Genomic DNA, 114,766 nt, shown 5'->3' on the forward strand with positions numbered 1-114,766 from the left:
GTCCAGGGGTTCACTGAGGAACTGTCTACCCATGCCCTACAATCAGCACAGCACCTGGCCTGAACTGATGGATTTGGAGACAGCTCCTGGGCAGGATGCATACTACAGGGCCCCACTTTTTAAAAATTAGGAATGATTCCTAGCAAGTTAGGTATGTTAGAAACTGTTATAAGAAAAAATTACCTCAAACATTCACAGCATTAAACGAATAGGACAAGGTCAGAAAGCGAGGTTTTTTTTCTTTTTACTGGTTTATAATAATCTTAAAAACCCCATCACACCCATAAACCACCACAGGTGAGAGAGATGGAGAATGAATGCTACAGTATGTGGATAGAGTGAGGAATCCAGGTATTCCCTAGGGTAGTGTGGGATAGAGACAGGGAGTGTGGAGAGGAGGCCCTGGCTTGGACCCTTATTGCTGGCTGGGGGTTGGCTGGCAGAGGGAATAGGGACTCAGGCTGAACTGCGAAATAGGGAACATCTCACACCAAAGGCGAGGGCAGTTGGGGGCAGGGGGATCACAGTACATTTTCCATGCAGACTAGGGGTGGGAGTGAGAGCTTCAGAGACTTGCACCCCTACACAGGAAGAGATGGGTTTGAGGTTGTTTGACTTAAAGCCCCCAAGTTGGTGTCTGGTCCAATTTCCTAAAATGGCAGCTCACCTTTCAGGGAGAGGTATTGGGGAGAAAAAAAAAATACAGCAAGAGTATCTTTTGGAGATCAAGCAAGGGATAGGGGGAGACAGTGGTGCTCTTTAAATCTGACTCAGAAAAGCAGGAACTGGAAGAGGGCCCTGGGTGAGGTGGTGGCCAATACCTTGGGAGAAGGCATTGAGCCAGAAGCTGCAGGTGCTCCTGAGGGCTCAGGACAGGGAGGTACCAGTGTTCACAGACAGCAGGAAAACAACTGGGAACAATAAATTAGGACTTCATGTTGCTATCATTTGGCATAACACAATCAGGCTTTTTTTTTTCTTTTTAAATATAAGGCAACTTGCCAACACATAATTTAAAAACTGGTCTCCAGTCACATTGCTTCAGATCACTAGAGAATTTCTGGCTAAAGAACAGTAGTGGATTGTGAACAAAATGCAAAATCTTAAATAAGAACCATTAGCTCACATTCTCCAGAGACAAGAGGAAAGGTAAGGGCTTATTTCATCTTTAAAAAATAAAAAAGCCCAACTCTGCATCTTTAACAGAAGAGTGCAAAAATTTTTAACAAAACAACCTAAGTTTAAAGTTACAGAAAAGTGTTAAATTTCTAGCCAACTAATTGTCCTTGGGGATGAGACAAGCTGAGCATGGAGTGGATGAGGGTACGCTCTAAGAATGGACAGAGGGCAGGAGGGGCTGTTTCCATTGCAGGCCCAGCTCCAGGTGTCACAACCATGCTCATTTGGTAAAGGAAGTATTCAAAGAGCTTAAGGCTTTGTGTTTTTTTTTTTTCCTTCATTAAACTGAGGGGCTGCACTACAGGGTGAATGTACCTGTGGGGCCACTCACACACAATGCTACTCAAACCCACACTACATTCATACAGAAACGTAACATTTAAAACTTACAGTGTAGAGCAATATTCTTAGCCAGTGTAGAGAGAACCAAATGCTTTTTTTTTTTTTTTTGGTGTTTTTAATCCCAAACTCCAATGTGATCATTCCTTACCTACCTAATTCCTCAAGTAAGGTAGACTTTGTTTGGTTGAGGGGGAAAGGACAGGGGCTGTGGGAAGCAGGTGAGTTAGGGGACAGACAACAGTGAGAAAGGGATCTTGGGTATGCTGAAAAGTCACTGTGTTTTTCTAGGTTTGGAAAGGGGAATCTGGAACCAAGATGCTAATACAAAGATTTCCCCCAACACACATATCTCAAGAAATGGTCAAATACCTGCAAGATGCCCTTGAGGTCAAGTGTGGCAAGGGCAAGTCCAGTGGCTGTGGGATCAATGTAGTTACAAAACAAAGCCATGAGGAATGGAAAGGAACTCGAAGGATATGAAGACTGGGTCAGCTTTGATTTGAGATCTTTGGGTGAATAAGGAATTAGCTTCCAGAGCACTTGGGAAATCTTGCTCCTTAGTCCTGGGGGGAGTGGGGGAGGGGGAAGGAAGAGTAACAGGTAGAGGCCTGGCTTAGGGGCCTGAGCACCTACACTATCTCAACTAGGGCATTCCCTCAACCCACACCTCAGTCGTCCTAAGGGAAACAGGCAGAGGTTCAAAAAAAGATGGGTGGGAGCTGGCTGGAAATGGTCAAGGTGGAGAGATGAGCTGACAGGCAGTCAATGGAGAGGAAAGCCTGGGCTTGGGGTTAGGTTCTAACATAAAACCAACAGTTGCTAGAGGGGAGGATGAGAAGACTCCTTCTGTCCTGTTAGATTCCACCAAATTCCCTTTCTTAGACATCTGAGAATGATCACATTGGAGCAGTGAAACGTTCAAACTATCCAGTTACTTAAAAGACTAAACCTAGGAGGGTGACATGATGTGTTGCATGTGGAGGGCACCAGGGCTACCTATCTATACCCTGGGTGCTGAATATGAAGACTTCGACTATCTGTGGGATCAGGGGCTCGGTTGCCAGGGGCTCGGTGGGCCTTGCTCAGCATGGCCAGGCTCTGTTCTCGGAAGCAGGCCTGCTGGAAATCCCCACTTAGGTAATCCACTGTTTGCATCAAGCTGTTCTGGCTTGCCACTGGACCGCCCCCAGTCCCTGCTCGGTAGTGGGCCCCAGGAGCGGCCGCACAGTCGAGGGGTGCACCTGCGGGCTGCCCACCGTGGAACGGCATGGCTAGGTCCTGAGACCCCGAGCTGTCGCTATTGGGAGTGGGCAGAATGTTGTTCCACAGGGGTTGGAAGTAGTGACCATTGGGGTAGGCCAATGGGGCTGCCAGGCCGTTGACTGGTGGGGATGGGGTCGGCTTTTCCAGGGGTGGCTTCAGATGGAAGGACTGTGCCAGGCAGAGTTCCTGCGGGTAGGCAGGGGCCTTGCCCACAAAGCCAGGCCCTGCCAACTCGCGTCCTGCCGCATGCTTGCCTGTCAGGCCAGGGGCTGGCGTCCCACCAGCCTCGTTGCACATCTGTTGTAGGTGGGCCAGCTGGTGCTGGTTCCAGGTGACTGGCTTGAGGTCGCTAGGGTAGCCAGCGGGGGCGCGAGAGATGCCTGTGGGCAGGTTAACGGGACCTGCAGCAGGCAATGCGGCGGTGGCCGCATGGGTGTGCTCCATGGGATTGACCACACATGAAGGCATTGGTGTGGGGACGCTGTGGGTTGACACCCGGGTGCTTGCATTGATGAGCAGACTGCGACTAATGGGGCTGGGGTTGGCGATCTGGCCCTCACACACTGAGGTAGTGCTGATGCCTGCCCTCGTCTGGCAAAACTGGTTGATCTGGTGCACGATGCTACTCAGGTCCGGGGGCTGGCTGTGCTGCAGGGTGGCCGCCATCGAAAGGGGGATAGTTGAGGTAGACACGGTCACATTCGGGGGGGCATCTGAGTCTGGCATCTTCCGGCCTCCATGCAGCAAGGGATTATGGGGATGCTGGAGACCCTGGTGCGCCAGGGCCTGAGGGTGGTTGAAGCCCTGGGTTTGGGCCATGGGCTGAGGGTGGCCCAGGCCCTGAGGCTGCTGGAGGCTCTGAGGGTGGGACAGTGCCTGGGGTGGTGGGATACCCTGAGGGTGCTGCAGCGTCTGGGGAGGGGCATGGGCCAGGGTCTGTGCATGCTGCAGGGCCTGCTGGCGGGCCAGAGCCTGGGCCTGGGGGTGGGCTAAAGTGCTGGGTGCCACAGTAGCATATGGTGCCACTGGGGGGTTCATGATGGCCTCAGGGAGCAACCGGGCTCGGGTGCCGTCAAAGTCCTTGAGTATGCTTTTGGCTGGCACTTTGACAATGGCAAGCAGGCCTGCCTTGGTGGCAGCCTGCGTCGGATAGGGGCTGTAGCGCTGGGCTGATGTGTCGAGGCCGTTCACAGTACGACGAACGTGTTTCCGCTGGGGAACCTTCACACTGTTGGGGAAGATTTTTATAGTCAGTGGGTTGTTTGCGACCTTCTTAGCATATGCATCCAATTCGGCTGGGGTAGGATAGTGAGCAGTTCTCATTTTCTGTGTAGTGTCCCCTAGAGAGAGAGAATGGGAAGGAGAGCAAAGAGGGAGAGGGAGCTCATCAGTGCCAAGCCAACCAGCCCTTCTAGACTTCCCTATTGAGGGCCTAGGGTGGGGTGGGGAAGTGACTAGGTTATCATCTGTAGCCTTCATTCTAGACCCAGCTTCAGTCTTCATATTAACAACCACTGCTAACGTTCAGTAAGTGCTTAAAGTGGACCAGGCCTTGTGCTAAGTGACAGGCCATCTCAGTGAATCCTCACTATTGCTTTAGAAGCAGGCACTAGCATCATTCCCATTTTATAAATGAGCTAACTAGAGATCAGAATAGCAAAGCAGCTTTCGAAGTCTCATCTTGGAGAACCAGAACTTGGCCAATACTCAGAGAGGTAACCAAGAGTTCTCCCACTACATAGAAATGCAGAGTCGCTGGGCACAGTGGCTCATGCCTGTAATCTCAGCACTTTGGGAGGCCAAGGCGGGTGGATTACCTGATGTCAGGAGTTCGAGACCAGCCTGGCCAACATGGTGAAACCCTGTCTCTACTAAAAATACAAAAATTAGCTGTGGGTAGTGGTGTGTGTCTGTAATCCCAGCTACTGAGGAGGTTGAGGCAGGAGAACTGCTTGAACCTGGGAAGTGGAGGTTGCAGTTAGTTGAGATTATGCCACTTCACTCCAGCCTGGGCGACAGAGAGAGACTCCATATCCAAAAAAAAAGCAGGGTCTGGGGCTAGGCACAGTGGTTCACACCTGTAAGCACTTTGGAAGGCCAAGGTGGGTGGATCACCTGAGGTCAGGAGTTTGAGACCAGCCTGACCAACATGGAGAAATCCCATCTCTACTAAAAATACAAAATTACTGGGACATGGTGGTGCATGCCTGTAATCCCAGCTACTCGGGAGGCTGAGGCAGGAGAATCACTTGAACCTGGGAGGTGGAAGTTGCAGTGAGCTGAGATTGTGCCATTGCACTCTAGCCTGGGCAACAAGAGCAAAACTCCATCTCAAAAAACAGAAAAAAAAAAAGAAACGCAGGGTCTGTGCTGGGCATGGTGGCTCACACCTGTATTCTCAGCACTTTGGGAGGCCGAGGCAGGCAGATCACCTGAGGTCAAGAGTTCCAGACCAGCTTGGCCAACATGGCAAAACCCTGTCTCTACTAAAAATATGAAAATTAGCCAGACGTGGTGGCCGGCACCTGTAATCACAACTACTTGAGAGGCTAAGGCAGAAGAATAGCTTGAACCCATGAGGCTGAGTTTGCAGTGAGCCGAGATTGCACCACTGCACACCAGCCTGGGTGACAGAGCAAGGCTCCATCTCAGGGGAAAAAAAAAAAAGAGAAACACAGCGTCTGCAACTCTACCAGCCCATGTGGCCTGACAGTAGAAGGTTCTAAGCAAAGCTACTTGCCAGGGCCCTTGGTGGCCCTTCAGTCTAGAGGGAACCCAGAGCTACAACTCTGCAGTCTGCAGTGACCAGTGAGGCATCAGCTTTCCCTTGCATCTTGGCAGCTGGGGGGCTATGCCAACTGGGTGGGCACCCTGACACAGTAGACAGAATGCTTCCTTTCAGGAGCAGAGGAATAAGCTGCCAACATCTCTCCCCTTCCCCATGTCACAAGTTCACTTTTGTTTACAGTTTACTCTATGCCTGGCTGGGTGAGGATCAAAAGCTTTATTTATTTCCTTGAGAAGGATGGTAATAATGACGGCAGCAGGGAAGGGAATTGAGAAGAAAGGATTCAGAGCATCTTTCAATCCTAAGAGCCAAAAATAGTGTGTTATTTGGTCCATGTTAGCTGTCACTTTCCAAAAAGAAAGAGGAAAAACCTGCCTTCCTTTGGAGACTGCGGAAATGCCCACTCGGTGTGCCTCATTAATGTTAACAGTCTCTTTGTTCCCATCTCCTGTTCCCTCCCATCAGGGGGCTCAGCGGATGTCCGGCTTCCAGTCAAAAAGGAAAAGGTTCCAAGAACAAGGGCTCTTTAAGGATGCCAAGCTTCTGCAAGGGGGCTGGGACTCTGCTCTACTCTCTCTCTCTCTCTCTCTGAGGGAGGGTCTCCCCTGAGTTTACACAAAAGGTGTTTAATAAATGCTTGCTGACTGAGTACATAGACTGTCCAAAGCAGAACTGGTTTGGCTGGGAGCCCAGGGTCAGCTAGCTGACTCTCTCCCTACTTCCTCCCCTTGCAAAAGGCAGCCAGACTAATCTGACTGAATGCCCAGCTTGTGGCCTCAGGTGGCCTTGGCCCAAAGGAGACCTCATTCAAAGTCATGTCACTGGGTATCACCTAGAACAGAGGTAGGCTAGTGAGCATATTAGAAGGAAAATGGGTACAGCTGCCTTTATTTGGTGATAATGATGTTTAGCAACAGCTTAGAAACTCCTGCTCTGGGAAGCAGGAAAATAAAGCTCAAGTCAGGAGGGGCAGAGAGATTTGGGCCCATGCTCACAGGCAGATCTGAGCAAAAAGAGCCAGGCATCCCAACCCCCGAAAAAAGGTCCGTGCTTTCAAATACTGGCAAAAAAGTCTGAGATCACTGACTGAGAGACAGTCCCTAAACTCAAGACACCAGAATTCCAATAGAAATTGCCTTGGTCAACCACTGTACCTATGTGTCTTACTGGTTAAAATTTCATATGATACTCCAAGCACAGCGCCTTAAACTTACCCCACCTCCATGCTGGTGGGCTTCTCTCCTTGAAATCCAAGTAGAAGTCATATAGTACCTTGTTGAAGAGAAGAGCCCCTTTGTTCTGAGTCAGTACCAACTCAGGTTTTTCCCTAGCAGAGGCAAGGGGAAAGCTCGGCCTCATTCAGGAGTATGGAAGGGGACATTTACCCACATTGATTAGTTCTCTTGGTGCCGCCTCCACTGATACTGACGGTGGTGAAGAGGGCAGTCAAAGGATTCAGAATTAAAGTGAAATGAGGGCAGGGAGGGTACACTAAGAAGGCTACAGTAGCTTTGTTAAGGAAGAACCCCAAAGATTAGTACAGTGTACTGAACAAAAAAGGGGTGTCATTCTGGGAATACAGCACCATCTACCTCACATACCAGACTTAAGCCTAACCCTTAAAAAAAAAAAAGTTTTCTCAACACTTATCACAGCTCCACACAGGCACCCTGACCACAGCTTTGTAAGCAGCTTACTTAAATATCTTGTACCAATGGTGTCACTAATGCAGACATAGAGAATGTTGGGAATAGGAAATCTGTAGTTTGTAAAAAGTTAGAGAAACCTGTATTCAAGTACTAGCTTCATCATCTGACCATACTGAGAGCCTGTCATTCCTCAATTATCAACAGAGATGAATTCTGCTTTCCTACTTCACAGATTTACTAAGATCAAGAGATTCAAGGAACATTGTCACTGAATGAGCATCTTCATTTCAATGTGAACAGGAACTATGATGGTCAATAGTTACTATTCAAGGATAGCAGATGTGGCTGAGTCTGACCACAGGCAACACAAAGCAAACTGACTAAAGAATCCCTAACTGCAGGACCCCTGGCCTTCAGCCTGAGTTAAATGTAACAGAAAGCACTGTTGTCTACTGCAGCGACTGGAAGAAAATTTCTCCTTGAAATCCAGTCCTCCCAATGGAGACCTCTCTGTTCATCCTTCTATTTTGAAGGCCAAAGGGCACAGGTGGCATATGCAGCAGAAACCTCTATCTGTAGGAAGAGGCACAGGCACTGTGTTTCAAACACAGATTTTGGAGTCTGAGCTGAGTATGAATTCTAGTCCAATCACTGGACAGTCATGTGGCATTGGCAATTGACAAATCTTCTATGCCTTATTCTTGTAACAGAGAGTCTCCCATATGGAACTTCTGAAGAATGAGTGAGAACATATGTGAAAATATTCAATATAGTGCTTGGCACATGGTAGCAACTTGACAAATGTTAAGTATTATTTCTTTTTTTTTTTTTTTTTTTTTTTTATTGCATTTTAGGTTTTGGGGTACATGTGAATAACATGCAAGGTTGTTGCACAGGTGCACACCTGGCAGTATGATTTGCTGCCTCCCTCCCCTTCACCTATATCTGGCATTTCTCCCCGTGCTATCCCTCCCCAACTCCCCACCTCCCCACTATCCCCCCTCCCCCCCAACAGACCCCCGTGTATAGTGCTCCCCTCCCTGTGTCCATGTGTTCTCCTTGTTCAACACCCGCCTATGAGTGAGAACATGTGGTGTTTGATTTTGTGTTCTTGTGTCAGTTTGCTGAGAATGATGTTTTCCAGGTTCATCCATGTCCCTACGAAGGATGTGAACTCCTCCTTTTTAATGGCTGCATAATATTCCATGGTGTATATGTGCCACATTTTTCCTGTCCAGTCTATCATCGATGGGCATTTGGGCTGGTTCCAGGTCTTTGCTATTGTAAACTGTGCTGCAATGAACATTCGTGTGCATGTGTCCTTATAGTAGAACGATTTATAATCCTTTGGATATATGCCCAGTAATGGGATTGCTGGGTCAAATGGAATTTCTATTTCTAGGTCCTTGAGGAATCGCCACACTGTTTTCCACAGTGGTTGAACTAATTTACACTCCCACCAACAGTGTAAAAGTGTTCCTATTTCTCCAGATCCTCTCCAGCATCTGTTGTCTCCAGATTTTTTAATGATCGCCATTCTAACTGGCGTGAGATGGTATCTCAATGTAGTTTTGATTTGCATTTCTCTAATGACCAGTGATGATGAGCATTTTTTCATATGTTTGTTGGCCTCATGTATGTCTTCTTTTGTAAAGTATCTGTTCATATCCTTCGCCCATTTTTGAATGGGCTTGTTTGTTTTTTTCTTGTAAATCTTTTTTAGTTCATTGTAAATTCTGGATATCAGCCCTTTGTCAGACGGGTAGGCTGCAAAAATTTTTTCCCATTCTGTTGGTTGCCGATTCACTCTATTGACTGTTTCTTTTGCCGTGCAAAAGCTGTGGAGTTTGATTAGGTCCCATTTGTCTATTTTGGCTTTTGTTGCCAATGCTTTTGGTGTTTTGGTCATAAAGTCCTTGCCTACGCCTATGTCCTGAATGGTTTTGCCTAGGTTTCCTTCTAGTGTTTTTATGGTGTTACGTCTTATGTTTAAGTCTTTAATCCATCTGGAGTCAATTTTAGTGTAAGGTGTCAGGAAGGGGTCCAGTTTCTGCTTTCTGCATATGGCTAGCCAGTTTTCCCAACACCACTTATTGAACATGGAATCCTTTCCCCATTGATTGTTTTTTGTTAAGTATTATTTCTATGAGTCTATCCAGTTATTGGGTCAATTTCCCATTTCCAGGTCCCTCCACTAGGGGGCAGATAGGCATATAAAGAAGCAGTAAAAAAAGGTGATTTTGCCATTTGTCCCAGGACCCCCAGTGCTCTTCCATGGAAGGAGGTCAAAGTTGTTACCTAAAGATGGTTTAACAACCAAGGACCTGTTATCATTTCAGCCATTCAAACAGTAAATATTTACTGAGCCACTACTATATTGTGATCCTGAAAAGGAGAAATACAGAGCAGAGGTTTGGGATTAAGAAAGAAAAAATTTCTCAATATTGAAGAATTTGGCTAAAAGAAAAAAGAAAATAAAGAAAAAGAAAGAGAAAAGTTCAAAATCACACATTTTCTGAGGCATTGGGGGAAGATGGGTCAGATTAAAACAAAATCTCCACGTACAAAGTTTCAAAATGGCTAAGGACTCTCCAAGCAAGTTATGTCATGGAATATATGATCTAGAAAAGCTCTAGGAGGCCATCCATCTAACCTCAACTAACCTAACCCCAAGCCAAGATGTTCTTTAATCCATCCAGCCTGCCCTCTGGCAAATCACAAATCTGGGTTAAGAAGAACATTACAGTCTCCTACACACATAGAAAAGGAGAGGAGAACAGAAAAGGTTTTAAGGGATCAATCCTGTGATTCTGAACATATGGCAGCTGAAGCCTGGGGAAAAGCCATTAGCTAGGTAACTTACAGTGCTGGGGAAAGAAGCCACATTTCCCATCTCCTGATCCCTGGGGTCCACCAATCCTGCCTCATGCTGACTGTATTTATATTATAAAGCATATTGAACTGTAAACACCCGTGCCCATCCCACTCCACCAGACATCACGCTTTGTGTTTCTAGCAACTTATAAGACCCTCCTGAGGATGAAGGGTAGGGAAGGGCTGATACCATTATCACAAAACTGTTTTTAAGGTCTCTATTGCTGATGGGCCTGGGCTCTGAGCAGCTGCCTGGCTGCTGGTTCCCAAAGGAGACAGTTTATGCTCTATCTCACCTTAACTGTAAATGCTTAACGCTAACAGCTATAAGTCACATGACATAATTTTTTTCTTACACATTTTGGGGGAGAAAACACAGCAGACAAGCTTCTTCAAACGCAATTAAGCTCTTGCTTCTACAAAGGTGTGGGTGTGTTTATGGATAGCAACAAGAGAGTTGGAAGGGGTCAAACACTTTGTCTGCGAAATGGACATATGAGCCTAAAACCAGAGCAGACGGATATCTCAATTCTCGAATCCAGATTTGGGGACAGTGGTTAGCAGAGGCTACTCGGGAGCTGTTTTGGGGAGAAGGGAGTTTTTCTTTTCTTTTCTTTTCTTTTTTTTTTTTTTTGAGATGGAGTCTCGCTCTGTCACCCAGGCTAGAGTGCAATGGGGTGATCTCAGCTCACTGTAACCTCTGCCTCCCAGGTTCAAATGATTCTCCTGCCTCAGTCCCCTGAGTAGCTGGATTACAGGCACCCACCACTGTGCCTGGCTAATTTTTTGTATTTTTAGTAGAGACAAGTTTTTGCCTTGTTGGCCAGGCTGGTTTTGAACTCCTGACCTTAGGTGATCCACCCACCTCCACCTCCCAAAGTACTGGGATTACAGGTATAAGCCACCACGCCCAGCCTTTTTTTTTTTTTTTTTTTTGAGGCAGAGTCTTACTCTTGTCACCCAGGATGGAGTGCAATGGCATGATCTTGGCTCACTACAACCTCCTCCTCCCGGGTTCTAACGATTCTCCTGCCTCTGCCTTCCAGGTTCTAGTGATTCTCCCACCTCAGCCTCAGGATTACCGGCACCTGCCACCATACCTGGCTAATTTTTGTATTTTTAGTAGAGACTGGGATTCACCATGTTGCCCAGGCTGGTCTTGAACTCCCGACCTCAGGTGATCTGCCTGCCTCAGCCTCCCAAAGTGCCGGGGTTACAGGCATGAGCCACCAAGGCACAGTAACACCTGTAACACATAACGTCGGGAGTTCAAGACCAGCCAGGCCAACATGGTGAAACCCTGTCTCTACTAAAAATACAAAAATTAGCCTGGGGTAGTAACACATGCCTATAATCCCAGCTACTACTCAGGAGGCTGAGGCGGAAGAATCTCTTGAACTCGGGAGGTAGAGGTTGCAGAGAGCCGAGGTTGCGCCACTGCATTCCAGCCTGGGCAACAGAGTGAGACTCCGTCTCAAATAAATAAATAAAATAAAATAAAACAAAAAGTGCACACCAAGATAAAGCTGCCAGTTTGCTTTTCCTTCAAATGGCTCTTCCCTTGATATCACACCTTTGGGTAAAGCTGTAAGAGTGTGTTAAGAAAGCAAGCTTCTCTTTGTCATCTTATTGTACGCCTCTAAGTACATTCCCTCTCCAGTTGTACCCCCAAAAGCCCAGAAATAGGCACAATGTAGTTAGGATGCTGATTTGGATGGCCAGGCAGTATAACATAACACCTTCATCACACAATCATCACTTATCAAGATAAAGGCTGGGTTGAGAAAGCTATAGCAGAGCTTGCCTTATTGTGTCAAGCAACTGTAGAAGGAAGACTACCACCTTCAGCTGTTATTACACAGAGCTGGATTCACTGTCCAAATCCCAGAACTAGCCAGGCTCTGAGTCTTATGCTCCCTTAAATAAATGAAGTCCAGAGGCTGGACCATTTTTAACTTCTGATGGTGATCTCACAGGGCAGGGGCTGGCAAACGACAGCCTGCGTGCCCAGTCCAGTTGCTTGTTTTTGTAAAAAGTTTCATTGGAACACAGACACCCTCATTTGTTTGTTGTCTATGGCTGCCTTTGCCCTACAATGCCAGTGTTGAGTAGATGCGACCGAGACCACATGGCCCACAAAGCTAAAATTATTCGCTCTCTGGCCTTTATAGAAAAGGTTTGTTAACCCTTGTTGCAAAGGGTTTAGGTAATGTGCTGAAGCACCTTTTCTATCAAAGAGAAGGCTAGTGGCCTCACTGATTGCCCCTTTGTGCTCTGATTGGAAGGTCTATTCCAAATTTAGGGCTGTTTTTACACCTGAAAGATACTATACATGGTAATATGCCAAGAATAGAATCTTCTCCTTGCATATCATGTAGTACAGGGAGAGAAGGAAGGAGTCTGGGAAAATATGAAGTATAAGGTCCCCATTTCAGCCAGTTAAGACAAGAATCTAACAGTTTTCAAAGGCTCAATCTTGTGGGAAGTGTATTAGCAAGAAAATGCCCAGAGAGAATGAGAAAGCTGGCTCTCCATCTCTTCTGAGGGCAAAAGCTCCTTTACTTCCTACCAACTAAAGTCACACTGGCTCAGAAGGCAGACAGCAAAGCCAAAGGGAACTGTTTCCATGACAGACTGTACTCAGAGTTCAAAACAAGAGAACAGCATAAATAGTTTATTTCAGAGCTATAATATGAGTTTTCATTCAATTCCTTGTGAAGGTTCAAAATGAAACATCTTTTTTAAGGGTGATATATATATTTTCTCTGAAGCTCTTTATAGTTTTGTTGTTCAACAGAAAGCTATCAGCAACAATTAAAATTGACATATATTGGGGAATTACAGAATTTAAGAAGACCCCTACCGCCTGGACATAGTGGCTCACACCTGTAATACCAGCACTTTGGGTGACCGAGGCAGGCAGATCACCTGAGGTCAGGAGTTCAAGACCAGCCTGGCCAACATGGTGAAAACCTGCCTCTACTAAAAATATAAAACTTAGCCAGGAATGGTGGCGGGTGCCTGTAATCCCAGCTATTCGGGAGGCTGAAGCAGGAGAATTGCTCGAACCCAGGAGGTGAAGGTTGCAATGAGCTGAGATCGTGTTATTGCACTCCAGTCTGGGTGACAAGAGCAAGACTCCATCTTAAAAAAAAAAAGAAAAAGAAAAAGAAAAAATGGTAAGTGTCAAAATTCAAGGTCAACATACCCCAGATGTGCCTCAGGGACAGCCCACATGTAGGGACAAAAACAAAGAATCACATAGATTTCCCTAGGATACATATTACTTACATTTCTGAAGTCCAGTGTTCATCTGCGTGTGACAAAGAAGCTGAAAGGACGGGTCACCTGGCCCTGGTAGACAGGCTAGCATGGCAGACCGGCATCAACACAACATGGGGCAGTGGCTCACACTGTAATGAACAAAAACAAGGTCATGAAACACAAGGCAACTCATTCGAAGAAGACAGTAGGAACACTGGAGATGAGTAGCAGAAGGCCCAAGTTTAGACAGATAAAGCAATTTAATTAGCAGTGTGTTGGCTGAAAATATATTTACATCCTTACCTGTGGTAACAATTTGCTGTCAACTATTACTATGGCTAAAATGATTTTTCAGTTACCACAGATGTGTGGGTGGGAGAAATAAAACTGGAAATTACCTATTCACACAACTGGAAAGAACAGGTGCATTTGTAAGATCTCAGTATTCTTGAAGAGAGCGGACCCTCATAGGGCCTGGCTCAGCCCTGGGTGGAGACCAGTCAGACATTTTTAGAGGCAGCATAGTATATTATTGCAAAGGTACCCAATGTCTGACTTGTGAGCCAGTAATATGAACTCACTTTTAAATAGAAGGAGGCGGAAAGCATTCTAGGAGGTACAATTAACCACTGATAAAGCAAATTCTGTTTAGCAATTTCTGGGGATTCACCCTTCCTTTTTGTCTATCATACGATAAGACTTCCTGAACCAACCCCAACCACCAAAAAAAATGCATTGTTCCCTGATTAAAGCAAGGAGATGATAGGCTGCCAGCAGCTCTCTTTGTACAGGCAATCTTGGCATGTCAGGATGGCATGGGTTTCATTAGTAATGTTTACCAACCAGACACACACAGCCCAAGCAGGCGGACATTGATGTGGCCTTCTGTAGCGAAGGAAGACCTGTCAACAATGCAAGCTCCTTATGTACCAGAAATGCAATTTTCCTAAATAAGCAGAATGTAGTGAAGTACATGAACTTCTAAATCAAGGTGGCAAATTATGGCTACAGATTACAGCAAAAAAGGAATGGGAGGAAAGCTCAAAAGTTAAAGACAACAAAAACCTCTTTATTTTCTTTAGAGGGCTCTCTCTGGTAAATGAAACTACCTTGTATGATGAGTATCAGAGGGCTCCAGCTTGCAAGACCAGGTAGCTGAAAAGATACTTTGTAAAAAAGGCTGCTCAAACTATGTCTAAGATAGCAACTGCAGAAAGAACTGAAGATTGAATGACTTAATGAGAATAGAGCTGTCCAGCAGTTCTAGCACAGCTTCAGTCTTTTTAAGGTCTCTGGTGGGTGGGAAAACAGAATGAACATTGTGAGCCAACTGCAGTGCCTCAATAAATAAAACGTCTTGGCCGGGAATGGTGGCCTAGCACTTTGGGAGGCCAAGGCAGGCAGGATTACCTGAGGGCAGGAGTCGAGACCAGCCTGGCCAAAGTGGTGAAACCCCATTTTTACTAAAAATACAAAATTAGCCGGGCATGGTGGCGCATGCCTGTAATCCCAACTACTTGGGAGGCAGAGGCAGGAGAATCGCTTGAACTGGGGAGGTGGAGGTTGCAGTGAACCAAGGCTGAGCCATTGCACTCCAACCTGGGTGACAAGAATGAAACTGTCTCAAAAAAAAAGAAAAAGAAAAAAGTCTTCTGTTGGGGTCAAGTGACTGAAGTACTGCTCACAATCCCTTCCCTTGTGGATGCTGATCTTTACATAGTAACTTCCCCCTTAAGGTCCTAATACAGCTGAAGGCAAACTCCAAGGAAAGGAAGGGAATTAACAAGTACTGGGAGCTAAAACTGTGAAATGGGCTGTATAAGGGGCTTTAGTGATGTTTTCTGAATTGAGTCTCCCAAGCTTTCTTGGAATAGGTAACAAACTTCACCTGTCATCTCATCATCTCTAGCTGGGATTACTATTAGCCTTCTAAATAGTCTCTATGTTCCACCCTTACCCTTTATCACCCAATCTACTCTCTAGTCAGCAACATTAATTCTTTTTTTTTGAGATGGAGTCTTGCTCTGTCACCCAGGCTGGAGTGCAGTGGTGCCATCTCCGCTCACTGCAACCTCCGACTCCTGGGTTCAAGCAATTCTCTGCCACAGCTTCCCGAGTAGTTGGGATTACAGGCACCTGCCACCACACCTGGCTAATTTTTGTACGTTTAGTAGAGATGGGGTTTCACCATCTTGGCCAGGCTGGTCCTGAACTCCTGACCTTGTGATTCACCCACCTTGGCCTCCCAAAGTGTTGGGATTACAGGTGTGAGCCATTGCGCCCGGCCAATTAATTCTTTTATTTGGAAATCAGAGCATCTCAAATATCTCTCATGACTTTCCATCTCAGGACAAAATACAAAATCCTAACATGGACCCCCAAGACCCTCCATTATCTATTACTACTGGCTCTCTGACCTCACCTTCTGACCAACCCTGCCCTCTCTTGCTGACTTATTACTTCCAGCCACAATGGTCTCCCTACAGCTCCTTCAACAGTCAAACACACTTCCGCTTCAGGGCTTTGTCCTTTCCATTCCCTCGGCCTGGAATGTTCTTGCCCCAGATATCTGTGTTTGTAGTTCCTTCATTTCATTCAGGTTTCTGCATGTCACTTCCTAAGGGGAGGGCTTCTTTGACCTCCATGTCTAAAGCAGTATCCTTATTTCCATTTTTTTCTTTTAAAATCTGTCCTGAGACTCTGAACTCGACACTTCCTCCCAAACAATTCTCAGGCTCAGGTCTTTCCTGTTGCTAACTCCTCTATTTCCCTCACTATTTACCACCATCATTACCACCTGTTTTATTTCCATCTCTCTCCACCCCACTAGGATATAAACTCCTTAAAAATAGACCCTTGGTTTGTTTTGTTCATTACTATATCTAGAAAAGCATCTACCAACAGTAGGCTTTCCATAAATAATTGTTGACCATATAAAAGGCAGATTGTTATTAATTTGTTGAGGTTGTCATTTAACCTACAGATGTCATTAATCTATTAATGATGGCAGAGCCCAGGATTGAAATCCAGATTTGACTTTTCGCAAAGCCTGTGCTCACTCTAACTATAGGCTATTATCAGTTTTCTTTCTTTCTTTCTTTCTTTTTTTTTTTTTTGAGACAGAGTCTTGCTTTGTCGCCAGGCGTCCGGCTGGAGTGCAGTGGTGCGATCTCGGCTCACTGCAACCTCCACCTCTCAGGTTCAAGCAATTCTCCTGCCTCAGCCTCCACTCGCGAGTAGCTGGGACTACAGATGCGTGCCACCACGCCCAGCTAATTTTTATATCTTAATAGAGAGGAGGTTTCACTATGTTGGCCAGGATGGTCTCGATCTCTTGACCTTGTGATCCGCCCTCCTCGGCCTCCCAAAGTGCTGGGATTACAGGCGTGAGCCACCGTGCCCAGCCATACCAGTTTCCATTTTGAATAGTACATTCAGTAGGTTCTAAGGGTTACAATGGCTATAATCAAGAGGCAATTTAATTTATATATACATATATACATATTTATATAAATTTAAAAATATATACATATACATATGTGTGTGTGTGTGTGTGTGTGTGTGTATTTTTTTTTTTTTAAAGGAGAGGGTGCAGTGATGTTCCCTAGGTAGTAAGAGTCCCATCTTGGCCTTCTAAGGAAAAGATAGGTAAATGAAAACACTGCTAAATCCAAGGTCAGACAGGATACAGATGGCCTTATTAAAGAACAAAAAACTCAGAACACTAAAAGAGAAAGTGCTTTCTTGGACTCTGCAGTTGGCCTCAATCATACACTGCAGACTCTGGAATATTACTTTTTCTGACTTTGGAAGCTGATACACACCTATAGGAATAACTGAGGAAGGAAGGTAGGTATGATTAGTCTTATTTTCACCTTTAAAATATGTGTGTATCGGCCAGGCATGGTGGCTCACCCCTGTAATCCTAGCACTTTGGCAGGCTGAGGTGGGCAGGTCGCCTGAGGTCAGCACTTCAAGACCAGCCTGGCCAACATGGTGAAACCCTGACTCTACTCAAAACACAAAAATTAGCTGGGTGTGGTGGCAGGCGCCTGTAATCCCAGCTACTCAAGAGGCTGAGGCAGGACAATCACCTGAGCCCAGGAGGCGGAGGTTGCAGTGAGCCAAGATCATGCCACTCCACTCCAGCCTGGGAGATAGAGTGAGACTCAGAAAAAAAAGAATTCTGGGATCATTTATAATCTTTTCCAGAAGACTTCCTCCAGTACTAAGAAGTCCACAAGCCCCTTGACCAGTTTCACTGATGTCAAGAATCAGATCCTGCTAGGGTAGAAAACGTAGGGAAGGAGCTCAAACTGTGGCAAGGTCCTAAGGATTGTGATGAAACGGGAATGAAGCAACCTCTCCCCACAACCCTTTCTAGAAAGCAGAGATGTCAATATGAAGGAATCCTCCAACGACCTGGCAGCTGAGTGAAGGCCTTTTATTTAAAATCTTCAAACCACCCATACTTTTTGATTATTATCTGGCTTTTTCTTTTTCTTTTTGTTTTCTGGACACCACTGGTTGGGATCTGGCTTTTTCTTAAATGTAAATTCCAATATAATTTTACAGTTGATATTTCCAGAATTAGACCCAGAAATCACAATTAGCACTACTCTCTGAAAATGTTTCAGAATTCAACTCTTAACTTCTTTTTTTTTTTTTTTTAAAGATGGGGTTTCACCATGTTGGTCAGGCTGGTCTTGAACTCCCGACCTAAGGTGATCCACCTGCCTTGGCCTCCAATGTGCTTGGATTACAGGCATGAGGGAGCCACCACGCCCGGCTAAACTCTTAACTTCTGAAGAGAATCAAGTAGTAACCTGGAGAAGGCCAAATGAGCTACAGACATCACAGAGAAAGCTCGATCTCCTTGGCAGAGCCTCTATGTGAGCTCTCAGCCAGTTTTCCTAATGCCAGCTGGTATGCTACGTTGGCTACCCAAGGCAGTAGGGAATACAGTATCACAGTGAGCACAGAACTAAGCTTTTCCAACTCTCCTGGGGCACCGGTACAACTGCTAGCATTTCCCAGACTACCTCTAATTAAGCAACAAACCTTTCTCTCCACTGGGAAAATTCAAAAGTGCTTTCATCTCTACTCCTCCCCTCCACCCCCGGCCACCAGAAGCTACTGTAGGTTTTTTGTTTTGTTTTGTTTTGTTTTTGAGGTGGAGTTTCGCTCTTGTTACCCAGGCTGGAGGGCAATGGTGCGATCTCAGCTCACTGCAACCTCCGCACTCCTATCCAAGACTGGAGTGCAGTGGCGCAATCTGTTCACTGCCACCTCCACCTCCTGGGTTCAAGCAATTCTCATGCCTTAGCCTCCCCAGTAGCTGATATTACAGGTGCACACCAGCATGTCCAGCTAATTTTGTATTTTTAGTAGAGATGGGGTTTCACCATGTTTGCCAGGTTGGTCTCCAACTCTTGACCTCAAGCGATCCACCCTCCTCGGCCTCCCAAAGTGCTGGGATTACAGGCAGAAGCCACCACACCCAGCCTCATATGTTTTTTGATGGGAAAAGGAGGGGGAGAGAAGATAAAGTACTGGCAAAGGCATTTTTCCTTAGGGGATGGGTATAAAGTGATATCTAGGAAGCTCACTTGCCAGTATAGCCTCACTACCCACAATCTAGTGTCTTTCAGTACTTCATTAGTTCTCTTCTGCTTTCCTCCTTACAGCTGCCTTCAGCCCCCGCCTTCCAAAAAAACAAAAACAAAAACAAAAAAAACCCCACCTATTCCCCTCGCTCCCAAAAACCCAGGGTGGCCAGTCCAGCTTCTGATTCATGCTGGGGTTCAAAAATGAAGTTTACATACTTGAATTAAAAAGTGAAATTGGAGGTCATGTGTGGTGGCTCACACCTGTAATCCCAGCACTTTGGGAGATTGAGGTGGGTGGATCATTGGAGGTCAGGAGGTCAAGACCAGCCTAGCCAACATGGTGAAACACTGTCTCCGCTAAAAATACAAAAAAAATAGGCCAGGTGCAGTGGCTCACCCCTGGAAGCCCAGCACTTTGGGAGGCGGAGGCAGGTGGATTACTTGAGATCAGGAGTTAGTGACCAACCTGACTAACATAGTGATACCCTGTCTCTAATTTTTGTAAAAATACAAAAATTAGCTGGGCGTGGTGGCTCTTGACTATAGTCCCAGCTACTCGGGAGGCTGAGGCAGGAGAATCACTTGAACCCAGGAAGTGGAGGTTGCAGTGAGCTGAGATGGCACCAGTACATTCCACCCTGGGTGACAGAGTGAGACTTCCTTTCCAAAAAAAAAGAGCCAGCGTGGTGGTGCACACCTGTAATCCCAGCTACTCGGGAGGCTGAGGCACGAGAATCACTTGAACCCAGGAGGCGGAGGTTGCAGTAAACTGCGATTGTGCCACTGCATTCTAGCCTGGGAAACAGAGCGAGATTTTGTCTCAAAAAAAAAAAAAAAAAAAAAAAAAAAAAAAAACCGTTGCCAATATCTGAGACAAAGGCTTACCTAAAAAGACTACTTATTTTTTTTGACATAGGGTCTCACTCTGTCACTCAGGCTGGAGTGCAGTGGCACAAACACGGCTCACTATAGCCTCAACCTCCCAGGCTCAAGCAATCCTCCTGCTTCAGCCTCCTGTGTAGGTGGGACCAAAGGGGTATGCCACTAGCTGGTTAATTTTTAAAAATTTTTTGTAGAGATGGCGTCTCACTTTGTTACCCAGGTTGCTGTTCAACTCCTGCTGAACTAATCTTCTGGCCTAAAGTGGCCTTCCAAAGTGCTGAGATTACAGGTACGAGCCACTGTGCCCAGACAAAAGACTTCTTTTTTGATAATCAAGGGGAAAGTTTTATCCTATATCGCTCCCTCTTCCCTTACTCCTGGGTTCCAAGAAATATAGCTCAAACCTAAGGGAGACACCAAAATGCTGCTCTGGGAAAAATAAGCGGCACCAAAGACTGCAAAAATTACAAGTTTATCAAATCAGACTCTGCAAAATTAGTCATCTTTAAGGTCTGTTAGAATCAAACAATCCATTCAACAGATAATTTTGTCAGCCCAAATAACTAAGAACCCCCCAACTAGCACATTTCACTATTTACCTAACCTGATAATGTTTAGCCATTGCTCAAAGGCCTCTTACTTCTCTATCTTTCACTCAATAGTGGACCTTAAAGTCGCTGGCAATTGTGACCTCACAACTCTAGGCTAGAGGAAAGAGCAAAGAAGAGAGATGGAGATTTACTCTAGACTTACTCTGTTGAAACTCTTGAAATGGATGTGCTACAAACTACCGTCATGCTGCTGAACACATGGCTCAAGGCATTTGGAAACCTAGTTCTAAACTACACTCTTAGAATCTGTCACAACAGGTCCTCTTCCCATCCTGTTTCCCATCCCCACCCTGATTCCCCCAAAGGCAATATCTATACCACTGCTCTCTTTGGCGAGGATGCTCTTTCCTGGGTCTACTTATTATTACTTAACTCATCTTTGACTCAGAGTTTTCTCTTGAATTCTTTATTATTCAGGTACCAGGAAAGTATTCTCCCTGGATATTCTAACTTTTCAGTTTGAGTGTGACCTTCCTAAGACCACAGCCTGTCTCCTAATTGTTCTTCCAAGTTACAGAGTCAGGGGCAAGATTATTCATATAATAAATGTTTAATTAACTTTCACTGGCTCACATTCCTAAAGGATAGCACATACTTGAATTCCAGGCTCTGGAACTTTAAGGTACATGGATAATACAAGTGTTAACAAATGTGTGTGTGTGCATGTGTGTACAGGTAACTTTACTAGCGAGTGAGAAGAAAAAGGAGATAAAAATGCATGGTACATTTTTATTTTTTGTTAATCTCTCACCTCCCCTCTTTTTAAAAAAATTTTGAGACAGGGTCTCACTTAGGTTGCCCAGGCTAAAGTGTAGTGGCGCAATCCTGGCTCACTGTAGCCTTGACTTCCCAGGGTTCAGGTGGCCCTCTGACTTCAGCCTCCTGAGTAGCTAGGATTACAGGCATGAGCTGCCATGCCTGGCTAATTTTTCTGTATTTTTAGTGGTGACAGGGTTTCATCATGTTGCCTAAGCTAGACTTTTTTTTTTTTTTGACGTAGTCCTGCTCCGTCACCCAGGCTGGAGTGCAGGGGTGCAATCTTGGCTCGCTTCAACCTCTGCTTCCTGAGTTCATCTGATTCTCCTGCCTCAGCCTCCCAAGTAGCTAGGACTACAGGCACTAACCACCATGCCCAGCTAATCTTTGTATTTTTAGTAGAGACAGGGTTTCACCATGTTGGCCAGGATGGTCCATCTCTTGCCTTCATGATCCACCCAACTCAGCCTCCCAAAGTGCTGGGATTAAAGGCATGAGTCACTGCATCCGGCCTGTTTTTTTGTTTTGTTTTTTAATTTAAGTTCTAGGATACATTTATAGAATGTGCAGGTTTGTTATATAGGTATTCATGTGCCATGGTGGTTTGCTACACCTATCAGCCCTTCATCTAGGTTTTAAGCCCGAACGCATTAGGTATTTTTCCTAATGCTCTTGCCCCACCCCACCCCCAACAGGCCCCGTTGTGTGATGTTCCCCTCTCTGTGTCCATGTGTTCTCACTGTTATGTTCTCACTCCCACTTATAAGTGAGAACATGTGGTGTTTGGTTTTCTGTTCTTGTGTTAGTTTGCTGAGAATGATGGTTTCCAGCTTCATCCATGTCCCTGCAAAGGACATGAACTCATTTTTTTTTTATGGCTACAGGCTTCTGTGTCTTAATTCCTTTTTTTTTTTTTTTTTGAGATGGAGTCTCGCTCTGTCTCCCAGGCTAGAGTGCAGTGGCGTGATCTCAGCTCACTCAGTAGCTGAGGCAGAAGAATTGCTTGAACCTGGGAGGCAGAAGTTGCCACCATGCCCAGCTAACTTTTGTATTTTTAGTAGAGACGGGATTTCACCATATTGACCAGGCTGGTGGTCTTGAACTCCTGATCTTGTGATCCGCCCACCTTGGCCTCCCAAAGTGCTGGGATTACAGGTGTGAGCCACCATGCCTGGCTTTTAATTCCTATCACATAAAAATTACTGTTCCTTTTTTTTTTTTTTTTTTTTTTGAGACAGGGCCTCCTCCTGTCACCCAGGTTGGAATACGGTGGTGTGACCTTGGCTCACTGTAACCTCCACCTCCTGGACTCAGGCAATCCTACTTCAGTCTCCTGAGTAGCTGGGACTACAGGCGTATGCCATCATGCCCAGCTAATTTTTTGTATTTTTTTTTTTTTTGTAGAAACGGGGTTTTCCCATGTTGCCCAGCCTGGTCTTGAACCCCTGAACTCAAGTGATCCACCTGCCTCACCAAGTCCATTTTTTTTTTTTTTTGGAGACGGAGTTTAGCTCTTGTTACCCAGGCTGGAGTGCAATGGCGCGATCTCGGCTCACCGCAACCTCCGCCTCCTGGGTTCAGGCAATTCTCCTGCCTCAGCCTCCTGAGTAGCTGGGATTACAGGCATGCGCCACCATGCCCAGCTAATTTTTTGTATTTTTAGTAGAGACAGGGTTTCACCATGTTGACCAGGATGGTCTCGATCTCTTGACCTCGTGATCCACCTGCCTCGGCCTCCCAAAGTGCTGGGATTACAGGCGTGAGCCACCGCGCCCGGCCTGGACATTTATTTTTAATGTTGGTAATGCATTTTTCCCTGGCCAGAAATTTCCATCAGTTCAAATAAGCCCATAAATGCCACCCATGTTATGTTAAAATAATAGAGGTTTGGTCAGCTGTGATGAGAATTTCCTGTCCTCCTCTCCTTCTATTCTCTTTCCTATTTGTGGTTACTTTTATGTAGTAGATGACCCTTACAAATTGAGGATTTCTTCCCCTGGGGAAGAAAAAGGGGTGAGCTAGTCTGCTGTGTGAGAAGTTTTTCTAAAACTTCTTGTCTGTTGTGTGAGAAGTTTTTCTAAGGTGGGAGTTGAGCTTTGGAGATTTAATTAAGGACTTCCTTTGAATCTCTGACATAGCAGGGGCTAAAATAAAAAAAATTATTTATTGGCTTATTTATTTTTTATTTTTTATTTTGAGACGGAGTTTCACTCTTGTTGCCCAAGCTGGAGTGGAATGGCCCAATCTCAGCTCACTGCAACCTCCGCCTCCCGGATTCAAGCAATTCTGACTCAGCCTCCCGAGTAGCTGGGATTACAGGAATGTACCACCATGCTCAGCTATTTTTTTGTATTATTATTATTATTTTTTATTTTGAGACGGAGTTTTGCTCTTGTTACCCAGGCTGGAGTGCAATGGCACGATCTCGGCTCACCGCAACCTCCGCCTCCTGGGTTCAGGCAATTCTCCTGCCTCAGCCTCCTGAGTAGCTGGGATTACAGGCACGCACCACCATGCCCAGCTAATTTTTTGTATTTTTAGTAGAGACAGGCTTTCACCATGTCGACCAGGATGGTCTCGATCTCTTGACTTCGTGATCCACCCGCCTCGGCCTCCCAAAGTGCTGGGATTACAGGCGTGAGCCACCGTGCCCGGTCTCCAATTTTTCATTACATTATGTAATAGACTTGAGGTTTCAAAGTTCTATCAGGACTGGATCATTATAACTTGAGCTCGGTTTCAAAGTTCTATCAGGACTGGATCATTATAACTTGAGCTCAACCACCTTAGAAAGGTAGAGTAACCTCTACATTTAATCGCATTCATAATCATAAGCAGAATTGTGAGACTGAGTACAATTTTGCTCATAGGTACCTGGATTTATGCCCAGCAAGGCAATGAGAACATCAAGAAACCAGAAGAATTCTGCCAAACACTTAAGGTACAACTAGTGCCAATCCTTCTCAAACTCTTCCCAAGAATCAGAGAAGATGAACTACTTCCAGATGCACTTCCAAACTCATTTTATGATGTCAGCATTACCCTGATACCAAAGCGAGACAAGGACACTACAAGAAAATTACAGGCCAGTATCCCTGATGAACAAATAAGCAAAAATCCTCAACAAAATATTAATAAACCAAATTCAACAGCCCATTAAAAGGATCATTCACCCTGATCAAGTGGGATTTATCCCAGGGATACATGGGTGGTTCAACATACATAAATCTTTTTTTTTTGGAGACGGAGTTTTGCTCTTGTTACCCAGGTTGGAATGCAATGGCACGATCTTGGCTCACTGCAACCTCCACCTCCTGGGTTCAGGCAATTCTCCTGCCTCAGCCTCCTGAGTAGCTGGGATTACAGGCACGCGCCACCATGCCCAGCTAATTTTTTGTATTTTTAGTAGAGACGGGGTTTCACCATGTTGACCAGGATGGTCTCAATCTCTTGACCTCGTGATCCACCCGCCTCGGCCTCCCAAAGTGCTGGGATTATAAGCGTGAGCCACCGCGCCTGGCCCTACATAAATCTTAAATGTGATAAACCACATAAGCAGAGTGAAGGACAAAAACCTTATGATCATTGCAACAAATGCAAAAAGCATCTGACAAAATTCAACATACTTTCATGAGAAAAAGTGAACACATTAGGTATAAAAGGAATGTACCCTGGCTGGGAGTGATGGCTCATGCCTGTAATCCCAGCACTCTGAGAGGGCCAGGCGGGCGGATCACAAGGTCAGGAGTTCAAGACCAGCCTGACCAGCATGGTGAAACTCTGTCTCTGCTAAAAATACAAAACTTAGCCGGGCATGGTGGCGCATGCCTGTAATCCCAGCTATTCGGGAGGCTGAGGCAAGAGAATCGCTTGAACTCGGGAGGTAGAGGTTGCAGTGAGCCAAGATTGCGCCATCGCACTCCAGCCTGGGTGACAGAGCAAGACTTCATCTCAAAAAAAATAAAATAAAATAAAAAATGTATCTTGATACATAAAAGCCATATATGACAAGCCTTCAGCTAACATCGTACTCAATGGTGAACAGCTGAAAGCTTTTCCTTTAAGATCAGAAACAAGACGAGGACCGCTCTAGCCACTTCTATTCAACATAGTACTTGCAAGTCCCAGACAGCAATTAGGCAAGAAAAATAAACAAAAAGGCATTCAAACAAAAAGGAAGCAAAATTTTCTGTTTTAAGATGACATGCTCTAACATACAGAAAACCATAAAAACTCCAAAATACTATTAGAACTAATGAACAAATTCAGTTAAGTTGTAGGACAGGAAATCAAATCAGCAGTGTTTCTATATACTACCAACAAACTATCCAAAAAAGATACCAAGAAAACAATGTCATTTACAATAGCTACCAAAAAAAAAAAAAAAAAAAAGGCTTGAGGATAAATTTAACCAAAGAGGTGAAAGACTATACACTAATAAATATAAAATATTGAAGAGGCCAGGTGCAGTTGCTCATGCCAGTAATTCCAGCACTTTGGGAGGCCTGATGTTGACAGTTACTCTGGAGGCTGAGGTGGGAGGATCACCTGAGCCCACAAAGTCTACACTGCAGTGAGGCATGATCGTGCCACTGTATACTCTAGCCTGGGTGATGGGAGTGAGACCTTGTCTCAAAAAAAAAAAAAAGAAATAAAAAAACCCATTATCAACTCACACCTGTCAGAATGGCTAATAGTAAAAAGAAAAAAAAAAATTCCGGAGATTATGTGGAGAAAAAGAACCTTTGCACACTGTTGGTACAAATGTAAATTAGCATAGACATTATGGAAAACAGTATGGAGGTTTCTCACAAAACTAAAAACAGAACTACCATATGATCCAGCAATCCCACTACTGGGCATATATATAAGGAAATGAAATCAGCATGTTGAAAAGATACCTGCACTCTCATGTTCACTGCAGCATTATTCACAAGAGCCAAGATATGGAATCAACCTAAGTGTCAGTCCATCAATGAATGAACACATGAAAGAAAATGTTTATACACACAATGAAAGACTATTCAGCCTTGGAAAGAAATCCTGCCATTTTAAGTAACACAAATGAACCTGGAGGACATTATGTTAAATAAGTCTGACACAGAAAGTCAAATACTGTATAATTTCACTAACGTGGAATCTAAAAAAGTCAAACTCAGAAGCAGAGAGATAATGGGCTTGGGAGGGGTGACTGGGGAAAAGGAAACAAAATTTCAGCTAAGTAAGCAAAAGGAACAAGTTCAAGAGATCTATTGTACAACTTGGTGACTATAGTTAATAACAATGTTTTGTATACAGGCATGCCCCATTTCAGTCAAAAACAGACTGCACATACAATGGTGGTCCCATAAGATCAAAATATCGAGGCTAGGCATGCTGGTTCACACTTGTAATTCCAGCACCTGGGAGCCTAAGGTGGGAAGATCACTTGAGACCAGAAATTTGAGACCAGCCTGGACAACATAGAGACCCCATCTCTACAAAAAAATTAAAAAATTAGCTGGGTGTGGTGGTAGAGACAGGTTTTACCATGTTGACCAGTCTGTTCTTGAACTACTGACCTCAGGTGATCCACCCACCTCAGCCTCCCAAAGTGCTGGGATTACAGGTTTTGTTTTTTAAAATGGGCATGTAATTTCTGACTTTCTAATGAATTGGAGGAATCACCTGTCCCAGGCTGACACTTTCCAATGTAACTCATTCTTACGCTTTGGCTAGCCAGCACTTTGGAACCAATTCATAGTGAAAATCCTTTCAAAGTGAAGGATAAGATAGCAACTATGAGCAAGGTAAGAGTCCACTGGAAAAATGACTATATATAGACAAAGAAAAGCTTTAAGTGGTCAGACTTTTTTTTCCCCAGGGGAGACCTGTATTATTCAGAGTAAATTATATGAAATAATAATATAAGTAATGATGGAATAGTTAACTTCTTATTCTTAAACAATCCTAGCACAGAAAACCCTTCGCCTTGTATCCTCATTCTTTTCCCTGAATGTGAGAAGTAAGCCCTAACTTTGAACCTACTCTCAACTCATACCTTTCCTAAGTCACTTGCCATTTGGACACTTGTGCTGTGACATACTTTGGAAGCTGGGCATCATAGAGCCCACCCAGCTCTCTAATAGGAAGGATCTCCTTGCTCTCTATATTATTGTGAATTTTCTGGGGAAAAGGAGTTCACAGTCCTTGGTCATGTATCTGCTATGTATCCATTTGGTCTGACAACTTCTTAAAACTAGTTCTCTGTGCACAACACCTTGCCTTACATATCTAGTGAAGAACTTCAGAAAGGATAGTAAATTCAGGGCAGGTAGAACGAAGTTTTGCATATGGCTAACACACTGCCCTTCACTGTATCTTCTATTCTTCTGCTATCTAGGGCTAGTTTGCCAATCTTGCCAAGGCAGATTTTAAGGTAATATGGAAAGACAAGTCTGATACATTAATGCATTCTATTCCCTTTAGGCCCTTCCTTCTTCTCCCCCAGCCTGAGTAGTGGACCATGAGGAATCTTGATATGTAATAACCTTTGGCAAAGGCTTCTATATAGCCTTAGTGAAAATCAAAGCTCTTACACTGCCTGTCACTGAGACTCACTATAACTTGAAGCTTTATGTTTCATACTCCAAATGTCCAAGGAATTAGCAGGTTTCTGAAGCTAAAGGGTCTCTCAAAGCTGAAGACGCTAAGCCTCAAAGGGGCCCAAGAATTGAAAGCTTAAAGGAAGAGGTGGAGCAGCCCCTTCCACACCTGGCAGACCACAACTAGCTAAATTTCCAAATGAAATTTGGAATGCTGGGTCTATCTGCTGGAAGGAAGAACAGTATATCTGTTAGAATAATACTTTTATAGCTAGAGCAAACCCACACTAATAAAAGATACTGAAATTTGCTTTAGGAAGCTTCCTCATTTCAGGAACTGCCTGCAAAACAAATAAAAACCTAGGCTGGGCGTGGTGGCTCATATCTGTAATCCCAGCACTTTGGGAGGCTGAATCACAAGGTCAGGAGTTCGAGACCAGCCTGGCCAATATGATGAAACCCTGTCTCTACTAAAAATACAAAAATTAGCTGGGTGTGGTGGTGGGTGCCTGTGGTCCCAGCTACTCTGGAGGCTGAAGCAGGACAATCGCTTGAACCCGGGACGCAGAGGTTGCAGTGGGCCAAGATCCCGCCACTGCACTCCAGCCTGGGCAACACCACAAGACTCCGTCTTAAAAGAAAAAACAAAAAACAAAACAAAAAAAACCAATAAAGTAGTCCTTTAAACGTATAAAGCGTTCGAAGTACCACAACTCATTCAATGATCAGCAGAATTATTTGCCTCCCTTCTGTGGCCCTGAGAAATTTAACAGTCATTCAGAATTGCTTTTTTGTTTGTTTGTTTGTTTTAGAGACAGGGTCTCACTCTGTCATCCAGGCTGGTGTATGGTGGTACAATCATAGCTCACTGCAACCTCAAACTCCTGGGCTTAGGGGATCTTCCTGCCACAGCCTCTCGAGTAGCTGGGATTAGAGATACTGTAATTAGGTGATCCCCCTGCCTTGGCCTCCCAGAGTGCTGGGATTACAGGCATAAACCACTGAGCCCAGCCCTACCTTTCTTTTATCTCAAAGATACCTCAAAGAAATAGCTAACAATCCCTTCCCAAGTAATCTTATGGATAACGGTAGAAAACAAAAGTTCAAAATTCTTCTATTACATATATTCTTCATTCTGTGTACACATTCACTGTCCTCTTTAATTTCTTCTCTCTCTGGGACCTCACTTACCCACTCAGTGTCCTTATCAACTTTCACCCAGTTCTATTAAGTCACTTCAATTGAATTAGAAATGGAAGCTACACAAACAGAATGAGAAGAGTATCTGCATCTGGGGATGCAATGACCACTCCCATCCAATAGCAAGGAGCCCCAACAGGGCCTAGTCTTGGCTTCTAAATACTGCATTTTCTATTAAAAGGAACAAAGGCTCCTTGGGGAACTGACTGAGGCAGAGAAAGTACTAGATGAGTCTAATATATCTTATTGTGCAGGAAAGTAAGTGCTCAAATAATAACAGCGAAATATCAAAGGATAAAGAAGCTGCAAGATGCTCAATTGGTGAGGGAAACCCCAGAGAGCAAAGTTTACACAGTAGAAATTAGAAAAGACAGTGAGTGCATACACTGGGTAAAGCAGGCATGTTACCAGGAATGTAACAGTTCTGAATTTTTCTTTTCTATCATTGCCTGTAAGATGTTAGTTTGGGGAGTATCTATCTGCCAACCTTCTGAAATAAAAGAATGGCAGATTATTTGGGCATCTTTATGATTAAACATATAATTAATTTTTTTCTTGATTTACTGGCCAAATATGGAATAATTTGAGCATGAAAATAAATAATGATAACAGACTATATTTCATTGAATAAAATAAGAAATCATTAGTTCATACTAAAACAAACTAATACATTGAAAGGCTGAAAAGGAATGGGGTATTTGTATAGTTTCAAAACCCTGTCTCGTAAAAATACTTACTAATTACAAAGGGAAAATGAGTAACTTTACTTTGGAAAAGCCAAACATTAATCAGTAATGACACAAATCAAAATTCTATACCTTTTGAAATCATGCAATTAAGAACGCAGCATCACTCCTGTGATATTCCTGCCAAAGATGTGTTACCTAAATTAAACATGGGGAACCACCAGACAAGTCCAAACTGAGGGACTTTCTACAAAATAACTTAATAGCATCAAAATTATGAACATCAAAGAAAGCCTGAAGAAACTGTCCCAGACTGGAGAAGACTAAGATGACATGAAAAATAAATGCAATGTGAGATTCTGACCTGGATTTTTGCTATAAAACATAAAACTGGTACAATATTTAGCAACATTATAGAGGATCTGAGAATTATATGGAAGTAATTCATCAATGTTACTTTCCTGATTTTGACAGCTGTATTGTGGTAAAGTTGGAGAATGCCTCTTGTTTATAGGAAATACTAAAGTATTCAGAGATGATGGAGCGTCAGGTCAGCAACTTACTCTCAAATGACTGAAAGAAAAAAATGGTTTCTATCATACTTGCAATTGTTCAATAAATTTCAAATTGTTTCCAATTTTTTTATTTTAAAAAATACAAGGTAGCAGTGTTGAAGTCTAGAAAAGGTGGGGTTGGAGATCAAAAAGAGGTGGAGAGAGTGGTCTGTTAATGACTATTCTCATTTATCTTAATGAAGAAGACATCTCTAAATTGGTGAGTGAGCCACTGGGGTTCTTGCCACCTGGAATAGGTTTCCTGTAACTTTCTGCCTCATCAACTTCCAATTTCTTTTCAACAGTTACCTGAATAACATTTTCTCCAGTGCCTATACTTCAAATTATCTCCCTACTTCCACTCTGTTCTGGCAATGCTTCCACTGTGAGCATTCATGCACTCCCTTATTCTAAAGACAGAGAATTTTGTCTTTGGAAAGCATTGAAACAAACAAACAAAAACCTATCCTGAGTCAGGTGTGATGGCTCACAACTGCAATCCCAGCTCCTTGGGAGACTGAGTCAAGAGGATCGGTTGAGCCCAGGAATGTATTTATTTATTTATTGTTGAGCTGGAGTCTCATTCTGTTGCCTAGGCTGGAGTGCACTGGTGCAATGACAGCTCATTGCAGCCTTGACCTCCCTGGCTAAAGTGATAATGAGGGAGGGAGGAAGGGGAAATGTCTATTCTGAAGGAGGAACTACTCATGATCGTCCCTTCTTCATACCTGACATTCACTGCCATCTCTTTACGACTTGCCATGTTCACTTTTCTTTTTCTCTTTTGAAATAGGATCTCACTCTGTTGCCCACACTTCGTTCAGTGCAGCAGTGTGATCACAATTGCAGCCTCAACCTCCTGGGCTCAAGTGCTGCAACCTCAGTCCTCCCCACCCCCACGCCCACCCCCACCCCCACTCAACAGTTGGCACTACAAGCACGCACTACCACACTTGGCTAATTATAAAATTTTTTGTAGAGACTGGGTCTCACTACGTTGCCCAGGCTGGTCTTGAACTCTTAGGCTCAAGCAATCCTCCTGTCTTGGCCTCCCAAAGTGCTGGGATTACAGGTGTGAGCCACCATTCCCAGCCCATGTTCACACTATTTAATAAGAGTTTTTCAAGGCCCTTCCTTCTACACATACAACCACCAAGTGTCATGCAAACTCTCTGTTTTAAAAGAAAGCCTTGTTATATCTTCCAGAGTGTAAGTTTTGACATTCTTTCCTAACATCAAACAGTTTCAAATGACATCATAAACTTTAGCTCCAGCTTCCTGAAAACTAGTACCCACTATAGCTAGCTTCTCCACGTTCACACCAACAGCAGCTGGCCAGCAGGGACTTGGTTATTCTATAGCAGAATGGTTTTCAGAAGCAACCAATGAAAAGCTTTCTAGTACAAAGATGATGTCTAAATATTCCCACTTTGCTCTTCTTTCCTATTTAGTGGGGTCTCGGAAATTTAGAGATAAAATAAGTGTATTATGACCCTTTTGCAAGCAGCGACCAACTTATCCCCCTACTTTAAACCAACAATTAACAAAAACTAGACTCTTAAACTGCATTGCCATATTCCTTGGTAACTGATTCAATCAAATTTTTATGTACCCAAGCCCATGAAGATAATCAAGGAAACTGATACACCCTTAGAAAGAGTACTCAGCAACAAAGGATACTAAGGTGAGCAACAGCCAGAATGAAAGCAGCAGCAAGTCACCTGGAAATCTAATAACAGCGCCAGCTGGAATCAACTTGTCCTGTGTTTTAAAAAGATTAAGATTTTGCTTATACCCCTAACATTTTAAGAAACAATAAAAAGTACAAATAAAATTTTAAAAATATTTTGCTTGTAACTCCATTCACTTTTCAGGGTACCCATCAAAGAACAACACTGAAGCGAAAGTTTGAAGAAAGGGACCTACGAGTCTTCTTCAGAGAAAGGCAAAATATTTCCCTTGTTTCTATCCCTCTTTATCCATCTTATAAGGGTTGTTTCCAAAGATATGTAACTTTCTATTAAAACAACATACTAGGCTGGGTGCGGTGGCTCATGCCTGTAATCCCAGCACTTTGGAAGGTCGAGGAGGGCGGATCAGCTGTAGTCAGGAGTTCAAGACCAGCCTGACCAACATGGAGAAACCCCATCTCTACTAAAAATACAAAATTAGCCAGGCATGGTGGCACACACCTGTAATCCCAATTACTTGGGAGGCTAAGGCAGGAGAATTGTTTGAACCTGCGAGGGAGAGGTTGCAGTGAGTCGAGACTAGGCCACTGCACTCCAGCCTAGGCAATAGAGTGAGAATCTGTTTCAAAAAAAAAAAAAAAACTAAAATTCCTATACAGCTAAAGAAATGTGTCCTCAGTGTCCTACTGATTTCTTTTCTTTTTTGAAATGGAGTCTCACTCTGTCACCTAGCCTGGAGTCCAATGGTATGATCTCGGCTCACTGCAACCTCTGCCTCCCAGGTTCAAGCAATTCTCCCGTCTCAGCCTCCTGAGTAGCTGGGATTATAGGTGCATGCCAATATCTCCAGCTAACTTTTGTATTTTTAGTAAAGACAGGGTTTCGCAGTCTGTTGGGCAGACTGGTCTTGAGCTCCTGACTTCAAGTGATCCGCCTGCCTCAGCCTCCCAAAGTGCTGAGCTTACAGGTGTGAGCCACTGTGACTGGACTTCTTTTCTTTTGTTTTTGAGACAGGTTCTCATTCTGTTGTCCAGGCTGGAGCACAGTGATGCAATCACTGCAGCCTCGACCTCCCAGGCTCAGGTGATTATCCCACTTCAGCCTCCTGGGCATCTAGGACTAAAGGAATGTGCCACCACACCCAGCTAATTTTTAAAAATATTTTTTGTAAAGAAGGAGTTTCACCAAGTTGCCCCAGCTGGTCTCAAACTCCTGGGTTTAAGCAATCCACCCCATCCTCCCTCAAATGCTGGGATTACAGGCACTGGATTACAACCAATGTCCTATTGATTTTTTTTTTTTTTTTTTGAGACAGAGTTTTGCTCTTATTGTCCAAGCTAGAATGCAATGGCTCACTGCAACCTCCACCTCCTGGGTTCAAGCGATTGTCCTGCCTCAGCCTCCTGAGTAGCTGGGATTACAGGCGTGCACCACCATGCCCAGCTAATTTTTTGTATTTTTAGTAGAGACAGGGTTTCACCACGTTGGCCAGGCTGGTCTCGAACTCCTGCTCTCAGGTGATCCACCTACCTCAGTATCCCAAAATGCTGGGATTACAGGCGTGAGCCACTGCACCTGTCCTGTCCTATTGATTTTTAAAGTGCCCAAACCAAGTTTTCTTTTGCATTTAGAATTTAAAATGCAATCAGAAAACTAGACTGTACCTTACCAATTACTATAATCTTAAAATTAGCATATATTGCTGTGAATGACATTTAGTTTTATCTCAATCTATTCTATGATAAGCAACAGTGAACTCAAGGGTATGATCTCAGAATATAAAAAGCCATTAAGACAGCTCCTAATAGATTCTTTTAAAATATGATCCTACAAGGCTCTTCAAAGGAAGGACAATATGTTTTAATTGTGAGATTGATTTTTTTCAATGCTTTGACCTCTTGTCTAAAAGAGGCCTGAAAAAAGAATAACTGCAGTGGAGCAAGGGTGTGAAATGTGTCACACCAGTTATTAAAATCCATCAAGTTCATACTTTAGTCTTTGGATAACTGCAGCCAAAACTGACTTGCAAGTAATTATCATCACTATCTGCAATAAAAGTTAATTGGACATAACTGAACTAACACCCTAATCGGAGGGAAGCTGTAACTGGCGAAGAGCCCATTCCTCCTGCTCCTTCAATCTGCAAATGAAACTGCTAATGATAATTTGTGGACAAACATGAAATTGCTCTCATGATTTCTCCACTGCAAATCACTCAGCAATTCCAGTTAATGCCCAGCATGTTGGGCCAGGAGAAAAATCATTAACTGGTGCTTCCTTTGATAAAGATGAATTTTAACAATAACCAAGCCCATTAAGGCTGAGAGTTACTGAGAACTGTTAAATTTCCCCTGGATGCCCTAAGTAAAGCACTGTGGTCTGATTTCCACATCATACTACTATGCACTAGATGCACCACGTGCCACCTGTATATAGTAGTAAGAAGAGACAGTATGCAAAGACAGAAGCTACTGCTTGTAATACTAACAATTTGTCTTCTTTTAACAGAATCCTGGAAAACCTTTTTTTTTTTTGAGACTGAGTCTTACTCTGTCTCCCAGGCTGGAATGTAGTGGTGCGATCTTGGCTCACTGCAACCTCTGTCTCCTGGGTCCAAGTGATTCTCTTGCCTCAGCTTCCCAAGTAGCTGGGACTACAGGTGTGCGCCACCACACCTGGCTAATTTTTTTTTATTTTTAGTAGAGACAAGGTTTCACCATGTTAGTCAGAGTGGTCTTGATCTCCTGACCTCGTGATTCACCTGCCTCAGCCTCCCAAAGTGCTGGGATTACAGGCGTGAGCCACTGTGCCCAGCCCAGAAAACCTCATTTTCACACAGGAAAATTGTATTGTTGATCTGCTTCAACAGCAAAGATTAAATCATTTCTGAATGGACTTTGGAGCTGACAGATTCCTGCTGCCTGATTTATTTACCTCCAATTCTGGATAAGAACTGTGCCCATTTCTCTGGAATTTAGTATCACATACTGCTTTTCAACTATATCTGCAGCCTGAGGGAACTAAGACTCCTAAGGGTATTGTAGAGGCTCAAAAAGTCACTCTATTTTACAGATGGAGGGGGGATGACTGTGGTTTCTATATCAACAGTGACCTGTAAAGGAGGCGGGACACAGGTATCCTACTTAGGTGGCAGAAGGTAAAACATAAAAGCAGATACAAAGTGCTACCTCTGCTTATGTTTTCTTAGGTGTTTTGGGCTCTATTCTGGCAATCAGGTAGTAGAAATTAATGGAATCAAAACTTTTCCCAAAAAGCAGCAGGACAAGTCCACTTTGAATATTTTTTGGTAAAAGTTATTTTGGAAGGTTGATGTTCACTTTCTGTAGTCATTAAAATATAATACTCCCAATATGAATGTGGAAAGGCCTAGGAATAGCTCAGCCAGGACATAACAAATAGAGAAGCAGTCATTACAGTGAGAGATCTAGAAACTGTAATATAGATAAGTAAACGGAAATAGAAAATTAGCAAGACATTAATCATTTATTTACTCACTGAACAGCTACTATGCATCAGACACTGTGGTAGTACTATGTATTGAGAAAACAAATAAGACAAAATCTTTGATGAGAAATGTGAATAAAGTTGTTTGAAAATTCAAACAATGAAATACTTCAAGGGACAGAGAGAAAGAAGGGAGAATAGCAGCACAGATCATTGAAGACTGAGTAAGAATTTACCAGACTGAGAAGAAAGGGTAGTCAAAAACTACTACAATGAAAGGCATGCAGCTGTAAAACTAAATGACACGAAGCCAGCATGGTGGCTCAGACCTGTAATCCCAGCACCTTGGGAGGCTGAGGAAGGTAAATCACGAGGTCAGGAGATTGAGATCATCCTGGCCAACATGGTCTGATATGGAAAGCAGGATGTTGGATGTATGTGCTAAACGTGGAGTTAAGCCTGATATGCCAAATTATATTAACATTTCATGCTAGAAAGACATAACAGTAGATTAAGAATAGAGCTGGGGGAGGGAGGAGGGAGGGAGAAAAAAAAAGAGAAAAGAAAAAGAATAAAGCTGGGTTTATTCTTTTTTAAGTAAAAGCTCAATGTTTTTACCATTAGATTGGCATGAAAGTGGACCCAACATCTAGGCAGGGCATGGTGGGCTTATGCCTGCAATCCCAGCACTTTGGGAGGCTGAGGTGGGTCAGGTGTTTGATAACTGCCTGACCAATAGGGTGAAACCCCATCCCTACTAAAAATACAAAAATTAGCTGGGTGTGGTGGTGGGACCTGTAATCCCAGGTTCTTGGGAGGCAGAGACAGGAGAATCACTTGAACCCAAGAGGTGGAGGTTGCAGTGAGCCAACACTGCACCACTGCACTCCAGCCTGGGTGACGCTCAAAGCGAGACTCTGTCTCAAAAAAAAAAAAAAAAAGAAAGTGGACCCAATACCTAACAGAATAATCGTGCTGTTGATTAAATGAGATGGTATTTGTAAAGCGGTTAGTACACTGCCTGTGACTGATGGCAGTTATAACTCTATTTGCTAACGTCAGACTTCTCTGAATAGGGATAGGTTTTAAGGAGAGTAACATGACCAGATGTCTATTTAGAATAAATCTGGAAGTGTGAAAGAAAAATGGGAGATGGTAGAAGCAGGCAGTGAAGTAGCTATTGCCATTTTTTTTTTTTTTGAGACAGAGTCTTGCTCTGTCGCCCAGGCTGGAGTACAATGGCAATATCTCAGCTCACCGCAAGCTCCACCTCCTGGGCTTAAGTGATTCTCCTGCCTTAGCCTCCTGAGTAGATGGGATACAGGCATAAGCCACCACACCTGGCTAATTTTTGTATTTTTAGTAGAGATGAAGTTTCCTTATGTTGTCTGGTCTCAAACTCCTGGCCTCAAGTGATCCGCCCACCTCGGCTTCCCAAAGTGCTGGGATTACAAGCATGAGCTGCCGTGCCCAGCCACCTACTGTGATTTTGAGGTGAGATGATGAAGATCTCGAATGAGGATTTCATAAAAGGGCCTATCATATAAATAATGGAGTAGATCTGTCTGATTTCTAGAGATAAAAATTAACTTAATAAAGTTTTTTAAGAAAGGCAATTTTAAGTGAACATAAAGAATAATCTGAACTTGTTCAACAGTGACAGAGAAAATAGTGAAGCAAAAGTAATGAACATTCATCAGGAATGATGGAAAAGGGTTTATTTTCAGTAGCTAAGAATTTGGGCTAGGCCGGGCGTGGTGGCTCATGTCTGTAATCCCAGCACTTTGGGAGGCTGAGGCAGGTGGATCACCTGAAGTCAGGAGTTCGAGATCAGCCTGGCCAACATGGTGAAACCCTCTAAAAAAAAAAAAAGAATTTGGACCAGATGACCACTCAATCCAACGTTGAGATTCTAGGATGCTAAATCATTTACAAAGGTGGTTTTGTAATGTCATTAACAATATCTTACATTTGAAGGGAACTTTATAATTTTCAAAGTGCTTTTTCTGTTTCTTTCTTTTTCTGAGACAGAGTCCTGTTCTGTCACCCAGGCTGGAGTGCAATAGCACGGTCTTGGCTCACTGCAACCTCTACTTCCCAGGTTCAAGTGATTCTCCTGCCTCAGCCTCCTGAGTAGCTGAGACTACAGGCGTGTGCCACCACCCCAGATAATTTTTGTATTTTTAGTAGAGATGGGGTTTCACTATGTTGGCCAGGCTGGTCTTGAACTCCTAACCTTGCGATCCACCCACTTCAGCCTCCCAAAGTGCTGGGATTACAGGCGTGAGTCACAGCGCCCGGCCTCAAAGTGCTTTTTCACATAATTCTCTTGCTCAGTCTTCTAAAGATGCCCTTTGAGATAGTTTGGGTATGTATCATTAGTCCTATTTCCACAGATAAAGAAACTAGGAACTTGCCAGCCATCATGACTCATGCCTGTAATCCCAGAAATTTAAGAGGCTGAGGTAGGAGGACTGCTTGAGCCCAAAAGCTCAAGACCAAAGACCAGCCTGACATAGGGAGAACAACACAGGGAGAACCCTATCTCTTAAAAAAAAAAAATTGGCCAGGCACGGGGGCTCATGCCTGTAATCCCAGCACTTTGGGAGGCCGAGGCAGGTGGATCACAAGCTCAGGAGATCAAGACCATCCTGGCCAACATGATGAAACCCCATCTCTACTAAAAATTACATCATTGCACTCCAGCCCAGTAACAGAGCAAGACTGCATCTCAAAAATAAACAAATAAATAAATAAATTAGATGTGGATTCTTCATTAATCTACCAGTTCCATTTCCTGTTGAAAAAAAAACGGTTCTGGGAGAATAAGATAAGCAAAAGCAAAACCAATACCTTTTACAGCTACAAAATTAATGTCTTCATAATAGTAAAACCACTCCACTAAATAGCTGGGTAATGCAGAGGTTCCATACATGAACCCAGGAAATGGGACTTTTCTAACCTAATTTAGGATGAGTTGCCTTCAGCTTCTCACAGTCTTGATACAACTTTCCTTTTAAAGTCATTTAAGTCCTATCCTTTACATCGTAAAAATGAAGATAAATAAAATGCCAATGGCAGAAGTGCTTAGCTTTTGGAAGGAAGTAAATTTTAAGTTATGGCTAATAATGCTTATGCTTCTCCTTTGAAGCGACATGAATGTTGTCTAAATCATCTCAATTCTGCAAGTGGCATAAAATCTGATTTTCATTCAGCTTAGCAACTGATTCACAAAAACACTTTGCTGAATGCAGAAAAAAAAATTAGTGATTGTTCATGGAAACCTCACCTTTTAAATCTGCTGTAAAGGCCGGGAACAGTGGCTCATGCCTGTAATCCCAGCACTTTGGGAGGCTGAGACAGGCAGATCACTTGAGGTCAGGAGTTCGAGACCAGCCTGACCAACATGGTGAAACCCCGTCTCTACTAAAAATACAAAAGTTAGCCAGGAATAGTGGCAGGTGCCTATAATCCCAGCTACTCGGGAGGCTGAGACAGGAGAATCACTTGAACCCGGGAGGCAGAGGTTGCAGTGAGCAGAGATCATGCCATTGCACTCCAGCCTGGGCAACAGAGTGAGACCCTATCTCAAAGGAAAAAAAAAATCTGCTGTAATATTTGACAGACAGAAATTAAGAAAGAAAGAAAAAGAAAGAAAGAAAGCCAGCTTTTTTTTTTTTTTTTTGACACGAAGTTTTACTCTGTGGCCCAAGCTGGAGTGCAATCTCTGCACACTGAAACCTCTGTCTTCCAGATTCAAGCAATTCTCCTGCTTCAGCCTCCCGAGTAGCTGAGATTATAGGTGCCCACCACCACACTCAGCTAATTTTTATATTTTTAGTAGAGACAAGGTTTCACTATGTTGGCCAGGCTGGTCTCGAACTCCTGACCTCATGTGATCTGCCTGCCTCAGCCTCCCAAAGTGCTAGGATTACATGCATGAGCCACTGCCCCCTGCCAGAAACCCCCAGCTTTAAAGTGATGACTGCTCTCTAATTTGGGCCCAGCAGAATGGCTCCCGCAAAGAGTGGCAAGAAGAAAGGCTGTTCTGCCATCAACCAGGTGGTAACCCAAGAATACACTACTGAGATTCATAAGTGCATCCATGGAGTGAACCTCTAAGAAGCAAGCCCCTCAAGCACTCAAAGAGATCTGGAAATTTGCCATGAGGGAAATTTGCCATGAGGACCCCAGATGCACATATTGATAGCAGGCTCAACAGAGCTGTCTGGGTCAACGAACTAAGCAGTGTCTCACACAGTGTATCCCTGTGTGGCTGTCCAGAAACTGTAATGAAGATAAAGATTCAGTAAAACAAGCTCCAGGCTGGGCACAGTGGCTCAGGTCTGTAATCCCAGCACTTTGGGAGGCTGAGGCAGGTGAAGCACTTGAAGTCAACCTGACCAATATAGTGAAACCCCATCTCTACTAAAAATACAAAAATTAGCCAGGTGTGGTGGTGCACGCCTGTAGTCCCAGCTACTCAGTCATGAGGCTGAGGCAGGAGAATCACTTGAACCTGGGAGGCGGAGGTTGCAGTGAGCCAAGATTGCACCACTGCACTCCAGTCTGGGTGACAAAGCAAGACTCCGTCTCAAACAAATAAATAAATAAATAACAATCTCCATATTTTGGTTACTTAGGTACCTGTTACCACTTTTAAAATCTACAGACACTCAACGTGGGTAAGAACTAACCAATGGTCATCAAATAAAGTTATACAACTGCAACAACAACAACAACAAAAGTGATGACAGTACTACTTTCATCACATACCATTCTAAATGGATTTAATTTCAGCCAACAGCTCTGATTATTAGCATATATTGCCCAGTGTTAGAAAGTTGTGCTTTGGTAAGAAGACAGGTTTGTTTATTTGTTTTTTTTTTCTTTGAGAGGGAGTCTCGTTCTGTTGTACAGACTGGAGTACAGTGGTACCATCTCAGCTCACTGCAACCTCCACCTCCTTGGTTCAAGTGATTCTCCTGCCTTAGCCTCCTCAGTAACTGGGATTACAGGTGCGTGCCACCACGCCCAGCTAATTTTTGAATTTTCATAGAGATGGGGTTTCACCATGTTGGCCAGGCTGGTCCGGAACTCCTGACCTCAAGTGATCCGCACACTTTGGCCTCCCAAAGTGCTAAGTGCTGAGATTACAAGCATGAGCCACAGGGCCCAGCTTCTTCTTTTTTCTTTTTAGAGACATGGTCTTGCTCTCTCTCACCCTGGCTGGAGTACAGTGGCATGATCACAGCTCACTGCAGCCTCGAACTCCTGGGCTCAAGGGATCCTTCAATATCAGGCTCCTAAGTAACTGGGACTACAGGCACACATCACCACACCCACCTAATTTTTTAATATGGAGACAGGGTCTCTCCATCTTCCCCAGGCTGGTCTCAAACTCCTGGGCTCAAGCCTCAAGTGATCCTCCTGCTTCAGCCTCCCAAAGTGTGGGGTAATCCCACTTCAGCATCCCAAAGTGGGATGAACACTTGGGGATGAGCCACCACATCCAGCTGAAGTTTGTTTCTTTGGCTTAACTACCAATAGTTACCCACATATGATGAATAATTACATATTGGTGTCAGAAGACACCAATAAAGAAGACATTTTAGTATCAAAACCTAGTTTATGTATGACTTACTTGAAAGATTTCAATTCTCCATAGCATCTCAGTGTGATTAGGTAACAAGGGTCAAGTCTCTTCGGGAACCAGGATGTCTATGTTCTCCTCCCCTTGGCAATCAGAGCTCCAAGTTCTTAGGCCTTTGGCCTCAGACTGAATGACACCACCAGCTTTCCTGGTTCTTGGGCTTGCAGAGAGCATACCGTGGAACTTCTCAGCCTCCATAACTGAGTAAGCCAAGTCCTAATCCCCTCTTATATATTTACCCTACTGGTTCTGTTTCTCTGGAAAACTCTAATACAGATTTTATATTTAGTATTAAATAAAACAAACTGTTCCAAGGATACTACACTGAGCTGAATTTTTCTAGGTCCAGTACTGAGTTATATACTACTATTGGTGATTAAGAAACTAAGCATAATCTGAGCATGATAGTTCATGGCTGTAATCCTAGAACTTGGGAGGCCAAGGTGGGAGGAACATTGGAGCTCAGGAGTTCAAGACCAGCCTGGGCAACATAGGGAGACCCCATCTCTACGAAAAATGAAAAAAGCAGCCAGGCATGATGATGCTAACTTGTGGTCCCACCTACTCAAGAGGCTGAGATGGGCCAGTGTGGTGGCTCACACCTATAATCGCAGTGCTTTGGGATGCCAAGGCAGGCGGATCACTAGAGGCCAGAAGTTTGAGACCAGCCTGGCCAACATGGTGAAACCCCCTCTCTATTGAAAATACAAAAATTAGCCAGGCGTGGTGGCGCAAGCTTGTAATCCCAGCAATTCAGGAGGCTGAGGTACAAGAATCACTTGAACCAAGGAGGTAGAGGTTGCAGTGAGAAGAGAATCGTGACACTGCACTCCAGCCTAAGTGACAGAGCAAGACTCCCATCTCAAAAACAAACAAACAAAATAGGCTGAGATGTGAGGAATGCTTGAGCTCCGGGTGTAGAGACTGCAGTGAGCTATGATCACACTATATTCCAACCTGGATGACACAGTGAGAACCTGTCTAAAAACAAACAAAACACACACACACACACACAGAGAGAGAGAGAAAGAGAGAGAGAGAGAGAGAGAGAGAGAGAGAGAGAGAGAGAAACATAAAAAAGTGGAATCTCTGTTTCAAAACAAAACTAAGTGTAATACAAGTTCTTGGCTATCTTGCCTACTGCTTAGCTGAATGACCAAAGAAAAAAACAAATTTCTCGGTAGTTTGTATGCCTAGAAAAATCTGTTAAAAAGCACAGGAAGTTAAAGCTATTGCTTAAAAATGTGCCCATGAGAATATCTTTGGATTGATTTCACCTGTCTATATTTTGCCTGCTTGCCCTTCTGTGTGAATAATCAATAACAGACTATTCACACATCAGGAAGGAACTTTTGTTTTTTTCCATCGTTTGGTATCTGCGAATCTAAGGAATTAACTCTTAACTAGAGTCCTGCCCACATTTTGGTAAAGATGCCCTCTGCCTTTTTCAGTTAGGCTGCAATATAACAAACTCAGTCCATGATTAAATTTAATCTAATGAGCCCAGTATTTCCCTCCTGGGATCCACCAGCACCAAACATAGTAAAACTTCAATTTGGACGTCGGGCACCATGGTGCATACCTGTAGTCCCAGCTACTTCCGAGGCTGAGGCAGGAGGGTTGCTTGAGCCCAGGAGTTCAAGGCCAGCCTGGCAACACAATGGGACCCCTTTCCCAAAACAAAACATAATCATCTTCAAGTTGGTCTTTTTTAAACATCTCTATCTTTTCTTTCTCCAATACCTCATCTTGAGCTTTCTCCTCTTGATTAATAATAGCATCCTGGTCTTTGGATTCCCTTCACAACCAGAGACGAAAACAGCTTCTCAGGTAGAGAGAGGAAAACTTCAAATCATTTCAAATAGGGCTCCTGAAAGTTCTTAGAGAAAATAATAAGGTATATTAGAAATTCAGATAAAGGAAGAATTCAGAGACCTTGGCTCTTGGTCTGGCTTCACTATCAAATCACTTAAGTTATTTAGATAATCATAGGGCATTCATTTTCCCTACTTCAGAGAAATGCTGAGACCAATGTTCATTTAATTCACTGGATAAAAACTATCCACAAGAAAGAATATTTACCTTAATAGTGAAAATGATTCTTGGGCTGAAGAAACTCTTTTTTTTTTTTTGATGCGGAGTTTCACTCTGTCACCCAGGTTGGAGTACGGTGGTGTGATCTTGGCTCGCTGCAACCTCCACCTCCCAGGTTCGAGCAATTCTCCTGCCTCAGCCTCCTGAGTAGCTGGGATTACAAGCCTGTGCCACCATGCCGGGCTAATTTTTTTGTATTTTAGTAGAGATGGGGTTTCACCATGTTGGCCAGGATAGTCTCGATCTCCTGGCCTTGTGATCCTCCCGCCTCGGCCTCCCAAAGTGCTGGGATTACAGGCATGCGCCATCGAGCCTGGCCCAATTTTTGTATTTTAAGTAGAGATGAGTTTTCACCATGTTGGTCAGGCTGGTCTTGAACTCCTGGCCTCAAGTGATCTGCCTCCTCAGCCTCCCAAAGTGCTGGGATTAGAAGCGTGAGCCACCACGTCCAGCTTAAACTCTTGTCTTAACCTTTTTTGAGACTTTTATATATTTACAGATCATGAACTCTCTAATGAAGTAAAATTATTAAGATCTGACCAAACAAAAAGATCATCCAGTGTTCACAGAATGCTAACATATAAAACAAAGTTTAAGGAAGATACAAAGGCCTGGATTCTAAAAAATAAATGAACAATTTGAATGTCTGGTTTAAAACAAAAAGATGGCTTAAATGTTTGTATCTGAATGGTAACTTTGTTTTGAATGGTTCTAACAATCTCATAACTCCTGCAGTATCAAATACAGTGCAGGTAATTAATTCAGTGGACTCTTTCCTACTGCCAGACTGAACAGCTCTGAGGATAATCTCCCTCACTCTCCTAGGGCTCAGTTGGAAGATTCATTATTTATGCCCTCAATTGTTTACTCTGTCCTATTTTTCCATACGTCCAGGCCCAAGAGCCATGTTACCACTGGCCTGTTTCCAAAATGAATGCGTTAACTCATTGCCCTACTAGTTACAAAACCAGATAATCAAACACAGTATCTTAACATTGGAGAGCAACCCCATCAACCACTTGATCCAGGGGAGAAAGTAATAACAATGCTAGTTCAGGTTATCAAAAGCTAAATTGTCCTGGATGAAGAGAGGTCCATATATCATTCTAGTCCTTTATTTTGAGCCACTGAACAACATACATACACATCCAACAAGGATTCTTAAAGCACAATATCATTAGAAAGACAGCTCTGGCCCTCACTAAGAGTAGACTGTGAACTATTGAGGGTTAAACCGATTGAGATAAAATTTGCCTAGCAACTATTCTTTAGGAAGAGTTCAATAACTCACCAACAATAAATTCAACATCCTCATCTGACTGGTAAACAGATTACAGACTCCACCAATCCTCTACTTTCAGGATTCAGACTCACAGCAAACAACTTCCTCAAAAGATTCAGCTTCCAAGAGTCAAACCTGGGGGAGGCGGTTGTGCTTAAACACACAAAATATTGTCTCTGACACTGAACAGACAAAGCTGAAAAGCTAAAAAGTACCATCAGCTACATCTCCGTATGTATCCATCCACTGTTCTAAATTAAGTCTCTGACAACTGAGAGAGCATTTTCAGAGTCTCTTTTGCTTCTAATATTTTCTCACCTTGAGTATGCTTTTCTCAATTCCAGACCTTATAACACTCAGCTCATTATTATGAGAATCAAGCAATGCCAAGGGCCCAATATTCTTCCTTCACCTTCTCAAGGGGATCATTTTATACTTCTCATGCGAACAGGGGATTAGTCTCAAGTCTCCCTTTAGAGAGAACATAGAGCCCTTTTTCTTAACACATTCTAAACCGTGACTCACAGAAATAAGCAGGATGACCCAGGCACGGTGGCTCACGCCTGTAATCCCAGAACTTTGGTGGATAACCTCAGGTCAGAAGTTCAAGACCATCCTGGACAACATGGTGAACCCCTGTCTCTACTAAAAATTAAAAAATTAGCCATGTGGTGGTGCATGCCTGTAGTCCCAACTACTCAGGAGACTGAAGCAGGAGAATTGCTTGAACCTGGGAGGCAGAGGTTGTAGTGAGCAGAGATTGTGCCACTGCACTCCAGCCTGGGCGACAGAGCAAGACTGTCTTAAAATAAAAAAAAAAAGAAAGAAAAGAAGAAATAAGCAGGATGGATAAGAACAGACTGCTAAAGAAAATTAAATCAATTACTTCAACCTCAACCAGCACTATGTTCCCTCAGCCTAAGAGATTATGACATTCTATAATTGTTTTCTTGTGGATGACCAAATTCCAGTATTTCCATGCCCCTTACATGATATCTGGAGATCAGTGCAAATACACTTATGATCAATCAGTTCTATACATAGTCTTCTGTCTCCTGGGAAAATGTTTTCAGGGACCCCTAATCATTGCGCCATGCAAAATACTGATCATACAAATCAGTCAAGAAAACAGAAATGTCGGACATGGAGGGGCGCAGTGGCTCACACCTTAATGCCAACACTTTGGGAGGCCTCTGGGAGGACTGCTTGAGGTCAAGAGTTTGAGACCAACCTGGGCAACAGAGCCAGACCTCATTCTCTACAAAACATAAAAATTAAAATTTAATAGCAATATAAAAAAAGAAAGTGAGTGAAGTATAATACAACTCTATAAAGCTGTACTTACTGCTCACCCATGGGTAGAGAACTTAAATACCACCTAGATATCAAATAGAAGGGTGACTTGTTTTTTGGTAGAAGTGAGTTGAAATCTTACAGCCTCCAACTGTTTATTTGTTTGTTTTTGAGACAGGGCCTCACTCTGTCACCCAGGCTGGAGTGCAGTGGCACAACCTTGGCTCACTGCAACCTCTGTCTTCCGGATTCCAGCAATTCTCCCACCTCAGTCTCCCAAGTAGCTGGGACTACAGGAGTGTGCCACCACGCCCGGCTAATTTTTTTATGTTTTGGTAGAGACGGGGTTTTCACCAAGTTGGCCAGGCTGGTCTTGAACTCCTGACCTCAAGTGATCCTCCCACCTCAGCCTCCCAAAGTGCTGGGATTACAAGCGTGAGCCATTGTACCCCACCTTCCAACTGGTTTTTTGGTCACTTCCCCAGCTTTGTATACCTTAGACATCAAAGCGCACTTTGTTTTATATACTAGCTGACTTTGTTTTATATGCTAGCTAACTGTCAAGGTTTCAATCAGTGATTTTTAACAGTTCACTCTCAGTAATAAAGTTAACTAAGTCAACATCCGGGGGATCCCCTTTCCCTCCCAATTTAAACACAATTCATGGAGCCTTAAGGGACAAATGAGTAATGAAGTAAAAACCCAAAACCTGACACAGGATTACTGTGAATCTACTTTTTAGTAACATGTCTAATCTAAGGTACTTGAGATTTTATTTTTTAAAAAGGTAGTAACAGGGAAAAGTAATCCCTAATATTTCCACAACTGAGATGGTTTCCTATCCCACTATCTCTATTTTTTATAATACTTGCTTTCATCCCAAATTGCTCCTGATTGTTTAGAGATCTAATAATAAGTCAATGTAAAGAAAAATCACGAATCTAGCCAAAACTGTAAGACAGCTCCAGTGTAACAATTCTGTCTTCAAAAGTGGACCCCAGTTAGAACAATCTTTGGAAACTGAACCTGTATTACATAAATTCTGAACCATTTAAATTAATATTTATCAAAGTGTTGTCAAAAAAAAAGATATTTCATCCCTTCTCGTACTGCAGCTCTTTGCTAATCAACATTAAGATAAACCTGGTTCAAACACATTTGGTGGAAGATGCCCACTTAAAGCAACGGTGCCATGTACGTTGCCACCCAACACACACACACACACACACACACACACACACACACACACACACACACCCGTTTCTGACATCAAAAATTTTGGATTTTCCATCTTCAACTGAAAACGTTCTTCTCAATTTAAAGAGATTCCCAATTTTGGCTGGAGATAGGTGTTCTTCAGAAAGAAGGGATCCCTAAGTTGAAGAAGCAAAGGAACTCAATTTCATTTAAGTTGTTATGCTACAGCCACCCAAATTAATAAAATTTGGGGAGAGGAATCTTTTCTAGAAAATTAACGAGGCCGAGCGCAGTGGCTCACGTCTATAATCCCAGCACTCTGGGAGGCCAAGGCAGGCAGATCACGAGGTCAGGAGTTCGAGAACAGCCTGATACATGGCGAAACTCCATCTCTACTAAAAATACAAAAATTAGCCGGGCATGGTGGCGCTACGCGGGAGGCAGAGGCAGGAGAATCGCTTGAACCTGGGAGGCAGAGGGTGCCAGTAAGCCGAGATTGTGCCACTACACTCCAGCCTGGGCGACAGAGAGAGACTCCGTCTCAAAAACAACAACAACAACAAAACAACAAAAACAACAACAAAAAATTAAAATTCATCTGGAGGTTTTTAAAGTTTGGTTTTGGTTTTTGACGATAGAAACTAATCCCTCCAAGGGTCTGTGAATATAAGAAATATACCGACAGAGAAAAAGATAAGTTTCAGCAACAGCAAGGTAAGTTTGCCTGCTTTAGCCAGGTTTCTCCAACAGAGCCGAGCTGCTACACAAAGCCGGTGACAATGTACTCCGGGAAGAGACTTTAGCAGAGTTCATCGCTAACAAGTATCAGGATTTCCTTTAACCACCATTTGACTGGGGCTGCTCCCTCTTTCCACTAGCACCTCCTCTCCTTTCAGATTGTTATTGCTGATCAAGGCAGTCCCAAGAAGGAAAATGGTGAAGACAGCCTTAATGGACACGGATGCAGTACAGTTCCAAATAACCACTCCTAGCTTGCCTTTTTTTTTTTTTAATTGCGGTTTACTGCATCAGATACCACACAAAAAGCGCTTTTCTTCTCCGTGCATTTTACTACGCGACCGATATCGACACATCAGTAAAAAGAGATAAGAGTCCTGAATCTCCTTACCCATCTGCAGGGGTGAGATGAAGGGAAGGAAAAAAAACGGATGAAGGGTAGAAATAGAAAACCAAAATAATCTGATGGGATCCACAGATACTACTTCTCATTCCATTTCCCCTTTTCTTACAAGGTTAAGTCGGCTGAAGTCGGGGTCACGTTAGAAAAAGCACACACACACCTTGCACCCTGGAAAGGAGGTGAGGTTCGCTCCGCAGCGCTCGGTGGGGCTCCTGGCTCCGCCCCGCCAGCCTGGGACAGCTCAGCCCAGCTCACCCCCACCCAGGGAGGACAGAAGAGATGGGGCTTCTAGAGGTCTAGGCGGGGGAGGGGGAGGCGGCTGCTCCGAGTGCCAGGCTCAAGGAGCGCAGCACTCCGTGGTGCGCCGACACCCCCTCCCCCAGCCGGCTGCCGCTAGCTCCCCTCCGCCGCCGGAAGCCAGCCCCGCCCCCTCGCCCCGGCTCTTCGCGAGCCCCCCTCCTGTCTGCACAGCCAATGGCGAGCCAGGGAGCCAGCAGAGCGACTCGCCAAGCAGCCAACTGCAGAGGCCCACAGGGAGGTCAGCCACCGGGATAGGCCCGCTACCCGCGGACCCGGCCCGACTCGGCTCCTCTTTGTTAGCGCTGCCCCCAACTCTCCTGGCCCCCACCCCAAAGCCAGGAGCCAAGCATCCCGTAACTGGGCCAGGTGAAGCCGGGCTGCCTGGCGCCCCTTCTCTCTCTGTCCCCCTGCCCCCTCCCACTCTGCCTGGGTACTAGGAGACCCCCTACCCACGCGATACCTCCCAGAGTGCCTCAGACTTCAACAGCAATTGCCACCTGGAGACACTCGACAGTAAAAAGATGCTCCCCAAGCCTCTCTGCCTCTGGTCTAATCAACTGCACTGCACTGTAACAGTGGACGGATTTAGGATTGCATATTAAATCAATTACACACATCAATCCTCCCTGTCGGAAACTCCTGCTTCCCGTGACGCAGAAATTAAGGAGCGGGGGGCGGGGGGGGGAAGGTGGAAAAAGTACGTATCTGGAAGTTTGTGGGGTGGAGAAGGGAATATATCAAATCATCGGCCAAAAAAGAAAAAAACACATGGAAAAAACCACACATAGTTGACTTCAACCTGTTTCAGATACAAAATGTCCAATGTATTTAACTGGATGTCTCCAATCCAGTAAAATCCCAAGACAGCAGGTTTCAGAACAATTAGGAAGCAAACACCTAATCCTTGTTCAATCACCTACCTAGTTTTATGGGGAACATACCCTCAGCAACCACCAGGCTGAGAGTAATTGGCAGGCTGCACCAAAACTTCAGTCACTAATGCCAACATTAGGGGCATAACGCTGTTGGAATAGAATATGCTAAACACTGTGGTATATTTTCTTGGGTGTAGCTATAAAGCACTACATGGGGCTCATTTAAGAAAAACCAGCCAGGTGCGGTGTGTCTCACCTGTAATCCCAGTACTTTGGGAGTACAAGGCAGGTGAATCACTTGAACCCAGGAATTCGAGACCAGCCTGGTTAACATCGACATGGTGAGACCCCACCTGTACCAAAAATTTTAAAAGTAGCTGGGCTCAGTGGCTCATGCCTGTAATCCCATCACTTTGAGAGGCCAAGGTGGGCAGATCACAACGTCAGGAGTTTGAGACCAACTTGGCCAACATGGTGAAATCCTGTCTCTCCTAAAAATAAAAAAATTAGCTGGTTGTGGTGGCAGGCACCTGTAATTCCAGCTACTTGGAAGGCTGAGGTAGGAGAATCACTTGAACCCAGAAGGCGGAGGCTGCAGTGAGCCACAATCGTATCACTGTACTCCAGCCTGGGCAACGGAGCAAGACTCCATCTCAAAACAAACAAAAATTTTTTTAAAGTAACTAGGCGTGGTGACTCATGCCATAGTGAGCAGAGACCATGCCACTGCACTCAGCCTGCGTGAGAGTAAGACCCTAATGCCAAAAAAAAAAAAAAAAAAGAAAGAAAGAAAAACAAAATAGGGGGCCGGGCGCGGTGGCTCACGCCTGTAATCCTAGCACTTTGGGAGGCCAAGGTGGGTGGATCACCTGAGGTCAGGAGTTCAAGACCAGCCTGGCTGTCATGGTGAAACCCCATCTTATAATAAATAAATAAATAAAATAAAATAAAAAAACAAAATAGGGGTCAGGGAAGGCAAGTTATTACCTAGGTTGTCATTTTTGTTCAGAGTTCTTGCAAATGCATGACATTAAATATCTACATCATACTCTACAACACTCCTTAATCCCCCCAAACACTACTATAATTTAAAACAAAACAAAACATTAAAATTAAGCGCCTAGTCTACCTTGGAGCTCAAAACTTTTCATCTATAACAACCTCAGAACTCCTGGAGGATGAAAAAGGAGCTGTACGACATGCCTGTTTTACTTCATTTATTTTTGAGATGGAGTTTCACTCCGTCACCCAAGCTGGAATGCAGTAACATGATGCTGTGGTGCAATCTTGGCTCACTGCAACCTCTGCCTCCTGGGTTCAAGTGATTCTCCTGCCTCAGCCTCCCAGGTAGCTAAACTTACAGGTGCACACTACCACACCCAGCTAATTTTTGTATTTTTAGTAGAGACGGGGTTTCACCATGGTGGCCAGGCTGGTCTCAAACTCCTGACCTCAAGTGATCTGCCTGCCTCGGCCTCCCGAAGTGCTGGGATTACAGGCGTGAGCCAACATGCCAGGCCGATCACATCTATTTTTTAAGCACAGGTGAATATACATCTGTTGGTCCAGTATAATATCTAGAAGTATACACACCAGTCTGTCAACAGTAGTTATCACTGAGAGAAAGAATAAGAGTACAAGTAGGGAGAAGTAAAGAAGATAATCTGTTTTATTGTATCTTTTAAAAAATAAAAAGGTGAGCCAGTTGCAGTGGCTGATGCCTATAATTTCAGCACTTTGGGAGGCCGGGGTGGGTAAATCACTTGAGCTCAGGAGTTCAAGACCAGCCTGGGCAACACAGCGAAACCCTGTCTCTACAAAAAATACAAAAATTAGCTGGGCATGGTGATGTGCACCTGTAGTCACAGCTATCTGGGAGGCTGAGGTGAGACGATCACTTGAGCCTGGGAGGTTGAGGCTGCAGTGAGCTGGGATGGCATCAGTGCATTCCAGCCTGGACAACAAAGTGAAACTTTGTCTCAAAAGAATAAAAATAAAAAAATTAAGGCCCGGCATGCTGGCTGATGCCTGTAATCCTAACACACTGGGAGGGTGAGTCGGGCAGATCACTTGAGGTCAGGGGTTCGAGACCAGCCTGGCCAACACAGTGAAACCTCGTCTCTAAAAAAAAAAAAAAAAAAATTAGCCTGGCATGGTAGCGGGGGGCTGTAATCCCAGCTACTTGGGAGGCTGGGGCAGGAAAACTGCTTGAAACCAGGAGGTAGAGGTTGCAGTGAGCTGAGATCTTGCCACTGCACTCCAGCCTGGGCAAGTGACACTCTGTCTCTAAATAAATAAATAAATAAAATAAAAAGCATTAATTTTCTCATTTTTACTAGATTAGCTTAGTGAAATTACAGATTTTTCTCATTTTTACTAGATTAGCTTAGTGAAATTACAGATTTTATCATCTTTAAGTTATGTTGAACATGTCTTACTTTTATAGTCAGTAAAAGATACTAAAACATAAATATCTCTCAGAAATAGATGGAAAAGATAAATAGGCTAGACTAAAAACTAGGTAACATCCCTCTAGACTGATCAGTTTGCACCTCATTATTTCTTGAGCAAATTTTTACAAATTTCCCAAATGGCAGCATTTATAACAAGCAAAAAAATTAAAATGTAACTTTGACACTTAATTTACTCCAATCAAAACAATGATACAGTTCCAGTAGAACAGAATAACAAACACACAAAACAACGATTGAGCCTGAAAAGAAGGTAAACAGTCTTAAAAAGACAATATCCAGCTGAGCACAGTGGCTCATGCCTATAATGCCAGCACTTTGGGAGGCTGAGGCAAGTGGATCACCTGAAGTCAGGAGTTCGAGACTAGCCTGGCCAACATGGCAAAACCCTGTCTCTACTAAAAATACAAAAATTAGCTGGGTGTGGTAGTGTGCACCTGTAAGTTTAGCTACCTGGGAGGCTGAGGCAGGAGAATCACTTGAACCCAGGAGATGGAGGTTGCAGTGAGCCGAGATCTCGCCATTGCCCTCCAGCCTGGGCAACAAAAGTGAAACTCCATCTCAGACAAAAAAAAAAAAAGACAGTTTTCTCATCAAGACCTGCTACGTGATATTTACAGAATTCAAACACTCATGACACAGGGAATTCCTTGCACTATTACTTTAATGTAGCAAGGTGTTCTTTAACAGTAAAGGTTTTGCCGGGTGCGGTGGCTCACGCCTGTAATCCTAGCACTTTGGGAGGCAGAGGTGGGTGCATCACCTGAGGTCAGCAGTTCAAGACCAACCTGGCCATCACGGTGAAACCCCATCTTTAAAACAAAAAAAAACAGTAAAGGTTTTTAACTGGCTGCACTTTCTCTTTCAGACACTAGAGGGGAGTATAAAAATTCATTCATTGTATCTGGGATTTTGTTTTACTTACCAAATATGTACTGTATTCCTGTATGCCCAAAATTCTATTAGACCCCAGAGACAAAAGGATGAATAAGACATGATCTTTGTTTTTAAAGTACTTAGTTATTTAGGGAAAATATGCCTTTTAAAAAATAATAATAAGGCCGGCGCAGTGGCTCACATCTGTAATCCCAGCACTTTGGGAGGCCAAGGTGGGTGGATCACCTGAGGGCAGGAGTTCGAGACCAGCCTGGCCAACATGGTGAAAGCCCGTCTCTACTAAAAAATACAAAACTTAGCTGGGCATAGTGGCAGGTAATCCCAGCTACTCAGGAGGCTGAGGCAGGAGAATAGCTTGAACCCAGGAGGCAGAGGCTGCAGTGAGCTGAGATCGCGCCATTGCATTCCAGCTTGGGTAACGAGCAAAACTCCGACTCAAAAAAATAAAAAATAAAAATAATAGTGGCCAGGCCTGGTGGCTCACGCCTGTAATCCTAGCACTTTTGGAGGCTGAGGCAGGCGGATCATCTGAGGCTAGGAATTTGAGGCCTTCCTGGCCAACATGGCAAAACCCTGTCTACTAAGAACACAAAAATTAGCAGGGCATGGCGGCACATGCCTGTAATCCCAGCCACTCAGGAGGCTGAGGCAGGAGAATTGCTTGAACCGTGGAGACAAGAGATGGCAGTGAGCTGAGATCGTGCCACTGCACTCCAGCCTGGTCAACAGAGTGAGACTCTGTCTCAAAAGAAATAAAAATAATAATAATAAGGCCAGGTACAATGGCTCACACCTGTAATCCCAGCACTTTGGGAGGCTGAAGCAGATGGACTACCTGAGGTCAGGAGTTCGAGACCAGCCTGGCCAACATGGTGAAACCCGGTTTCTACTAAAAATACAAAGAATTAGCTGGGCATGGTGGCTGCCTGTAATCCCAGCTACTAGGGAGGCTGAGGCAGGAGAATCACTTGAACCCGGGAGGCAGAGGTTGCAGTGAGTCCAGATTGCGCCATTGCACTCCAGCTTGGGCAACAAGATCAAAACTCCATCCCCCCCAAAAAATAAAAATAATAAAAGGCAAACTACAAAAGAGAATGCAGAATACAGAATCAAACCCAAGACTTTGGGAGACTATGGATATGGAACAGGACAGAAGGAGAATCATTCCTGGAAGAGATCCTCCCATGCACCTATATATAATAATTCACACTAGACAAACAAGCCTATCCAAACTGGCTTTTTCTCCTATTAACAACCTTTCTGGCCTTAATCTAAATGGAAATAACCTATATCTGGATGGTACCTTTAAACTTCTATCTATAGAAAGTAGAAGCATTATCTGGTAAAGAAGATTTGCTAAAATAACTACTTGGTAAGGCTTCAAAATCAATTTTATACAGTTTAAAAGGCATGAAGGTGGGGTGTAGTGGTGTGGTTTATACTTCCAGTTACTTGGGAGACTGAGGCAGGAGGATCACTTGAGCCCAGGAGTAAAGAGTTGGAGATTATAGTGAGCTATGATTGTGCCACAGCACTCCAAGCCTGAGTGACAGAGCAAGACCCTGTCTTAAAAAAAAAAAAAAAAAAAAAAAAGACTCTATAGGAATGACTAATAAACCAGAATTAAAGCTCAAAGTCACAATAAGGGTGCCAAAGGGAAACACTTGTATGGTATATTTTCCCCAATCTTCAAAATGACAGCTCCATCATTTGTTATGGTTTAGGATGTTCAGGTTGTATGTTCTGGGAGTAGAGAGCTAGAGAGAAGGGGTAAGTTGTCAATTTCTCATCCTGATGGGATAGCACATGGTAGAAAAAATAAAAAGCCAAAATCCTGAAAAAGTTTCACACACATAGACAAAATGAGACAGTAAACTTGTGAATCGAGCATGATTTGGCATCTTTAAATGCACAGCCAATTCTCTTCTAGTGCCAAAGCCAATGGCTTCTCCTGTAGACAAAATGGCACAGTTCCTGAAAAAGCCCTGGACGCTGTTTCCCCACAATCCTATAATCTGTCAGAAGACAGAAAACAAAAAGAAGGCTGTGCAAGCCAGAAAAAGCAAATTATAACCAACACAGAGCCAACACTTTACTTCAGACAGAAGGAGCTTTTCTATGCATCTTTGGAAGGGGAGAGACAAAAGAAGCTTACTATTGCTTAAATAATCAAGGCAAACAATAAAACAATTTAACCAAACACCATTTTGGATTAGCATTTAATGCAATAGCCTCCCTTCTCACTTCTTATTCATAGCCTTAAAAGAATATTTAATAAATAAAAAAATAGTGTAATGCCACAATATACAAATAACTTTTATAAGTCAATAAGACGAAGACAAATAACCAAAGAGGAAAATATTCAAAGAATATACTAGTTAATCACAGAAGAAATACATAAAGTCAAAAATTATATATATTCCATATTGTTAGGTAGTGGTGGAAAGTGCTTTCTCCATACAGTGCAAAGGCATTTTGCCTTGATAGCACTGCCAACTGCAAGCTTCCAGAGAAACTTGGACTATTCTGAATGAAATAAATAATGATAAAGATGTGAAGCATAAGTAATAAATTCCTAAAAATATTTAGAAGTTTTATGAAATACCTAATCTAGGAAGGAAACTATTCAATACAATGCATACAGGTAGGCTACAAATTAAATCCAAGAGAACTAAAATATGAATATAAGATGAACCTTTGCCTGTGAATGTAAAACAGTTGAAGCCAATCCCTCAGCCTAGAATGAACAAGGCCAATGATGGAAGCAAATAACAGGAAGTCTTAATACAAACCACAGAAATAAAACATCTCTAAGAAAGTAAACTTAGTAGTCAATTGTCTTTGCTGTGAAAGCATGTTATTCAAGGACCCTTTTAGCAGTCACCAAATGCAAATGCAAAAGAAAAGCAGATAATGCCTGAATACAGCAAAATCAAGTACGATCTTCCTATCAAAGAGAAAAAGAAACCTAAGCCTTTCACTTGTCCCTGATACAAAATGGTAATGGATTGTGAGAGAAATCAAATTCCAGAAAAAAAGATTCAATTCCAACCTGCATAACGCTAAAAACTTTGTTACTTTATTCTAAAATTAGAAACACACAGGTCCCTATACTGAAAACAATATACAAGATTCCAGCTGAGGTGTCAGGGTAAAGTTCCCAGCACATCAGCAGACCATTTCAGTTTTCCCTTATCATCTTTAGACCACATCCCAATTTTCCTCTATTGTTAATGTCACTTAAAAGACTGAGAAAAATTTAGTTCAACAGATTCAAATTTCAATGCACTTCCTAAGTACATTATAGGTAATAATGCCACTGATTCTATATTTAGTCTCTGGTATGGAACAAGGAATGTTAGTTTTGTCTAAAATGGCACCATGTCACTCTTCAGACCTAACTGCAAAAATCACCCAATCCTGCATTAAAATGTCTTTATGGTGTTACCTATAAGAAGTTAAAATGTTTTTTCAGTGTTTTTTTGTGTGAGAATGTTTCTACTGAGTGGCTGTGATGCTATACTATAGACATAATAAGTCACTCCCATCGGTCCTTTAAACATTCAGAATTGTAACTACCATGAGGTGGAATTCATTCCTCACCTGAACCACAAAGATGGTAAATCTCTCTTTTTTTTTTTTTTTTGAGATGAAGTCTCACTCTGTGGCCCAGGCTGGAGTGCAGTGGCATGATCTTAGCTCACTGAAACCTCCACCTCCCAGGTTCAAGCAATTTTCCTTCCTTACCCTCCCGAGTAGCTGGGATTACAGGCCCCCACCACATCAGGCTAATTTTTTTTGTATTTTTTTTTTTTTTTTTTTTTTTTTGAGACAGAGTTTCGCTCTTGTTACCCAGGCTGGAGTGCAATGGTGCGATCTCGGCTCACCGCAACCTCCGCCTCCTGGGTTCAGGCAATTCTCCTGCCTCAGCCTCCTGAGTAGCTGGGATTACAGGCACGCGCCACCATGCCCAGCTAATTTTTTGTATTTTTAGTAGAGACGGGGTTTCACCATGTTGACCAGGATGGTCTCGATCTCTTGACCTCGTGATCCACTCGCCTCGGCCTCCCAAAGTGCTGGGATTACAGGTATGAGTTACCGGCGCCCAGCCTTGTAAAACTCTTAACATTCTAAAGTGATATAACAGAATTTATAAAAATATATCACCTTCTCAAAAGAAACTTAAGGCCTCCAATAGACAGCATGTTGCTAATTTTCACATCATCATAATAAAGAACTATTATTTAGCATTTATATCACACTTTAACTTGCAAAGTGTTTTACAATTATTTTCATTAGTCATGCATCACAATCACCCAATGAGTCAAAATGTTATCCTCATTTGACAGTTGAGAAAACTGATGTACTTTAAGGCCAAGGTCAAGTCAGTCTGCTTTTCTTATAGACCAAGGGCCTAACCCTTATAAAAAGTCTCATTTGCTCACCAGTTACCTATATTGCTCAGAAAAGTAATTAAAACAGGATTTTAGAAATAGGAGTCCATCTAAAATAATGGTAAAAGGCCAGGCGCGGTGGCTCATGCCTGTAATTCCAGCACTTTGGGAGGCCAAGGCAGACTGATCACATGAGGTCAGGAGTTTGAGACCAGCCCGGCCAACATGGTAAAACCCCATCTCTACTAAAAACACAAAAAATTAGCTGGGCATGGTGGTGCACACCTGCAATCCCAGCTACTCAGGAGGCTGAGGTGGGACAATTGTTCGATCTTGTGGGAGGTGGAGGCTGCAATGAGCCTAGATCATGCCACTACATTCCAGCCTGGGTGACAGAGCAAGACTCCATCTCAAAATAAATAAAATAAAATAATGGTACAAAAACACTGAAAGATGATACTACTTCAACAAAAATACATAGTCAGGCCATGCACAGTGACTCATGCCTGTAATCCCAGCATTCTGGGAGGCCAAGGAGGGTGAATCACTTGAAGTCAGGAGTTCAAGATAGCCTGGCCAACATGGCGAAACCCTGTCTCTACTAAAAATATATTAAAAAAAAAAAAAAAAAAAAAAAAAAGGACAGGCACAGTGGCTCACACTTTGGGAGGCCAAGGCAGGTGGATCACCTGAGGTCAGGCGTTTGAGACCAGCCTGGAGCCTGAACAACATGGTGAAACCCAGTCTCTAGTAAAAAATTTTAAAAAATTAGCTGGGCATGGTGGCAAGTGCCTGTAATCCCAGCTACTTGGGAGGCTGAGGTAGGAAAATTGCTTGAACCCAGAAGGTAGAGGTTGCAGTGAGCCAAGATCTCGCCTTTGCACTCCAGCCTAGGCAACAAGAATGAGACTCCGTCTCAAAAAAAAAAAACAACATATATATATATATATATATATATATATGCACACACACACACACACACACACACACACGGTGACATTTGCAGGTAATCCCAGCTACTCAGGAGGCTGAGGCAGGAGAATTGCTTGAACTTGGGGCAGAGGTTGCAGTAAGCCAATATTCTATCACTGCACTCCAGCCTGGACAAGAAAGCAAGACTCTGTCTCAGAAAAATACACACACACACACACACAAAATCAACTGAATACAAACAGGTAAGAACTTAGTAACAATGACACAGGACATTTTCAAAGAAACTGGGTTCCAAAACCTGTTATCAAACAAAAACAAAAAAAAATCAATTTTTTTTTTTTTTTGAGACAGAGTCTCGCTCAGTTGCCCAGGCTGGAGTGCAGTGATGCAATCTCGGCTCACTGCAACCTCCGCCTCCTGTGTTCAAGCGATTCTCCTGCCTCAGCCTCCCAGTAGCTGGGATAACAGGTGCCCACCACCACACCCGGCTAATTTTTTTGTATTTTTAGTAGAGATGGGGTTTCACATGTTGGCCAGGCTGGTCTCAAACCCCTGACCTCTAATGATTTGCCCACCTTGGCCTCCCAAAGTGCTGGGATTACAGCGCACCTGGCCCAAATGATTCTTCATCTTATTTTTCCCCTCAATCCACTACAATTATACTTCTATTTCCACCACTCCAATGAACAGTTCTACTCAAAGTCACCAATAATTCCTAGGTCCTTAGGTTGCCAAATCCTGTCAGTACCTCTCTGTTATGTGACCTCTATATAGCATTGAACACAGCTGACAAATCCCCCCCTCTTTTTTTTTTGAGACAGTGTCTAGTGCAATGGCGCAATTAGGCTGGAGTGCAGTGGAGCAATCACCGATTACTGCAGCCTTAACCTCCCAGACTCAAGCAATCCTCCCACCTCAACCTCCTAAATAACTGGGACTACCACAGGCATGTACCACCAGGGACAGCTAATTTTCAATTTTTTGTAGACACAAGGTCTCACTATGTTACCCAGGCTGACCACTCCCTTCTTGAGACACTTCTTTACCTGGCTTCTATAGCATCACTTTCTGGGTTTTCCACCTACCTCACTAGCAATTCCTGCTCTTTCAAAGTGTTCTTCTCTAGCCACAAACCATCTGTAGGTGACCTCCTGATTGAATTCCATGACTTCAAATTCCATCTATTTCAGTTCACAATTCTAGGAATGCCAGGCATTTCTATCCAACTGCCTATCTGATTTCTCCATCTGGATACCTAACAAGTATCCCAAACGTGAGAGGACCAAAAAAGAATTTTTTTTTTTTTTTTAATTTTAGACAAGTTATCACTCTGTTGCCAAGGCTGAAGTGCGGTGGCACAATCACAGCTCACTGCAACCTCCACCCCCTGGGCTCCTCCCACCTCAGACCCCCAAGTAGCTGGGACCACAGGTATGCACCACCACACTTGGCTAATTTTCTTATTTTTTTGTAGACACAGGGTCTCTCTATCTTGTCCAGGCTGGTCTCAAACTCCTGGGCTCAGGTGATCCTCTTGCCTCGGCCTCCCAAACTGCTGGATTACAGGCATGAGCCACCACTGGCCAAGAATTCTTGACAATTATATTCTGCTAGTCTTACCCATCTCAATAATAGCATCAACTATTTACTTCCCTGGTTGCTCTAGTCAATAATACAGAAGTTATCCATGTCCTTATTACCTCACTTCCGAAAGTGTCTAGCTCTGTCACCTGGAGTGCAGTGACGCAATCAGACTGAGTGCAGTGGCACAATTCCAAAGCAAGCCCTGTCAACCTCACTTCCAAAAGATATGCCAAATCTATCTATCTTTCCACAGATTTTACACCATCACCCCAGTCTAAGTTACCACGAACTCTCATTTGATTAGTGCAAAGAGCCTTGTTACTGGTCTCCTTGTTTTAAGTCTTCAACCCTCTACAATCCATTTCTGTTTTTTTGAAATGGAGTTTCGCTCTTGTTGCCGAGGCTGGATGCAATGGCGCGACCTCGGCCCACCACAACCTCCCGGGTTCAAGCGATTCTCCCACCTCAGCTTCCTGAGTAGCTGGGATTACAGGCATGCGCCACCACGCCTGGATAATTTTGTAGTTTTAGTAGAGACAGGGTTTCTCCACGTTGGTCAGGCTGGTCTCGAACTCCTGACCTCAGGTGATCCACCCGCCTGGGCCTCCCAAAGTGCTGGGATTATAGGCCTGAGTCACTGCACCTGGCCTACAATCCATTTCTAGCACAGCATCTGAACATTCTTTCTAGTCACAAATCAACTCATATCATAATCATACTTAAAAACTCCAAAGGAGGCTGGGTACAGTGACTCACACTTGTAATCCCAGCACTTTGGGAGGCCAAGGCAGGTGTTGCCTGAGCTCAGGAGTTCAAGACCAGACTGGCAACATGGTGAAATCTCTTCTCTACCAAAAATACAAAAAATTAACAGGGCGTAGAGGTGCGTACCCGTGGTCCTATCTACTTGAGAGCCTGGGGTGGGAGAATCCCTTAGCCCAGGAGGTGGAGTATGCAGTGAGCCAAGATTGCACCACTGCACTCCAACCTGGGTGACAGAGTAAAACCCCATCTCAAAAAAACAAAAAACTCCAAAGGAAAACACCTTACCCTAGCTTCCATATCTCACTGTCATCTGGCCCCTGCCTTTCTTATCTCTTGTCATTCCCTCATTCACCATATGCAAACAAAACTGGTCTGATTTCTGTTCCTCCAACATAGCAAGTTCATTCCTCCTTAGGTGCTTTGTACCATAATAATGTTTGATCTGCTGATCTTCATGTACTCCTAGATCTTAAATGGTATATCCTCAGAGAAGTATTCTCCCAATCTAAAGTAGCTATCCATTCATACTGTCTATCACATCCTCTATTTTTCTGTACAGTATTTATTAACTAATTTTTATTTTATCTTATTTTTGAGATGGAGTTTCGCTCTTACAGTCTGGAGTGCAGTGGTGCAATCTCGGCTCACTGCAAACACCACCTCCCAGGTTCAAGCAATTCTCCTGTCTCAGCCTCCCAAGTAGCTGGGATTACGGGAGCCCACCACCATGCCCAGCTAATTTTTGGGTTTTTAGTAGAGACGGGGTTTCACCATGTTGGCCAGGCTGGTCTCGAACTCCTGGACTCAAATGATCTGCCCGCCTTGACCTGTCAAAGTGCTGGGATTACCATACCCGGCCATTAACTGATATATATATATATTTTTGAGATGAAGTCTTGCTCTGTCGCCCAGGCTGCAGTGCAGTGGCGTGACCTCAGCTCCCTGCAACCTCCACCACCCGGGTTCAAGTGATTCTCCTGCCTCAGCCTCCTGAGTAGCTGGGACTACAGACACGTGCCACCACACTCAGCTAATTTTTGTTATTTTTAGTAGAGATAGGGTTTCACCATGTTGGCCAGGCTGTTCTCGATCTCCAGACCTCAAGTGATCTGCCTGCCTCGGCCTCCCAAAGTGCTGGATTTACAGATATAAGCCAACATGCTCGGCCATTAACTGAATTTTAAAAAGCTGTTTGTTGCCGGGCACAATGTCTCACACCTGTAATACCAGCACTTTGGGAGGCTGAGGCATGTGGATCACCTGAGGTTAGGAGTTCGCAACCAGCCTGTCTAACATGGTGAAACCCAGTTTCTACTCAATACCAAAAAAAAAAAAAATAGCCGGGCATGGCAGCGCATGCCTGTAATCCGAGCTACTTGGGAGGCTAAGATGGGAGAATCACTTGTACCTGGGAGGTGGAAGTTGCAGTGAGCTGAGATTGTGCCATTGCACTCCAGCCTGGGCAACAAGAGCAAAACTCCATGTAAAAAAAAAAAAAAAAAGGTGTTTGTTGTCTGTTTGCCCTCACTGAAATGTAAGTTCCGTAAGAGCAGGGACTTTGTCTATCTTGTTTTATATACTGCCAATGCTGGAAACATAGTATAAACTCAATAAATTTGGCAGGCTTAATTGTTAGGTGCTGAAGTTAAAAAGGTGAAAAAGGGCCAGGCACTCACACCTATAATCCTAGCATTTTGGGAGGCTGAGGTGGGAGGATCACTTGAGGCCAGAAGCTTGAGACCAGCATGGGCAATATAGCGAGACCTTGGCTTTGTCAAAAAAAAAAAAAAAAAAAAAAAATTTTTTTCATTAGCCAGGTACAGTGGCTTGTGTCTATAGTCCTACCTACTTGGGATGCTGACATGAGAGGATCATTTAGGCCCAGGAGTTTGAGATTGCAGTGAGCTATAACAGCACCACTGTACTCTAGCTTGGGTGAGAATAAGACTCTGTCGCAAAAAAGAGAGTCTTACAGCCTGGACAACATATTGAGACTCCGTCTCCACAAAAAATTTTAAAAATTAGCTGGGCATGCTGGCTTGGGGAGGCTGAGGCAAGAGGATTGCTTGAGCCCAAGAGTTTAGAAGCTGCAGTGAACTTTGCTGGTGCCACTGCACTCCAGCCTGGGCAACAGAGTGAGATCCTGCCTATTAAAAAAAAAAGAAAAAGAGTAAGTGAAAAAGGCGTAACCCCTATCCACAAAAAGCTCACAATCCAGATGAGGAAACAGAATAGCAATTAAATAATGAATGCAGGGAACATGCATTCTACTTTATAGAATGAGATGTTGCCCTATAAACAATGTAAAAAATAATAAATATAATGTTAGCAGGATAATAAAATGTCAGAGTAGCCCATGAGCAAGAGTGACTAATACTGCCTTGGGAACAGGGAAAACTTAACAGAAGAAATGAACTATGAGCTAAATCCTAAAGATTAATTAGGAGAATCTTGGTTATATTTGTTCAGATTATTGGTTTTATTTGTCTATTTTGGAAGAAATGTCCTCGGAAGAAATGAAAATCACTTGAGCAAAAACAGTAAGGTGAGGAAGGAAGATGGAATCAAGCATCTGCTAGGCATCAGGCAACAGGGTAATGAAGGGCATTAAAGGGAAAGGGTGTAAGTAGTCTTACAACTTAGGAAAATCACTCTTGTGGCAGTGTGTTAAACAAATTAAGAGAGGTGATAAGCCTTGAGACATGCAGATTAGTTAGAAGGCTACTGTAACTGAGACAGAAAGAAAGAAGAGAGACAGAAAGGAGAAAGAAAGAAAGAAAGGAAGAGGGAAAGAGGGAAAGGCAAGGCAAGGCGGCAAAGAACAGAATCCTTGGGCCAAGAACACCAACATTTAGGGATTGAGTAGAAGAAAAGGAGACAATGAAGAAGGCTAAGAAGGAATAGTAGATTAGAGCAAAACCAAGAGTGGACAGCATCACAGTTTAAAGCAGGAGAGAGGTAAATAAGTTAAAGACTGAAAATTGTCATCTGGGTTTGAAAACCACATCACTAAACAGAGCAATTTCAGTGAAGTAGTGGGGACAAAACACAATTATAGTATTTAAGGAAAAAATTGGCTGTTAAGAAAGTAAACAGAGGCTGAGGTGGGTGGATCACAAGGTCAAGAGACAGAGACCATCCTGGCCAACATGGTGAAACCCCATCTCTACTAAAAATACAAAAATTAGCCGGGCATGATGGTGGCACACCTGTAATCCCAGCTACTCAGGAGGCTGAGGCAGGAGAATCACTTGAACCCAGGAGGCGGAGGTTGCAGTGAGCCGAGATCGCACCACTGCATTCCAGGCTGGGTGACAGAGTGAAAGAGTGAGACTCCCTCTCAAAATAAAAAGAAAGAAAGTGAACAGAATAGGGGAGACTACTTTTAGGAACAGGAGAGGAACACAACAATAGCTGGAGGTAAGGTGGGGACAGAAAGTTGGGGAAAGGACAGTAGAGACAAAGACTGAAGACTGAGATAAAAGAGAAATAGTGATGCAATAATATCAGGGAGGGATTAACAGTACAGCAAAGAAAGGAAAAGGCAACATGAATATGGATACAGTAAACTGCAGGTGTAGAAGAAAGTAGTGTAGGCAATGTCTATTTGGTAGCCTTTAAGAGAAAGACAGGGAGAATAACATTAAAGGACTAGATTAATAAACTACTAGATTAACAATTTACCAAGAACAAGCAAATATTCAGGTGACAGAAGCTTAACCAGACATCCAATAATCACCTACTAAGGGGAATATCTATATATATTTTTTCATGAGTCTATGTCTGAAATCTTTTTTTTTTTTTTTGCAGACGGAGTTTCGCTCTTGTTACCCAGGCTGGAGTTCAGTGGCGTGATCTCCGCTCACCACAACCTCCACCTCCCATGTTCAAGCGATTCTTCTGCCTCAGTCTCCCAAGTAGCTGGGATTACAGGCACCTGCCACCATGCCCGGCTAATTTTTCTATTTTTAGTAGAGATGGGGTTTCTCTATGTTGGTCAGGCTGGTCTAGAACTCCCGACCTCAGGTGATCCACCCGCCTCAGCCTCCCAAAGTGCTGGGATTATAGGCGTGAGCTACCATGCCCGGCCCCAATCTTATTATATTTTATCTAAATACCTGTCATTACCCAGAAATCTGAGATCTGATGGAAACGCAGAGTAGTTATGGAAAAATAAGAGCAGAGTAGAGACAGGATCCAGAAACACTGGCAAATACTTCAAATTGCCTCTCAGAAAAAAGTAGCAAAGAGAAGACACTGGATGCCAAGCATAGGGGAAATGTTAATCAATATTGGACTTGGTCCAGCTGCCTAAAAATTCCAGGCAATTTTTTCGATGTCTTCCCAAATCCAAAATTCCACACTCACCTGGAAGCTGAAATACATAACTTCCAAGAATATTTAAGCATACCTCCTGCCCCAATATTCTGAGTGTCCAAGCTTCAGTCCATTAAGCAATCCCTAGGAGAATAATTTGGCTAGACTTAGGATGAGATCTACACATTAATTCCCCAATTAACTTGATAAATTTCACAACTGAAAACTTTTTCATGCACTGAAGTGAAGGATATGTCTTCAGGTGACATGACAGTATCCTAGGATAGAAAAAAGAAAGGAAAAGAAAGCTAGTTGGCTGAGCGCAACTAGGGCTTATACCTGTAATCCCAACACTTTGGGAGGAGGCCAAAATGTAAGGATTACTTGAACCCAGAAGTTTGAGAAAAGCCTGGGCAACAGAGGAAAACCCCATCTCTACAAAAAATTTAAAAATTAGTAGGTTATGGTGGCACACACCTGTAGGGCCAGTTACCTGAGAGGCTGAGGCAGGATTGCTTGCACTCAGTAGGTCAAGGCTGCAGAGAGCCATGATCATGACACTGTACGCCAGCCTGGATAAGAGGGAAACCTTGTTACGAAAAAAAACAAAGAAAGTGGGCTGGGCACAGTGGCTCACACCCGTAATCCCAGCACTTTGGGAGGCTGAAGCAACCAGATACTTGATCCCATAAGTTCAAGACCAGTCTGGGCAACATGGCAAAACCCCATCTCTACAAAAAAATACCAAAAAAATCCCCCCAAAATTAGCCAGGCATGGTGGCACACCATCTATAGTTCCAGTTACTTGAGAGGCTGAGGTGAGAGGATCACTTGAGCCCGGGATGCAGAGGTTGCAGTGAGCTGTGATTGTTCCACTGCACTCCAGCCTGAGTGACAGACAAGATCCTGTCTCCAAAAAAAAAAACTACACAACTGCATTTCTAAGTAAAATAAAGAAGTTTAAAAGGATCTAAATTTTCTAGACTTTTTAATTATGTAAAATGTATTTAAAAAAAGAAATAAAATTAAGCTAAAAATTCAAATGTATTTAGGGAATTACATTTCTGGAATTAGTCTTTAAAGTCTCTCTCCTCCGCCCCCAGACAAAAATAACACTCTTTTAGTGTTCAGTTCTAAGAGTTCTCATAAATGCATACTTGTGTAACCACAACCACAATCAAAACAGTCATATCATCCCTAAAATATTTCCTCATACTACCTCTTTGTAGTCAAACTCTCTATTCTTTTTTTTTTTTTTTTGAGACAGAGTTTCACTCTGTTGCACTGGCTGGAGGGCAGTGGCACCATCTTGGCTCACTGCAATCTCCACCTTCCAGGTTCAAGTGATTTTCCTGCCTCAGCCTCCCCAGTAGCTGGGACTACAGGTACACGTCACCATGCCCGGCTAATTTTTTTATTTTTAGTGGAGATGCGGTTTCAACTATGTTGGCCAGGCTGGTCTTGAACTCCTAACCTTGTGATCCACCCACCTCAGCCTCCCAAATGGCTGGGATTACAGGCATAAGCCACAGTGCCCAACCATTCTCTCTCTACTCTTAACCCCAGGCAATCACTGATCTGTTCACCACTGTCCCTAGAGTTTTGAGTTTTCCCCAGAACATCACACAAATGCAATCATACAGAGTATAGCCTCTTGAGTTTCGTTTCTTTCACTGGGTATAATACCCATGAGATTTATTCATGTTACGGCATATACGAATAGTTCCTTTTTATTGCTGAGTAGTATTCCATTGTATAGACATATCACAGGTTATTTATTCATTCCCCAGGTAAGAGTCATTCAGGTTGTTTCCAGTTTGTGGTGACTATAAATAAAGCTGCTGTAAACAGCCACATACAAGTTCTTTTCTGAACACAGATTTTTATTTCACTTGGGTAAATACTTAGGTTGGTTGGTTGGTTGGTTGGTTGGTTAGTTACTTATTTATTTATTTAGATGAAGTCTCACTTATTATTTATTTATTTATTTATTTAGATGGAGTCTCACTCTGTTGCCAGGCTGGAGTGCAGTGGCACAATCTTGGCTCACTGCAGTCTCCAAATTCCTGGTTCAAGGGATTCTCCTGCCTGAATTTCCCAAGTAGTTGGGATTACAGGCACGCACCACCATGCCAAGGTAATTTTTTGTATTTTTAGTTGAGACAGGGTTTCACCATGTTGGCCAGGATGGTCTCAATCTCCTGACCTTGTGATGTGCCTGCCTTGGGCTCCCAAGGTGCTGGGATTACAGGCGTGAGCCACCGTGCCTGGGCTGAATCTATTTCTGAACGCTCTGTTCTATTAATTGATCTATGTATCTATCCTTTTGCCAGTACCACACTGTCTTGATTATTGTAGCTCTTTAGTAAGTCTTTAAATCAGATAGTATAAGTCTTTCAAGCTGGGCGCGGTGGTTCACGCCTGTAAACCCATCACTTTGGGAGGCTGAGGCAGGTGGATCACCTGAGGTCAGGAGTTCGAGAGCAGCCTGACCAACATGGTGAAACTCTGCCTCTTAAAAAAAAAAATATATATATATATAATATATGGCTTTCAACTCTGTTGTTGTCCTTTTTCCAAAATTGTTTTGGCTATTTTAGTCCGTTTGCTTTTCCATATAAATTTTAGAATCAGCTTGTCAAAGACTTTTTTTTTTTTTGATACAGAGTATCACTCTGTCTGTCACCCAGGCTGGAGTGCAGTGATACGATCTTGGCTCACTGAAACCTCCACCTTCTGAGCTCAAGCAATCCTCCTGCCTCAGCCTCCAAAGTACCTGGGACTACAGGTGTGAGCCATCATGCCCAGCTAACTTTTGTATTTTTTTTGTACAGACGAGGTTTCACCATGTTTCCCAGGCTGGTACCAAACTCCTGGGCTCAAGCAATACATCCACCTCCATGCCATGTCCAGCCATGTCAAAGACTTTTTAAACTTTCCTGCAAAGTGTCTACTTTTAAGTAGGGTTTAGCTTCCTAGATTCACTTAAAGAAAAAAACAATGGCAGTATTAGGATGATTAGAAATCTAACATCTATTTTTCAAGATTTTGATTTTTCACTTGCACAGCTGCTCTGAGATTTCCTGCAGTTGTCCAGAAGAAAAGAAAAATGTTTTGTATAAAGACATGTATTATTACTTAATACAACAAAGTTGAAAACCCATTTTTCATAAAAGACATGCTATTCATTCCAAACAGTGAAAATAAAATATGTTAAGCTTCTTGTACTTTACAAATAATGGTCCTTCTGCTGCCAATGATCTTCCTCTTACTCTTTACCTAACTCATACTCATCCTTCAGGTCTCACTTGGACAGTCCTCCATTCACTTCCTTGATTCCCCCTAAGTAACAACAAAAAGAATCCTCCAAAAAAGTGAAAAGTGATAGCAGTTAAAAAAGAAAGGCTGGCACAGTGGCTCATGCCTAAAATCCTAGCACTTTTGGAGGCTGAGGCAGGAGGATCACTTGAGGCCAGGATTTTGAGACCACCCTGAGCAACACAGTGAGACTCTGTCTCTATTTAAAAAAACGAAAAGATCCTTAATAAATATGTGAAGAGATAGAAGGCAAATCTAGAGATTAAAAGATAAACATCAGGCTGCTCTCCACACACTGCCTAGCAAGTAGCCCTGCTCTGCAGGAGCAGTAATGGAGCTGTTATAACACTGCCACCTCAATAAAGCTGTTTTCTTTAAAAAAAAAAAAAAAAAGTAAATAGTAGACTTATGAAAATTTTAATGCATGAACCTTATCTAGATACTGTTTTAAACAGTCAAAAAATTATGAGATAATCGCAGAAATATGAAAACTGACTGGTCATTTGATGATATTAAGAAATGCTTGTAGGCCAGGCGTGGTGGCTCACGCCTGTAATCCAAGCACTTTGGAGGCCAAGGCAGGCGTATCACCTGAGGTCGGGAGTTCAAGACCAGCCTGACCAACATGGTGAAACCTTGTCTTGAAAAAAAAAAGAGGAAAAAAAAAAAGAAAGAAAGAAATGCTTGTTGGCAGAGCACGGTGGTTCACACCTGTAATCCCTGCACTTTGGGAGGCCAAGACTGAAGGATAGCTTGAGCCTAGGAGTTCAAGACCAGCCTAAGCAATAATATAGTAAGACCCCATCTCTTAAAAAAAAAAAAGTTTTAATTAGCCAGCCATGGTATACCCTGGACCCCACAGTCTCAGCTACTCCAGAGACTGAGGGAGAAGGATGGCTTGAGCCTGAAGGTTGAGGCTGCAGTGGGCCATGATCACGCTACTGCTCTCCAGCGTGGATGACAGAGCTAGGCCACATTTAAAGAAAAAAAAGGGCTGGCATGGCTCATGCCTGTAATCCCAGGGCTTTGGGAGGCTGAGGCAGGTGGATCACCTGAGGTTCGGAGTTCAAGACCAGCCTAACCAACATGAAGAAACCCCGTCTCTACTAAAAATACAAAAAAATTAGCCAGGTGTGGTGGCACATGCCTGTAATCCCAGCTATCTGGGAGTCTCAGGCAGGAGAATCATTTGAACCCAGGAGGTGGAGGTTGTGGTAAGCCGAGATAGCACCATTGCACACTCCAGCCTCGGCAACAAGAGCAAAACTCTGTCTTAAAAAAAAAAGGTGGCCGGGCACAGTGGCTCACACCTGTAATCCCAGCACTTTGGGAGGCGGAGGCAGGTGGATCACGAGGTCAAGAGATCAAGACCATCCTGGCCAACACGGTGAAACCTGTCTCTACTAAAAATACAAAACAATTAGCTGGGCATGGTGGCACGCGCCTGTGGTCCTAGCTACTCGGGAGGCTGAGGCGGAAGAATCGCTTGAACCCAGGAGGTGGAGGCTGCAGTGGGCCGAGATTGCGCCACTGCACTCCAGTCTGGTAACAGAGCAAGACTCCATCTCAAAAAAAAAAAAAAAAGGTAACTTTTTGTGGGATTTATTTATTTATTTATTTATTTTAAAAGACAGAGTTTCACCATGTTGTCCAGGCTGGTCTTGAACTCCTGACCTCAGGTGATCCGCCCGCCTTGGCCTCCCAAAGTACCGAGATTACAGGCGTGAGCCACTGTGCCCGGCCGGGATTTTTTTTTTTTAGTCCTTATATTTTAGAGATACATACTGAAATATTTATTCATGAAATTACATGTCTGTGATGTGATTCAAAATAATCCAGGGCAAGGTGTGGTGCCTCATGCCCGTAATCCCAACACTTTGGAAGGCTGAGGTGGGAGGATTGTTTGAGCCCAGGGGTTTGAGATCTGCCTGGGCAGCACAGTGAGACTTCATCTCTACCCCCACCAAAAAAAAAAAAAAAAAAAATAGCTGGGCATGGTGGCCTGTGCCTGTATTGTCTTGCTACTCAGGAGCTGAAGCAGGAGAATCACTTGAGCCCAGGAGGCTGAGGCTGCAATGCGCCTGATCACACCACTACACTCCAGCCAGGGCAACAGAGTGAGACCTTATCTTAAAAAAATTTTAACAATATTGGCCGGGCACAATGGCTCATGCCTGTAATCCCAGCACTTTGACAGGCCAATATAGTGGATTGCCTAAGCTCAGGAGTTTGAGCCCATCCCGGCAACATGGTGAAACCCTGTCACTACTAAAATACAAAAAATCAGCCAGGTGTAATGACGGGTGCCTGTAGTCCCTGCTATTCAGGAGGCTGAGGCACAAGAACTGCTTCAATCTGGGAGGTGGACGTTCCAGTGAGCTGAGATCGCACCACTGCACTCCAGCCGGGTGACAGATGAGACTCCGTCTCAAAAAAAAATTAACAGTGCTTACCTAAAATCTACCAACAATTTCAGATATTCTGCATATTCTTTTTTCATAAAACATGTCTCTACTTATATTTCAAAGTCATGAACTATAAAAAAAAAAGCACCTAATACCATTATTCTTCCAAAAAGCAAGGATAGAATGTATACCATTTTCTCTTTTTTCTTTTTTTCCGAGACAGTGTCTCACTCTGTCACCCAAGCTGGAGTGCCGTGGCTCAATCACAATTCACTGCAGCCTCAACTTCCCACGCTTAACTGATCGTCCCATCTCAGCCCTCCTGAATAGCTGGGACTACAGGCACACACCACCTTGCCCAGCTAATTGTTTTTTGTTGTTTTTTTTCTTTTGAGATGGAGTCTTACTCTGTCACCCAGGCTGGAGTGCAGTGGCTCACTCTCAGTTCACTGCAACCTCTGTCTCCTAGGTTCAAGCAATTTTGCCTCAGCCTCCCGAGTAGCTGGGACTACAGGCATACACCACCATGCCCAGCTACTTTTTGTATTTTTAGTAGAGACAGGGTTTCACCATATTGGCCAGGCTGGTCTCGAACTCCTGACCTTGTGATCCACTGCGCCTGGCCTCATTTTTTTTTGAGACAAAGTTTTGCTCTGTCGCCCAGGCAGGAGTACAGTAGTACAATCTTGGCTCACTGCAACCTCTGTCTCCCAGGTTCAAGTGATTCTCCTGTCTCAGCCTCCCTAGTAGCTAGGATTACAGGCACACACCACTACACCTGGCTAATTTTTTATTTTTAGTAGAGATGGGGGTTTTCACCATGTTGGCCAGGCTGATCTCAAACTCCTGACCTTAAGTGATCCATGCCCTTGGCCTCCCAAAGTGCTGGGATTATCATAGGCGTGAGCCACTACGCCTGGCCCCAGCTATTTTTTTTATTTTTTGTATAGACAAAGTCTCACTACATTGCTCAGGCTAGTGTCAAACTCCTGGACTCAAGTGATCCATCCACCTATGCCTCCCAAAATGTTGAGATTACAGGCGTGAGCCACCACACATATATCTTTCACTTACCATGAGGTATGTTTATTTCAGTGTTTTCAATTCTTATGTCACTTGTGAAAAAGCTATGGTGTAACAGAAGCCTAGACATAGGTGGCTTGAGCTCTCAATCCCAGTTCTGAACACACCTAGCGCTGCTGGTTCAAAAAGATCTGTATTCTTCAAACTAAATCTTCAGAGTTTCTGGTTCATAAATTTCACCCACTTTGTTTTCTTTTTCTTAATTTTTTAAATTTATATTTATTTATTTATTTATTATTTTTTGCGACAGAGTCTCAGTGACTGGAGTGCAGTGGCGCGATCTTGGCTCACTGCAACCTCCGCCTCCCAGGATCAAGCGATTCTCCTGCCTCAGCCTCCTGAGTAGCTGGGACTACAGACGCACACCACCACGTCCAGCTTATTTTTGTATTTTTAGTAGAGATGGGGTTTCACCATGTTGGCCACGATGGTCTCCATCTCCTGACCTTGTGATCCACCCACCTGGGCCTCCCAAAGTGTTAGGATTATAGGTGTGATTAGGCCCAGCCCTTTTCTTTATTTTTTAAAACATGAGGTCTCACTCTGTTGCGTCCCAGGCTAGAATGCAATGGCATGATCATAGTGCATTGCAGCCTCTAATTCCTACACTCAAGTGATGCTCCTACCTCAGCCTCCCAGGTAGCTGGGACTACAGGTGCTTGCCACCATGCCCAGATTTATTTTAGAGACATAGACTTGCTGTGTTGGTCTCTGGTCTCCAACTCCTAGCCTGAAACAATCCTCCTACCTTCACTTCCCAAAGCGCTGGGTTTAAATGGTGTAAGCTACCATACCCAGTCAAAAATCACCCAATTTCTAATGTGAGGTATTTGATCAAACAGATTGCTACTTTTTCCATTTTTCTAAGAGAACTGACGTTAAGAAGGCAGTTTTTCTAAGACAAACCATTGGGAAAAAGAAAAGACGGTATAGAGTTCATAGGCATACTAATTTCCTTTTATCAAAAACTTTATAAAACTATGCATGTGGCTGAGCGCAGTGGCTCAACCCAGCACTTTGGGAGGCTGAGGTGGGTGGATGACCTGAGGTTGGGAGTTGGAGACCAGCCTGACCAACATAGAGAAACCCCATCCCCACGAAAAGTACAAAATTAGTTGGGCATGGTGGCGCATGCCTGTAAATCCAGCTACCCGGGAGGCCAAGGCAGAAGAATCATTTGAACCCAGGAGGCAAAGGTTGCAGTGGGCCGAGATCACGCCATTGCACTCCAGTCTGGGCCACAAGAGCAAAACTCCGTCTAAAAAAAGCAAGTAGTTCACAGAAACAAATAGAAAAATAAGGAAAAAGACTAGCACTATACTGTGAGATAGTAGTTGTCACGCCACATTCCTGTAAGGCTAATTTTTCAAAAAGATATGAATGAGCAACCTATAAAGCAACGGAAGCTTGGACTTACAGGGTCATCAAGCTGGCTTTAACTACTAATATGCTAATGATGACTAAATCTGAATCTCCCTTCTAAACCTTTCTACCCATATATATATATGTCTATATCCAGAAAGAAGTCTATTTAATTTGCTACTGGATTTCCAAGATACCTCAAATCCAATATACCAAAAATCAAACTTATTTCTGTCAAATGTAATACCCTCTTTTACTCTTGTATTCCCTAACCTAGTTAATGACATCACATTCCGCTTAGTTATCCAAGCCAGCAACTTCAAATCCATCTCTGTTTGTCAACTCCTTTTCCTCTACCCATACCCCAATATAAAGTCAATATAAAGTAACTTTTAGTTACTCTCCTAAATTCTTCAATCTGGCTGGGCGCAGTGGCTGACACCTGTAATCCCAGCGCTTTGGGAGGCCAAGGCGGGTGGATTATGAGGTCAGGAATTTGAGACCACTCTGGCCAACATGGTGAAGCTCCGTCTCCACTAAAAATACAAAAATTAGCTGGGTGTGATGGCACACGCCTGTAGTCCCAGCTACTTGGGAGGCTGAGGCAGGAGAATCGCTTGAACCTGGGAGGCAGAGGTTGCAGTGAGCCAAGATCCCACCACCGTACTCCAACCTGGCGACAAAGCAAGACTCCATCTTAAAAAAAAAAAAAAAAAAAAAAAAAGCTCTTCAATCTGTCTACAATTCCACCATGACTGCTATGCCTGATATCCTCAATTTCTCTCAAGTCATCATACCAGTCTCCCAACCAACTAGTCTCCCTACAATCAATTATGCCTTTCAAAATCTAACGTCTACACTGTCAACAGAGTTACTTATACAATCTGTTGTCTGAACTTCAAACAGTAACTTTTCCAATCCTTTTTGTTTGGTGACTCAGCCAAATTGTATTCCTCCTTCAAGACCCAACTGACTCTCTAGGAAGTCTTCTCCTACTTTCCCCTCCCACTATTAAGCAGAACTAATGTTCCCATAGCATTTAGTATAGATCTCTATTATAGCACTTATACTGACTCAGAATTATTTATGTGTTGGTCTCTAATTATAATGTGGCTGGTCCAAGCGCAGTGGTGTTTACAACTAATTGATCACAACCAGTTACAAATTTCTTTGTTGCTTCTTCATTCCCTCTGCTTCATTTGGCTAGCCTTTAGGAAAAAAAAAAAAAAAAAAAAAAGTGAACTCTTTTTTCTGAGACAGAGTCTCACCCTGCAGTCAAGGCTGGAGTGCAATGGTGCGATATGGGCTCACTGCAACATCCACCTCCTGGGTTCAAACCATTCTCCTGCCTCAGTTCCTGAGCAGCTGGGATTACAGGTGCCCGCCACCAGGCTCAGCTAATTTTTTTTTTTTTTTTTTTTTTTTTGAGTAGGAATCCCTGTCCCCTAGGCTGGAGTGCAGTGGTAGGACCTCGGCTCACTGCAACCTTGGCCTCCCAGGTTCAAGCAATTCTCTGCCTCAGCCTCCCAAGCAGCTAAGATTACAGGCACCTGCCACCATGCCTGGCTAATTTTAGTATTTTTAGTAGAGACAGGGTTTCACCATCTTGGCCAGGCTGATCTTAAACTCCTGACCTCATGATCCACCCATGCTGGAACGGCCTCCCAAAGTGCTGGGATTACAGGCATGAGCCACCATGCCTGGCCAAAAGTAAACTCTTTAAAAATGATTTTGTTGGCCAGGGGCAGTGGCTAATGCCTGTAATCACAGCACTTAGGGAGGCCCAGGCAGGTGGATCACAAGGTCAGGTGTTCGAGACCAGCCTGACCAACATGGTGAAACCCCGACTCCACTAAAAAAAAAAAAAAAATTTGTCATTTACCTTTTTTATTTTTATTTTTTTTTAAGATGGGGTTTCACCATGATGGCCAGGCTGGTCTTGAACTCCTGACCTCAGGTGATCCACCCACCTCGGCCTCCCAAAGCGCTAGGATTATAGGCATGAGCCACAGTGCCCGGCCTGTCATTTACCTTTTAATTCCCTCCCAGCACCTAGCACAAGACATGACATACAGTAGACACTTAAATATTTGCTGAAGTTGACTGTTGAAAGGATCAACTGCAACATTTTTCAATGAGGTCACAGAATCCAAAAAGTTTACGATTCAAGCTTAGTTATGGCTTACTGGTAGAAAAAAAGACATTACACAAATTCACAAATTGATACTTATGTTGTTTCTAGGTTTGCATATTTTTCTCTGCTAGTTTCAGGGTTAATTTCCAGAAAATTGGTAACCGAGTAAATCTTTTAAATAAGACACTTTTTTTTTTTTAAATAGGGTCTCACTCTGTCGCCCAGGCTGGAGTGTTATAGCGTGATTACAGCTCAGATTACTGCTCACTGCATCTTTGATCACTTGGACTCAAGTGATCTTCCCACTTCAGCCTAAGTAGCTGGGACTATAGGTGCATGCCACCATGCCCGGCTAATTTTTTAATATTTTCGTAGAGACAGGTTTTTTCCACATTGCCCAGGCTGGTCTCGAACTCCTGGGCTCAAGTAATCCTCCTGCCTAGGCCTCCCAAAGTGCTTAGATTACAGGTATGAGCCACCATGTTGGCCTAAATCACTTCTTCTTTTCTTTTCTTTTTTTTTTTTTTTGACAGAGTTTTGCTCTTGTTGCCCAGGCTGGAGTGCAGTGGCAGGATATCAGCTCACTACAAATTCCGCCTCCCAGGTCCAAGCGATTCTCCTGCCTCAGCCTCCTGAGTAGCTAGGATTACAGGCGCGTGCTACCACACCCAGCTAATTTTGTATTTTTAGGAGAGATGGGGTTTCTCCATGTTGGACAGGCTGGTCTCAAACTCCCGACCTCAGGTGATCCACCCGCCTTGGCCTCCCAAAGTGCAGGGATTACAGGCGTGAGCCACCGTGCCCGGCCCTAAATCACTTCCTAAATGACCTATATTTTCCCATGAAATAGTATGATCCAGGGTTGTACCAAAGCACCATTTAATAATTGAGCCAGCAAATCTGATTATTTCCCTCCTTGTATAAATGCATCTTTAATAAAGAAAATTTCGTATTTTTCTTATTAAATTGTAGTCCTTTTCACTATAAGTCACAGAGCTCTGATGGAAACAATTGAGACCTTAAGATGCAGTGATAAGACAGAAATACATACTAAATACTTCTTCTTTTTTTTTTTTTGAGATGGAGTCTCGCTCTGTCACCAGGCTGGAGGGCAGCGCAGTGCAGTGGTGCAATTTTGGCTCACTGCAACCTCCACCTCCCGGGTTCAAACAATTCTCCTGCCTCAGGATCCTGAGTAGCTGGGACCACAGGTGCTCGCCAGCACATCCAGCTAATTTTTATATATATTTTTAGTATAGACGATGTTTCACCATGTTGGGCAGGATGGTCTCAATCTTTTGACTTCGTGATTTGCCTGCCTCAGCCTCCCAAGTACTGGGACTTTGGGAGGCCGAGGCAGGTGAGTTACCCCACCCAGCATTTTTTTTTTTTTTGAGACAGACTCTCTCTGTCGCCCAGGATGGAGCACCTTGGCACAATCTCAGCTCATTACAACCTCCACCTCCCAAATTAAAGTGATTCTCCTGCCGCAGCCTCCCAAGTAGCTGGGATTACAGGCGTTGAACCATCACGCCCAACTAATTGTTGTATTTTTAGTAGAGACTACGTTGGCCAGCTGTATTTTTAGTAGAGACTAGGTTGGTCTCGAACTCCTGACCACAGGTGGTCCGCCCGCCTTGGCCTCCCAAAGTGCTGGGAAGACAGGCGTTAGCCACCATGTTCAGCCTGGAATCGCCTTTCACTTTTTTAAAGGTGCTATTTTTTTGGGGGGAAGGAGTCTCCCTGTCACCCAGGGTGGAGTGCAGTGGTACAATCTCAGCTCACTGCAACCTCTGCCTCTTGGGTTCAAGCAATTCCCCTGCCTCAGCCTCCCAAGTAGCTGGGATTACAGGCGCCCACCACCATGCCTGGCTAATTTTTGCATTTTTAGTAGAGACAGGGTTTCACCATGTTGGCCAGGCTGGTCTCGAACTCCTGGCCTCAAGTGATCACCCATAACAAGAGCGAGACTACATCTCAAAAAAAAAAAAAAAAATTAGCCGGGTATGGTGGTGCACGCCTGTAATCCCAGCTGCTTGGGAGGCTGAGGCAGGAAAATCATTTGAACCTGGGAGGCAGAGGTTGCAGTGATGTGACACTGAGGTGGGAGGATAACTTGAACCAAGGAAATCAAGGCTGTAGTGAGCCATAATCATGCCACTGCAGGCCAGCCTGGGTGATAGAGCCAGACGCTGCCTCAAAAAGAAGGGACAAAACTTCTGTTTTCAAGCAAATATGATCAGTAAAAAATAGAAAAGTAAAAACACGGCTGGGCACAGTGGCTTCTGACCTCAAGTGATCCACCTACCTCGGTCGCCTAAAGTGCTAGGATTGCAGGCGTGAGCCAACGTACCCAGTCAATAAATTTGGGTTTTTTTTGTTTTGTTTTGTTTTGTTTTTAAGACAGGGTCTCACTCTGTCACCAGGCACCAGGCTGGAGTACAGTGGCACAATCTTGGCTCACTGCAACCTTCGCCTCCCGGGTTCAAGCAATTCTCCTGCCTCAACCTCCCGAGTAGCTGGGACTACAGGCGCACGCCACCACGTCCAGCTAATTTTTGTATTTTTAGTAGAGACAAGGTTTCACCATGTTGGCCAGGATGGTCTCAATCTCTTGACCTCATGATCTGTCCACCTCGGCATCCCAAAGTGCTGGAATTACAGGTGTGAGCCACCACGCTTGGCCAATAATTTGTTTTTAAATAGACTGTTGGATGGGTGCAGTGGCTCATGCCTATAATCCCAGCACTTTGGGAGACCAAGGCGGGCAGATCACCAGGTCAGGAGATTGAGACTGTCCTGGCCAACATGGTGAAACCCCATCTCTACTAAAAATACAAAAATTAGCTGGGCATGGTGGGGCACACCTGTAGTCCCAGCTACTTGGGAGGCTGAGGCAGGAGAATCTTGAACTTGGGAGGCGGAGGATGCAATAAGCCAAGATCAAGCCACTGCTCTGTAGCCTGGCAACAGAGTAAGACTCTGTCTCAGGAAAAAAAAAAAAATGAATGTTCGTTTTCGTTTTTTTTTTTTAGCCTACGGCACCCGGTATTCCCAGGCAGTTTCCCATCCAAAAAGAATGTTTTTAGGCTGGGCACGGTGGCTCACGCCTGTAATCCCAGTACTTTGGGAGGCCGAGGTAGGTGGATCATTTGAGGTCAGGTGTTCAAGACCAGCCTGGCACATGATGAAACTCTGTCTCTACTAAAAATATAAAAATTTTTAGTCAGGCGGTAGTGGTGTGCACCTGTAGTTCCACCTACTTAGAAGAAGCTGAGGCAGGAGAATCGCTTGAGCCTGGGAGGCAGAGATTGCAGTGAGCCAAGATCGCACCACTGCACTCCAGCCTGGACGACAGAGTGAGGATCTGTCTCAAAAAAATAAAAAAAATTTCCCTAAGGAATGGGATACTTTAAAAAAAAGATTCATTTTATCAGAATATAAATTAGCCAATAGGCGGGGAACGGTGGCTCACGCCTGTAATTCTAACACTTTGGGAGGCCAAGGCAGGTGGATTACCTGAGGTCAGGAGTTCACGACTAGTCTGGCCAACATGGTGAAACCCCATCTCTACCAAAAATACAAAAATTAGCCAGGTGTGATGACGCCCACCTGTAGTCCCAGCTACTTGGGAGGCTGAGGCAGGAGAATCACTTGAACACAGGAGGCAGACATTGCAGTGAGCCAAGATCGAGACACTGCATTCCAGCCTGGGCAACAGAATAAGGTCAGGTTAAGACCAGCCTGGCCAACATGGTGAAACCCCATCTCTACTAAAAATACAAAAATTAGCCAGGCGTTAGTGGTGTGCGCCTATAACTCCAGCTACTCAGGAGGCTGCCCCCACCACAAAAAAAAATAAACCAGGCTGGGCACGGTGGCTCACGCCTGTAATCCCAACACTTTGGGAGGCAGAGGTGCATGGATCAACTGAGGTCAGGAGTTCAAGACGACCAGCCTAGCTAACATGGTGAAACCCCGTTTCTACTAAAAATACAAAAAAATAGGCCGGGCGCGGTGGCTCACGCCTATAATCCCAGCACTTTGGGAGGCCGAGGCGGGTGGATCACAAGGTCAAGAGATCGAGACCATCCTGGTCAACATGGTGAAACCCCGTCTCTACTAAAAATACAAAAAAATTAGCTGGGCATGGTGGTGCATGCGTGTAATCCCAGCTACTCGGGAGGCTGAGGCAGGAGAATTGCTTGAACCCAGGAGGCGGAGGTTGCGGTGAGCCGAGATCAAGCCATTGCACTCCAGCCTGGGTAACAAGAGCGAAACTCCGTCTCAAAATAAAAAATAATAATAATAATACAAAAAAATAGCTGGGCATGGTGGTACATTCCTGCAATCCCAGCTACTCGGGAGGCTGAGTCAGGAGAATTGCTTGAATCCGGGAGGCGGAGGTTGTAGTGAGCTGAGATCGCGCCATTCCACTCCAGCTTGGGCAACAAGAGTGAAACTCCGTCTCAAAATAAAAAATAAATAAGCCAATAAATATTTTTTTTTTATTTTAGCCCCTGCTATGTCAGAGATTCACAGGAAGTCCTTAATTAAATCTCCAAAGCTCAACTCCCACCTTAGAAAAACTTCTCACACAACAGACAAGAAGTTTTAGAAAAACTTCTCACACAGCAGACTAGCTCACCCCTTTTTCTTCCCCAGGGGAAGAAATCCTCAATTTGTAAGGGTCATCTACTACATAAAAGTAACCACAAATAGGAAAGAGAATAGAAGGAGAGGAGGACAGGAAATTCTCATCACAGCTGAACAAACCTCTATTATTTTAACATAACATGGGTGGCATTTATGGGCTTATTTGAACTGATGGAAATTTCTGGCCAGGGAAAAATGCATTATCAACATTAAAAATAAATGTCCAGGCCGGGCGCGGTGGCTCACACCTGTAATCCCAGCACTTTGGGAGGCCGAGGCGGGTGGATCACGAGGTCAAGAGATCGAGACCATCCTGGCCAACATGGTGAAACCCCGTCTCTACTAAAAATACAAAAAATTAGCTGGGCATGGTGGCACGTGCCTGTAATCCCAGCTACTTAGGAGGCTGGGGCAGGAGAATTGCCTGAACCCAGGAGGCGGAGGTTGCGGTGAGCTGAGATCACGCCATTGCACTCCAGCCTGGGTAACAAGAGTGAAACTCCGTCTCAAAAAAATTAAAAAATAAAAAATAAATGTCCAACGATTAAAAAATAAAATAAGATGGCTAAGCCAGCTTTAACATTTTATACTCTACTGAATTTGCCATGTAGCAAAGATGGAATAAATTTCTGTAATGACATATCACAATATTAACAAATGCTTTCTTTTTAAAATTATTATCTTAAAGAAATTAGATATAGACAGATAATCTATTGGGACAGTCAAGGAACTAAAGCAAAAAGGTTAAAATTATATATCACTGTGCATTTCCAGGAAAGAAAAGTGAAACACATTTTACCAGACAGAGAAGTTAAAAACAACCAGCTTTCATTTTCCCCATTCCTATAAAGTAATTCACTCCCCTTATCTGTGAATCTTCAAGAACCTAGTATAGCCTCTCCCTACCTTTACTCAGATAAAAGACAGATCACTCAACAATTTCCAGAAAGCCTTGACATTTCAAGGTCTCAATCCTCAGAGCCAGCAAAGCTGAATCGTCTCTCTTTATGTCCTTTTAAAAGGAGTCTGCATCTCTCTTTTGGAAACCATTTTCTCTCTCCATAAACACATAGTTTAACCATCCTCTGCTTTGTCTACATTAAAAAACAGCAACATCGCCTAAGGAATGTTTCTTCAGCCTGTCAGGAAAACCAGACACCTCTTGGGCTCTTGCACAACTGCTTCGTCTTCTGAGATATTCCACCTGGGAGATCCCATTGACAAGCAGGGTAACAAAAAGTAGGGCTTAAGAGCTGCTGTATGCATATCTGACCTCCAAAATGGGGACAGGTCCCTGGAAAACCAGAGACTCCTTTACAAAGGAAAATCTTTTTTTTAAAAGATGGAGTTTCACTCTTGTTGCCCAGGCTGGAGTGCAATGACAAGATCTCAGCTCACCACAACCTCCGACTCCCAGATTCAAGCGATTCTCCTGTCTCAGTCTCCTGAGTAGCTGGGATTACAGGATTAGCTACCACGCCCAGGTTAATTTTTTGTATTTTCAGTAAGATGGGGTTTCTCCATGCTGGTCAGGCTGGTCTCGAACTCCCAACTTCAGGTGATCTGCCTGCCTCAGCCTCCCAAAGTGCTGGGATTACAGGCATGAGCCACCTTGACCGGCCTTCTCAACTCTTTAAAGCACATAAATGCCAACTCTGTTACAAGGCAACCTGAGTGAGCTATGTTCAGAAAGTATTTAACAGATTGGCCCTCCATTCCTTTTGGGTGAGGAGCTGCACACCGTTTGTAAAAACACCAGAGAATACGGTATTTTTCCTACACAAGTCTGATGGCTAATTTGTCACATTACAGAACTGGTAGTTCTGCACATGATCTGCTGTTCCCATACAGAAAGCACAATGGAGTCTCCTGAGGTTTTACAAACAATATGCTTCTTGCCTTGACAGAGAAATCAGTCATTCCATTAACAACGGTAAGGTCTAAATTTCAGAAATACTGTTGGTGATACATTAACATCAGCATAGTACTTAAACAATTCACAATTCGTATAAACAATTTCAATTACATAGGTGATGCTTGCAATAGCCCATTCGAGGCATGGCATCTTCCTGGTGTTCAGAAAGGTTAAGTGGGACCTGCCCAAGGTTACCTAACAGCTTTATCAGTGGTGGACTTGGTTTCGAACCTGCCTGACTCTAAGCCCCTAACTCTTTTCCCTAGACCCCTCCCAGCTTTCAAAAGAGAGCTCCCGACCCCCATCCTCTACCCAGAGCAGCCTATTACTCCGGGCGACAGACCCTTCCCCTGCCTGGTTGAGAGTTTGCTTCTTCAGCTCCTGCAGAGCTTTCATCCTCCACCACCCTCCCCCCGCGACCATTCTCTGAAAGAAGCGGAAAAGGAGAGGCGACCAAAAGCTCCTAGAGGAAGGGATGACACAAATGGGGGAGCAGGGGACACTGGCCCTGCCACAGGCTGCTTCACTCCACAACACGCAGCCCTTCCCCCTCCCCTAAGCTATCCAGCTCTGCGGCCGGAGACCTGGCCTCTCGTGCCCCAAATTCTCCCATCATCACCTCAAACTGTACCTCCCCCACGCCCTTCCGTCTCCCACAGGCAGAGCCCACCCCACAAAGTCATGGTATCCTTCCGTCAAGTTACCCTCTTCCCACGCGTTGCCCACTCCCCCTCTACCACTACTCACGGTCGGGGACTGGGCCTGGCCCTCATGGCTGCTCCGTTGCCGCCAGCCGCCCGCCGCCACCACTTCTCCACGCCCCGGCCCCTCAGTCACCGCCGCCGCTGTCGGGACTAGCCGGAGCCGCTCCTGCGCCTGCGCAGCGTGGAGCACCTGGGCCCTTTCGGGCCGCATGCGCCTGCGCAGCCCCTGCCGGGGGCGTCTTCCTCACTGCCTGATGGTCTGGACCTCTGGGTCTCTGGTGGACACGAGAGCTGGCCTTGAAGACTTCTGAGGCTTAGAGAATTTGGCGGCTGCCTCAGGGTTTAACGCCTCTGGAGTACCGTGCTTAGATTACTAAACTCTTGGATTGAGCTTCTCCTAATGGGGCCATAGACTTAATGGCATTTCCAGGATTCGGCATCCTATTGCACTTAAAGGCCTGAATTCAGGTGCTCTGAGGTGACCACTGATGATAAATTTGGGTCTCCTTTTCTCTTTCTTTTTTTTTTCTCAGACGGAGTTTCCCTCTTGTTGCCCAGGCTGGAGTGCAGTGGCATGATATCAGCTCACTGCAACCTCCACCTGTTGGGTTCAAGCGATTCTCCTGCCTCAGACTTAGCCTCCTTGGTAGCTGGGATTACAGGCTTGCGCCCTCACGCCCGGCTAATTTTTGTATTTTAGTAGAGACGGGGTTTCACCATGTTGGCCACTCTGGTCTTGATCTCCTGACCTCAGATGATCCGCGTATCTCAGCTTCCTAAAGTGCTGGGATTACAGGCGTGAGCCACCGTGCCCAGCCAAATTTGGGTCTCTTTCAAGAAGATGATAATATCTAGAATGTATTGGGGGTAATTATGTAAAAAGCAGCTTTGCCATCCTAGAATACACTACTAGCCAGGAGATGCAATGAGGTCCTGGGGAGTTCGTCAAGAAGGTGACCTCACCTAGAATGCACTGGGACACTGCTAAATTCAGTATGTTTATCAAGCACATGCTTTTTATTGGACAAAAATGTTCCAGGCATCACATATGTGCCACTGAGGAATTTGCAGGCAAACAGTCCCCTACTTTCCAGTTCTCACTGTAAGCCTGGCCCTTTTGCAAACTGGTAAAGGAAAACCTCAGATCTTGAGCCCAGTCAGGCCCAACTGTCAGTCCCTAGACTGCTGCTTTATATAACCTGGTAAGAGACTAAGCTCAATGGATTCCTGAGAATTCAACAAAACAGACTTGAAAGCAGCAGGCAATGAACAGCAACCACAGGGAAGAGAAGGTACAGGACTAAACTCCCTCCTCATCACCATGCCTCTTTTTTCTCTCCCAACTCCAGCGCTGGTCTCCTCTCTTCAAAGTTTGGACACATAAGGGCCAAGATACAATGTAAGGGAGAAAAAAAGATGACAAGATGAGTGCTTAGTGAGGAATGTTAAAAAATAAAAATAAAGGCTGGGTGCGGTGGCTCACGCCTGTAATCCCAGCACTTTGGGAGGTGAGACAGGCGAATCATGAGGTCAGGAGATTGAAACCATCCTGGCCAAGGTGAAACCCTATCTCTACTAAAATACAAAAAAAAAAAAAAAAAAAATTAGCTGGATGTGGTGGCACGCACCTGTAGTCCCAGCTACTCAGGAGACTAAGGCAGGGGAATTACATGAACCTGGGAGATGGAGGTTGCAGTGAGCTGAGATCGTGCCACTGCACTCCAGTCTGGTGAAAGAGCAAGACCCCGTCTCAATAAATAAATAAATAAATAAGCTGGGCACCAGGTGAAGTGGCTCATGCCTGTAATCCCAGCACTTTGGGAGGCCGAGGTGGGTGTATCACAGGGTCAGGAGTTCAAGACCAATCTGGCCAATATGGTGAAACCCCATCTCTATTAAAAATACAAAAATTGGCCAGGGGCAATGACTCATGCCTGTAATCCCAGCACTTTGGGAGGCTGAGGTGGGTGGATCAGGATGTCAGAAGATCGAGACCATCCTGGCCAACATGGTAAAACCCCGTCTCTACTAAAATACAAAAAATTAGCCAAGTACGGTGGTGAGCACCTGTAGTCCCAGCTACTTGGGAGGCGGAGGCCGGGGAATTGCTTAAACCCGGGAGGCGGAGATTGCATTGAGCCGAGATGAGGCCACTGTACTCCAGCCTGGCAACAGAGCCAGACTCCGTCTCAAAAAAAATAAAAATAAAATAAAATAAAAATAAATATTAGCTGGGCGAGGTGGCACACGCCTGTAGTCCCAGCTACTTGGGAGGCTGAGGCAGGAGAATCACTTGAACCCAGGAGGCGGAGGTTGCAGTGAGCCAAGATCACACCACTGCACTCCAGCCTGGTGACAGAGCGAGACTGTCTCAAAAAAAAAAAAAAAAAAAAACCTGTTTGTTTGATGTTATTACTGCATGTACCCTTAGACTGTAAGCTCTATGAGGACAGGACCTGTATATGTTCACCACTGTATCTCCTGCACCTAGAACAGTATCTGGCACATAGTAGGTACTCAATAGATTTTGTTCAGTGAGTGAATAAATGACATCTTTCTCTGGATTGGCTCTCCCCTTGTGGTATCAACATGACTGCAGCAGCTCCAGATATTATATCTTCTCACATCCAGCTCCAGTGGGGAAGAAGCAAAATTCTCCTTGTACCTTTTTCTTTTTTCTTTTCTTTCCTTTTTTTTTTTTTTTTTAAACAGAGTCTTGTTCTGTCACCAGGCTGGAGTGCAGTGATGTGATCTCGGCTCACTGCAACCTCTGCCTCCCAGGTTCAAGTGATTCCCCTGCCTCAGCCTCCCAAGTAGCTGGGACTAAAGGTGCATGCCACTACGCCCGGCTAGTTTTTTGTTTTTTGGGTTTTTTTGTATTTTAGTAGAGACAGGGTTTCACCATGTTGGCCAGGATGATCTCGATCTCGTGATCTTGTGATCCAACCACCTTAGCCTCCCCAAATGCTGGGATTACAGGCGTAAGCCACCGTGCCCGACCTCTCCTTGTACCTTTTTATCTCTCACTAGGTTATGTACCCATCCCTAAAACAATCATCATGGCCTGGAGAATGTTATATGCTGATTGAGTTGGTTCAGTTTTGCATGCTCCATGCCTAGAGTAAGCCTCATCCAAACCACATGGTCTGATTTGGGAGTAGGGGTGTTGCTATGGATAACTATATTGTATATAATGAATTAATGATCGGCAGGGGAAAGATCCAGTATTCTGCCCTTGATAAGAAATCCAGGTAGGGGGCTGGGTGCGGTGGCTCAGGCTTATAATCCCAACACTTTTTGATCCACGTGGATCACGAGGTCAGGAGTCCGAGACTAGCCTGGCCAAGATGGTGAAACCCCATCTCTACTAAAAATACAAAAATCAGCAGTGCTCAGTGGCAGGTGCCTGTAATCCCAGCTACTCAGGAGGCTGAGGCAGGAGAATCACTTGAACCTGGGAGGTGGAGGTTGCAGTGAGCTGAGATCACAGCACGACACTCTAGCCTGAGCAACAGAGCAAGACTCCATCTCAAATAAAAAAAAAGAAAGAAAGAAATTCAAGTAGGGAAATGGCTCAGAAGACCCACAATGGTTCAAATATAGGAATATATGTTGTTGTCATATAGACTCCAGCAGTGGGCGCCACTTTCCCCTTTTCCCTGGTAGCCAAGAGTCAAGACAGGGCCACCAGCCCATACCCCCAGTCCAGGCAGCATTGATTCCCCACCAGAACTGAGCTGAGGTTCAGTGGGGGATAACCCAAGAAAGCACGATCAAGGACACCTTTTGGTTTTCTACTCTTCAGACCCAGGGCCAGATCCTTGAATAGAGTTTTTCTGCTTTTTTTTTGTTTTTTGTTTTTTGAGACAGAGTCTCGCTCTGTCACTCAGGCTGGAGTGCAGTGGCACAATCTCAGCTCACTGCAAACTCTGCCTCCTGGGTTCAAGCAATTCTCTGCCTCAGCCTCCCAAGTAGCTGGGATTACAGGCGCTCCCGCCTGCCACCATGCCCAGCTAATTTTTGTATTTTTTTTTTTTTTTTTTTTTTTTTGAGACGGAGTTTTGCTCTTGTTACCCAGGCTGGAGTGCAATGGCGCGATCTCGGCTCACCGCAACCTCCGCCTCCTGGGTTCAGGCAATTCTCCTGCCTCAGCCTCCTGAGTAGCTGGGATTACAGGCACGCGCCACGGTGCCCAGCTAATTTTTTTTGTATTTTAGTAGAGACGGGGTTTCACCATGTTGACCAGGATGGTCTTGATCTCTCGACCTCGTGATCCACCCGCCTCGGCCTCCCAAAGTGCTGGGATTACAGGCTTGAGCCACCGCGCCCGGCCCCAATTTTTGTATTTTTAATAGAGGTGGGGTTTCACCATCTTGGCCAGGCTGGTCTTGAACTCCAGACCTCGTGATCCACCTGCCTCAGCCTCCCAAAATGCTGGGATTACAGGCATGAGCCACTGTACTCGGCCTAGAGTTGTTTTTGTTTTTTAATCAGCATCTCAATTTATTTTCCCTTTGACCCCAATTCCTTCCATGCTACTCTCCACACTCCAGGACCTCACCAGCAGGGAGCAGGCAGCAGCTAATTTTGGTACCATTTAAAGATTCCCCATTCTGGCCGCTCTTCAAATCTTTGTATCTGGAGTTGTTTTCTTCCAAGAGGCTGAAACACCCAAGGTTGGTACCTCTCATAACCAACCCACACCAGGCCCCACCTCCTCTTTAGGAACTGGCCAAATTTGGCATTTTTTCATGACAGCCTGCCATTTCTAGATGTTTTCTCCATTAAAGAAGAAAAAAAAAATCACTGTTTTCTCCTTAACTTCAAGCTACCACTCTCTCCTCTTCCCCTATAAGGGAATAGAAAACAAACAGTTGAAGTATAAAAATCCCCCTCCTCCCATTATTTAAGCTATAGTCATCACTCTTCCCTCTGCCCCATAAAGCTGTGAAGCCCTTTGCCTCACTCTTGACAGTGTGAGGGGCCAATGGGCAGGGACTGTGGTTTGAATTTCTGAATTGTTTTTCCTTCCACTCTGGGTACTTGCTCAGGCATTGGGGTCTCCCCACCCTCAGCCACACGAGTTTCTTTAGAATCCTTTGGTCAACTAGGATCTTGATTTAGAGGCAGTTTAGTCTGGGGTATTTTTGTTCTGTTTGTTGTTCTGTCTGTCAGTTCTGTTTGCCTATTTTCTTTGGTCTGTCAGTTTTTGCTTTTTTTCATCATAGTGGTTCTGGAAACTTCTAGTGTGCAGCGTCTGACCAATTTGAACAGGCTCTTTCTTTCTATAAAAATTAACATTTATTTTTTAAAAATGTAGGCCAGGCACAGTGGCTCATGCCTGTAATCCCAGCACTTTGGGAGGCCGAGGTGGGCGGATCACTTCAGATCAGGAGTTCAAGACCAGCCTGGATGACATGGTGAAACCCTGTCTCTATTAAAAAAAAAAAAAAAAATGTAGCAGGGGGCGGGCAGGGAGGATGGGAAGGGATAACACCGAGAGAAATGCCTGATGTAGTGCTCGCTTTGGCAGCACATATACTAAAATTGGAACGATACAGAGAAGATTAGCATGGCCCCTGCGCAAGGATGACACGCAAATTTGTGAAGCATTCCATATTTAAAAATTTTTTTTCTTTAAAAAAAATAAAGAGAGAGAAATGCCTGATGTAGGGGACGGAGGTGGGGGGATGGAGACAGCAAACCACCATGGCATGTATATACCTATACAACAATCCTGCAGGAGGCTGGATGTGCACATATACCCCAGAACCCAAAGTACAATAAAAAAAAAAAGTTCCGAGGCGAGGGGCAATAGTTCATGCCTGTAATCTCAGCACTTTGGGAGGGCAAGGCGGGTAGACCACTTGAGCCCAGGAGTTCAAGACCAGCCTGGGCCAGGCTGGGGCGGGCGCTCACACCTGTAATCCCAGCACTTTGGGAGGCCAAGGTGGGTGGATCACCTGAGGTCAGGAGTTCGAGACCAGCCTGGTCAACATGGTGAAACCTTGTCTCTACTAAATATACAAAAATTAGCTGGGCGTGGTGGCAGGCTCCTGTAAGCTCAGCTACTTGGGAGGTTGAGGCAGGAGAATCACTTGAACCTGGGAGGGAGAGGTTGCAGTGAGCTGAGATTGAGCCATTGCCCTCCAGCCTGGGTGACAAGCAAAACTCCATCTTAAATAAATAAATAAATGAAAAATAAAGAAAATCCTCTATTAACCCCACAGCCCTCTCCTGCTCAATATTGGCCCTCAATATCCAAGGGTTCAGCATCCAAGAATTCAACCAACTGAAGATCAAAAATATCTGGGGAAAAGCCAAGCATGGCGTCTCATGCCTGTAAACTCGGCACTTGAGAAGGCCGAGGCAGTGGAGGATCACTCCAGGCCAGGAGTTTGTGACCAGCCTGGGCAACATAGTGACACTGTCTCTGCAAAATATTTAAAAATTAGCTGGGTATGGTGGTGGCAGGTGTGTAGTCACAGATACTAGGGAGGCTGAAGTGGGAGGAATGCTTGAGCCTGGGAGATCAAGGCTGCAGTAAGCCATGATTACACCACTGCACTCCAGTCTGGTTGACGGAGCAAGACCCTGTCTCAAAAAAATAAAAATAGGCTGGACACGGTGGCTCACACCTATAATCCCAGCATTTTGGGATGCTGAGGCAGGTGCATCACGAGGTCAGGAGTTCAGCCTGGGCAACATGGTGAAACCCTGTCTCTACTAAAATACAAAAATTAGCTGGGCGTGGTGGTAGGCACCTGTAATCCCAGGTACTCGGGAGGCTGAGACAGGAGAATCCCTTGAACCCGGGAGGCAGAGGTTGCAGTGAGCTGAGACCGTGCCATTGCACTTCAGCCTGGGCAACAGAGCAAGACTCTGTCTCAAAACAAATAAATAAATAAAAAATAAAAAGAGAGAATAGGAGGTGAGGAATTGAGAATAGCCAGAATATACAGTCATGTCTTCCCAGGGAATTGAGATACCATAATTTCTACCCTCCCATCCCATGGATACCAAAATATGCTGATTCTCTTGCAGTGAATAAGAGATGACTTTAAGTCATCTCTGGATTACTTATAATATCTAATACAATGTAAGTGCTATATAAATAGTTGTTATACTGTATTGTGTCATATTTTTATTGGTGTTATTTTAGAGATGGGGTCCCTAAAGTCCCAGGATAAGAGATTTCTTTTTGTTCACTGATGTATCCCCAGCATGAGACAGAGCTTGCCAGTAGATGCTTTATACGCCTTCCTCCAAAGTCAGGCATGTTGGCAAGTGCCTGTAGTCCTAGCTACCCAAGAGGGCTGAAACTAGAGGATCGCATGAACCCAAGAGTTTCAGGCTCCAGTGAGCTATGATCATGCCACTGCACTCCAGCCTGAGCAACAGAATGAGCACTGACTCTAAGAACCTTCTTCCCTCAATTCCCCTCTACCAAGGTTTATCTCTGTTTCAAGTGTTTGATTTAGAGGCTACAAAGGATGAAGAGGGCTCAAGGCCTCAAACAGACCAAAGTAAATCTAGTTCCTCCAGCTGCTAAAGTGGTCTAGGAGCAGTCTAGGAGATCCTAGGTGGCTAAGCCGCTTCTTCCTCCTTTGCAAACCCTCTGGTTTTTCTTCAGGAAGGAATGACCTCAGATAGAAGACAGTAGCCGAGGTTTACAGGAAGGAAATCCAGACCTGCTCTTCATCCCAAACACGAACCCAGGGACCACTCCTTCCAGGAGTCTAGCATAAAGCAAAAGTGCAGACAGTCCGTGGCCACCACTGACTGCTAGGGCAAACCAAAGGCTGGGAGAGGATCCTTCAGGCCTAAGGATGGAAAGGACAAGGTACAAACCACCACAACAACAAACACTTATGGGGACAGGCGGAACAGTGCTGGCTCCCATGCCCACAACCATTCCTCCCTCGATAGGAGGACGATTTCTGCTTTTTGGTCTCATGGGAAATGTAGTCTTTTAGGAGACATGGCCAGAAAGGTTTGTGTTTTTTTTTTTTTTTTTTTTTTTGAGACTTTGTCTCTTGCTCTGTCACCCAGGCTGGAGTGCAATGGGTGATCTCAGCTCACTGCAACCTCGGCCTCCCGGGTTCAAGCGATTCTCCTGTCTCAGCCTCATGAGTAGCTAGGACTACAGGAGCCCGCCACCACTCTCGGCTAATTTTTGTATTTTTAGTAGAGACGGGGTTTCACCATGTTGCCCAAGCCGGTCTCGAACTCCTCACCTCATGATCTGCCTGCCTCGGCCTCCCAAAGTGCTGGGATTACAAGCGTGAGCCACTGAGCCTGGCCCCCAGAAAGACCTTTTACAAAACTTTGACAGAAGAAAAAAATACGTTGTGTATAGCAGTCCAAAACAATGTCAAGCTTGGACAGCCTCTAAATACACATTTTCCCCACTCCTTGGCCTCGGCCAGTCTCCAGAGCCGTGCTTCCCGCCGCCCACATCCCATGTGTCTCTGCTCTCCGTTTGGGCCGACCTACCTCTCTCCTACTCGCTGGTTCGTCAGCAGCTCTGTTCAATCGTGAGAGCGCTCCTGGTCGGTTCCCGGAGTGCCTTGCGGCTGTAATGGCTGCTCCCAGCTGGCGCGGGGCTGGGCTTGTTCAAGCGGTGTTAAGGGTCTGGCAGGTGGGCCCTCATGTCGCAAGGGAGCGGGTGATACCTTTCCCCTCACTCTTAGGCTGTCAACGGAGGTGCGTGTCCTGCGTCGTGGGCTCCGCTTTCTCTGGTCCCCGCCTGGCCTCGGCTTCTCGCAGTCATGGCCAGGGCTCTGCCCTGGCCCACCTCCTCGGATTCCCTCAGCCTGACAGCTCGGTGACTCCTTGCGCCCCCGCCGTGTCCATGCACAGAGGTAAAGAGCCCTGATAGGTTTGCGCGGAACTGTCAAGTTTTTAGCACTGAAAGCTGTCTGGGGATATCGTCTTTGATTCTATTTTATAGAAAACGATTTTGAGGCCCTTGACAGGGATGAGCAGTGAAGCATCTCACGGGAGAGAAATAACAGTTTGAGTGGAAGAAGGAACCGATCTGGTCACAAACAGAGACGCTCACTGAAGAGCATAAGAATGAAGGGCCACAGACAAAGCGGAACTACGGCTCTGCACTCTGACATGGGAAGCAAATTTGATCCAATAATGCATGTTGGACCTCATCTACTTGTCATGACACAGTTACACCTGGAAAATAGCACACTTTATACTTTAAACAGAGTCCGGTATGGAGACTGGACACAAACTGGTCATTGCAAAATAGTGTCATAAGGAGATAATATAAAAAGACTGGGCCCTGCCGTGCGAGGTGGCTCACGCCTGTAATCCCAGCACTTTGGGAGATCGCGCTATTGCACTCCAGCCTGGGCAACAAGAGCGAAACTCCGTCTCAAAAAAAAAAAAAAAAAAAAAGACTGAGCCCTCTCCCTTTTTGACCCCTAGCCCTTCCTCCCGTCCCTCTTGCAGAAAAACAATAGACTGGGAAAGCTTACAGAGCCTTCATAGCACCGTTAGTAGGGTGAGAGAATGAGAGCAGAGGAAATATCTGGCTTTGTGTAATCCAGCTTACTTTCATGCACATACACTTCTCAGGCACAGCTACACATTATAATTACATACAGTAATTGAGTATTAAGTGCCAGGCATTGTGCTGAGTTGTTTTACACAATTGATAGTCATCAAAAAAAATTATAAGATAAGCTGGTGGGCTGGGCGAGGTGGTTTACGCCTGTAATCCCAGCACTTTGGGAGGCTGAGGTGGGCAGATCATGAGGTCAGGAGTTCAAGACCAGCCTGGCCAAGATAGTGAAACCCTGTCTCTACTAAAAATACAAAAAATGACTAGGTGTGGTGGCTCATGCCTGTAATCCCAGAACTTTGGAAGGTTAAGGCGGGTGGATCACCTGAGGTCAGGAGTTCAAGACCATCCTGGCCAATATGGTGAAACCCTGTCTTAAAAAAAAATACAAAAAATTAGCCGGGCATGGTGGTGGGCACCTGTAATGTCAGCTACTCGGGAGGCTAAGGCAGGAGAATTGCTTGAATCTGGGAGGCAGAGGTTGCAGTGAACAGAGATTGTGCCACTGCACTCCAGCCTGGGTGACATTGCGAGACTCCATCTCCAAAAACATAAAAAAAATTTTAAAAAGCTGGTAAATAGGTACCATTAATATCAACTTGATTTTACATATGAAAAAACTGAAGGGCTCAGAGAGTTACTTTAGAGGGAAGGAGGGAGGGAGGAAAGAAAAAAGAAAAAATATTTAAATATATGTATTTTAAAGAGAGTTACTTTATAAATTAATGTAAATTAAGGGCAGGGCCAAACAAAGTCTCACCCTTTGTGGGTGGGCAGGAACAAGCACTTGATGGAAAATCCAGATTCCACTATGTCTCACACCTCTTCCCACTTGCACATAGATGAGCAGGATCTCCTCTTGGTCCATCACCCTGATATGCCTGAGAATCCCCGGGTCCTACGAGTGGTCCTCCTGGGAGCCCCAAATGCAGGGAAGTCAACACTCTCCAACCAGCTACTGGGCCGAAAGGTATGCTACACCCTTGACCCTCCTACCCTTTTTATCTTTTACTTCTTGCCATGCCTTCAAGGATGGTCTTGGAGGGATCTGGGACCTCACTGAGATTCCTTTGTTCCTGGCAGGTGTTCCCTGTTTCCAAGAAGGTGCATACCACTCGCTGCCAAGCTCTGGGGGTCATCACAGAGAAGGAGACCCAGGTGGTGGGTACCTACAAAGGGAGTCCTTGAAACAGGACAGAGGGTGAAGCTAAGAGGGTCTCCCTTACCATCAACCTTGAAGAAAAGAATGCTTACATTCATTTATCTGAGGAAAGGGGGTTTCCTCTTCCTTTAGGCATGACGCAGTTCTGTTTACCTTCCCCTATTCTGGCATCTAGTCAGAAAGATTTTATTTTCTCTTCACTGCTTTCTAATCTTCCATATATTCACAGTCATCATTTTAGTCCCAGATCCTATCTAGAATTAAAACAAAGCAGAATGGTAAAATCCTAAAGTCAGCCCAGGCACGGTGACTCACGTCTATAATCCCAGCACTTTGAGAGGCCGAAGCAGGCAGATGAAGTCAATGGTTTGATCAGCCTGGCCAACATGGCAAAAGCCTGTTTCTACTTAAAAAATACAAAAATTAGCTAGGTGTGGTGGCACACACCTGTAATCCCAGCCACTTGGGAGGTTGAGGCAGGAGAATTGCTTGAACACGGGAGGCAGAGGTTGCAGTGAGCCAAGATGGCACCACTGCACTCCAGCCTGGACCACAGAGTGAGACTGTCTCAAAAAAAAAAAAAACAAAAAACCTGGCCGGGTACAGTGACTCACGCCTGTAATCCCAGCCCTTTGGGAGGCCCAGGCAGGTGGATCACGAGGTCAGGAGATTGAGACCAGCCTGGCCAACTAAAAATACAAAAAGTAGCTGGGACTGATGGCTGGTGCCTGTAATTCCAGCTACTCAGGAGGCTGAGGCAGGAGAATCACTTGAACCCAAGAGGTGGAGGTTGCAGTGAGCCAAGATTGTGCCACTGCACTTCAGCCTGGTGGCAGAGTGAGACTCTATCTAAAAAAAAAAAAAAAAAAAAAAAAGTCAGTAACAGCTTGGCTGAGAAGGGAGGGAAGGCAGGCTCCTGACATCATGGGTGACCTCTCTGTCACTTCCCAGTCATAATCTTTTCTCCTGGGGTCTGGGTATCTCACTTTCCTGATTTTAGATTCTGCTTGACACACCTGGCATTATCAGTCCTGTTAAACAGAAGAGGTAATGGCTGTGGAATCAGAGGCTGGATGGGGGGAGGTACTGAAAGAGGGTGGGGAAATTCCATCATAGGGGCTGGAAAACTCCTTTACCATCCCACATCCCTTGTCAGAAATGCCTAAGTCACAAGACCCTTCTTGACTGATGTTTGTCTGTTCCTCAGGCACCATCTGGAGCTCTCTTTGTTGGAAGATCCATGGAAGAGCATGGAATCTGCTGATCTTGGTTAGGTTCAGGATGGGAATCTTAAGCCCAGTTTACAGGGGTTATGGCCTTTCATTCCCAGTAGTTTGGGGGGCAAAAGCAAGAGCTCATACCATTGGAAGTTTTTGTCAGGGTGGGAGGAAGAGTGATCATTTCCTCATCCTTCTTCCTGCCTTGCCGTCTTCCAGTTGTGGTTCTTGTGGATGTCTCAGACAAGTGGACTCGGAACCAGCTCAACCCCCAGTTGCTCAGGTGTTTGACCAAGTTCTCCCAGGTCCCTAGTATCCTGGTCATGAACAAGGTGAGCACTACCCACCTGAGGAGGAGGTCTACTTCCCTCCAAGTCACCTGTCTCTGAATACACACCCTTTGCCTGTCCCCCATGTCCAGGTAGATTGTCTGAAGCAGAAGTCAGTTCTCCTGGAGCTCACTGCAGCCCTCACTGAAGGTGTGGTCAATGGCAAAAAGCTCAAGATGAGGCAGGCCTTCCACTCACACCCTGGCACCCATTGCCCCAGCCCAGCAGTTAAGGATCCAAACACACAATCTGTGGGAAGCCCTCAGAGGATTGGCTGGCCCCACTTCCAGGAGATCTTCATGTTGTCAGCCCTAAGCCAGGAAGATGTGCAAACACTAAAGGTCAGTTAGTTTTGGCTGTAGCCTGGTCCTTGGTTTCTACCATATGAAGACAGACCTCAGATTTCCTCCTGGAAGCAACAGTGAGTAGAAAAGTCCTCATTGGAACTAAGATGCCCATCTAGTCCCTCTGTTCCCACAGAAATACCTCCTAGCACAGGCCCAGCCAGGGCCCTGGGAGTATCACAGTGAAGTCCTTACTAACCAGACACCAGAAGAGATCTGTGCCAACATCATCCGAGAGAAGCTTCTAGAGTACCTGCCTCAGGAGGTGCCTTACAATGTGCAGCAGGTACAGAGTGAAGGGTTCTGGGATCTCTCCACCAGGCACACACCTATACCCAGGGGTATAACTCACTAATCACATTGTCTTCCTGTATAGAAGACGGTAGTGTGGGAGGAAGGACCAAGCGGGGAGCTGGTTATCCAACAGAAGCTTTTGGTGCCCAAAGAATCTTATATGGTAAGTGAGACTAGGCTCAGAGGAGAGATCAAGGCTGTGTTAGACAGGAGTTCTTCCCCTAGCTTGTGAGCCCTGAGAGCAGGACCATGTCCTTCTCTCTTTTTTTCCTTTCTCTTTTCTTTTTTTTTTGAGACAGAGTCTTGCTCTGTCACCTAGGCTGGAGTGCAGTGGTGCGATCACAGCTCACTGCAGCCTTGACTTCCCAGAATCAAGCCATCCTCCCACCTCAGCCCCCTGAGGAGCTGGGAGCAGCTAATTTTTTTTTTTTTTTTTTTGAGACGGAGTGCTGAGGCTGGAGTGCAATGGCGTGATCTCAGCTCACTACAACCTTCACCTCTCGAGCTCAAATGATTCTCCTGCCTTAGCCTCCCCAGTAGCTGGGATTACAGGCATGCGCCACCACACCTGGCTAATTTTGTATTTTTAGTAGAGATGAGGTTACACCATGTTGGTCAGGCTGGTCTTGAACTCCTGACCTCAGGTGATCTGCCCACCTCGGCCTCCCAAACTGCTGAGATTTTTGGCATGAGTCACTGCGCCCAGCCCAGGACCAGCTAATTTTTTTATTTTTTATTTTTTTAAGACAAAGTCTTGTTCTGTCACCCAGGCTAGAGTCCAGTGCTATGCTCTCTGCTCACTGCAACCTCCGCCTCCTGGGCTCAAGTGATTCTCCTGCCTTAGCCTCCCCAGAAGCTGGGATTACAAGCGCCCACCACTATGCCTGGCCAATTTTTTTTTTTTTTTTTGGAGACGGAGTTTCGCTCTCGTTACCCAGTCTGGAGTGCAATGGTGCGATCTTGGCTCACCGCAACCTCCGCCTCCTGGGTTCAGGCAATTCTCCTGCCTCAGCCTCCTGAGTAGCTGGGATTACAGGCATGCGCCACCATGCCCAGCTAATTTTTTTGTATTAGTAGAGACGGGGTTTCACAATGTTGACCAGGATGGTCTCGATCTCTCGACCTCGTGACCCACCCGCCTCGGCCTCCCAAGCCTGGCCAATTTTTAGTAGAAAGAGGCTTTCACCATGTTGGCCAGGCTGGTTTTGAACTCTTTTATTTTTTGAGATGGAGTTTCGCTCTTGTTACCCAGGCTGGAGTGCAATGGTGTGATCTCGGCTCACTGCAGCCTCTGCCTCCTGGGTTCAGGCAATTCTCCTGCCTCAGCCTCCTGAGTAGCTGGGATTACAGGCACGCGCCACCATGCCCAGCTAATTTTTTGTATTTTTAGTAGAGACGGAGTTTCACCATGTTGACCAGGATGGTCTCAATCTCTTGACCTCGTGATCCACCTGCCTCAGCCTCCCAAAGTGCTGGGATTACAGGTGTGAGCCTCCACGCTTGACCATCTGGCTAATTTTTTTTTAAAGTTTTTGTAGAGAAGGGGTTTTACCATGTTGCCCAGGCTGGTCTCAAACTCCTGGGCTTAAGCAATCCACCTACCTTGGCCTCCAAAAGTGCTGGGATTACAAGCGTGAGCCGCTGCACCCACCCTCTCTTTTTTAATTTAATTAAATTAGTTAATTTATTTATTTTGAGATGAAGTCTTACTCTGTTGCCCAAGTTGGAGTTCAGTGGCGTGATCTCAACTCACTGCAACCTCCACCTCCTGGGTTCAAGCAGTTCTCCTGCCTCAGCACCCTGAATAGCTGGGACTACAGGCACGCGCCACCGTGCCTGGCCAGGATGGTCTCAATCTCTTGACCTCGTGATTTTTCTGTATTTTTTAGTAGAGATGGGGTTTTACTGTGTTGGCCATGCTGATCTTGAACTCCTGACCTTGTGATCTGCCTGCCCTGGCCTCCCAAAGTGCTGGGATTACAGGTGTGAGCCATCATGCCCGGCCTCTTTTTAAAAATTTTTTTTTGTGACAGGGTCTCACTCTGTCACCCATGCTGGAGTACAGTGGCGCGATCTCAGCTCACTACAACCTCTCTGCCTCCTGGGTTCAATCAATTCTCTTGCCTCAGCCTCCTGAGTAGCTGAGGTTACAGGCACCTGCCACCATGTCCAGCTAATATTTTGTATTTTTAGTAGAGATGGGGTTTCACCATGTTGGCCAGGCTGGTCTCTAACTTCTGACATTAAGTGATCTGCCCGCCTCGGCCTCCCAAAGTGCTGGGATTGGCCAGGCGCGGTGGCTCATGCCTGTAATCCCAGCACTTTGGGAGGCCGAGGCGGGCAGATCACGAGGTCAAGAGATCGAGACCATCCTGGCCAACATAGTGAAACGCCGTCTCTAAAAAAAAAAAAAAAAAAAAAAAGTGCTGGGATTACAGGCATGAGCCACTGCGCCCAGCCACCCTCTCTTTTTTTTAAAAGAGGGGTCACACTGTTACCCAGGCTGGCCTCAAACTCCTGAGCTCAAAGGATCCTCCTACCTCAGCCCCCTGAGTGGCTGGGTCTACAGGCATGTGCCATCATTCCTGGTTTCCTTCTCGTTCACATACCCTCAGAGGCTCCTGATTGGTCCGAAGGGCCACATGATCTCCCAGATTGCACAGGAGGCAAGCCGCGACCTCATGAACATCTTCCTCTGTGATGTTGACATCCGCCTTTCTGTGAAGCTCCTCAACTGACCACCTTCTACTGACCCTCCCAGGGCATCCCAGCTCAAGCTGCTGGCAGGAAGTGACCAGATCGGTCCTTTGCAGGGGACCCTCCAGGAACTAGTGAGGGACATGAACACTGACTGGCTGCTAGCTGGAGTGGCCCTACTGAGTCTGCACAGTCCCTGCCCAGCTGTATTTCCTGTTGGAAGAAGGAACCTGCCTTAGCTCAGTTCCCAGGTGGTTCCTCTGCCTGGGGCCACAGCTACACAAGATGGCCTATTGGTGGAAGCAATGTCACCCTGCCTCCAGCTGGCTTTGGGCCCAGAGTTTCTCTCTGAGCCGTTGTTGTGAACAGGGAGATCTTTCTCCACCCCTGCTTCTTTCACCTTAAACTTGCATATGGACTCGAGTCTCCTGAGTGAGGTAGCACCTCCCATCTGCTCCCCAATTCTTTTTTTTTTTTTGGAGTTGGAGTTTTGCTCTTGTTACCCAGGCTGGAGTGCAATGGCATGATCTCGGCTCACCGCAACCTCCGCCTCCTGGGTTCAGGCAATTCTCCTGCCTCAGCCTCCTGAGTAGCTGGGATTACAGGCGCATGCCACCATGCCCAGCTAATTTTTTGTATTTTTAGTAGAGACGGGGTTTCACCATGTTGACCAGGATGGTCTCGATCCCTTGACCTCATGATCCACCCGCCTCGGCCTCCCAAAGTGCTGGGATTACAGGCGTGAGCCACTGCGCCTGGCCTGCTCCCCAATTCTTGATCTCTCCCACCCCATCCCTCTCCCCACATCTTGGATACTAATAAAGTTAAGAGACAAGCATTCTGGTTCTCATCTTTATTCCTTTTATTTCTTTATTTTTACTTTTTAATATTAGAGACTGAGTCTCACTGTGTTTCCTAGGCTGGTCTCAAACTCCTGGACTCCAGAAATCCTCTTGCCTTGGCCTCTGAAACTGGTGGGATTACAGGCGTGAGCCACCGTGCCTGGCCTTATCTTTATTTCTTTACAACAGGAAAGAGAAAATGTATGTATTCCCTCCACCCACCCCGCATCCCACACCCCCACCCCTGCCTTGTTTTAGCTGGAGTCTCCCAGTAGTCTGCTCCAGGGTCCTGAGTTTTCTTCTCGCACGTTTTCTGGGTACAGCAAGAGAACCGTTACCATTACTAAACTCAGTAATGGTAACGGTTTCCTTGCCATTCCCAAGTGCCCTGGCAGTCGGCAGGCTGTGATAGGCTGAGCAGAGAGCTTCCTGGGCTTGCAGCATCTCTCCTGCCCTCCTTGTCAGTCCCCAGAGCTGGGGGTGCCCGGACTAGTACATCATCTATACTGTAGTGTCTCATCGCAAACTTACAGTATATGATGATATCCCAGCCAGGGCCCCATCGAGGGCACAGGAAGCATGGCTTGGAAAACACTGTGGGCTGGGGGAGGACAGGACAGGTCAGGACTGAACACATACAGCTCCACAGTCCCTGCTCTACAGCTCCCTTCCCAGCCCAGTGTCTCCTTGATTCTGTGATCAGGCACAGCCCAGGTGGGTTATGGGAAGGGGACTGGAGCTAGGGTCTGTTGAGATCTCTTGAAGACCCAGGGCCGGTGTCAAACCAGCCAGAGATGGCATAATGATGCAGAAGGTTCCCTCTGTTCAGACCAACAAGCAGATAGGTGGACAGACCCAGAGAAGGTGCACTTACCTGGAGCTGGAGCTGGAGCTGCAGACTGAAGAGGCCTTTGGATGCAGGGAGGATCTGTCCCTTCCTCTTCCTCAAGCTGCTTGCCTTTTAACATACCGGTCCCTCCCCTGGGTGGGGCACTTTTCCTGGCCCTGCCTCTTAACCCTTGCCCTGCTAGAATCCATGAAAGAAGGGTCACGGGCCTCTCTCCTTAGTAGGCCTTTTTTCACATACTGTCTCATGGACCACATTAAGCCTGAGGTTCACCCTTCACTCCCATCCCCAAGAAGCTGATTATCTCAGCTGGGCAGGGAAGGGAAGGAGAAAGAACGGCTTCATCCCATTCATCAGGGCTTAATTGCTGGCCAGATCCCTGGTGGAAAGTTTTTAGTTTTTGCTTTTTGTGTTTTTGTTGTGCAGTGATGGTGGGCAATGTTAGTTGAATCTCTCTATATAGGGCAGAAGGGTCCTGACAGCTGGAGCTGTCTGGCAGGTGAGCTCACACTACCCCTCAGCCTAAATTTCTGTTCCCAGGCCCTGTCCCTATGTTTATCATGAGCCCAAGGAGGCCAGACCTAGAGAGGCAGAGAGACTCCTTGCCTACCACTGCCCTGGCAAGGTCCTCTGGGTCAGGGGTGCTCTACTAGGAGATTTGGGAGCAGCTGAATCCCCAGCTCTTGTGGGCCTGTTCTTCAATGCTCAAGGCATTTTCAGTGAGGGCCTAACACTGTTTGATTCTTTGCCTCTGGGGTAGGGGAGAGGCTGTTCAAAGCAGGGCCTCTGCTTTTTAGAATCCCCATTCTGGGGGACAGTCCCTTCCCTCTTCCCTACCCTGGACAGTCTGGTCTGTGTGCTGGGAGGCAGTTATACCCCTCCTGCAGGGGCAGACTAAACCAGGATGGAAGTGGGAAGAGACCCAACCTTTTCTGGGTCCTATGGAGGTGCTCTGTTTCCTGTGGCCACAGCATGTTGGCACATGTTCTACCCTCTGCTTTGCATGGTCTTCCCTCCTTTCTTGTCTAGTTAGCTCCTGGCCCCTCTTCAGATCTCTTTTTTTTCCCTTCCTTTCTTTGAGACAAATTTCACTCTGTCACCCAGGCTGGAGTGCAGTGGCGTGATCACGGTTCAGTGCAGCCTTGACCTCCCGGGCTCAGGTGATCCTCCCACCTCAAACCTCCAAAATAGCTGGGACTATAGGTATGTGCCACCACAGCTGGCTAATTTTTTCTTTTTTTTGAGACGGAGTTTCGCTCTTGTTACCCAGGCTGGAGTGCAATGGCGCGATCTTGGCTCATGGCAACCTCCGCCTCCTGGGTTCAGGCAATTCTCCTGCCTCAGCCTCCTGAGTAGCTGGGATTACAGGCACGTGCCACCATGCCCAGCTAATTTTTTGTATTTTTAGTAGAGACGGGGTTTCACCATGTTGACCAGGATGGTCTCGATCCCTTGACCTCGTGATCCACCCGCCTCGGCCTCCCAAAGTGCTGGGATTATAGGCGTGAGCCACTGCGCCCAGCAACAGCTGGCTAATTTTTGTATTTTTAGTGGAGATGGGGTTTCGCCATGTTGCCTAGGCCGCTCTCAAACTCCTGGGCTCAGGAGATCCGCCTACATCAGCCTCCTAGAGTGCTGGGATTACAGGCGTGAACCACCAGGCCAACCTCCCTCTTCACATCTCTAAGTGTTACTTCTGCAGGGAAGTCTTCCCAGATGACTATTTAAGTCCCCCTGATAGGGGCTTATTTATTTGTGTGATATTCACATTAAGTAAATAACCATGAGGGTCCTGTTTATTGACTGATGTACTTCTATCACATAATCAGCGACTAAATAAATGTTCCAGCCAACATCAAGCTGAACCTAATGTAATGTGGGGGAGGAGAGAGATCTTGGCTTGAGGATGTAGATGGCAAAGCTGTGGCTCTCTCGGGCAAGCCATTTTCTCTCTGGGACCCTCCCTATTCTTATTGGTAAATAGGAATAACAGCAGTCCCCTGTTCACAAAGTTGCCAGATCTAGGGGATCAGCTGCTGGTGAGGACTTACACTGCAGGTGCCGGTCATCAGAAGGGGTTCAAACAGGTTAATTCCCACCTCACCCCATTCCCACAGGGACCCCCATAAGGCCTGTCCTTGAATGTCTGAAAGCCCATGGAATATTCTTGAAAGCAGCCTAGGACCATTGCAAAAACCCAGGTCTAGAGGTGACAGGTCCTAAGTGACAGTCTCAGCTCTGCTGCATCCAGCTCTGTGACTTTGGACCAAATGCTCCCAGCCTCCGTTTCCTAAAAATAAAAATGGCAGCTATCAATACCTACCTTTCACAGTGATGAGGAGGGTTATATGAGCACTCATCTCAAGCTCCCAGATCATGGCCTAGCACACATGAAACAAATGTCAGTTTCCTTCTTTCCTCTGTCTCACGAGCTGTGTGACTGGGGACAAATTGCGCTTCTCTGAGCTTTGGTGTTTATACACACCTTGCCAAGCTGTAAGAGTCAAGTCAGAAATAATGAGTGAGAGACCAGGCACAGTGGCTCATGACTATAATCCCAGCACTTTGGAAGGCTGAGGTGGGCAGATCACTTGAGCCCAGGAGTTCAAGACTAGCCCGGATAACATAGTGAGACCCCGTCTTTTCTAAAAGTACAAAAAAAAAAAAAATTGGCCTAGTGTGTTGGCATGTGCCTGTAGTCCCAGCTACTTGGTGGGCTGCAGTGAGAGGATCACTTTAGCCTGGGAGGTTGAGGGTGTGATGAGCCATACTTTCACCACTGCACTTCAGCCTGGGTGACAGAGTGAGAGTATCTCAAAAAAAAGAAAGAAGAAAGAAAGAAAGAGAGGAAGGAAGGAAGGAAGGAGGGAAGGGAGGGGAAGAAAGAAAAGAAAAGTTGAGTGAGGGCCAGGTGCAGTGGCTCACACCTGTAATCCTAGCACTTTGGGAGGCTGAGGCAGGTGGATCATCCGAGGTCAGGAATTCGAGACCAGCCTGGCCAACATGGTGAAATCCCGTCTCTACTGAAAATCCAAAAATTAGACGGGCATGGTGGCGTGCACCAGTAATTCCAACTACTTGGGAGGCTGAGGCACAAGAATTGCTTGAACCCAGGAGGTGAAGGTTGCCATGCGCCTAGACTGCACCACTACCCTCTAGCCTGGGCGACAAAGTGAGACTCCTCTGTCTCTTTCTCTCTCTCTCACACACACACACACACACATACACACAGACACACACACACACACAAAAGAGTGAGAAAGCTTCAGAAACCCAGCTGCCCTAACCAGGTGAGGCATTGTCATTATGTCTGCTCCTGCTTCCCCTGACCCCCTTTCCTGTCCTGTGTCCCTCCTGCCAGGCCACCTTCACTCAGAGACCCTACAGACAGCTCAAGCTCCTTCAACAGAGTGAGGGCTTCATGCACTAGGGCACACTTCATGCCACTTACTCCCTAGGCTTCTGCCTAGTCCCTGGGGGCCAAGTCCAAAGAGAGCATAGGCAGAACCTAGGGGTCCTGAAGGGAGAGGAGAGAGATTATCTCAGCCAGCCAGAGGTCCTGTGGCTGTGGTCCCTGGCCAGGGGTGGGGATTTCTGTGAGCAGGGTGTGGGTTGGAGGAGAGTCTGGACCTGGGTGGGATAGTCAAAGGACCCTGATAAGCAGACACTGGGCTATCAGGGTGGGGGCCCAGCAGCTTTCTGCTTATCAGGAGCAGCAGGGGCCAAAGCAGGGCTGAGGACACTTCACTTCCCGCCCAGGGCTATCTTCCTGGATAGTTGTTCTACCATTCCTCTGCCTACCCAGCAGCCCACAGAGAGTTGGAATGTGAATCCCTCTCCCTCTCTGCAAGTCACATGGAAACTCTCTGGCCAGTACAGGGGTTGGAGGACACTAGCTGGGGCCTTGGGCCTGACTTTCAATTCTGACAGCTTTTGCTTCAAACCAGGAACTCCATGGCTCTCCTGAGGCCGGTGTAGGCCAGTCTGGGACCTTTGTCCTTCTAACTTCAATCCCTGCCACTGCAGCTTTAAGCTGATGACTGTTCTTTAGATCTTTTTTGGAAGAAGTCCTAAAATGTATGGTGATTGATGAAGTTAAGAATGGTCAGATCTGCACAGGTCCTTCAAAATCATGGAGTTCAAGTCTCCCATCTATACAGGAGAGAAACTGAAGCCAGAGAGGAGGGCAGAACTGTCCAAAGCTTGCAGGTTCCCGTTACCTCTCAGCATCGGGGAACAATGCATGACAGAAAGAGGAACAGGAAGGCAGCCGCAGACACAGACAGACACATAATGTGCAAAACACACACATACAAATGCACATATGTACACTGGCCACATGTACACAGACACACAACACATAGAGATACACATCAAAAAAATAAATTCAGACTGGGCATGATGGCTCATGCCTGTAATCCCAGCACTTTAGGAGGCTGAGGCAGGAGGGTCGCTTGAGCCCAGGAGTTCAGACTGGCCTTGGCAACATAGCTAGACCTCATCTCTCCAAAAACATTTAAAAATTATCTGGCTGTGGTGGCACGTGCCTGTAATCCCAGCTACTTGGGAGGCCGGGGTGGGAGAATTGCTTGAGCCCAGGGGTACTGAACCATCAGTGAACTATGATTGCAAAGCACTGAACTACAGCATGGGCAACTGAGTGAGACCCTGTTTCTTTTTCTTTTTGAGATGGAGTCTTGCTCTGTCGCCCAGGCTGGAGTGCAGTGGCGCGATCTCGGCTCACTGCAACCTCTGCCTTCCAGGGTTAAGCAATTCTTCTGCTTCAGCCTCCTGAGTAGCTGGGACTACAGGTGTGCACCACCACCTCTAGCTAATTTTTGTATTTTTAGTACAGGGTTTCACCATGCTGACCAGGATGGTTTCGATCTCTTGACCTCATGATCCACCCACCTTGGCCTCCTAAAGTGCTGGGATTATAGGCATGAGCCACTGCGCCCAGCCTGAGACCCTGTTTCTAAAAAATAAATAATAAATTCAGCTAGTAGAATTACTCTTATTTTCCTCGTGGTTGCTTTATTATGTTTCATGACATTAGCAGTTTTATTTCTTTATTATAAAAGAAGGCCAAATAATATGGTTATTCAATGCTTTTCCTCATTCAATGTCTCATAGCACAGACAGTAGCCAAACTCATACTGGAACAAAGGACTTTGAGAAATCCTGAGAAGCTGGAAAACTGGTTTTTTGTTTTGTTTGTTTTTCAAGATGGGAGTCTCATTCTGTCGCCTAGGCTAGAGTGCAGTAGTATGATGTTGGTTTGCTGCAACCTCCACCTCCAGGGTTCAAGCACTTCTCCTGCCTCAGCCTCCAAGTAGCTGGGACTTCAGACGCGCGCCACCACACCTGGCTAATTTTTGTACTTTTTTTTTGAGATGAAGTTTTGCTGTTGTTGCCCAGGCTGGAGTGCAATCTTGGCTCACCACAACCTCTGCCTCCTGGATTCAAGGGATTCTCCTGCCTCAGCTTCCCAAGTAGTTGGGATTACAGGCATGTGCCACCACACCTGGCTAATTTTTTTGTATTTTCAGTAGAGACAGATTTTCTCCATGTTGGTCAGACTGGTCTCAAACTCCCGACCTCAGGTGGTCCGCCTGCCTTGTCCTCCCAAAGTGCTGGAATTACAGGCGTGGGTCACTGTGCCTGGCCAATTTTTGTATTTTTAGTAGAGATGGGGTTTCACCATGTTGGCCAGGCTGGTCTTGAACTCCTGACCTCAGGGGATGTGCCCCCACCCAGCCACTGTTTCTTTCTTTCTTTTTTTTTTTTAAAGACAGGGTCCCTCTCATGTCTCTCTCATTCCATTGCCCGGGCTGGAGTGCAGTGGTGCAGTGGTGTGGTCATAACTCACTTCCGGGCTTAAGGGATCTTCCTGCCTCAGCCTCTCGACAGTAACTGAGTAAGCATTCCTTCTGCCTTGGCCTCCCAAAGTGCTGAGAATACAGATGTAAGCCACTGCACACAGCCTGGAAAACCCTTCTAATCCTTACCTTCCATGTGGTCAATGGGGCTTGAGATTGAGGAGTTTGTCAGAGAGGCATGATCCACTTCATCTTGACTGGTCTGTGAAGCTTCTCTTCACCTTCCCTGACACTTGCCTCTCTATGTCCAGGCTTGGGACCTGCTCTTACTGTTGTCCTCATCACACTGTGGCAAATTCCCTTGTTTGTCCCCAACCATTCCATGAATGGGCACCTCGTCCGAACCATCTCCCTGGCCCAGCACACGGGATTTATCCTGGGAGGTGTTGAGAGAACACATTACATGGAACAGATGCTGCCAACCCCTGGAGACGATGTCCAACATATGCTCAGGTATATGTTCCCTTACACTTTCTATGCCGTTCAGCCCCGTGAGGAAGTGTGCATGCTAAGCACTGTACCCAGATGCCCCTGCAGCCCTTCCAGGGAGTGGAGTCCTAGGAATGGCTTCCTGGGGGCTTTGCCAATGTCCATCAGTCTCCAAAAGACATGCCAGTTTCACGATAGAGAAACTAAGGTTTGGGGTGGAAGTGCTTGGCCTCTCATAGTGAGCAGAACTACAGCCCTGCTCTCCAGACCCCGCACCCTGGCTCTGTGCACAAACCTGCCAGGAAAGGGTTTGATTGTGTGTCTTCGTGAGGCCTTTTTGGGTTTCAGAGGCAATGGAATGAAACCTGAGTTCTGCCAGTTAGCAGTAATGTGATTCTGAGTCTCCTTATCTATTATGGGGATGAAAATAATACCTGCCTCACATGGTCCTTCAGAAGATGCAATGAAATCTAGCCAGGCATGGTAGCTCACGCCTATAATCCCAGCACTTTTTGAGGGGCTGAGGCAAGTTCGAGGTCAGGAGTTTGAGACCAGCCTGAGGTCAGGAGCTCAAGACCAGGAGTTTGAGATCAGCCTGGCCAACATAGTAAAAGCCCATCCCTACTAAAAATACAAAAATTTGAGGCTGGACATGGTGACTCACACCTGTAATCCCAACACTTTGGGAGGCTGAGGCAGGTGGATCACATGAGGTTGGGGGTTCAGGACCAGCCTGACCAACACAGAGAAACCTCGTGTCTACTAAAACTACAAAATTAGCCCAGCGTGATGGTGCATACCTGTAATCCCAGCTATTTGAGAGGCTGAAGCAGGAGATTCGCTTGAACCTGGGAAGTGGAGGTTGCGATGAGCTGAAATGGCGCCATTGCACTCCAGCCTGGGTAACAAGAGTGAAACTCCTTCTCAAAACAATGACAAAAACAAAAATTAGCCAGGTGTAGTGGTGGGCGCCTGTAATCTCAGCTACTCAGAAGGCTGAGGCAGGAGAATTGCTGGAACCTGGGAGGCGGAGGTTGCAGTGAGCTGAAATCTCACCATTTCACCCCAGCCCAGGCTGACAACAGCGAGACTCCGGCTCAAGAAAAAAAGAAAAAAAGGAAAAAAAATAGACATGGGGAGTCTCACTATGAGACCTAGCCTGGTCTCAAACTCCAGGCCTCAAGCTAACCTCCCAACTCGCCCTCTAAAAATTCTGATGTTCTGGGATTACAGGCATGCGCCACGGTGCCTAGTCATCTAATCCCTTTTTTTTTTTTTGAGACAGAGTCTCATCCTGTTGCCCAGGCTGGAGTGCAGTGGTGCAATCTTGGCTCACTGCAACCTCCGCCTCCCTGGTTTAAGCGATTCTCCTGCCTCAGCCTCCCGAGTAGCTGGAATTACAGGCATGTACCACCACGCCCAGCTAATTTTGTATTTTTTAGTAGAGTTGGGGTTTCTCCATGTTAGTCAGGGTGGTCTCATACTCCCGACCTCCGGTGATCCCCCCGCCTCAAAGTGCTGGGATTACAGGTGTGAGCCACCTTGCCCAGCTGCATTGTTAATTTTGTTTTTTGTTTTTTGAGATGGAGTTTCGCTCTTGTTGCCCTGGTTGGAATGCAATGGCACCATCTTGGCTCACCGCAACCTCTACCTCCAGGGTTTTTCCTGCCTCAGCCTCCTAAGCAGCTGGGATTACGGGCATGTGTCACCATGCCTGTCTAATTTTGTGTTTTTAGTAGAGATGGGGTTTTTTCATGTTGGTCAGGCTGATCTCGAACTCCCGACCTGAGATGTGATCTGCCTGCCTCGGTCTCCCAAAGTGCTGGGATTGCAGACTTGAGCTACCCCACCTAGCCCATCTAATCCCTTCTAAGCCTCTGCTACGCACTGCTCTTGGCCAGCTGCAATCCAGCAACAATCCCCTCTCCTTTTTTTTTTCTTTCTTTTTTTTTTCTCTTTTTTTTTTCTTTTTTCTTCTTTTTTTTTCTTTCTAATCCCCTCTCCTTTCTCTGACCTTCTGCAGTTTATGAGCTAGGGCTTCTCATGAAGCTCACTTGTTCTGAAATCACAGCCCACCTTTGTCTTGAACCAGAGCTTTAGCCTTCATAGTTAGGGGTTTTGCCTTAGGTTCTCTTGCTTCCTGCCTAGGAGTCCTGAGAGCTAGCAGGGAGTAAGCACAGCTTTGATTGACTTGTCAGAGTCTGGGCTCCACCACACTACCTGCTGAGTGACTCTGGCCCCTGCACCTGATCTTAGAGTCTTGGCTTCCTCAACAGTAAAATGGAGTTCAGACCAGGTATGGTGGCTCATGCCTGTAATCCCAGCACTTTGGGAGGCCGAGGTGGGTAGATCACTTGAAGTTAGGAGTTTGAGACCAGCCTGGCTGACATGGCAAAACACTGTCTCTACTAAAAATACTAAAATTAGCCAGGCATGGCGGTGGGCCCCTGTAATCCCAGGTACTCAAGAGGCTGAGGCAGGAGAATCTCTTGAACCTGGGAGGCAGAGTTTGCAGTGAGCTAACACTATTGCACTCCAGCCTGGGCTACTGAGAGAGACTCTGTCTCAAAAAAAAAAAAAAAAAAAAAAAGAGGGATTCAAATGCTTTCTTTTCCATGCTTGTGAAGATGAAATGAGATGGTGGGCTGGGCGCGGTGGCTCACGCCTATGATTCCGGAACTTTGGGAGCCCGAAGTGGGTGGATAATGAAGTCCAGAGTTCAAGACCAGCCTGGCCAAGGTGCTGAAACCCTGTCTCTACTAAAAATACAAAAATTAGCCAGGCATGGTGGCGTGTGCCTGTAATCCCAGCTACTAGGGAGGCTGAGGCAGAGAATTGCTTGAACCTGGGAGGCAGAAGTTGCAGTGAGCTGAGATCATGCCACTGCACTTCAGCCTGGGCAACAGAGTGAGACTCCATCTAAAAAAAAAAAGAAAACAACGAAGGTGGGTATTTCTAACCTAGAGCCTGGCACGTAAACAACAGGAGCTCAAAAGACACCAAGTTCTTTCCTTTTTGGCTTTGCAGTGGGCTTTCCCTGTTCACTCCCTCTGATGGGGCACATACCTGTAGGCACATGTGCTCACACATATCTGTGCATGTACATGTGATAGTGTGTCCCTTGTACCCCTATTGAGACACATATTGAGTCAGAAATGGAAACTTTGCTTTCAACACCTCCCTGACTCTATTCATCAGCTTCCAGTTCCTGTTCTCTGGGTCAGTGGGGACCCTCGTGTCCAGACTTGGGCCATAACCTTTCCAGTCTCCAGGTACAGTTCTATTTTTTTTTTCTTTCTTTCTTTCTTTTCTTTTTTTTTACCACATAAAACCTTGGTCTTTTATTCCAGGTACAGTTCTAAAGGTGGCTGTTGGGTGGAAAAGGATCCTGAGGGAGCCTGGGTTCCCGCCATTAGCCAGGCCTTTGCCTCCCTCCCTCCCTCCCTGCCAGGACGACCTGTCTGCTTCACAGCTGCCGTGGAAGAGATAGGCAGCCTGGATTATCAAGCCAGACAAGGCCCCTTGATGACAGTTCCCACCCACGCAGAGGCAAGTGTTCCCGAGCCCTTAACCCCCTCTGTGCTGGGGCTTCAGGCCTTGGGACTGGGCATAGCAGGGAAGATGGGTAGGCCTAGTACCCTCTGTACCGAGCTCCTAAGGCTGGTGTCATGAGCACAGCAGGGTGCGAAACAGCATCACCTGTACTGTCCAGGTGCCCATTCTGCATCCTAGGCCCTTTCCACCCTGGGTTCATGGAAGTTCACGGTAAAGAGGGCCTGAGTGGACCTCTGAAGGCTTAGGCAGAAGGCTTTATACTCTCTACTCCCGCTTCCTGAGGCTGGTTCCAGGTTCTGGGGACAGAGGCCCGGCTTCCTCCATTTTGGGGGTCCATTGGCATTAGTAGAGGTGGTGATGCCTCCCCTCCTCACTCCCTACCCTCACATCCTTGCTCTTTTCTGCTCTCCAGCATCCTTCAGCTCTCTTTCAGCAAGTCTCCACCCATATTCTTGGCGACCACCTTTTCCCATGCCCTTCTGGTGGTCTCCCCAGGCTAGTGACTGTCCCTGACACTAAGGCCAACCTGGACCATCTCCTAGTTGGGTCTCATTGTAGCCTCTTGGGCCTCCTTTTCCTGAAGGTCAACAGGAAGCAGTGAAAAGAGCAGTAGTAGGCCAGGCATGGTGGCTTATGCCCGTAATCCCAGCACTTTGGGAGGCCGAGGCAGGTGGATTGCCTGAGCCTCAGAAGTTCGAGACCAGCCTTTGCAACATGGTGAAACCCCATCTCTACTAAAAATACAAAAATTAGCTGGGCATGGTCGTACATGCTTGTAGTCCCAGCTACTTGGGCAGCTGAGGCAGGAGAATCGCTTGAACCTGGGAGGCGGAGGTTGCAGTGAGCCAAGATTGTGCCACTGCACTCCAGCCCGGCAGAGCAGGACTCTGTCTCAAAAAACAAAACAAAAACAAAAATTAGCCAGATATGGTGTGCATGCCTGTAGTCCCAGCTACTCAGGAGGCTGAGGTAAAAGGATCACTTGAGCTCAGGAAGGTTGAGGCTGCAGTGAGTCATGATGGTGCCACTGCACTCCAGCCTGGGCAACAGAGAGAGACTCTATCTATCTTGAAAAAAAAAAACAAGTCTGCTCCCTCAAATATTTTTCCCATTGCAGTAAATAGCAACTCTGTTCTTCCAGACGGGACAAAGATCTTAGAGGCGATTTATTTTCTTTCTTTTTTTTTTTTTTTTTTGAAACGGAGTTTTGCTCTTGTTACCCAGGCTGGAGTGCAATGGCGCGATCTCGGCTCACCGCAACCTCTGCTTCCCGGGTTCAAGCCATTCTCCTGCCTCAGCCTCCCGAGTAGCTGGGACTACAGGCGCGCGCCACCATGCCCAGGTAATTTTTGTATTTTTAGTAGAGACGGGGTTTCACCTTGTTGACCAGGATGGTCTCGATCTCTTGACCTCGTGATCCACCCGCCTCGGCCTCCCAAAGTGCTGGGATTATAGGCATATAGGCATGAGCCACCGTGCCCGGCCAATTTATTTTCTTTCTTTCTTTCTTTCTTTTTTTTTTTTTTTTGAGATGGAGTTTCGCTCTTGTTACCCAGGCTGGAGTGCAATGGCGCGATCTCGGCTCACCGCAACCTCCGCCTCCTGGGTTAAGGCAATTCTCCTATCTCAGCCTCCTGAGTAGCTGGGATTACAGGCACGCACCACAATGCCCAGCTAATTTTTTGTATTTTTAGTAGAGACGCGGTTTCACCATGTTGACCAGGATGGTCTCGATCTCTTGACCTCGTGATCCACCCGCCTCGGCCTCCCAAAGTGCTGGGATTACAGGCGTGAGCCACCGCGCCCGGCTAATTTATTTTCTTAATAAACTTTTTGCTGAAGTAGAACATACATTCGAAAAGTACATGACTCATAAATGAATTACCACAAAGTGAACACACCCATGTAATCACCATCTAGGTCAAGAAACAACATTCTCCGGGGCTCCTGTGCCCTCTACCTCAGTCACCCTCTCTTCTTCCCTAAAGGTGACCTTTAGCCTGACTTCTAATGTCATAGATTAGCTTTGCCTGCTTTTGGACTTTATATAATGGAATGATACAATATGTATTACTAATTTAAAAAAAAATTTTTTTTTTTTTTAAAGATGAGGTTTCACCATGTTGGCCAGGCTGGTCTTGAACTCCTGACCTCAGGTGATCCACCTGCCTTGGCCTCCAAAGTGCTAGGATTACAGGCGTGAGCCACCATGCCCGGCCTTAATTATTATTATTACTATTTTTTGAGACGGAGTTTCGCTCTTGTTACCCAGGCTGGAATGCAATGGCGCGATCTCGGCTCACCACAACCTCCGCCTCCTGGGTTCAGGCAATTCTCCTGCCTCAGCCTCCTGAGTAGCTGGGATTACAGGCACGCGCCACTATGCCCAGCTAATTTTTTATATTTTTAGTAGAGACGGGGTTTCACCATGTTGACCAGGATGGTCTCGATCTCTTGACCTCGTGATCCACCCGCCTCGGCCTCCCAAAGTGCTGGGATTACAGGCTTGAGCCGCCGCGCCCGGTGTAATTTTTTTTTTTTTAAAGATGGAGTCTCACTCTGTTGCCCAGGCTGGAGTGCAATGACGCGATCTCGGCTCACCGCAACCTCTGCCTCCCGGGTTCAAGCGAGTTTCCTGCCTCAGTTTCCCAAGTAGCTGGGATTACAAATGTGTGCCACCATGCCCCACTAATTTTTGTATTTTTAGTGGAGATGAGGTTTCACTACATGTTGGCCAGGCTGGTCTTGAACTGCTGATGTCAGGTAGTCCTTCCACCTCAGGCTCCGAAAATGCTGGGATTACAGGAGTGAACCACTGTGCCTGGCTGTTATTATTATCATCATTATTTGAGACAGGGTCTCACTCTGTCTTTCAGGCTGGAGTGCAATGGCACAATCTTGGTTCACTGCGGCCTCAACCTCTTGGGCTCAAGCAATTCTCCTACCCCAGCCTCCCGAGTAGCTGGGACTATAGGTGAAAACCACCATGCCCAGTTAATTTTTTTTTTTTTTTTTTGTATCTTTTGTAGAGACAGGGTTTTGCCACATTGCCCAGGCTGGTCTTGAACTCTTGTGCTGAAGCAATCTGCCCACCTCATCCTCCCAAAGTGCTAGGATTACAGGTGTGAGCCACTGCACCCAGCCCATGTCTGGTTTATTTCATAATCTTGCAACATTATGTTTGCAAGATTCATTCAAGTATTTGCATGTAGCAGTAGTTTATTTGTTTTCATTACTGCATAGTATTTAATTTCATGAATATGATACACGTTTTTCATTCTACCATTCATGAACATTGGAGTTGTTGTTTGAATTTGAGGGCCATATAATGCTGCTGTGAGTATTCTCGTATCTGTAAGTATGTATATTGCTGTTGGGAGTGAAATGGTTGGGTCAAAAGGTATGCTTATGTTCAGCTGTAGTAGATTCTGTCAAACAGGTTTCCAAAGTGGTTGTATTGACATACATTTCTACCAGCAGTGTATGAATGTTCCAATTGCTCCTCCTCCTCACCCATACTTGATATTGTAACTTTTTTTTCATTTTAGTCATTCTGGTGGGTGTGTAGTGATAATCTCATTTTGGTTTTAATTTGCATTTCCTTGAGACTAATGAAGTTATACATGCTATTCCTGCTATTCTTTACTGTGTAACAAATCAACCTCCAATTTAGAAGCTTAAACAATGAACAGTCCGTTTACTATCTCACAGTTTCAGGAGTCTGGATTTTAGGAGGTTGGCTGGGCAGAACTGGCTTGGGGTCTCTCATACAGATGCAGCCAGATGGGGGCTGGAGCAGCTGCTGGTATCTCTCTCTCCCTCTTCATGTAGCCAGGGCCTAACCTTGTGGTCCCTCTGGGCTTCCTTACAGTACAGTGGCCTCAGAACAGTCTTACTGCTTACATGGTGGCTGAAGGCTTAAAGAGAGTGTATTCCAGCAAATAAAGCCTAAGCTTTGCCATCTTTTGTGATCTAACCTCAGAAGTCACATAATGTTACTTCTGCCATACTGTATTGGCCTAAATAGCCACAAAAGTCCACCAGTTTCAAGGGAAGGAAGCAGAGGCTCTACCTCTAATTGTAAGGACAAAGTGACACTGTAAGAGGAACATGTAGGATGGAAGATTGTTGCCACTATCTGTGGAAAACACAATCTGTCACATACATTTCACACATCTATTGGCCATTCCATGTAGTGCCTGAGCTCATCATTTGTCTGTTTTTCTGCTGGGTTACCATTGCTTCCCTTACTAATTGGTAAAATAAATTCTGAATGCTAGGGTTTTTTAAATTTTTTAATTTTTTTTGCCAGACATATATCTTGCAAATATTTTTTCCCCATTATTCTGAGGCTTGCCTTCTCATTCTTTTTTTTTTTTTTTTTTTTTTTTTTGAGACAGGGTCTCATTCTGTCACCCAGGCTGGAGTGAAGTGAACACAGTTCACTGCAGCCTCCATCTCCCAGGCTCAAGCAATCCTCCCACCTCAGCCACCTGAGTAGCTGGGACTATAGGCAAAAACCACCAAGATCAGTTACTTTTTTTTTTTTTTTTTTTGAGATGGAATCTCGATTTGTTGCCCAGGCTGGAGTGTGGTGGCACAATCTTGGCTCACTGCAACCTCCGCCTCCCATGTTCAAACAATTCTCCCTACCTCAGCTTCCCGAGTAGCTGGGATTACAGGTGCCAGCCACCACACCTGGCTAATTTTTGTAGTTTTAGTAGAGACAGGGTTTCACCAAGTTGGTCAGGCTGATCTCAAACTCCTGACCTCAAGTGATCTGCCTGCCTCAGCCTCCCAAAGTGCTGGGATTACAGGCGTGAACCACCATGCCCAGCCGGCCAAGACTTATTTTAATGGTGCAATATATCAAGTTTTTCTTTTATGGTTAGTCCTTTTTTTTGTCTTAAGAAATCTTGGTTGGGAGGCCGAGGCAGGTGGATCACGAGGTCAAGAGATCGAGACCATCCTGGTCAACATGGTGAAACCCCGTCTCTACTAAAAATACAAAAAATTTGCTGGGCATGGTGGCACGTGCCTGTAGTCCCAGCTACTCAGGAGGCTGAGGCAAGAGAATTGCCTGAACCCAGGAGGCGGAGGTTGCGGTGAGCCGAGATCGCGCATTGCACTCCAGCCTGGGTAACAAGAGCAAAACTCCGTCTCAAAAAAAAAAAAAAAAAAAATAATAATAATAATAATAATAAAGAATATTGAGGCCCAGAAAGATGAAGTTACTTGCCTAAGATAACACAGGTAATAAACAACAAAGCTGAAATTTATTTTTTTCTTATTCTTTTTTCCAGTAATGGCTATAAGCAAAAAGCTGAAATTTAAACCAAAACTGCCTTACTCCAGAATCTAAGCTCTTAAGCCTGAGAGATGGGCTCCATTACTGAGTGGGTCTCAGTACACTGGTACAGA

The 114,766-nt window shown here is 45.2% G+C and overlaps 2 protein-coding genes, 1 long non-coding RNA gene and 1 other non-coding gene across 14 annotated transcripts; 2 read left to right on the forward strand and 2 right to left on the reverse strand.

Moving 5' to 3' along the window:
- Positions 1 to 227: 227 nt before the first annotated feature.
- On the reverse strand, positions 228 to 82,322 carry FAM222B (family with sequence similarity 222 member B). 11 transcript variants are annotated; one of them, XM_012449338.2, is made up of 5 exons: positions 47,382 to 48,034; positions 43,133 to 43,274; positions 42,794 to 42,929; positions 13,387 to 13,508; positions 228 to 4,124 (listed from the first exon to the last, which is right to left on the reverse strand). In XM_012449338.2, exons 4-5 carry the CDS (start codon positions 13,466 to 13,468, stop codon positions 2,518 to 2,520), a joined length of 1,689 nt encoding a protein of 562 aa, XP_012304761.2. In that variant the 5' UTR covers positions 13,469 to 13,508; positions 42,794 to 42,929; positions 43,133 to 43,274; positions 47,382 to 48,034; the 3' UTR covers positions 228 to 2,517. The 11 variants fall into 11 exon arrangements, with proteins under 11 accessions (XP_012304761.2, XP_012304762.2, XP_064223711.1 ...); XM_012449339.3 differs by lacking the exons at positions 43,133 to 43,274; positions 47,382 to 48,034 and adding an exon at positions 82,214 to 82,291; XM_064367641.1 differs by lacking the exons at positions 42,794 to 42,929; positions 43,133 to 43,274; positions 47,382 to 48,034 and adding exons at positions 65,087 to 65,165; positions 82,214 to 82,277.
- Positions 82,323 to 87,687: 5,365 nt separating this feature from the next.
- Positions 87,688 to 87,794, forward strand: LOC135271009 (U6 spliceosomal RNA). The gene has a single exon (XR_010339162.1). It is a non-coding gene; the product is annotated as a U6 spliceosomal RNA (small nuclear RNA).
- Positions 87,795 to 90,731: 2,937 nt separating this feature from the next.
- On the forward strand, positions 90,732 to 98,631 carry ERAL1 (Era like 12S mitochondrial rRNA chaperone 1). The gene is made up of 10 exons (XM_012449336.3): positions 90,732 to 91,034; positions 92,593 to 92,720; positions 92,834 to 92,911; positions 93,913 to 93,959; positions 94,120 to 94,181; positions 94,349 to 94,461; positions 94,551 to 94,799; positions 94,939 to 95,088; positions 95,179 to 95,259; positions 97,712 to 98,631. Exons 1-10 carry the CDS (start codon positions 90,752 to 90,754, stop codon positions 97,832 to 97,834), a joined length of 1,314 nt encoding a protein of 437 aa, XP_012304759.2. The 5' UTR covers positions 90,732 to 90,751; the 3' UTR covers positions 97,835 to 98,631.
- LOC135270979 (uncharacterized) lies at positions 98,632 to 99,565 on the reverse strand. Its single transcript, XR_010339134.1, has 2 exons — positions 99,510 to 99,565; positions 98,632 to 99,236 (listed from the first exon to the last, which is right to left on the reverse strand). It is a non-coding gene; the product is annotated as an uncharacterized LOC135270979 (long non-coding RNA).
- Between the last annotated feature and the right edge of the window lie 15,201 nt (positions 99,566 to 114,766).

This window comes from Aotus nancymaae, unplaced genomic scaffold (genome assembly GCF_030222135.1).
Source record: "Aotus nancymaae isolate 86718 unplaced genomic scaffold, 86718_ANA_hifiasm-v0.15.2.pri h1tg000072l, whole genome shotgun sequence".
NCBI lineage: Eukaryota > Metazoa > Chordata > Mammalia > Primates > Aotidae > Aotus > Aotus nancymaae.

Coding starts and splice junctions, on each gene's coding strand:
- FAM222B (XM_012449337.2), bottom strand. CDS start 13,468: ATGCTAGCCTGTCTACCAGGGCCAGGTGACCCGTCCTTTCAGCTTCTT. Junction 4,125..13,386: donor GAACACTGGACTTCAGAAAT/GTAAGTAATATG, acceptor CTCTCTCTCTAG/GGGACACTACACAGAAAATG.
- ERAL1 (XM_012449336.3), top strand. CDS start 90,752: ATGGCTGCTCCCAGCTGGCGCGGGGCTGGGCTTGTTCAAGCGGTGTTA. Junction 91,035..92,592: donor CGCCGTGTCCATGCACAGAG/GTAAAGAGCCCT, acceptor ACTTGCACATAG/ATGAGCAGGATCTCCTCTTG. Junction 95,089..95,178: donor TGCCTTACAATGTGCAGCAG/GTACAGAGTGAA, acceptor CTTCCTGTATAG/AAGACGGTAGTGTGGGAGGA.